This window comes from Poecilia reticulata, chromosome 2 (assembly GCF_904066995.2).
Source record: "Poecilia reticulata chromosome 2, P_reticulata-male-v2, whole genome shotgun sequence".
Lineage (NCBI taxonomy): Eukaryota > Metazoa > Chordata > Actinopteri > Cyprinodontiformes > Poeciliidae > Poecilia > Poecilia reticulata.
The window spans coordinates 12,530,305-12,674,483 of NC_088831.1; the positions used below are offsets into that span (position 1 = coordinate 12,530,305).

General features: G+C 39.3%; 4 protein-coding genes and 2 long non-coding RNA genes across 15 annotated transcripts; 3 read left to right on the plus strand and 3 right to left on the minus strand.

Moving 5' to 3' along the window:
• Positions 1–730: 730 nt before the first annotated feature.
• LOC103457469 (kinesin heavy chain) lies at positions 731–16,621 on the minus strand. 2 transcript variants are annotated; one of them, XM_017309607.2, is made up of 26 exons: positions 16,098–16,621; positions 14,554–14,641; positions 13,606–13,679; positions 12,802–12,906; positions 12,558–12,606; positions 12,412–12,467; positions 12,190–12,277; positions 11,479–11,603; positions 11,309–11,413; positions 11,090–11,238; positions 9,701–9,849; positions 8,305–8,480; positions 8,169–8,237; positions 7,145–7,351; positions 6,921–7,073; positions 6,047–6,244; positions 5,847–5,964; positions 5,161–5,222; positions 4,961–5,076; positions 3,693–3,794; positions 3,545–3,605; positions 2,810–2,881; positions 2,633–2,737; positions 2,298–2,514; positions 1,939–2,038; positions 731–1,757 (listed from the first exon to the last, which is right to left on the minus strand). In XM_017309607.2, the coding sequence occupies exons 1-25, from the start codon at positions 16,221–16,223 to the stop codon at positions 1,953–1,955; spliced, it is 2,856 nt and encodes a 951-aa protein (XP_017165096.2). In that variant the 5' UTR covers positions 16,224–16,621; the 3' UTR covers positions 731–1,757; positions 1,939–1,952. The 2 variants fall into 2 exon arrangements, with proteins under 2 accessions (XP_017165096.2, XP_008395841.2); XM_008397619.2 differs by having other exon boundaries at positions 1,931–2,038; positions 16,098–16,620.
• Positions 16,622–17,339: 718 nt separating this feature from the next.
• On the minus strand, positions 17,340–43,833 carry mbd5 (methyl-CpG binding domain protein 5). Of its 3 annotated transcripts, none has more exons than XM_008397578.3 (10): positions 43,694–43,833; positions 36,107–36,676; positions 34,060–34,162; positions 32,139–32,310; positions 29,044–31,383; positions 24,528–24,727; positions 22,518–23,603; positions 21,659–21,732; positions 21,504–21,576; positions 17,340–20,493 (listed from the first exon to the last, which is right to left on the minus strand). In XM_008397578.3, the coding sequence occupies exons 2-10, from the start codon at positions 36,217–36,219 to the stop codon at positions 20,431–20,433; spliced, it is 4,224 nt and encodes a 1,407-aa protein (XP_008395800.1). In that variant the 5' UTR covers positions 36,220–36,676; positions 43,694–43,833; the 3' UTR covers positions 17,340–20,430. The 3 variants fall into 3 exon arrangements, with proteins under 3 accessions (XP_008395800.1, XP_008395782.1, XP_008395791.1); XM_008397560.3 differs by having other exon boundaries at positions 22,518–23,606; XM_008397569.3 differs by having other exon boundaries at positions 22,518–23,606; positions 43,596–43,700.
• On the plus strand, positions 42,870–51,037 carry orc4 (origin recognition complex, subunit 4). 3 transcript variants are annotated; one of them, XM_008397597.3, is made up of 14 exons: positions 42,870–43,073; positions 46,251–46,351; positions 46,831–46,902; positions 46,985–47,061; positions 47,179–47,269; positions 47,342–47,417; positions 47,490–47,575; positions 47,650–47,850; positions 48,358–48,531; positions 48,593–48,679; positions 49,603–49,711; positions 49,787–49,882; positions 50,631–50,698; positions 50,777–51,037. In XM_008397597.3, exons 3-14 carry the CDS (start codon positions 46,846–46,848, stop codon positions 50,957–50,959), a joined length of 1,305 nt encoding a protein of 434 aa, XP_008395819.1. In that variant the 5' UTR covers positions 42,870–43,073; positions 46,251–46,351; positions 46,831–46,845; the 3' UTR covers positions 50,960–51,037. The 3 variants fall into 3 exon arrangements, with proteins under 3 accessions (XP_008395819.1, XP_008395811.1, XP_008395828.1); XM_008397589.3 differs by lacking the exon at positions 42,870–43,073 and adding an exon at positions 43,709–43,799; XM_008397606.3 differs by lacking the exons at positions 42,870–43,073; positions 46,251–46,351; positions 46,831–46,902 and having other exon boundaries at positions 46,985–47,065.
• Positions 51,038–51,743: 706 nt separating this feature from the next.
• Positions 51,744–93,688, minus strand: acvr2ab (activin A receptor type 2Ab). 2 transcript variants are annotated; one of them, XM_008397537.3, is made up of 12 exons: positions 92,782–93,688; positions 76,215–76,422; positions 73,718–73,851; positions 72,151–72,305; positions 67,025–67,048; positions 60,652–60,795; positions 60,426–60,569; positions 58,356–58,501; positions 57,935–58,049; positions 57,719–57,857; positions 57,519–57,649; positions 51,744–56,830 (listed from the first exon to the last, which is right to left on the minus strand). In XM_008397537.3, the coding sequence occupies exons 1-12, from the start codon at positions 92,834–92,836 to the stop codon at positions 56,636–56,638; spliced, it is 1,590 nt and encodes a 529-aa protein (XP_008395759.1). In that variant the 5' UTR covers positions 92,837–93,688; the 3' UTR covers positions 51,744–56,635. The 2 variants fall into 2 exon arrangements, with proteins under 2 accessions (XP_008395759.1, XP_008395768.1); XM_008397546.3 differs by lacking the exon at positions 67,025–67,048.
• A 2,730-nt stretch (positions 93,689–96,418) lies between these two features.
• On the plus strand, positions 96,419–117,487 carry LOC145547871 (uncharacterized). 4 transcript variants are annotated; one of them, XR_014084114.1, is made up of 4 exons: positions 96,419–98,027; positions 104,036–104,308; positions 110,107–110,206; positions 113,824–117,487. It is a non-coding gene; the product is annotated as an uncharacterized LOC145547871 (long non-coding RNA). The 4 variants fall into 4 exon arrangements; XR_014084116.1 differs by lacking the exon at positions 96,419–98,027 and having other exon boundaries at positions 103,794–104,308; positions 113,824–115,981; positions 116,084–117,487; XR_014084113.1 differs by lacking the exon at positions 96,419–98,027 and having other exon boundaries at positions 103,794–104,308.
• A 13,903-nt stretch (positions 117,488–131,390) lies between these two features.
• On the plus strand, positions 131,391–137,826 carry LOC103457419 (uncharacterized). The gene is made up of 3 exons (XR_014090163.1): positions 131,391–131,503; positions 133,816–133,961; positions 137,684–137,826. It is a non-coding gene; the product is annotated as an uncharacterized LOC103457419 (long non-coding RNA).
• Positions 137,827–144,179: the final 6,353 nt, after the last annotated feature.

Consider the following 144,179-nt stretch of genomic DNA (forward strand, 5'->3'; position numbering starts at 1 on the left):
GTATATTATTCTTATACACACACACATATATATCTATATAGATATAAAAAATTCCCTTCTCACCCTCCGCGGGTGGTCTCTTTCATCCTCTGAGCTCGGGTCCTCTACCAGAGGCCTGGGAGCTTGAGGGTTCTGCGCAGTATCTTGGCTGTACCTAGAACTGCACATTTCTAGACTGAGATGTCTGATGTTGTTCCTGGGATCTGTTTGAGCCACTGCTCCAGTTTGGGGGTGACTGCCCGAGGGCCCCGATGACCACAGGCACCACTGTAGTCTTCACCTTCCAGGTCTTTTCCAGTTCCTCCCTGAGGCCCTGGTATTTCTCCAGTTTCTGATTTCCTGATTCTTTTTCCCCCTTCTTTTTGTTTTACATCAGGGGAAAAAATATATATGTATCTATATATATATATATATATATAGATATATATAATTTTATTTTTATTTTTGTTTGTTCCATGTTAAATGTAGCATTTTTTGTTGTTATGATCTGTTAAGGCCATAACCATAGTACGTTTTTGTCCAAGTGGGAATCCCTGAAGGTGCTTTAGGTTCCTTATCTTGTTTTTGCAGCCAAAACATGAGATGATTAACATAATATCTTTCTCTCTGATTGTTGCTGCAAACTTTAGTGGAGAATTGATCACAGCTGCTGTTCGCTCATGTCCCACCCACAAAGAGAAACATGGTAAAGTCAGGAAATGGAAAGAGCTCTTATTTTGACAAAAATAAATGACGTTAAATATGTTTATTTGCAGGTTTACTCAGATAAATTATACATCTGTCAAGAAAACAAAGGAGTCAGTTAATTGAAATGATAACATACGTTAGAACAATGAGGCAAATCCTTTGTGCCTTTGTTACAAGCTCTCATCCATGCTATTACATTCATTAATTGGCGTTTTTGTACATTCATGGACAGAAACATGTTTTGTTTTTTTGTAGTTCAGAGGGACTTTGATCAGGGGATTGTTGGACAAGGTGTTGAAACTTGGAAATAAAATAATCTAAGGTAGGTTTGATTCATTTTTATCAGGATGTTTTTAGAGGTTATGAAGAGCTTTAAAAACCCAACCTACTGCAGAGATGAGATGTTATCCCACTTTCTCAGTCAGGAGAACATCTGATTGGCTGGTCAGTGTCCTGCTGCTTCTCTCATCTCTGCAAGCTGCAGAACTGAACTGATTCACCTAATTCATCTGGGAGGGGAGGAAGTGAGTCGATAAAGAAAGAAATAGGAAAAAACTGCATCATCTATGGTCTATTTCTGATGTAACAGTTAACAATACAAGGTTTATAATTACCCGACTGATATGAAAATGCATATTTCACGAAATGCTAAATAATAAATAATAGCACTTCAAATTGGACCCATATGGTTAGGATAAGAATCGGGTCCCAGATGGTTTTTACCACAGATTAGGAAACTGACTGTGGGTTTAACATAGAACAACTCAAATTATATTTGTTTGACCTGAAATATCAGTTCTGCATTCTTGTTTAAACAGCAAAAATATTCTTAGAAAAACATGGAGCAGGTTTGTTTAGACTTTAAAAAGAAATCTGTTGCATAATTTGGAATATTTCTTCCTACAGTAATCACTGCGTGTGAAGTATCTGGTGTTGCATCATGAAAAACGTCAGTCAGTCCAGCATCAGAAGACTCTGTGTGTCTTGAAAGCCTCCCATTGGTGCTCCAAGGAAAGGGGCGTGGCTTGTGAATCCAGGTGAGATGTCAGCATGCGGCAAAGTGATACAATCTGAAACACAGGATGTGATTTAATAAATAAAGCTGGATACTTTGTCGTGATGTCTTTAAATATCCCTAAAATTCACTATCATGAACACAACTGGAGAGCAAAAGTTGTAAAAATGATAATAAAAGTCTTTAAGAGTTTCTGTGCATCATGAAAACAATGTGCTGATCCCTCACAGGTTTACTTGCTGTTAAAGTTTCAGTTGTGAGCGTAGATTCCTCCAGTTCTGATGGTGCTGATGATGGGAGACGATACTGGATGGTGGCCCGGCCTGATGGGCTTCGCTGAAACCCAGAGGAAATAAACATTGTTCATTAACTGAGGTTGCATTTTTTCCAAAGATAAGTTAAAAATAAAATTGTATTCTGGTTTATTTATTCCTAAATCTGCAGAAGGAGTCTTTAAATTACACATTTCCTGTAATTTAAAGCTCTGGTTCAGAGCTGAGAAGACGACCCATGTTCCAAGCTAACTTGTGCTAGCAGAAATTCAAAAGTTACATGAAATTCAATGTCAGCTGGTCAGTAAATAAAGAGTAATCACCGATCTGAGCAGAATATCCCCTCCTGGCCATGTTCTTGGCTCGGACGGCCTCTTTGATGCGGTCCACCTCTTTCTGGTAGCGCTTGCGGTCCCTCATGGCGTTCTCCTTGGCCTCCTTCAGGGCGTTCTCCAGAGCTTTGACTCGCTCGGCCGTGGCCCGCAGACGCTTCTCCAGCTTGGGCAGCTCACAGCGAAGGTCTGCGTTGTCTCGCACCAGCTGAAGACGCAAACCAGAAACCACTAAATGAGCCTCTGAGCCCCAAAAACCACTGGAGGCTCAACCAGGATGGGATAATTCAGCCATTAGCATGAATTATGAACGTGTTCCACTTCACCTGCTTGTGGACCTTGGTGAGTTGGTCCAAATTGTTTTCCAGGAAAGAGATTTTCTGTTTCTGAGCGACGTTGCCAAGCCCCTCCTCACAGTCCAGTTCTGCGCTCTGGAAACCAAAAGCAGCAGGTCAGAGAATCAGAGCAACGCATCACAGTAAAGCAGCGATTTTAAGATTTACCTTCTTAACTCGAGCTGTGAGATCCTGAACAAACAGTTTGCGTAGGTTGTGCAAAGTCTGCAGTTCTTTGGCCTGAAAAAGGAGAAAATATTAATTTTCTGACTCATTCAATTAGTCGACCGAAGAGCATAACAAAAAATAAACATGACAATCAAAAAGATGAAAGAAAACAAAAATGCAATAAAAATCCAAACTTTTGTGAAGTTAATTTTGAAATATTATCAAGAAATTTTGCAATATTAGCGCTTATGTATGATAATTCAGGCATCAGTGTTGTAGAAGTAAGAAACGCTGCCACCTGCAGGTGGGAGTTAGCAAAACTTAAACCCAAAGTTTTTGGCTATTTTTGTAAAAAATTTGCAACAAACTCACAATTCTGTACCAGCGCAAAAAAAACTGCTGATTTGCATGAATGTCTGGAGGAAGTTATTGATGTAATTTGGCAGCAAACAAAAGAAAACAGCTCTGATTTGACTGATAAAATAACATTTAAGTGTAAAACTGTCCTATTTATAGTCGTCTGTAGTCTGAAAAACACTGAGTTTTATATATGCAGTTTAGGGGATTTACTGGAGACACAAACTAGGTAAAATACTCAAAAACTTTGTTTCACATAGTCATAATTATGTATTTCTGAGGAATTAAATTAATTTAGTAGATTTTGGATGAAGTTTGTAGCCTGAAAACATTTTTCCATGCCATCTGAACAGAGTTTCATTAGAACCAGTCACCCACCACCGTCTCCTCCAGCCCCTTCAGGTCGTCTCTGGCCTGCTCTCTGTGTTCGTTCAACAGACTAGGGGAAGAAAAATGAGACAAACCTTAAAGAATGAATCTTAATGTTGTTAAATATTCACACAGGGTGATATTAAATGGTTCCTACATCAGCGTCTGCAGCTTTGAATCCTTCTCCTGGTCCTCAGCCTTCAGCTTCTCATAGTCAGACATGAGTCTCTTCTGCTCCAGTAACAGACCCTGGTTTAGACTGGAAGACAAACATGTCAGAATTTAAATAAGGCAATAAAAACTGAAAATCAGGGAGTTTGGAACAGTTAGTAGGACTTTTTTTAAGCAAAGCATGCAGTGCATTTTGCAGCTGGATGACCCAAATCATGAGGGAGTGATTGAGATCTTCTGCAGACGGTGAGAAAAATCAGATTTGAAGCAGTTTGTTTACAAAAACCTGGAGATTTATGCTCCCAAAACTAAAACAAGGATCATTATTGTTTGATTGGTTTGAATTTATCCAAGTTGAAATTATCTGTTGAGAGACCTACATTATGTTACTTGAATAGTCTGTTGAAACCCCAGAACATAACAGGACCAGATGTCCATTTTCTGCTTTCAGCCCAAATCTCAATCTCCAAGGTGTTTTATCTTACAGCAATTAGCTAAAAAAGTGTTTTTATTAAAGAGATGCAGCTTAGTTTAGGTTTTAAAAACACATTTTACAAAATGCAACCCTACTTTAATTGCAAACATCCCATTTTTGTTTTGTTTGTCTGAACAGAAGATGTTCACCTCCTCATTAGGGTTCTTTAGTTAAAGTTCAGTTTTTTTTTGTATTCACTGTAAAACAACAAAATCTTGCCAAGTTTTCTTGGTCGAGTTTCTAGTGCAAATATCTTTATACATGTGAAATAAGACTAAAATAACTTACAAGAAATAGGAACTTGTTTTAAGTCAATGATTCATTAAAACTGATGGAAAAGAACTAGTTCCACTGGCAGATTATTTCTCTTATAACGATGTTTTTTCAAAGTTATAAGAAAAATAATCTGAAAATATAACTAGTACTTTTCTCCTGTATTTTGCTGAAAGGTTACCTATTAATTAATTTAGTCTAATTAGTGCATTAAGACATTTAGTCTGGACACTAGACTAAAAATACTTGGTAAGATTTTGTGTTTTTGCAGTTGATAGTTTTTCCTCCTGCTCTGGTTCAGGTATTAATAATAGATGCGTCTCATTAAATCTTCAGACATTAAAAAGTCTGAAAAGTGTTTTTTTAATTTTTTTTCTCTTCCGCGTCTGGTTTGAAAAGCTGAAACATTTCCTGCTGCGTCTCCTCATCAGTCCGTCTCTGAAGGCAGTTTGGAGCGTTGGAATAAATGTGCGTAAATGTTTTGGTTTTCCTGGACGTTTCCTCACTCTGTCAGCTCGTCCAGCATCCTCTGCTTGTCTTCAATCTCGTCCCGCAGGCGGCTGAGCTGCTTCTGATGAGCCTCCCTGTGGCTCTCCAGCTGCTCCTCCACGCTGTTCTGGAGCTGGACGCAGAAATACACATCAGAGACGCCAAAAAAATTAAATAAATAAAACATGTAAACATCTGGTGGTGATGCTGTCGTCACCTTCACGTCCTCGTCTCCATCCAACCTGTTGAGGTCCTCCTTTGATACATTATGTCGTTTTTCTGAAGATAAATAATCTTTAGATTTAGTCAACCAAACATAAGTCTAAGACAATGATAAAATTAAATAAACATGGATGAAAGTAAACAAAATCCATTATCATGGTGAATAAACAAGCGATGCTTGACATGGAGGAAACAAGAATCAATAAAATACTTTTGATTTTTAAGGATTCTCTCTTAAAAATCAAACTAAAATTGATATTTAAGAGAACAAAATGTAAGAAAATGTATGCATTTTAGTTGGAACCAGTTAACATATTAACATAAAGGCTTGTTTTAGGTCACTAATTCTTAAAGATAAATTAAAAAGTCAAAGTTCCACTGGTAGATTTTCTTCAATTAAAACAGGAAAAATGTCTTTTTGTACTTTTTAAATGTATATTCAAGAATTAGTGACTCAAAACAAGCTCATATATTTTGCTGAAAGTTTACCTCTAAACTAGTTTTTTGTGTTTTTGCAGTAAAGCAATGTGACGATTTTGCCTAGAAAAAAGTATCAGTTTGTAGATTTCTGCAGCTGGTGTATTAAACCCTGAAGATAAATAGTAAAGTTTATGGAGACAATGTGATGAAATATGTAAAAGTTATATATGTTCCTCTGCAGAGGAAGAGTTGGGTGCGGACCGTGCGCCTGCAGCTTGGCGATCTCCTCGGTCAGCGCGTCCTGACTCTCCTCCAGCTGCCTCTTCTTCTGCTCCATGTTCTGCATGTAGTCGGTCAGAGACTTGATCTTGGCCTGGTGCTGGACAAACCAAGGCAGCAGGTGAAAAAACTCCAAACTGTGTGAGTGAAGCGAGGTGGCTGAAGACTTTTGCACAGCTTACCTGTGAGATGAGCAGCTGACAGGATGCCAGCTCCTTCTCGTTGGCCTGGATCTTGCGGTGGGCGTCGGCCTGCGCGCTCTCCAGCTGCTTGCTGCGGTTCACCAGAGACTTGACCTCTGACTTCATCTTGCTGATGTAGAGGCGAGCGACGGTGAACTCCTCCTCCACCGCCGAGCCGTTCCCCTTTGCCTCCGCATTCTGAGCCAATAGGAAAGCTGGTCAGATGTTACCATGGCGACACGTAGACACTTAGAACAAATCAACTTTCTCCACCTGAACAGAAACAAAACTGGCAACAAAGAAATTAAAAATCAGGCCTGAAATCTGGGTGGACCTTCAGAGTCACATAAAGACGGTTACAAAGTTGGTCTTTAATGCAAAAATACAACATTTTATCAAGTATTTCTGTCTAGTTTTTAGTGCAGATATGTTAGCAACACTTGAAATAAGACAAAACTAACTTTTTTATCAAAATAAAAATCACTTTTCAGCTTGACATTGATGAAAAAGTTCTGGCTTCACTGGCAGATTATTTCACTTCTAACGTGAAACTAGAAATTTTTCATCAAAATTAAAGAATAAATACTTAAAACAAGCATCTATATTTTGCTGAAAAGTCACTTATAAGCTAGTTTTGTCTTATTTCAAGAGTACAAAAAAATATTTGCACTTGAAAAAGTAAAAATACTTTTTAAAATTTAATGTTTATTCAACACAAATCTGCCAGAAAACTGTACTGATTTCATTTAAATAAAAGTGGATAAGAGTTGCTTTTGATTAGCAGTAACTGGAACATTGATCAAATGTAATGTTTATCGCCTGTTTCATAATGGATGACTGTTGGATTTCTAAAACCGGGGCGCCTGGTCCTCACCGAGGCAACCTTGGCGTCGCCAGTGCCGATGATGGCTCCGATGTCGCTGAGGTCTCGCAGCAGCAGGTTGAGGACCTCGGTGGCTCTCTTCCTCTGCAGGCCGTTCAGCTCCTCCAGCTGACTCAGCTCCCGCTGAACCACCGACAGCAGAGCCTGCCAACACCGACAGCGTCTCTTCCTCTGACCCGTCAAACCGGACGCTGGATTTGGGAAGGTGGACTCACGGCTTTCTGCTGCAGCTCCTCGATCAGCTGCTGGTTGGCCGCCTCGCGCTCCTCCACCTCCTGGCTCTTCTGGTCGTAGTTGACGGCCAGCTCCTCTAGCGCCTGCAGCACCTCCTTCACCTCCTCTTTTGCCAGATCGTTCTCCGTCTGCAGCCGGCACAGCTCCTCCTGGATCTTCTCATAATCCCGCCGCGTAGACGCCAGCAGCTGTCACGGAAAAACAGGAAAAGAAAAATAAGTAGATATTAACTTTTAACCTTATAAAATCTGTTGTGAACTCAAAAAGTATGTCATTATTGTGTGAATGAAATCAATAACTACAGTGCAAAAATACAAAATATCAAGTATTTTTGTCCAGTTTCTAGAGCAAATATCTTAGTCCACTCGAAATAAAACAAAACTAACTTACAAGTAATTTTTCAGCAAAATATAGAAGCTTGTTTTAAGTCAATATTTCTTCTTTAATATTGATGAAAAAGTTCTATTTGCAGATAATTTCACTTATTACAAAACATTTTCTCATGTTATAAGTACAATAATTTGCTAGTGGAATTAGTAATTTTTAAAATTAATAATAATCAATTATTAACTTTAAACAAGCTTATGTAACTTGCTGAGAAGTAACTTGTAAGTTAGTTTTCTCTTATTTTAAGTAAACTAAGATATTTTCACTAGAAACCAGACAAAAGTAATTGTGTTCTTGCAGTGTAGAGGTCAACATTCCCTGTTATTCTGTATCCTAAATCAAACAAACTGCAACGATCTAACAACATTGGATTTACAAGATTTACGAGTTAAAGAACAAAACATGAGCAAATAGAGAATTTTGTCTTAGTAATAAAATAAAATTTTGCTTTCAAAAATGCCTTACAGTTCAACTAAACACCAAAATATTTATCACATTAAAACACTGTATAAAGTAAAAGCTGACGATGACGATGTTTCAGTGAGATTTTTTTTAATCATGACTGACCAGTTTATTTTATTATTTATTATATAAATCATACAAGAAAGTGAAACCAACCTCTTCTTGATCCAACATTTGCTCTTTAAGCTTCTCAGCAAGTTGGCTGTGTTGGTTGATTTCATCATCCTGCAGAAAGAAACAGTAAATAAATCCAGATGAATTTCTTCTTCTTCTTCTTCTCCGTCAGCCTCACCTTGTCATCAAGCTGCTTGTACAGGTTCCTGATGTCGTCCTCAAAGGTTTTCCTCTCTTCGTTGGAGACGTCGCCCCCTCCTGGCGGCAGATTGTCGATGATGGGAGTGTTGTCGTATTGCTCGATGCTCCTCTGCTCTTTAGAGCTCAGGCGCTCCTCCTCAGGAACGTTCTCCCCTGTAAATATAATAATATTCTGTTAAATAAACATCTTTAACGTGTAGATCTTTATGCTTTCTGGCCATTTTTATTTTATTTTCTGTTTTATAAGCAGAAAACTTGCCACCATGAGAAATTTGAGATAAAAACTCCCACTTAAAAAACAGGAATTAAAAACAGCTTGTCACTAAAAACCAACTGCAACTACAAAGAGAAGCAAACAGATGGCAAATAAATCATTCATTCACACATGAATGAATGAATGAATGAATGAATGAATGAATGAATGAATGAATGAATGGAAAGACAAAATCAATTAAAAAAAGACAGAAAACCAGTAAAAATTAGACAGATAATTAAAAATTTTATTATAAAAATAAAGTAAATAAATATCCATCTATACCTATATTTCCTCAGAGTTGCAGATAAATTAAACATTGCAATAACAGATAAAAAAAATAATAAATGAAACAAACACAAAGAATTAAAAAAAGCTAAATATAAAAAACATAATTTATATTTGTTATGAATTAATTATTAGATAAAAAGTACACACAACAAATACATAGAAAAATAAGTAGCTATATAGATAAACGTCAACAGATTAATAATAAAATAATAATATCAATAATAAACACTGATAAAATAGATATGGATAATAAGAAAAGTTTGATATATTTTATTTGATAATTAAAAAGAAAAATAAAATAAATTTTATAATACTAAAAGAATTATGTATGTTAAAGAGTAACATACATAAGATAATACATTAATTAAAAAAATTACAATAAGAATCAGATTGAAATACAAAATTTACAGAAAATGAGAAAACACTTTGATATGGTTTGCTGTCGAGACCTTCAAAATAAAACAGGAAGTGAAGGTGGAAAATAGGCAGAACAAGCAGATTTAACAGAACTAAAGGCCGAATGCTGCTTCAGATCAGCAGTGATGGGAGCCAGGAGGTGATGAAGAGCAAAGAGCCTCACTGCAGAAACACTGAATCAGCATATTGTGTGTGCGTGTGCTGCTTTTGCATATCTGAAGGCTTAGAGGGCGAGTTGATTTAAAGCTTAGAAACATTTTCCATCACCAACAATGGAACTCAGCAAAATTTAAAGCCCAATGGCTGCAGAAGAGGAGGAGGAGTCTCAGTGGTTACTAGGCAACAGTGGATGAGGAAGAGTAAGGATGGGGACACAGTGCAGACTCAGCAGATTGCAGCGTTTTCCTCTTACCGTTCCTCCAGCGGTTCAGTTCAGCCTCCAGCCTCTGGATGGCGATCTTCAGGTTCTTGTTCTTCTCCTTCTCCTTCTCATATTTCTTCTTCCACTCCTCCGCGGTCAGCTCCAGGTTCACACACACCGTGTTCTTGATGGTCTTCGCCCTGAACCCAGACATTAAAGCCACCATCAGTCCATCACATCATCTGCACACCAGGAGGGTCTAAATGTTTTGTCTACTCTAGCCAATAAAAATAAAATGTCCTTGGAGCTTTAATCCAGCAATTAAGAACAGATTTTAGTTCACAAATGTGTACTTTAGAATAAAAGTCAAAGAGTATGTGTCCTAGTTACCATGGCAACAGAAGGAAACCAGGAAGCTTGGAAGAGATGATCACTTTGTTTTACATCTAACATTTCAGTAAGTAGAATTTTATTTAAAAACTGTAATTTGTCCTGATTTATTTATTTTTTGTGCTTTGAGGGCGGCACAAAATCAGTCCACGGGCTGTAAATGGCCCCCGGCCCCCACTTTGAACAACCTTACTGAATGAAGCAGTTTCATGTTGGTTTTAACACCCGAGCTGCAAAAATCTCCACAAAAAAATCCCTCAAAATAGCTACGAAATATACTTTCTTCCTGCAAGAAGTTGCTTCCGTCTGCATCAACATCAAACATTTTCATAAAAATGGAGAATAAACCAATATAAACAGAAATAAACCCAGATGGAAGTCTTCGGACCATCTACTCGTTGGTTTGCAGAACTGATGCCAACTGTCACCTGCAGACAGATCTTCATTAACCGACCCAAAGAGCTAAAACACAGCAGGCAAATAAACATGGCAACTGTCAAGCCTGGTAGTGGCAGTATCATGATGTATACTGTCAATTCATTGCAGAAAGTGGACACAATAAAAAAGGTAGGATCCCTTTTAAATTCCCCAACTTTACTTCAAATCAACATCTACACCTGGGGTGTCCAAACTGTGGTCCGAGGGCCATTCGAGGCCCCTGAAATGATATTTATCGGCCTCCAAACAACAAGTCAAGAAGAGCCTCCAGCACCATCAACAAGAATGCAGCCAGCGGCTTCTGGATGGTAAGTCCACAACAAAACACTTGTCTTTTCCAGCAGCCATTGTACAGAGGTAAAACCAAATGTGCTGAAGCTCAGCTTGGGTTTCTAGGTAACGGACAGAATTCCGTTTCCTAGCAACCCAAGGTAGTTAGGTAATGGGCAGAGCCTACTGATTTTGTCACGTTACATACTGGAGGTTTTTGATATCACCAAAAAAAACCCCAAAAAAACATTTTGCTTTCCTCAGCGTTTTGACTGTTCTTAGAAGCAGCTGAGGCTCAAAATGTAATTTTTTTTCCTTTCACTGTCGCTCCAGAGAAGGTACCTCTGTCCAAACATGAGCGTGGACTTGGTCTCAGCCTCGTTGTAGACGGACGGCGAGCAGCAGATGATGATGGTGGTGCGGCAGTTTCCTCCCAGGGAGTCCTGCAGGATCCGGGTCATCTTGCTGTCTCTGTACGGCACGTGGGTTTTCTGGGGGAACCAGGATCAGATCAACCATCTTCAATGCGCACCATCAGATCCTCAGGGAGAACCAACTCACCGTTCCCTCAGCCAGAGCCGAGATGACGTTCCCCAAGGCCGACAGAGATTTGTTGATGTTTTTCGCCTCGTCCAGCACGGCCCCCTCTGCTCCGGTCTTACTGACCTGTCAAACAGTAGGATTTTATGAATCGCAGCTCAGCGAAGGAATGCGGTTAATCTCAGACTGACCTTCTCGCTGCCGGCCAGATCCACCAGGTACAGCTTCCCCGACAGTTTCTTTTCTGTTTCGACGTTTTCCTGCTTGATGTTGATCAGGAAGATGCTGTGGCTGCGGGAGCTGTGCTCATTCATGTCTGGAGCAGAAAACAGAAAAATCTGACTGTTCATTCATTCATAAATCATCTTTTGCTTATTTTATGTAATATAAGTCCCTTTTAAATAAGTCAACACCACATTGGTGGTGATGACAAATGATAAAAACCAATTTAAAGATAGTTTTAATCCATTTTCTGTAGCAGTTACACACACAATCATTTTACCAAATTGTGTTTTTTGGTGAGAAAAACTTAATTTCCCAAGAGATTGTTTGATTTTACTCCATCCAACAATGTAATGAAGATATTTAGTAGGGGAAAAAAAACCTCACAGACAATTATTTTTACCAGCAAAAATCTATTTTTGAACAAGGTTTAGCTGTTATTATGAAAATCTAATCTCAAAATTTCTGATTTTTTTTTGCAAAAGATCTCGTTTTTTCATTTTAAATACCATTTCAGGGTTATTGCCCCCTACTGCCCAAAAGTAGGTAGTTCAGGGTTATTTTTGTACTTTTTTGAAGAGAAATGTCATTTTGCAACAGAATATCAGCTCAAACTGAGAGTAAAAAGTTATAGTTGAATAAATGTGATCAACATGTTGTAAATAAATATTGTTATGTACTTGTCACTGCCACGTGCCGATTGGCCTTCCCCTCGTCGATGACGTCCATCACTTCCTCAGGACTGGACACAAAGCGCTCAGTGCAGCCCTGAAGCAGAGAGGAGGCCGTTACAGCTGAAAGATCATCATTTAAAAATAAAAACAGCTGCTGTTCATCTAAGATATGTTTGTATCACACCAGATCTAAACCTCACTGAAGAAGTTGAAAATCGTCTTACTGACCTTCACATAGGGGACCCTGTTCTTGTCTTCATGCACAGCGAGGTTCGTCTTCGACACTGAAAACAAAACAAAGATATCCAAACTCAGCTGGTGCTTGAATTAATAAAGATCCTTAATAAAATGTGGAAGTGGGAGAACAGACTCACCGTCCAACAGGTCTCTGATTTTATCCAGGTAGATTTCAAAATAAGAAACCTGAAGAGAGAAAACGAACATTTAGAGTCTGGTCGCTATTTACTGAGAATTTAATCATTTTTTATTTATTATTATTGTTGTAATAATAGTTATTATTATTATATACATTTATTTTAAGTCCTTCTACATTGTTTTTTTTACTTTATTTTATTTATTTTTCTATTGTGCAGGTGAACAACATGTGGCTCTCTTTACCTTGATGTGAAACTCCAGGTTCTCGTCCATGGAGTAGATGTGGTCGAAGATGTCCTGGGCGATCCGAGGGATGATTCCCATCAGCTGCGGGTCGTGCAGTTTGCCCTGAACAAAACAAACTTTGAGTCAGATGTGTAAAATATATTATCAAATATTATCAAAAAAGTTGATAATGACAAAACAAAAAGCCACAGATCTACGACGGTGTATTAGGAATATAGAAATAAAAAGGAAAATAACATTTAAGACAAAACTTTTTGGATTAAAGTTTAAAATTTGCTAGAAAATATTAACATTTTGAGACTTTGGAACTCTTGAAAATGTCTGTATTTTCCAACAAATTTTCAACTTCTCACACTCGGACATTTCCAAATGTTTTCAAGTAAATTTCTGAGATTAATCTCAAAATTTTATTGTTTTTTTCTAGCAAATTTTCTACTTTTCAAACTCAAATTTTTTGAGGTGTTTGGCGGAAATGTACTCATTGTTTTAAAATCTGCAACGGCCCTAGAGCCCCGTCATACGGATCAGATCAGAGAATTAAGAAGAGGCTTCCGGCTTCCTTTTCTGGGGATTAACCAACTCCATTTGGAATAATTCATACTCATAAAAATCAGTTTCTGTAGAACAAAACAATGTTTAACCTTTATGTTTTATCCAGAGGCTTGGCTATCTTTAGATTACTTTGGATCTAACTCTCCTTAATTCTGTTACACAATCCTCTAATCCTCACATTGTGGATTAAAGTTCACAACAAAACTCTCGATTCATTGCTTGAGCCACCGGCTGAGCGTGACCTCTGACCTCCATGGTGTGGGTCTTTCCAGAAGACGTCTGTCCGTAAGCGAAGATCGTCCCGTTGTATCCACCCAGCACATCTAGAATGAAACAAAGAAGTTGGAAACTTCATAATACAACCCAGAAATTATGTACAAAAATGATGCTTGGAGGAGAAATGGGATAAAACTAGAATATTTATTCAGAAATTATGAATAATTTCTCAAAACCGCAATTTATTTACCTTTTTCTGTGTGGATTTCTATGAATTTGTAATTTAGATGATAATTGATATAAAGACAAAGCTGCTTATTGCACTCAAAAAACACCAAATATTACCAAGTATTTTCAGTCTAGTTTATATTAGTTCACTAGAAGTAAGACAAAAACTAACAAGTAACTTTTCAACAAAATATAGGAGCTTGTTTCAAGTGACATTAGTTCCACAGGCAGGACATTGGAGAAATATTGGTTTATTAGTGAAATAATCTGCCAGTGGAACTAGTTCTTTCATTTTTAGCAATATTAAGAAATTACTGGCTTAAAACAAGCTAATATATGTTGTTGAAAAGACAACATATATGAGTAAGTTGGCTTTGTTCATCTCAAGTATACCAGGATGTTTCTACGAGAAAGTAGACAAAAATACTTGGTAAAATTTGGTGTTTTTACAGCGCGGAGAGATTAAAAATAGGCCCAGTAAATGGTTGCTATGGTAATATGAGAATAAAATCGAAATAATATGAGAATAAAATCATAATATTCCCATATTATTACAACTTTCTTCTTGCAATGTTATTTTTTTATTTTCTAATTGTGGCCCTAATTCTCTGTTGTACTTTATCGGTTTTGTGAGAAAGGATGGAAACACTACCATAAAAGAATGTATAATATCATATTTAAATGAAACACACATGAAGATATATTAATATCTTCATGTGTGTACTGTTTGTAATAAATTTCCAGCCCCGTTACCTTTGACGATCTGTTTGGCACACTGCTCGTAAACCTGCTCCTGTGTCGTGTTTGGCGGCAGAACACGGTCAAACACGTACGGTTTGCCCTGTTTCAAAACAAAACGGATCCAGAACAACACGTCAGCATCTGTTTCCGATCTGTGGGTGAGCTGACAACACTTTAACTTTTATTGATTTAATGAATTTCTGGGACGAGTTCAGTTATTTTACACATAAAAAGCTGAAGAAAAAAGCTCATATGCTGCCTGATTGTTGGGAAAAACATGTATTTTTAAATGCAACTGTCTCCAAAAAAATGATTTTAAATGAACTTTTAGGGATTTCTGACGCAGCCATCCATCATTCCTCCGGCTTGATCTCAGGGGTAACGTTTCATCGGTGCATAAAGCTGCTCTCAGCATTTAAAGGCAGCTGCAGCAGCAATCGAGCCTTAAAATAAAGCAGAGAAACTCCTGACACAAACTGGATCTGCATGCTGCTGCTCGTCTGACTGACGGCAGGAAGCTGTTTGATCAAATATGCAACAGCACAAACCATGTAGAGCTGCTCTGGTTCCTGATTGGCTGCAATAAAGCTAATTTAAAACTAAGGCCCAGAAATTGAATCACATTAAGAGACTATTTGTAAACATATGGAGAGAATTTTTATTTCTAATTTAAATAAATAAAAAAAGTATTTTAAAAATGAAACACTGAAAAACTTTGCAATCAAAAAATTTATTTTGAGAAAAATTTATATGTACAGTAATTGAACCTACATTTATACAGTTTGCTATTTTTTCAGATTTTATTTGATCTAAATTATCTTTTTCAAATCATTTCAATGTTTTTTTAATTGATTCGTTTTTTTCTGATTTTATTTTTTGAAACATGTTCTCTGCTTGCAGTAGTATTGGAACACATTTCTCTCCATATAAACAAACTTCCTTCAGTTCATATAAAAGAAAAAAAAACGTCATAATTTGATAATTGAATCTCAAATGAAAATAAATCAACATAAAAGTGAAATTTACTTGTAGGCACATAAAATCTCCTGACTTAAAATGAAACATGAAAGCTGCACAATTGATTTACTTAATGACCAAGATACAGGCCAATACTGATCAATATTGATACTAGGAGATTAAATATAAAGAAACCATTTTTGATGGAAGAAGTTTCCTAAATCCAATGTTGAACAGGGCCCCAGATAATCTAGGACCGCCTCTGGAGACATTTCATTATGTTTTTAAGCACATTTTAATAAAAATATTTGCTCATTATAGTTGTTCCAGACTTATCCTAAAATCAGACATGAAATTTGAGGACCTCAGGTTTAAAACTGAACATTTAATGCCAATTATTATATTGTGCATTGAATCCCCGCAAAAGCCAGTCAAGCCTTTGTATTCTATTAATTTCTCTTCAGAAACCTAAACATTTACGTGTTTATTATCCTATTATTTCTACATTTCTGCAAGAGGCGCGCATTTCTCCCCTTTATGCATCATTCCTACGCTATTGCGCCCTTTCCGTCCTGCGTCAGCTCAGCAGCCAGACTCACGGTTATCACCACGGTGTCGTCCTCCTTAAACTTGGGGATGTACTTGTCTCCTCTGGTGATTTCGGCCTCGTTCAGGGGCCTGAAGCGGCACATCACCTTCACCCCGCACTCCGCTGCATCCACCATGTCTGCTGCTGCAGCGGCCGATCAGAAACGAAAACAAAAGCCTGACAGGAGAGGAGCCACTAATTATTAAAGATTGGAACCATTAGATTAAAACCTATCGCTGCTTTTCCTGGATTCCATGGAGTTGAGAGTTGAGCTCAGCAGCGCCGAGTTTCCTTATCTGCGCCATGGCCAGGCGGGTCGAGCCGCAGCGCTGCGTCCCGATGCGGAGCTCGCAGCTCGGTGTGCGGGCGCCTCCTGCTGCTCTGCAGCCGGCCGGACTCTCCCAGCAGGAGGAGGAAGAGGCAGAGAGGAGGAGGAGGAAGAGAGGGGGGAGTCAGAGGAGCATCAGGCAGCAGAGCCGCATCGTCCTGGACCGCTGAGGAGACCGGTGCGCGCTCCCGGAAGATGCCGCGGCGCGCATGTCTGGCGGAGACGCGCGAACACACACACACACACACAGCATACTGCCTCCGTTATCTTTAACACTTACGTTAGACATTTTATTTATACAGAGACAAATTTTCTGCTGCATTAATTTAAAGTGATAAAACCTGCTTTATTCTATATTTAGCATAAAAAAGCGGATTTTATTTAGCGTTTTGTATTAAATCGACTGGCAATACTGAATATATTCAAACAAACCTAGGTTCGTTTTTGTTTTTCTTAAACTAAAAGTGAGGCATTGCTACAGATAATCAGAAGGTTTAAACTCCAAAACATTACAAAAAGCTTTTAAAACTAACATGCACATCATGATGCTGCCACTAACAGTTGCTATTAGGTATAAAAAGCTTACCTTGTCTTGTAAAACTTTACTGATTTGTATTTATCAAGTCTTAGATATTAGATTCTCTTAGAATAAATCAATGAGTTATAGCATATTACAGCATTTTAAACAAGCTTTTGGAAAAAGTAAGAGTGAAAGATTTTTATAATTCATATAAATAATAATCCCTAATTTTATCAAGACTTTAAATCCATCCAACTAGTTTTGCTGAGGTAAATATCTGCAGATCAGTTAGATGCGCTTTCATTATTACCCACTAGAGGGCAGTGTACGACAAGAAACGCGTTTTATTCGGCTGCAGAAGAATTCACTTTGGAAAAAATACAATAAAATCCACAACATTCAAGTAAGAGTGAACATGTTTTTAATATCTTAAACATCTGTGCAACATTATTCAAAATGTTACATCACTGCATGACCTGTAATGTTTCACAATATTTACAAAAAAATGCTGCTTACATCAAACCATTCAAATAAAAAAAAGTCCAAACAATCTGAAAATAATGGACTCTGACACACTATTCCTAACCCACATTAATGCAGAAAGGAAAGAAAAAAACAAGAGCAACCAAGTGCACACGGTACTTCACGCAGGTCTATTCTTTTTGTAAAGTATATATTAGTGAGAAAATATATACTTAATTACAAGCCGAAGAGAAAGAAAATACTGACAGAAGAAGGGAAATAAAAGATGACACCCACACCTCAACACAGAATCACAGGCGAAAAATGTTTCCTATGTTTGACCACGGAGAACGTGGGCGTGGCAGAACATGGGTTCCTGACATTGCACACAAAAAAAATAAAACATAAAATCAGGGCAGAAGAGCAGAATGAACTTTACCAAAAGAGTTCATGTGTTTAGAAGAGGACGAGGGGGGGTGGTGGGGGGGGGGGGATCTGAATCGGGCAGTAGTGAGTGACCACACGAATAATAAAGTAAAATAAGGAAAAAATAAATAAAATGACTGGAAAAATTAGTGAAATTTGCTTTTCTTGTAGTGTTTAATATTTTATTATCTGGATACAGATAACGTTATTTTGTAGTGTATCAATAAACAGGTTCTTTAAAAAATAAAAATAAAAAATGATTAGTATTTTTTTTAATCGGGATTTTTTTTTTCCAGCACTAAAAAACATGTTTCCACTGACGAAACAGAAAAAACAAAACAACTTTTGGGTTGAATAAAAAAAAAAGAAAAATCAAAGAGCAAAACTTAAAACTCACAATTTAGTTGATATTTTAATCATCTTAAGAGTCATAATCACTACTTTAAGCTGAATTTATAACAGGGTTTAACTCTTTATAAGTGATGCCAGAATTTATAAATATCAAATCTCTGACTCGCATCACCTAGTCTTTATAAATCCTGTTTGCTGTGATGTTTATCAAAACGTAGCTCCTGTTTCCAGAGTTAAATCTTTAAATTTCACCAGTAGACGTTAAAATGTGACACTGTTTATGAGCAGACTGAAATCTAAAACTGGCGTTTAAAAATCCTGCCTGAAACTGAGAAAGCAACTCATTTTTGTAGCAACATTTGCCTATTTTGTCCAGATTGAACTTTCATACTTCCTGTTTGCTGAGCTCTTCAGAAACATGAGTTTTTAGTGTTTATAACTCCTGTTTATAGAAATGTCTATAAAATCTTTAAAGATCACCAGCAGGTATTAATAAATCCTGCTCGAAACTGTTTTTAAACTGCTGTTCAACAGCCTTTATAAGTTAAATTGGTTGAAATTGGAACATCAGATTGGAGGGAAGAGTCAGAAACAGCAGCTGTGATGGTTTTAACGGATGAGAATTCAACATTTGCTTTAAAAAGACGATTTTCATGATTTGCGCTGGAACTGCTTTGGTCAGAAGAAACATCTTCAGTTGTGTGGAGTGTCTATAAAACTACAGAGCAGAGAGAAGTTTGAATAGAAAAGGAAAGTAAGCAGAGGACAGGAAAGCAAGCAGAGCACTAACGGTTGCAGAAGATGCTGTTGATCCATCGCTTGGTTTATTGCACTTGATCATTCGGAAGCGATTTCAGGTTATTGATCAGGAGGAGCAGCAGTTTGATGCAGCGTTTCCGATACTGTCAGTACTGTAGTGTTAAAACTGCATTTAATACCTCCATGTCTGCATTTCTAAGAGGTTAATATTCATAAATAACATGGTTTTTATACCAAAACACCCCATGACACAACGTGTAACAAAATGAGGAATCTGAGCGCCAAACTTTCTTAAATAAAAACGGGACACATGATCTGTTGTTCACCTGTTAAAAAACAAACAGAACAGAAAAAACAAAACATACATATACACATATAAGGCTTTAGTTCTCAACTCTTGGTAGTATTATTGCCATCTAGCATATTTGTAAAGCTTAAAATAAATATGGAGTACTGTACATAAATAATTTACATCGACAAGCAACAAAAAACAGAAACAAAAAGGCCTCTAAATAAGAAAAATGCTTCCGTCAAGTTAGTGTTTCCTTTCATGATCTAAACTCTGAGGTTGGTTAGTCCACCTAAAGCTATAGTTGTGGCAAAAGAAACTAAAATACTGTACAGACAAGCATGAGAACAATCGAATCGGAGACGACGGCTGAAATCTCAAAGGAAAAATCCACCAAAACTCGTGAAACTGGAACCGTTTGAGAGAAATGAAGCTTTACTTTCGCCTTCGGGTGGATTATTCCTTCTGAAAAGCGTCTCGCCGGATTCGGAAACATGACGGTTTTCCTGTCCTGGATGAAGCTGGTGGAGGAAAATAAACACGGAACACTTTCTGCTGGTAAAGTTCATTCTGTTTTGTTTCTAAACGAACACTCGGCCGATCCTGGACTGAAGAAACGAAGGAAAACAGCGCGGCGTACGCTCGGCCGATCATAGAAAAGCTTTAGGCTGTCATCTTATTCGTCCTACGCATGCGGCCTGAAGCAGCCGCACGTCTGAATAGAAACCAAGACATTGGTACACTTCTACTGCTTTGTTTTTGTACAATAAAAGATAAAATGTGCATTAGGTACGCTTGTACATGACATTGTACAATATTTACATACAATTCTTAATAGCAGGAAATTTCAGGATTATCTATATACATCTTGAAAATGTATCAGAAATATTTGGACTGTCTATTTTTCTTAAATATGTAAGGTAATGCTTGTAGCTTTTTTTGTTTATTTTACTATCTTATACTAGAAAAAAATAGTTAATTCAGTGAACTGTAGACAAATTGCAACTGTTTTTAATGTTTTTTTGTATTTTTCTTATTTTTCTCTCTACAGTTAAAACTGTATTGGTGATTGGAGTTTCCAGCACCTTCTGTGGTCAGTCAAAGTCACGTTGGAACAGTGTTTGTACCACTGAAAGTCCATGTGTAGCACCTGTTGAAGAGCTCAGACCGCCCCGTCCAGGACGTTCTTGGGCCGGACACATTCAATGTTATCTGGATATTTTCCTCCTCTTGGGTTTGGGGAGCATCAGCTGACGGTCCCTGGATGGGAGCTGGAGACAGAGGGGATGTTATCAGAGACGCATTTTATACAAGACACAGCATCTCTGTCATAAAACGCCTGGATTGTGGCGAACGGACTGCAGGTTTCTGGAAGATTAACAATCTTTAAAAAGCCCGATACTGATTTTATTTTGTGTGGAAAGTCATTAAGTTGTCAAATAATGCGGTGACTGTTGTTGACCTGTTGGGTCGCGCTCTTTCACAGCAGCACAAAAAGGGAAGAACATAAAATGAATTTGCTTCATAAAATGTGCCAATTTCGAAAAAACTTTTGTTTTTCGATAAGATTTTTCTGCAAAACACGAGTCATGATCAACAACCAGATGTTACTACAGCCGGAGAAAATAAAGCAGACAATAAGAAGTGATTGGAGGATGCAGGTCTGTCACAATAACAAATTGTGTTTAATGATAAATTGTCCCAGAAGTGATGAGGATTTAACACAAACTGGAAGGCATTTTAAATATCCAAACTAAATAAACAGAAACAAATGAAATTAATTATAAAGTCTCTGTCAACAAAATTGTCCTTAAGAAAGGCTAGTTAAGACCAAAGCACCAGACTGAGGAGTTTTATCATACAGTTTTTGGTTATTTGCATAAAATAATTGCTTTTAATTTTGCAGTTGATTTATTGTGACAGGCCTGTGAGGATGACGATGCGGCGTTTTTAACGACTTATCGAGTGAAAGAACCTGTTCATTTGTGATTTTAATTATGTTTTTTGTTTAATAGAAACACTGCAATTGTAAAAATGTTTTTTTTTCTTTTGTTACATTAGTGGAATATTGGCAAAGTTTTGTAACGGAAAGGCAGCCAGTGAATGTCTTTAGATGAGAGCATGATGGAGATCTTTGTTGCTTCACGCAGTCAGGTTTTTTAACAAGGTTCAGGTTGGTGGGCAAAGACTTTTCTTCAATAAACAAAATTATCATTTCAAAACTGTTAAATTGTTATTTTTTAACACTTAATTGATGATCTGAAACACGTAGGATACTCACTGTGCCTGACATTTTGTCGAGCTCGCTCATGGCCTCATGGAGAGCAACTTGCAGGGGGTTGTTCAGTTTGGGTCTGCAGGAAAACCGTTTTTTCATCATTACCATAGAAACCAACAACACTCAACATTCGCTGTAATGTCTGAGGAGCTTCTTACTTCAGGCCTCTCTTGGCGGCTCGGTCTAGTGCCTCCAAGTCGTGGGTTAGTGTTTTTAGTTTCTCCGGCTCCACCTGCAGGGTCAAAGGTCAAACTTTAAGTCAGAGAAGGGCTACATTAATAACTGCATTAATCAATTATTCTGACTAAATTTGATTGTTCATTTAAGGATTTTCATACAATATTAGAAAAATAATAAAAGATGCAAACAAACAATTCAATTCCTTTTTTGAACAAAAAAAATTATTTGCCTAAATCTAGTGATTATTTTTTGGATTAACAGATTAATAATTGAACAAAAGGTGCTTAATATATTTTTTGTATCTTATAAAAAAAAACAGTATTTTATCTTTTCAGAACTTGAGCCAGGTGAAACTAAAACCTCAACTTGAGGAATTAATTATTCTGACGATTAATTAGATAAAAAAAATCGGCATATTATGAAGATTTTTCATTTAAGCCTCTATTAGGAATACATTGAAATATACTTTAAGTGAGAAAATATACAACATGTGAAAAGCTCAACCCTTTCTGCTTGATTTATCAATTCAATACTGATTTTCTATTAATTGATTAATGATTGAGCAAAAGATGCTTAATATCAGGTTTTATCGAACCGACTGAAGCTAACATTTCTGGGTAAAACATTTACAATTCTTTTTTTGTTTTTTTATCTTAAATGCAAAGTGTATAAAGTTTTTAAATATGTTCTTTCAGAAAATTAACTTTTTTTTTTGAGTCCAATCTTCTCCAAAGATCAATCGTTGGCTAAATTACTTGATGTTTATTTCAATAATCAATTTATTGTGGTTAATTGTTTCAGTAAACGTGCAGGAAGTTGTGTGACGCGGCGTCTCACCTTGGCCTGCTCTCGCAGCTGCATTGCGGCGCAGTGCACCTGTTCGTCACCAGCCAGCTTGGCAGGCCAGGGGGGGAAGCCCTTCAGCTGGCCCCAGACCAGCTCCCCCATGTTGAAGGTCCTGGAGCGGTAGTGGAGCAGCTCGGACGAGGGTGAGTCGGGCTGCCGCAGGTCCTCCTCGCTGCTCAGGCTCTTAGTGTCCGAGGGGCTGGGCGCCATGCCGTTGAAGTGGCCGTTGTAGTGGCTGTAGTCTTTGGGTGTGGCCAGGGGCCCCTCCAGGCTGGTGGAGGAGCCCGGTGACTGGTCGTCCCCCGTCAGCTCCTGCCGCGTGGGGCCCAGGACATCCCCGTAAGCCCTGGCGTTGAAGTGAGGCGTGGCGCCGTTGATGTGGGCACACCGCTCCACCGTTTGTTCCAGACGCTCCTTGTAGTTGGCAGGCGTCCTGTTGCAGTTGTTGAACCGGTCGAAGAAGGTTTTGTCGTGGGGAACGGACAGGCCGTGGTCGTTGGAGCCCTCGGCGGGGCAGGGCGGTGCCGGGGCCAGGCTGGCAGGCCTCTCCATCAGAGGACTACTTCTCACTTGGGTAGAGCACTCCAGGAACTCCTCCCCTCCCCAGGTGTTGTTGCTCTGCGCCTCAAAGCCTCCGCCGTGTGGCGCCTCTCCGTCCCACTGCCCCCTTGGCGTTCCCCGGCCGGGGGAGCGGAAGTAGTCGTTGGGTTCTGGACCGTCCGGCGTGCTCTTCCCAGCATCCATGTTCTTCTGTCCGCGCCCTGGCCTGGCCTGCCGCGGTCGGTCTCCGTCCTGGTGCCCATGCAGGACGGCGCTGACCGCCTGGGGGAGGTTGACGGGTTCCCCCATGTTGGCAGTGAAGGCACTCATGGCACTGAGGGCGGGCACCGGGCTGGCCTGCGTGGTCCCGCTCACCGTGGTGGTGATGGTGACGTGCATGCCCTTACTAGCAGCGTCCACCACCGCTCTGTAGATGGCGTCCACCACCTCCGGCCCGCCGCCGGCGCCCCGCTCAGAGCCTGCCGGGAGCCCATTGCTTTGCTGCTCCTCCGCAAACTGAGGGTGGGGCAACATTCCCTGCTGATCAGACACAAAAATAACATGATCAGAGACGAGAGATGCACCGATACAATATCAATATCTGTATTGGATATGGCCCAGATGAGAATTTGCCTGATCCATAAAGTCAGACCTTTGAGTCTAATTCTATGCTCTGTGCCTTTCAAATTTCACTTTCTGAACCATTTGAAAAAAGGCTTGTTGCAGTTTATTTTCACATATAGTTTTTATCCGTTTCTTTATTATTTATGTTCAATTGGCTGTTCTGCTCCTAATTGCATAAATTAAAGTTGTTTTTACATGTTTGGCCAAGCTTGTGAAGCGATTGGTGTATTTAAGTTTGCTGTACTGGTGCAGAATTATCGAATTAATTTGTAATTCAGTACATTTCTGTCTGTGTTTTTTTAAAAAAGAAAAGTTTTTAGTCAAATCAGATTTGGTTTTCTGTATCGCCTCAGTATCAGTCGATATTAAACCTCAGATATCTTTAGCGGAAATGAAAAATTATCGACTGAGTTAATCTAACATTGATTGACTTAATTGATTTCCTTTAAAACTCGAGTTTTCTCTTCTATCAAGTGGGCTAAATTGTTCACAATATTTTGAATTTAAAAACTAATTCAAATACTAATCTTCCAGGATCAGAGAAATATTCACCCAGATGAACTTGAAACTTAAAGAGCTTATCAAGTGTTTATATTTCTAAACAGAACCACATTTGGACTCTGTTTTGACTGTTTCCCGTTCTGGGATCCCTCCGCCATCTTTAATTCTCCATCAAATGGTTCTGCTTAAAAATGACCAGCAGTGCCCTCTGATGGATGGAGGCCAAACTACAATACTAAAACAAGTTCGAAGTGGACGTTATTACTTTATCATATGGAAGAAGTTTTAATCTAATAAACCAGTAGCTGTAAAAACAATAACAAAACCAAAGTCTACCTGGTAGTTCGGATAGAGGCAGGCCATGGAGCCGCCGTTGCTGCCGCCATCTTTGTAGTGTTGGTTGTCAGAGAAGTGCTGCTGCCCCTGGTAGGCTGGGTGAGAGGAAACCGCCTGTGGCATTCGCTGGTGGACCTGCTGTTGGTACATCTGAGCTCCACCAGCGTTCACATGAGGCTGCATGGTGCCCATGCCAATGCCTGAAAAACCAGAGGGGTACGATTCATCAACAGACCCCAATGCTGAAACTTCAACTCTTCCAAACAAGCCAAATTTGATCAGTTATTAACTTCACCATTTGAACTGTTCTAATGGTGAACATTTTTGATCAAGTCGATTGAAGAGTCTTCTCTAATTTTGATCAAAAGCCACATAATTGGCAAAATAAGCAACATTTTCAATTCAAAAACCCTTTTTGATGCTAAATTATTGGATAAATAGACAAATGAGTTCAACAACAAATATTTATTGTTTTTAATCTGTTATTTAGGCTAATCAACCATCAGATTGGTGCAAAGTGCTATTAAACATATTCAGCGTTCCAGAGTTTCAGGAATCCCTGATAATTTATAGTTTTGTTTTTCTTTAAATATGGATTATGGACACTGATACCTCTGCTGTTGCATCGTGTTTAGCATTGAGATGCTACTTTAGGCTTAAGTAGCTTCGCTGATAGGCTAACTCCTTTTACCACAGCTCAAACACAACACAAGTCTTTATCGAATTCATTGAAATTAATGCATTAAGTCCTGGCCCTACATTTAATCTAGCCGAGCCTGAAATGGCACTCTTATTTTTGCTTGATTCGACGTTGGGGTAAACGAGCTGGGACGTAAACTGTTGGAAAGCTTTACATTAGCTTTGATCTTTTAGTGAATAATCTCTCTGTGAAGTAACAGAAATGTTGCTTCTCTAAGCTCATTGTTGTTGTGTTTCAGCTCTTGTTAGTCACTCCAGTTTTTCGCAATTAATTAGTGTTAATTAGTGTTTGTTACTTCTACAAAACTGCTGTTACTCGATTTGGCGAGCAACAAAAACCAAACTATTTAAGTTCTGTTTGTATGTTTAATCTGTCTGCTTGTTATTTTTCTCCTCTTATGCTTAGATTTTGGAAGAGGTCTAATGAGGGAAAAAGTAGCACCACAAAATCTGTTATTTTAATCGGAAAACAATAAATAAATCACAAAAATGCTCAAGGTATTCAAAAATATCCATCTGAGCTTTAATTTAAAGGTTTAATAATCTAAGTACCACAACATGAAACCTAACAGAGTGTGCTTTAAATATATTCTGTTTGGCTAAATGATAAAGATAATTAAAGTGGTTTCCCTTCCACTGCACTTTAGTTTTAGTCACTTTATCGCTCTACTCTAATCTGGTGCTTCCACCAGGAAGAAAATCAATGCTTCTGAGTCGAGGCTCACAAAAGGGAAAAGTTGCACATCAACAATCTGTTGCAGCCCAGACCAACAGATGGACAAGCTGCCAGATGAACAGTACAGCCAGACTTGTTAGCAAAAGCATCCAAGGACGGCGCATGGACAAAGTACACGGAGGCCACAGATGTATCAATGAATAAAGGGAGAAGTGCACAGACAAAGCCGAGGCAGATACAGAATCTCGAAGGCCCGACGTGTTTTTGTGGGTGTGAACATGGACGAGCGGCGACTGGAGCAGCTGGTGCGATGCTGCGCCGCTGAAGGGCAGCTGTGTGTGCTCTCTTTTCTTCCTCGCCGCCCCCCCTTCCTCTTCTCTCCAACTCGGCTGACCCCCTCCCCCGTCCTCCCCACATCATCCACTACTGCTATGATATAGTGACGGCTGTTGCTGGGGGACGCTGCCATGGAAACCGAGTGATGATTGGTGGTGCTGTCCGCAGCCAGGAAGCTCGTTGGGGGGAGTGGTGGGTTAAGGGGGTCGGGTGGAGCGGTTTTAGACTGCAGGGGGATGGGGGCGGCGGTCAACTGGATACAGGGGGTCTGGGGGAGTTTACAATGAACTTTTGAGTATTTGTTAATGGCGGCAGAGTGAGTGGCAGTGGGTGGGGGGGTTCAATCACAGCAGCTGTATGGAAACAGATGGTTCAAGGCTACATCTCAGACGCCACCGTCTAGCTCAGTTTCTACGACTCTTAAAGGCTTTTAAATGCTGAAGAATGGGAAACTCTGCCAAACATGACATCTGCCACAAAGTGGAAATATTAATCCAGGGTTTAAGCCTAGAATAAACACAAAACCTGCAGTCCATGCTCAGACTAGCTAATGGGGCCCATTGTAAAGCTGTATCAGCGGCTAATGTTGGTCTGAAACAGTAACATTTTCTGCTAGGAATGGAGAGCGACACTGATATCTGACATTAATATTGCTGTTACAACTGATATTTCTGATTTTAACATTTTTGGAAATCAACTAACCCTAACTTCTAACCCTACTTATCTGAGTATTTCTGTAGATGAAAGAAGTCGGACAAGTGCTGAAAATCTCCAACGTACAGAATGAAAAGGAATGGTGAGAGTACAGGCCCCTGTGGTGCTCCTGCGCTAATTAAGTCACAATTAATCGACAAAATATGCAGCGTTTTCAATTCATAAACCCTTTTTTCTGCTAAATTCTTAGACAAAACTCAACAACAAAGATATGTATTGTTTTTAATCTGTTATTTTTTTTTAGATTATTTTACCATGAGATTGGTGCAAATTGCTATTATACCCACTCAGCTTTCAAATGTTGATCTTTCACGTAACTTTAAAAAAAATCCCCTAGAAATGTGGAGTGTGCAAGCTAAAACTTGAAAACGGTCGGTCACACCTTGGCATGTCAAGATAAATTTTGTTGGGCAGTAAATAGTTCCAGAAATTATTGCAATAAATGCTAATAAATGCTGAAGACCATTTTTGAACGAATGTAATAGTAATAATAATGCAACTATACCCACTCAATTGAAAAGCATAAAATTTACAGAACAAACAAACAAAACATCCAAAACAACATTATTTAAAATAGATTATGAAGTCTATGTAATCAACTTAGACAATGAAAACAGGCAAAAGGGGCAGGTAAACTGAAATTGGGGCAGAGGTTTTAGGGTTTTTAAAAACTGCTGATTTTGCTTCTGTAATGACCAATTAACTTCAACCTCAAACATCTGTTTCCGCAGCTACACTGAGAGGATGCTGAACATTTTAAAAATCCCCAGTGATGAAAAAATCACACTCCACCAACAAGCTTGAATTTCAATGAATTCATGTGTCAGAAAAACAGAGTAGCTGGTGATAAGAGCAGGTGGCCTGGAGCAGACCTCGGTCATATTTCTATGATAAAACACAAAAACGCAAATCGAATACATAAAACGATTTCAGTTCGACTGCAGGGAGAGAAACAGAAACGAGATCTGAAAAATACAGTCACACTGCAAGTCATCCATGTGCATACAAATAAACAGAAGCACACACTCTGTAATGCACAAGCAGACCTACACAATCAGACACACCGGCCTAAACTGTCATCAAAGGCTTCACTCTGGCCTCTATTCAGGGTCTATCGTTACTATAGTGACCAGCTTTCTGGGAGAAGCTCTTTACAGCTCCCTATCTGGGTTGTTTCCTTTAAAGCGTGATGCAGATCCCATTTCTATCTTTGCATGCCATTCACTGACGTTAGAATACAAATAAAACAGAGAGAAACACTGGCTGACTGACAATTAGTGGGCAGCTAAAGATGAGGGGCCCACTAGTTGGCTTTGACACGCTGAAGGAGTCGGATCATCTTGACTCTGGGCCTATCACCCAAATCCTTTGGTCTTACTTCACTCATAACCATAGAAACCCCTGCTTCATCAAGCCAGAGACTTATCAGAAGAAAAGAGGAAAGGGAATGGCATCAAAGAGGGTGTTCGACGTTTGCAAGACATTTGAGGAATTGTCGGGGTTAAAAATCGACTGCATCACACGTCCTGCTCGATTTACACATAAGTTAGTTAGTGCACAAGATAAGTCATTAAAAATCACGGTGGTGATGGAAGTAAACAGTTACAAAAGAAATTCATATTCATAAAGCAGGAAGTGGACTATGGCGCAGGGCCTTCTGGGTAAAAATAACCAAAACAAACGTGCATGTCTAGGATTAGCAGGAGAAATGGCTCATGATCTTTTACTGAAGACAAATATCTGCTAAAATCCAACACCACTCCATTCTTTACATTTTGTGAAAAAGGAAGTTGTGCTCAGTGTTTCAAGTTCTTGGTGCAGCGCCCCCACAGACGAGGAGGTAGACCGGTTTTTCAATAAGTTGGTTTGCTTCAGAGAATCACACCAGCTGAGAATGTATAACAAATACGGCAGGTTGGTCTCCAATTGAACAGAGTCTATCGGACTACGAGGTGTGAAGACACCCATAGAGTCTTTCTGAAAAGTTCATTTGTCAGCAATTCAACCCAATAAATATCATCCACTGTTTCAACATCACATCCAACCCGATTGTAATTTAGACAGCTGCTTCATAGTCGTGCAAAGTCTCACCTGCATCAGAGACCGTCTGGTTGCAGCCTCCATCCCCTCCTCCGTGCGGCACGATGTTCGTCCTCCTCATACTGTGGAGATGTGCGGGGTGCGGACCCGGATGGGACAGCGGTGGTGGGTTAGTGTTGGGGCGTACCAGCGGCATCCCGTCCGGTCCGATCGGTCCACCGCCTGGCCCCATAGGACCGCAAGTGTTCATGGACTGAGCCTGTATCTGGGCCATCAGGTCGGGGTACTGGCCTGGACGGGAGACCAGGTGGCCCCCTGAGGGGTCCAGGCTCTGGCAGTGCTGGATGGGATCTCCTGGAGGTCGCAACCTCTGCTGGATCAGTATGTTCTGCTGCATGCCCGCACTGTCGTTGTAGTGAAGCGGCGCCGCTCCGTGTGAGCCGGAGCTGAGCCCAGGGCGGTGGCTGTTCCCCGCCATGTTGTGGGAACTGTGGCAGCTCATGGACTGCAGCAGCTGAGCCATGGAGGCGTTGGGGTGCAGGTTCCCCATTCGGCCCACTTTACGCAGCTGCTCTGTAGCACTGGGCCCCTGCATGTGGGGTCCCCCCATGCCCTGCTTGTTGAGCATGTTGAAGACCATGTTGTTGCCACCATCGTGGTTCCCAGCGCTGCCGGACGACTGCTTACGTTTCCGTGCAGGATCCCTCTGCTGGGCCATGAGTTTGTCTCGCAGTGCCGCCCGGCCACTCTGACCTTCTGGAGTGTTTAGCAGCATGGTGGAGTTTGGCGGGAGCATGGGATTTAAAGTGCTGTGTCCCTCCATGCTTCGAGGGCCGACACTCCCACCGTTACCTCCGCCGGCCGCCCCCATTGCCGGCATGCCGACCGCACCGCCAGCAGCCATGCCGGGAGTGCTGTTGCCAGCAGGGCCGAGTTTGTTTTGATTTGCTAGCTGTGCTTTGGCTGCGGCTGAGAGGAGGCTGCTGGCTGGGAAGGAAGCGGCGTTCTGTTGGTTCAGGATCTGGTTGAGGGGCATCCCAAGGAGACCAGGGTGGCCCTTCTGGGAAGCGCTGGAAGTTGCCAGAGAGGACGAAGAGGATGAAGAGGTGGGGGAGTACATGGAGTTGCTGTGCTGATGGGTGCCGACTGGGTTTCCCATTCCAGGCAGCAGCTGGGAGTCTTTATACTGGTGGAGTGGGTCGGTTTTGTTGGTGGATGGGCTTGAGGGCATGGCTGGCCGGGGAGACCCCATAGCCGACCTGGGAGAACGAGGGGGAACCTTCATGGTGGCACACGGGGCCTGGTGACCCGAGGGCATTGCAAAGCTCCCGTGTTCGGAGGAGGTGGAGGAGGAACGCGAGCGATGAGGCGAGGCCTCGATTCTCCCCAAAACCGGTCCAGCCATGTGAACAGGGGAAGTGACAGGGGAGGGGGACATGGAGGAGGAAGGACCGCTCTGCTGAGTCCTTTGCACATTGCCACCATGGCCCACAGGTCCAGGCTTCCCTGTGGGTAAAGGTAAGTTGCTTGGTAGGGGAACAATGACAGGAGGGGGGATGTTTACATTCATCATTTGTACCTGAGAGTGGATGTTGGGCTGGAAGTTGGGCGGGTTGGGGGCATGGGTTGGGGGCTGGCTAACTGGCTTGCTAGGGATGGGATCCAGAATGCCTAAGGGATCTTTTTCAGAGGTCAACTGCCTTTTCTGAAGAGCGCAGGGTGGTGGTATGGATGGCGGGGGAGGTACAGGATGCAGAGGGGGCTGAGATTTATGATGAAATGCTGCTCGAGGCAGATCCATGCCGGGTGGGAAGTTCCCCCGGGGCATGTTCATGTTCATGACAGGGCTTTTGGCAGTGGCCGTAGGGGAGAGGGGCGTGCTAGTCCTTCCTGTCAAGGCGCAGGATGGCTGGCCTGCAGGAGAACCATGAAGCATTACTCTGGGTGGGGAAAGAGGAGTCCTAGGGTTCCCATGGATGGATGCTGAACCAGGACTACAGGCTCCTGGAAAGCCACAAGGATTGGTCCTCTGAAACCCCTCAGGGCTGCCCAGAGTGTCTGTGTTGGGAGACTGAGAGCCATCTCCATACAGTTTAGCACTGGAGGAAGATGGGCTCAACATGCCTCCATACCCCACCCGAAATGGAGATTTAGTTCCAGGGTCCCCGCTCGGTAGCCTCTGTGCCCGGGAGTATCCAGAGTAAAGCTCAGGCTGCGGGGCTCCAACCGCCTCCTGAGGTGGAAACAACCTCTGCTGCTGCTGTCCGGCAACCATTATCATTTTGAACGGGTTCTTGCACTCAGGGCCAACAGCATTGGGCAACCCATCGTGGGCTTTAGTCCTTATTGCTCGTTGAGTTGTAGAATGCACAGCAACTGCAGATGATGTACCTTTAAAGGGAAACAAATCATTTCCAAGTTATTCAAAACTAAATCATCAGGAAAAAAGTTCTACTTCTTTTACATGCCAGTAAAACTAGCAGACAGGTATAGCAATTACTCTGTAAATGGTTTCCTAGTGATGTACAAGCACAATGAACAGCAGAAGCTGAGCAGTCTGATATAGTCTCATATTTTAGAACGTTATTTAATTTAAAAAAATCAGCAAATAGGGGAATCAATACTGACCACATATAGAGTTTGGTTCATATTAGCCATTATGCCAGGAACATCAATATTTAGCACATTTAAATGCTAATATTAACATGATAGCTAATAATAGCAAACATGAAATTGTGGAGATGCTAATTTAAACATTAGCATCTATGCTAATATGCTAAGAGTAGCATTTTAGAAAACACTGACCTTTTTGAAAGTGGGTCAGGACTTGTTTCAACTCTGAGTGAAGTTTTGAAGTGAAATATTTATCCTTCAAAGATCCCAAGGTGTCTTTAGGATGCGAAAGTTTGATAATTTAAAATATTTCCTACCAAATACAAAATTTATAAACAGCAGAAGTCAAAGTTATTTGAATGGTTCAAATAACAATGGACTGCAGTAGTTCCAGGCCAATAAACAAGCTGAAAAGCTTCAGTAGCTGGGCGATGTCAACTAGAAGCATGCCATAAAGCAATTACAATTCAAGCCAGATTGCTACCCTTGCTTGTATAATACACCAAGGTTGTAAGAACTGTATTTCCATGTACCTCCTCCTGGGCTAGTCAGTGCCAGAGGCGGGTGTGTCTCCATGCTCTTGTGCAGCGTGGCCACAGCCAGGAGCTTCCTCTTGTGAATGCAGAGTTTGGTCACGTCTTCGTCTGCTTTCACATCCTCCGCCGTCCTCTGTTTGACAGCCGCCCCTGGGTCAAAGTTGAACACCTGACAACAAACAGACGTGTGATCTTATTATGCATCTTGAAAGCCTTGTGTTTATTCAGAACATCTATCTAATATCGGAGCAAAATCCATAAATAAATCACTGATAGCCAACCTTCTTCAAGTATACTGGACTAATATCCTGCATCATGCGATATAAAAATCAATCTGAAGGACCTTTACAGGAACAGATGGTCGTTTGCTGGACAACCAGTGGTTCTGTGTTCAGCTCATAAAGAGGGCAAAAGAGTGTTGCAGCTGTGCAAAGTTCTCCAACAGCTGGAGTGGACCAACATGGCAGAGCTGGCGTCAATGCTAGCTATTGAAAAACACAAGAGGGCAACTAATGAGGCAAGAATTAAAGAAGAACCAACACTGTCCTCCAACTGAGAGAGAATGACAGACTGGAGGGTGCAGGAATTACTTCGCTGTAGGGAAATAGAGAGGCCTTGAAGTCATAATCTGTTTAAAAACTAGACTGAAGACAAACTCACAAATGGGAAAGTGGATCGTTTGTCTGCTACAAACAAACCGACTGACCAGCAATATATCCATCCATCAAGATGTCCACTCCTTTGCCAATCACACAGTGATGAAAAGGATATAACACTTTTCAAAGGATGGATTTAGATAGGATTTTTATTACCTTGAGCTCTTTAAAAAAAGTTTTGTAATTTTATTTTCTAATATTCATGGCATAAACAAAAAATAATAATTTGGAAAAATATAATTTTTTCATCTTTCGTAAACATGGAAAATACTTAAACGAAAACTTCAGAGTTTGTACGACTGCACAGACACTCAATCAGGTCAAAGTGAGGTGACTGATTTGAATTTATATAATGAATCCCAACTATGTCTGCAACATAAAATGGGAGTTCAAAGCAAAAGAAACCAATAAGAGTGTCCAATCTTCCCAGATTCAGCAGCTTTTCACAAATTTGTCCTTTCCACTCTGTTTCATAAGTCATAAATATTAAAAATATTCCATCCAAAGATTAATTTAAGACTGAAAAACAACCACTGCAGCAAGTTTAGGTCTGATTTACTGGGTTCATTCAGATTTCATGACTTTATGACAGAACAAACAGGACAGAAAGATTCAAAAAGGAGGTAGGACGCAAGGTTGTAAAGGAAGGGCACAGAGGACAAAACAAAGGACAAGGAAAGAAAGAAAACAGATCATGGAATGAATGAAGGACAGATGGAACACTGTAGGAAAGAAGGAAAAAAGAGGGAAGGAAAAAGAAATAAGAGAAGGAAAGACAACAAAAAATGGGAGTAAGAACACAAAGGAGTAGACGAACAAGAAAGGAAAAGATGGAAAAGAGAAGAAAACTGTAGGAAATAAGGAAAGAAGGAGTGATGGCATAAGGAAAGAACGAAGGAAAAACAAGACAATGCGAAGCAAAGTTGAACACAAAGGACGAAAGACAAGGAGAAGGGGAAGAAGACATAAAGGCACAAGAATATAGAAGGAAGAAAGGAAGGAAGGAGATGAGAAAATAAAGTTTGCAGAACAAGGAAGGATGGGAAGATGGATAACAGACAGAAAAGGACAGGAAAAAAGAGTGATAGGATTGGAGGAAAAAAGGAAAGGAGAAAAGGAAGATAGAGTGAGGAAGCAATGAGAGAAGGAAGAAAGAAGGAAGGACAAAGACTCAATCGCTAGGCCTGGAAAAAAATAAACTAAAATTTCATGTTTCTCTCTGAGGGACGTCACATGAACCGGAGCAGCAGCAGCAGCATTACCTTGTGGAGGATGAGTGGGCACTCCAGGCCACATTTACAGGTTCCATCTGTGAGCAGGTAGGTCTTCACCTGCTCCAGGCTGGACAGCAGCGAGCCGCTGGGACTGGAAGACAGCAACAGGAGGGGTGGGGTTAAACTCAACGCTCCTGGTAATGGTAAAATAATAATTCACTTTTACAAAGGGATAAACTGAACAGCTTCATCAGAACATTATAGAAGACATGACTGGTCAGAAAGATGAGCTTCATTGTGTCAACCTTTTTTACACAAAATGCAGGTAACATTGTATGGATTTGCAACAAAAGAGAGCCAGTAACAAAGAAGGAATGTCGTCCAGCTAACTGGAAAGCTAGCTAGTTAGCAAGGGTTTATTAGCAGTTAGTTAGCATTAGCCTCAACTGCTTCAAGTCACAGAATGTAAACTTTTGCCTGACAGAAAAAAAGCAAGAGAAAATTTAACTACATAGAATATAAGGGATTAAATAGTAGTGTTACAACAAAATTTAAGGCATGTGATTAACATATTTAAAGCTAACTCTCATGTTTTCTAATGAATTGAAAACATTTTAAGGAGCTGAAGACAACCTGGTATAAATATTATGCTCTTATTTCTCCCATTCTGCTTTTCTTTTACTTTCAATCTCACAACTCTGCCACTACCATGTGGATGGTGCATATGGCGTTTTCCTCCATAAGCACCGTTATTAAGGCCACAAAGTTCAACTTTAGGCTCATCTGATCAGAGTACCAACAGGAAATTGGACTTTTTGTGGCCACATTTTCATGTCTCGTGATCACAGAGCGAGTTCTGAACTCTGTCTGAACCCATGGAGGTAGAGCCAGTCTGAAGTGGGATGTCCCATTACATCATGATGAAAAGAGCAGACTTTGCACACTTGATGGTCAGGGCTGATGGAGACGATTATCTGAGCCACTGACAGGAACAGAAATGTAACATCATTGGTGCATTGATCTGAGGCAGCTTTGAACTATGGGATAAAAAGAGTTTTCTTCATGAATGGTTGGTTTCTCCTAGACATTTAGCATTTATGCAAACATGTAGGTTGCAGTTCTTCTGCATCAATAAGTCGTTCAGCGTCCGATAAGGGCAATATATTGGGGAGATTTCAGACACACTGCAGCGTCAGAGGGACATGCGTGTCTCAACGCAGGGAGCAGCAGCATCTAAACGTCGCTGTGTTTGTGTCTGTTTCCTGCAGAGCCGATCAATCATCGCAGCTCTGACCGTGTGTAGACAGTAAACACACCTGCTAGGGGCTTTCTGATTCACACCACCGACCCTCAAACCTCCTGTTTACATCTTTTCTATTAAAAGTAATCTCCTATAAGCAACAGCGCTAATCAAGACTGTAAGATACTTCACTCAGGACGCTGTAGTTTCTGATGCTCAAGAATTTGAAAGATGCAAATGGTAGAAATTATAGTTTCACTTCAAACACAGGATTTTTTGCAGATCAAGAGACAATAATAACTTATAAATGAGTTGGGACTAATCGTTATATTAACACTTCTCAAAAATCGTCTGGATTCCGTAATTGACACGATCTTCAGCATAAATACCAAAGTTCATGAAGACTCTTCAGTCAATGTCTGTCTGTCTGTCTGTCTGTCTGTCTGTCTGTCTGTCTGTATGGATGGATGACATCAATGGTTGGATGAGCGAAAGACCAATGGTTGGATGGTTGGTTGGATGAGTGAAAGACCATTAGTTGGATGGATATACTGTAAACCAATGCTTGAATCCATTCATCCAACCATTGATACACCAATGAGTGGATGGATGGATGGTTGAATGCCAGACCAATAGATAGACGAATGGTTGGGTAGATGATAGACCAATGATTGGATGGTTGGCTGGATGGATGCTGTGTTTTTAAAGAACTACATCTGGTTTAGCTCTGGGACTTCTTTGGTGGAGTTCAACTTTGAACCCTGAAGCTGACCTGAGTGACCAGATTGTTCTTCAAACAGGAAACAGGACACCAACAGCATGTAAGACACGCCACCTTTCTGGACATGTTCTTACCTCACATACAAGACGCCTCCGCAGTGCTCCGCCTTGCGCTGCCAGCCAATGGGGACCTGGACAGGGACGGCCTGCCTCTCCTCTCCCGCCTCACAGTCCTTTCCGCCATTCATTGCTCCACTGGTTTTACGCTCGACGCCTCAGAGGTGTACGTATCAGACATGAACCAGCGTCATGTTCCGTCTTCCAAAGCCGTGGTGGAGGGGTCAGTGTTGGGAGGGTGGAAGAGAAGGGTTGCTGCCTGGACGCGGGGGTCGGCTCTCTGGCGGAGCTAATGGGGTGGTGGGAGGGTAGGGTGAGGCGGGCTCACAGCTGACCCTACCCTCTGAGCTGCATTCTGGCTACAGCGCTGAACGGTGTGACCACATCCATTACTGTATCCTGTCATTCGGAGCCATCCGATTGGCTAGAAGGGAGGGGGCGAGGATCGGGACTGCAGAGTTCTTCCAAAGAAAAGTCTTCTATTTTTTACTTCTCAACACTTGTCAATTTCCCAGGAAAAACACCATCAGAGATCTTTTCAGGATTTTGGTTCCCAATCACAATTGGGTAGTGGTTTCCCCATGACTCCTGAGAGGAGGAGAAGACGGACAGTTAAGAGTCAAAACCTAAAAACAGTCCAGTTCCTCATCAATCTGAGGTACTGTGAAAACCAAACAGTAAAACTAAATTAGCTTTGAACAGTTCACAACGTTCTACAAACAGCTGACATGATGTTAAATCACACTGTTACCATTTAAAAAGTGGGGTTAATCAGATTAATCGTGACTAATTGTTCACTGAAGTAATTGCCAACTATTTTAGCTTTAGCTATTGATCAGTTAATAAAAAAAATTGGTAAGTGGCCTTTATCAAGTCTTTTTACTCCAGTTAAAGATCCATTACTAAATTAGTTGATAATTTCAATACACATATAATCTGATTGTTTCAGCAATAAATTGAAATTGCCAATTTACCATATTCAATGTCACAATAATCGATTACTAAAATAATGGTTAGTTGCCGCCTTAGATAAAACATGGGCATAAGAAACGGAATCAACTTGCGCCAATTCAGTATTATTTTTCTTTTGGTTCATAACTGAGTAATTAGACAAAGAACGGTGAATTTGCTGAGATATATGAAATTGCTTTCACATGCAAGTATCACCAATCTCCTAAAATTAAGGAAATCGTTGCTGATAAATCGGCTGATAAAATCATATTTTGCCCATACGCCATCTTGGATATTTTCTAAAGGAAAACACAGAGCGTGAACCGATAAGCGGTTAAGCAAGTAATTGAACTATTGAGAACCGATTCTGTACAAGAACCGGTTCTCGATTCCCCTCCCTAGTCACTGATCAGAGCGACTGATCGGTGCATCTAAGACCTTCAATTAATCACACGTTTTCGCCGCTCGCCAAGCGGAGCTGCAAGCAGAGTCTCCTCTCAGCTGGTGGTGCTGCTGACTCACAACAGGCCTTTAGCTGCTGAAACAAACCCGGAGATGTTCCCACAGAGGCAGGGAGGTGAGCACGGGGAAAGGGGCAGCTGTTTATCAGGCAGAGCGCTGCAGCAATCATCTCAGGAGACGGCTGTGGAATCGTATAAGTGAAACGGCCACATCATTAAAATCTAATTTCCCAGAGCTCCATGTTTGGCAAAGACAGACATAACAAAAAGCACATCATTTCTATTGAGAAGAAATTACCTCTCCAACGAGAGCCTAGTGCAGCGCGAAGATGTCTGACAAATGTTTCGGTTATCGGCTTTTTTATTGGGTTGCATCAGAAAAGAAAAGGAAGAAAACGGATGTAAACCGAAGACATTTTGATTAGAAATTACACAAAGCGTCTCAGCAGGTGTTATCTTTACCTCAGGCAAAGCAGCTCTCTGCTAACTCTGCTTCCATGCAAACGGGAGAAACTCCAGTTATGCCTAAACCTGCAACATGTCAGATTAAAACACTGAGGCTTTTAGCAGGACCTGAACATCCACACAACTTCCCAGAGCAGATTTTAAAACACAAAGATGGAAGTTCACTGGGAGTTTACAGCAGAGAGCGAGGAGGATTTAGCCTGAAGGAAGGAAAGGAGGAGGAGGTAGGACACAAGGAAGGGAGGGGAGAACGAAAGAATGGACAGGAGACAACAGAAAAAAGAAGGAAGGAATGAACGATGGAAGGAAAGGAACAATGATGGAATAACAGAAGAAAGGAAATAAGGAATAAAATAAGAGTGAAAAAGGAAGGAATGAAGGAAAGAAATTAGAAATAAAAGTGAAGATGAATGAGACAATACAGAATAAAAGAAAAGTGAAAAGGAAAGAAAACTTGATAAGAGTGAGAAGTAAGGAAGGAAATAAAGAATAAAATAAGGGTGAAAAGGGAAGGAAGGAAAGAACAAAGAAATGAGGAAAGAAAATTAGGTATAAAGGAGTGAAAATGAACAACATAAGGTTGAAAAGAGAAGGAACGAATGAAATAAGTAATGAAGGAAGGAAGGAAATTAGGAAGGAATAGAAGAAGAGTGAAGACAAAGGGCAGATTTAAGGAAATTGGGAATAAAATAATAGGAAAAGGAATAAAGTCTGGAACAACAGATCATTTTCCAAAGACTCCATGTCCAACACTGATAATCTGGGAAGTGAAACAGGAAGTGACTCCCTCGCTGTGGCCAGTTTTACCTGCACTGTCCCCAGCAGAGAGTGACTCAGGACTAAACCAGCCAGAGAGCAGCAGAGGTTCACACATAATTGAGCTTTTTTTCCCCAGATAGTGACATCTGAAGCTTTTCTAACCGCTGTGATCCTGTGATGCAGGTGGGGAAGCTGCTCCCGTTTTCACCGAGCATCAACGCTCTGAAACCGCAGCCCGGCTGAAGCTACCTGATGCACACAACATGGACGCAGAGGCAATGAAGGTAGCACTTGAGAGACAAGAAGTGTGATTCATCTGCTGCTGGGGGCTCTAAAGGCTGCATCAGTGATTTATAATGGAGAGACGTCAGATTTTAAGCTCTGTGATATTACCCACAGGAGGAAGAGAGAGCAAACAACCAAAATGCATCACGGTGAAAAACAGGAAAAACAACTGTTTGCATCAAAATGGCCTCACAGGCAGCAAAACGCTAAGAATATCAAAATGAGACGTCAGAGCAAAGTGACCTCTACCAGACCGATGAGCAGCAACCGCTGCCTCATCGATGCTGTTGACTTTCCGTCCTGGCACTGTGTTCCTAATCAACTGATTATCAGCCAATTATAAGGTTTCTACTAGGTTTGAAAATGATTCTCATGATCTACGGACAAATGGAGACATTAATGTGTCAAATTTCTTAAATTTTAGATATCAAATCCATGTGTAAATGGAGTTAGTTCTATTCCAACCAGGAGTTTTTAACCATTTGTAATTATTTAATGAAAAAGCGTACAAATGCACGTCATTCATGACAGTGGAACTGGACCAGTTCAGGGGTTGCCCCAAGATATAAGCCTGGCGGGCCACCAGGCTTTACTTGTGCCGCCACAAGTAAAGTCTTTTTAAAATGTTTGCATTTTTTCAGATTTTATAGTTGACGTTCAGGTATTAATCTTCCAATCTTTTTATAAGACATAATTATCAAGTGATATTTTCCAAATTTCCTGTCAACTTTAAACATTTTTTAACTCAAAAACACGGCGGGCAGCTGGATGAATGACACCCAAGCACCAGGCTTAGCAAGTTTTGTTGTAGTTGAATCATTTCTGCATAAAATGGCCACAAACTTCTGACCAATCGATTCTAAATCTTTACAAATAAAAACCACGATTCTTACTGATTTTTTTCTCTCCTCAAACTCTACTTTCCAGATTTCTCAGCTCCCAACATTCATTTTAAGATGCAAAATACTGAAGAAGAAAGTTCTGTTGCGGCTTTTCTTCGCTCCATCTTTTTGGTTTTAAGAGACAGAGATGGAACGAAGGAGAAAGGTGGTGCTAATTTAAGTAATTAGTGGAGGCTGAGACCAAAGTGAAACCATGCATATATTTCAGAAGCTGAAGAATTCAGCTAAGGTTAGATTTAACGTACATACTACTTAGTAAACACATCTTTTAAAATCATTTGATCCCATCAGTTAATAACAAGGAAAACAAACAAGGTGATGTTACTAAATATGAAAGCGATCCAAAAAAGAAATAAAAATGTCCTTCTTACTCTATGAGCTGCTCCTCTATTCAGAACGCTAACTTTCATTTGTCTATAGCTAGGCTACTGAGGAAAAAAAACAACAAGACTCTGAAAAATAAACGTTTCAGGTCAGAAATCAGATCAAATAAGAGAGAAGCTCGGCTAAATATGGCAGAGTAACTGGATCTGTGGTCCATTAAGGGCAGCAGTTTATGGAAATGTAGAAATAAAATCAGACAGAGACTGATCTGATAGGATTTGGGATGTCTGACCAATCAGTGATGCTTTAAAGCATCACTGTGTTTATGTCTAATTAATTAATTAGAATAAAGAAGTTTTAAATCACAGGACGTCTAAACTTTATGGCAAATTGTCCCACCTTTCAGCTGCTAATAGTGCTAAACAGATCAGAGTAAAACAAACAGATGGATAAAAATGCACCAGACTGAGGCAAACTGATCAATGTACGGTTATTTTAATCCATTAATAAAATAAAAAAGAAATGGTGATGTTGAATGTTTTGTTTATTGATATAAATCTTGATTTTGATGGTTTATGTGAGACTCTTATAAGTGAACATCTAAAACAGTTTTGTGGACAGCAGATGTGTGGATGGACGTTTTTTTATCTTTTAGAGCGACATTTTAGTAGAAATTTTTTTTTAATCTATAACAGTATTGCTCATTTATTATGCCAGTTTCATCTTAATTTCAGAGTAACTTTTATTTGCTTACCATAATTTCTGTTTCCCTTAGCAAGGGAAACAGAAATTATGTTTCCCAGAAAAGAGGCAACAGAAATTATGTTGCCTCTTTTCTGAGGCATTTAAAAACATTTTTGTTTTTAAGCAGAATATTTGGCTGATATTTTAAAATGCATAAAAACAACATTTTTTTCCCTTATTTAAAGGAATATTACAAGTTAATTAACCAACATTAGAACTGCTATAAAGACAGAAGGCACAAAGATTTCCTGTTCAATGATTTTAACATAAATTACCGGACATATTGGCACAAAATTGCATTTTCTAAGATGCCGTGGCTTTTTGCTTTTCAACCAACACAGATGATTTTGTATTATTGAAAAGTTATTTTATTTCTGTTCCATATTAAAGTATGTAAAGTTGCGTAGTGACCTTTATTCAGACAAGAAGTCAAATTTGCTACACAAAATCACAGATTTTCACTGTTAAAACAGAACATAATGTTTACAAATATTTCTTTTCAATATTTATCCCTAAAATTGTCAACTGCATTTTAAAATTATGTTTTTGCAGAGCAACCGTCTATTTTTAGCACTTTCGACAAAGACAGCCACTTTTGTTTAGCATCTTCATTTTTACGTACTTTAAATAAATTACTCCAGAATTTAGAAGAAACTTTAAGATTCTGCAACTATGCACATGATATCAGTATCACCTGGAAGGAATTTGAATTTCTCTATCAGATGATACCATTTGTTTTATGCTGAATACACAGTAAATTAATCCAAAGCTTCACAGAGAGAAAAATACCTTTAACTTAAGCAGGTCTTCTCCTGTCAGCGAGTCTGCGGCTGCAGATTTGTACTCCCATTAAGCTGCAACATCCTTTAAATGCAGATTTAACTTGCGACACCAAAGTGAGGTTCTGGGAATTTCTGATGATTTATGCATATCCAGAATATACTTTTAAAAACATGCTGGACTTAACGTCAGGCTAACGGTGCTTTATTTACATCAAAATGTACAGAATTTCAAAAATCAACACAGTTTTTGGTTCAAATGCAGAAGAGATTCTTAAATGAGACTAACATTGTCTGGAATGCAAAGAAATTGGAAATCGGTAGAAATAAATCAAATCCTTGTTGTTGTCTTAAGAGAATAATCTTATTTATTTTATATTAAGAATTAAATGGGGTTTAAAAAACAACTGAATGGAAAATAAAACGTCAATGCGCTTAAATTCAGAAGAAGCCAATATCTACAGTCTTCCTCATCTCCGCTGCACGGTTCAGCCAATCAGGGCCAAGGAAAATAAATGGTGCTCCTGGATTGGTTGCTTTTCAATGACCAGCACGTCAAGTAGCATTACAACTATATTTGCTAATCTGCATTTTCTTTTGAATATTTTAGAAGCGCTTTACGTAAAAATCCACAAATAGACTAATATTACGCTCATAAATATACAAATCCGCGATTACCAACACATTAACAGATGACTAACCACTCCATTTCTTTTATTGTTCTTTATTTTAATCCTCCGATCCCTGAAATATCAGACAAATAGAAATCATTTCAAATTCTACTTCCCTTATAGTGTGAAATGCATCTAAAATGATGTATGTTTTAAGGGTTAAAACAAGTGCAATTTCACTAAAATCCATAAATCAAAAATGTTTTGGTTACAACATTTTACAAGTTTTAATGCTAATTAAACAACATGTGAATTTTGCTTTCACCACATCATGGAAATCAAAGATTTGGGATCATTTAAAGATTTCTTAAAATTCTCCAACATTAAATTATTTGTTTTCACAAATATTTTATTTTAAAAAAAGAAAAACAAACCTAGTAGGAATACAAATTGCCCATTTCATGTTAATTAGAGGGTAATTATATGATTTTCCAGGTTTCATAGGGAGATCCTCAAGACCTTACAATAACAGAAATGTGTAGATTATATCCAGTATTTATGATCATTTATTCAACCCACGCTGGCTCAGTGACACGTTAAATTAAAGGCAACCCTGACAGCTTTAACAGTTGGCTAAAAGACAGCAGTTCCCCCTAAAATCTGGACCTGACAGACGGTTGGACATCATCAAAACAAGCCTAAAGGTGAGATAATTAGCCTGTTGACTTGGGCTGAACAGCGGAAACCTGCTTTATGGCGCTGCTTTAGCGGCTGTTCGGCCTCGCCGAACCCGGTTCGGTGTCAGAGAGGAGGACTGGGACCAGTCAGAGGGCTCTCTGATGCTCTGGAGCCAACACTGAGCTAGCCGTTAGCCTGCTAGCTTGTTGTAAGGAAAATGCACTAGACGGAGAGCCCAGCTCAAGCTAACAACCGTTGGCTTTTTATTCTGCGAACCGGAACCGGGTTCGGGCAAGTCCAGCACCCGCAGCCCGGGTTCCGATTTACAAAATATCGAGGTGGAAATATTTTAGAAAGGCCCCAGTTAGGTTTCGAGCCGAATGGGGGCAAGGAGAGGCCAGGGCCAGGCCGAGTTAGCACGGCTAGCTTAGCCTGCTGGCTAACAGCCGTGCTAACCCGTTGCGTTTGCAGATGAAGAGAGAGACGCTTTTCAGGCTCTGTAACGCTCCTGTCTGCGGCAAAGCAGGCCGAAAACCGACCCTTCTTACCCGGACACCCCGGCTAGTGCATCCCTCCGCTGAAAGAGTGACAGAAAGGAGCGAGGAGGCGCTTCAGATGAGGAGAAAAATAAGAATAAGAAGCCTACCCATTAGTTCTCTGCTGCTGCTGCTGCTCCTACACTGGAATACTGGAGATGATGGAGAGCCGCGCTGCGCATGCGCCGGCACGGGCTGCCAGCAGATGGGAGAGAGGTGATGCACGTTTTACTCCGGAGCGCTGAATGGCATGCATGAGATGTGCGGGGTGAAAGCTGCAAAGTTAGGGATAAAACAGCTGGAGGAGTGGCTGGGATGAGTCACAGACATGAAACCCGTAAAAATACACAATCCACAGCGTGTCATTGCACTCAGAAATACCAAAATATCGGCATAGCTCAAAATTAACAGAGAAAACAATAGCAACTTTTGCAAGACAAAAGCAAAAAAGTACAGATATCATGTATGAATATGAGAAGTTACACAAATCACCACTTTCAAAATGGAGAAATGAAAATTTTAGAACATGAACATGCAAATTAAAGATCAATTTAGAGCATTTAAAATACAAAGGCAAAATTACTATTTTATTTTTTAAGACAGATTATTTCAAATAATAACTGAGCCTTTCATAATCATTGATATTTGACAACAAAATTCAAAAATACAAAAACATTTCATTAAATGAGACATTTTGGAAACATTATTAAATATAAAAGCAAAGAAGATGCAAAGATGTTACACAAAACAATACTATTTGGCAAACACTTGCCTTTAAGCGGCCATCACAGAATTAAAGTATAAAAAATGATGGGAAAACAACTAAATCTTTTGAAAAATGAGAAAAAACACTAAAGCAAAACTTGTAAATCATTATTTTAAGATAATAATGATGCAAAAAATAATTTAAACATTAATAAAGCGTGAAGGTTTGACAACTCAATCCAAATTTAATAATTAAAAACAAATACAAAATGTAAAACCTGAGAAAAAATAGCAAAGGAATCAAAATTTAGACATACTAACAAAAAATATTTTCAGAAAGACACGCACAATCAGAAAACACAAGTCAGAAAATGTTTGATTTTAGAAAAAGAAAAAAATTTGGACAAACAGTTGCATTCTATAGGACCTCTAATCTGACAAAATAATAATAATAATAATAATAATAATAATAATAATAATAATAATAATAATAAACAAATCAACATGCATTTATTTAAACAGAATAAAAAGAGAAAATAACAAAATTACCCTAAAAAATCCCACAGAATGAGTCATTAATTATTTGATTTATTTCACAAAATGCTTTTATTATCCTGAGTTTCAGTGTTGCTCATTATCTGCAGCTAAATTGTAAATAAGAGTCCAGTATAAATGCGCAAATCTAAAAAACTGACACTGCACCCAAAACAGACACTCAAACAGGATCAATAAAACCCATGAAAGCTTGAAAATGAGGCCTTCGGCTGTGAAGAGGCTGCAGCTCTGAAGGTCAAACCTGAGGAAACCATAAACGAGTTCGGCCACGGTTTTAAAAAAGCTCTTCATGTGTTTATATAAGGGCAAACAGGAAGCTAAGTATGTCAGCAGAACGTCGTATTTTACCATAATGTGACAGAATAAACAGGCGCTCAGTGAAGCAGGCGATTTCTGAGATACCTGCTAGTTTATTCTGCTTATTTCATCCATCAACTTAAAGCCACAGCATAACCAGAGCTTTATCTTTACTGAGGACGAGTGAAAATCTGAACCAGTTTGATCAAAGTGAGAGGAATCTCAGATTCTTACATTTTAATAAAAACAATAACTTATAAATATAATGTGAATATTTTTATAAGATTGTCAACAATAAAGAAAACATATTTTCCATGTTCTGCATAGATTCAATAGACACACTTAATAGTTAAGAGTGATAAGGTCATTTTAATAACAATGATGTTATAATATTCTTTTTTTTTACATCCCCAAAATTTCATACTATTAGAAAAATAAAATAAAAATAACTGTCACCTTTTATTACACTGTTTAATATAACTTTTATTTTTTAATTTAGCTGTAAATTATAATGGTTAGCAATACATATTTTTTCATGTTTCATCCTTTATTTCTTAGTGCTTTACAAAATACATAAAAATATTAAAATGAGAAATTTTATTACAAAGACACAAAACATTGACTATTAAATAAAAAATACAAACCCTGAAAAAAACTGTTTAAGGAAATAAATATAGGAATCAATTCAGTAATGTAATTTGGACACAACGAACATGACCCCAGAAAATAACAATAAATGTTTTGAATGAGCAATGACACATAAATAATGACAGCGACTTTTTAATAAATTTTAAAGCTGTGAAATATAAATATAATATATTCAAATGTTGATTTTTAAAGGAAAAAACCGGACTATAAAAGTAAACAAAAACGCCTGCGTTATAATTTTCTTTGCCCCTAGAGGGCGACATTTAGACATCTCTGTGTTTAAACTTTAACTCTAGCGCTGATGTTATTGTTGTATTATTACTATTTTTATTTTTGAAAAATAATTGTATTTAGTTGTGAGTTTATGTTAAATGTGTTTGTTGTATCTTTTTTGTTGTTGTTGTTGTTATTTTATTTCGTTTAACTACTTTGTGCCACTTTCCGGCCGGCTGCCTGTCTCAGCCAATCAGAAGTGAGCTACAATCATAAGCAGGAAGTGGTAATCAGTGACAGCGCTCCATTCCCGCGAATACAGAGAAGCATTTTCACCATAACACGTCCAGGTAGGAAACTTCTCTTGTCCAGCTACTGTCTGTGCAGATTCTTATACTAATTAATTCTCTATTAAATATATAATTAAAGGTTCTTTATCTCAGAATTTCTCAGCTCCGGGCTGATTAATTAGTGGGGGGGAGGAAGTGGAATGAACGTTACACCAAACTCTTGTTTTCAATTGAGCTGTTTTAGAAATCTTATCGTTTCTGTCAGTTTTTTAAGTGGCTTCAGGTAATGGTTGGAAAATATTCTTTAAAAGTGATGCTCTCTTTACAATTCGGCTAACAAACCACCCTGCTAGGCCTTCTGTAGAGTATACTAAAGACGTAATCGATAATAAAACAAGTAATAACTACTGGCGGATCTTTTTTAAGGGATTTATTCAATGCCGACTTTTTGCTTTCAATTTATCAACATAAATACATGTTTTTTTTATTTAAAGTGTAGAATGCGCATTAGTTAAAATATTAAACCTTATTCTTTACAGGTTTTTCCCATCATCATGAGTAAAAGAAAAGCTAAAGATGCTCATCTACCTATTGGAGAATGCATCAGTCAGGTTTGAAATGAAGAACTTTTCCCCTTATTTTGTTTATGTTGATTACGTTATAAATTTGTATTTATGTGCGTTTTATTTTCAGGTTCATCAGATTTTAAGGAAGAGATTTTGCCATCAGCAGCTTCCTGTTAAACCAGAGGGAGTGGAGGCTCAACACAAGTAGGTGAATTTATCCCTGGTTTTGGAATAAGGTCACCCAGGTTAGCTCACAAAAGTGTCCTAGTAAAACAAAATGTACAGTATAGAAATGGAATAATGTTGAATGTTTACCTGCAGACACCTGGCGGAGCTGCTGAAGCGAACGGCGGTCCACGGGGAGAGCAACTCTGTGCTAATCGTCGGCCCTAGAGGAGCGGGGAAAACCATGGTGAGCCTCCATCGGGTTAGCGTTGGAAAATTGTCGTATCCCGAGGCGTGACGTCTGTTTCTGTGTCTGCAGCTGCTGAAGAGCGTCCTGAGGGAACTGTCACAGGAAACAGAGGTGCAGAAAAACCTCCTGCAGGTTCACCTCAACGGTAAGCTCCACCTGCTTCACGATACGATCTCGAACAGGAGCGGTTCTCATGCATCCTTTCATCCGTTTTCAGGCCTCCTGCAGACGGACGACAGAATAGCTCTGAAAGAAATAACAAGGCAGCTCCAGCTGGAAAACGTTGTTGGCGATAAAGTGTTTGTGAGTAACGGCAGGCTTTAGTAGGAGGTTCTGCAAGAAAACTGCTTCAAAACCAGATTTCTGTCCGACTTCAGGGAAGTTTTGCGGAGAACTTGACTTTCCTGCTGGATGCGTTGAAGAAAGGCGATCGCAGCAGCAGCCGTCCGGTGCTGTTCGTCCTGGACGAGTTCGACCTGTTCGCCCAGCACAAGAACCAGACTTTGCTCTACAACCTGTTTGATGTTTCCCAGTCTGCCCAGGCGCCTGTCGCGGTAGTCGGCCTCACCTGCAGGCTGGTGGGTCATGCATTCATGCATTACTGAGGTTAAAGGTCAAACTTTACCTAGCACTTTTGACTAGATATAATTTCTAAGGCACATTTTTGTAAATGATTAAAACAGGATGCATTGCCACAGAAAATGGTGCTGGGCCAATTGGTGGCGCTGTAACGGCACAAAAAAACCACCAGATTTCCACACAATTCAATTTCTTCTCATTTTATTCACTTATTTTGAAATGCCTAGAATATGACAAATGTGACGAAGCCTGTCACAATAACAAATGTTTTTATACAATAAATTGTCCCAGAAATGATTGTGATGCACAATAATATTGTCATTTTCAGATCATTTTCATAATGGCAAACTTTAATTTTGTACAGAATATGCCACGCTGCAGCTGGAAGACATTTTAAATATTCTAAATAAAAATAAAACAATAAATCAAACGGAAATATAAAATCTCACGCAACCAAAACCATAAATAAAATGGATTATGACGTCTCTCTGGGTTCTTTCTCCCAGGATGTGTTGGAGTTGTTGGAGAAGCGGGTGAAGTCTCGGTTTTCCCACCGTCAGATGCACCTGCTGAGCAAGCTGACGTTCCCTCAGTACCTGGAGCGGATCCGAGATCAGCTCAGCCTGCCGGACGACTTCCCGGATGGAAAGTTCGCTCAGGAGTGGAACGCCGGCGTGACGGTGAGTCAGTAAGTCCTGAAACGGAAACAGGATTTCTTGATCTTAGCTTCTTCTCCTGCAGACTCTCTGTGAAGACAAATCAGCTGAAGAGGTTCTGCAGAGATATTTCAACTCCAGTACGGACTTCCGCTCCCTGCACACGCTGCTGGTGAGATAAATAAAGCAGCACATTACTGTAAAAAATACTGTAAAAATCTTCCAAGTGTGGATACAACCATGAAATGTTTGTATTTGTCGTCTTGTTGGTTAGTGTTAGCTTCTGCTAAAATTCCGGTGTTAACTTCCACTATTTTTTCAAAATCTTTTTAGTGGTTTATCGATAGTTTTTACTAATCTTTTAACCTGTCTAGTGGTTTAGAGTTAGCTTCCACTGATTTTTGTTACTGGCAATAAGTACTGCAGATATTGGTGCAAACATATATTCTACATTTTGAAAAATATGAGCCACAAAAAAGAAACACAAGATCAAGAAAATACAAATGATGTCTATGGTTGAAAGTATATAGGCTATGATTTCACACCAAAAATATTCATCTACAACGACATAGTAGGTAGAAAAATTTACATTTCTGCTAGAAAATCAGGAATTTTTAGGTTAAAAGATTTTCTAGAGAAAACTTCTGGAAAATTTCCAAAAGGTAAATATTTTGGATTTTATGAGCTCAGAAAATGTGCACGTATTTTTTCTAGATTTTTTTTTCTCACAAATTTTAAACTTTTGGAGCTCAGAAATGTCTGAGTTTTTTTTTTTTTTTTGAGGCGGATTTTTTTTTTTTTCTATCTACGATGATTCTAATGCACAATTGTATTGTAAATTCAAAAAACTATTAGTAAATATTATTTCTGTAAATCCAGTTAATGATTTTGCACTAAAAGTCTCCATCATGGATAAATATTGGATAATTTAGAGCAAAAATCAAATTTCCTCGATGACCATGGCCACCATTTAAATTTTTTCAATGGATAGCATTTTCTCAAAAACCCAGCTCTAGGTTTTATCCACATGTGAAAGATTTTTCAGAATTATTCAATGTCCTGCTGCTCCAAAAGAAGGAAACTTATTCCTTTCAGATGTTGTGTTTGAGTCGAGTCTCGGTGGCCAGGCCGTCCATCACGCCGGCGGATCTCCTGGACGCCAGTCGCTTCTGTCTCGCTGACGCCAACGCAAACATGCTCCACGGTAAAACAGTTCACCTGAGTCCCGTCCCGAGTCTCACACCTGAATTAAACCCGAGACTTTCTTCTTCTCTGGTAGGTTTATCGATCTTGGAGCTGTGCCTGATTATTGCCATGAAGCACCTCAACGACGTCTATGAAGGAGAGCCGTTCAATCTGCAGATGGTTCACAACGGTAGGCCTGGAGACGTGAATGCAAAGATGAAGAAAGTCACTATAAGTTCAGTTTTCTGCAGAATAATTCAGCTTCAAGTTTCACACCAACATGAGCATAAACGGGGAAAAAACACTGTAACTGTTTAAATATTCAGTGCTGTGAAAATGTAGGAACTCTTATGGTGACACAAAGTAGGAAAAATATGAGATAAAAGATCTGAAAAAGCAACACATCATTCCCTGAATCGCTAACAGATGAGAAACAAACTCATTGACAAATCAATCTGGGTTGCTAAGTCGTCTCTAATGCTTTAGGACTTAAGAAAATCACAGTGAAAACCATTATGGAAACATGGGAAGCCTTTATAATATTTTACACTTAATGAAAACATGACATTTTAAAATTAGAATATATATATATATATATAACTATTTTTAAAAACAGAAATGTGAGCTTAATGAAAAATGTGTTTCTAGAGGGAGGAGACGTCACTTGGGGCTGATCAACCAATCAGATTTAGAGTTTGAGTAACGTCACTTATGTCACTTTAGACTCCAAATAACAAATCTAATTATATTTTTTGTTTATACATTTAGACAAGATAGACTAAACATGTCAACAGTTGATCATTGTAGATAAAATATTCATTCTGCGAAATAAAAACACGAATTCCTGATTTCTGGAGACCAGAACCTAAAGCTCAGGCAAACACATTTTGAAGTGACCTTGAGAAAAGCAGTTAATAACTTGCACTCTATGCATTTAGAGTTTAAGAAGTTCCTGCAGAGGAAGTCCAACTCCATGTATAACTTTGAGCAGCCAGTCATAATGAAGGTATGTTTCCATCTGATTTACCAACCAAGCTTCCCAGGTAGACCTCGTTGTCATAGTTACGTCTCCCCCCCACCGCAGGCCTTCGAGCATCTGCAGCAGCTGGAGCTGATCCAACCTGCCGACGGCGCCTCGGATAAAACCCAGAGGGAGTTTCAGCTGATGAGGCTGATGCTGGACCACAGTCAGATCATGGAGGCGATGCAGAAGTACCCTCAGTGTCCCACGGATGTCAAGCAGTGGGCCACGTCGGCGTTCGCCTAGACTCTAGACGTTTGTTAAAATAAACCCAACATTTAGTTTCAAATATTCACAATAAATTATTAAAGAAAATAAATGCTACTTTCATCGTATCTGTTTTTTTTTTTTTACTGAATTTAGGATCTGAATTTGGCTTTGAAGGTCCTCTCTGCTGCCACTTGAAGCGTTTATGTGCAAATACATTTACTGCAACAGTTTAGAACAAATCTGCAATGGCCTCCAAATAATAACCTGTGTGATCAACTTAATTACAAATAGATCTGAAGCAATGCCAATATTTTTCCATGTGATTATGTTGTCAAATATTTATTACATGAAAAAACTGCTTAAATATTTAAAACTTTAGCTGTTTATTGTAATACAAAAGGTCCAAAAATCGCAGGCTATTTATACCAAGGAAAACGTCAGCAAGAAAGTTCTGTGGAGGGAAGATCTCTGGTCCGATGAGTTTTCTACATTTCTAACTTGGTGGATAAGCTTGACAAATATGGTGGTGGCAAACTCATGCAGTGATTAATGGAAGTATTTTGAAATGTTTCAGTGTGAGATTATGCAGCAGCAATAAAAAAAAAAAAAAATTAAGGATTTTCATACAAAAAAGCACCCAAAATAACTCCTTTGAAAAGATGACAGGGTTTTGTCTGAATTATAGGTTTAAAATCTGTCAAAACATGCAGGAAAAATCAACTATTCCTGAAAAAGTAAATTTCAGTGATAATTCCTCCTGAAACGATACTGCAGTTTTCAAACAAATCAATCTGAGACACAATAAAGACGAGAGTGAGCGTTCACAATCTAAAAACACATTTATTTACATCACGTGGATCACTTCAGCTGATAAAAACCATGTTAACGTCGGCGGAGAGCCACAGCGCTGATCGGGGATCAGTCGTCTTCTCTCTGATGTTTCCAGGGTTTCTACGCTGCTCTAATACTTTTCTCTGCTTCTTCTTAACAATCCAGATAGCTTTCTATCTTCACATTATTTTTGCAACATGAAATTTACAGTCACAGTAAAAAAAAAAAAAAAAAAAAAACTAAACAAAAATCAATTTGCTCATTGGTTTGAGCTTCAGAAACCCTCCGTCGCCATCATTAGAGACAGTTCCAGCAGATCTCAGATCAGCGCTGCCACTTCAGAGTCTGGAGAAATGTGGGGTGAAAAACAGCCGTAGTGTTTGTGTTTCTCTAGTCACCGAGGTTCAATGTTTCCTCTAAAGTCCTTACCAACAGTTGGGGGAGAAACAGGAGATCAATGCGGGATGAAGCAGGGCTCCTACACAGCACAAGTTTACCAATTAAGCATAAAAAGTTAAGGTGGTATGATTGAGATAAATAAGAATTTATTTTATTATGTTGATATGGAGTCCTTTATTACCATTCCTTTTATCATCTTAAAGTAAATATTTGAAAAAATGAGCTTGTTTTTATTCCATCATCTCAACACATTAATCAAATTTTCTTAATGGTTTCTCTTTTTTGAGATAACAGGAGCTTACATGAATTACTATAGCTCTTACTAAAACCGGTATTGTTGAATTATTTTGAGATATTCAGACTGACAGCTTCATTATTTCAGATTTTTTTCCTCATCTTAAAAGATGAAACGATCAGAAATCAAACCCTTTTTTGTCTTGTAACTGTTCAGTTCCGTTTTATTATCCCATTTTTAAAACTTAAGCTAAAATGTTTAATTTTCTTATGTCCCGACAAAAAGACGTGAAGATTGGTGCTTAATTATCTCATTGTGTCGAGAAGACAATGAATTAATCTACTAATTTCAACCCTACCATCATGACAGAAATACCATAAAATAGGATAAAAATGCTTTTTCCACACCAAGTTGTGTTTTACTGTGTAGGATCCCTGGAAATACTCGTGGTAGATGATTGTAATTTCACATTAGGAAGTATTGCAATGGCTCTTTGAGAACAAAAGTTATGGTAACTAAACAGCCGCCCTGAGGAACGCCTCAGGCTTAATGTTGATTATTTCCTTTTAATTCAAGTGCTTCACAAACATGAGCTATTTTTAAAGAATTTTTTCTCTGTTTTTTTTTTTTTACCATAGTAACGGGCAACTTTCACACATAAAGTGAATGTAGAGGAAACACTGAAGTTCAACACGCACTTAGAAAGATTCAGCTCAGAGTATATAGTCAAGAACGGGTAATTATGTCTGTACAGATCCTAGACTGCCTAAAATAGTGGGGCAACAAGACACAAATGTTTCACGGGAAGTTTATACGCACAGCAATGTGAGGTGCTGGGCTGGAGAAGGTCACTGTGGAAAACTGTAAAAGCCTGCATGCTCAGAAACCCATTCATACACCTTCATGTGGCAGATTTAACCAAACCTGAGGGGAGACGACGGTTGTTTGGCAAAATGGCAAACAAGTTTTGCTTTTGTTGAGTGTTGGTGAACATAAACTGGATATAATTTAATAAACTGAGTTGTTTGGTGCATAAATGAATACCCAAACGTGTTGCTTTTACCATTTTCTACAGGACAGGGCACAATCACACGACACCAGCCGAATGCTAGGCCCTCTACAGTTACACAGGGCCGGGCTCAATCCATCAAAGTACACACTTTATATATATATTTATATTTATATATATATATTTATATAGAATCCAGGAGTCTGTAGAACATTCATTTTCGGTCGTTTGTCCATAGACTGAATAGAAAGAAGCATGTTACAGTTTATATCTACTGTCTTTTTGAATTAATGAAAATATTTCCTGAATTAGAACCCACCCACAACCTCGTAATAACGACAACGACGACGACAAACAACCGCAAAACGTGCCAACTCCGCGTGACTTTATCGAGAGTCGCACCTGAGCTCTGATCCCCAAAACCTCAGGCCAGAAAAAAAAAAAAATCAAAAAATAAATACGACATATCAATATGCAAGGTCACGGATTTAAAAAAAAAAACAAAACTAAAATGCTACAAGGTATTTGTGTGTGTGTATTGAAAGCCACTCCTGCAGCAGATCCTACAGAGGTGTAGGGTAAAGTTTGCGGCACTGGTTGCATATAAACTCGCTAGAACTTAGAAAAGCATAGTACTGAATCCCTGAATGGTGTTTATCGGCTGGGGTCGGTTTCCTGATCGCAGTTGAAGCTGATACGTTTTTACAGCGGCTAAATATCCTAATGGGCTCAAACATTGCTTGAGTTTTTGCATTTGAAGACACAATTTTCTGGGATTTTCTGAGTTAAGTGAGTGAAAGTGAGGAAACTTCTTTCCAACTTCAACTTGCTCCAATGGAAGCTTTTAATTGTCGTTTTGATTTCTTCCTGATTTTGGTTCGTTTGCCACTCTTCTACCCCAAAATTAATCCCTGCGAGTGAGGTAGTGCTTATTGAAGGGCTGCTGGAGGTTTCTTTTTCTCGTCCCTGACCTTTGAGGAGAGCTGCGTTTGAAACGGCAGCGGCAGCAGAAAGGAAGCAACAGACGCTGTTCTCGTGCTACAGAGTGGAAATAAAATGATGGCTTCGACTTCCTTCAGGTTTGCTGTGTTGTTGTTGTTGTTGCAAGAAAACCGTGCGCAGATTTATCTCAAGCTCCAAGTTTCTGTATTTTAACTGAATTTAAAGTGGAAGTTTGCATAAACTCATAAGGATAATTGTCGTTAATTTTGGGCTTTTGAGCTTAAGGATCTTAGTAAGGATGTAAATTCATCTGTATTCAAGGAAAAATTGCTCAGATGTGGCGTCAAAAACCCAAACTTTGGATTTCAGATAAAAAGAAACAGATTTAAATGTTCACTAAGTGTAAAGCACAGTGGAGTGCTGTCATGCTGAGGGTCAAACACAAAGATATAGGAATCGAGAGAGATAAGAGAATATAATCTCTAAGAATTAATACGTTTTTCCCCAACCAATACCTAGTTTTGGATCTAGAATAATTTAAACAATAAATATAACTACTTTATTTGTTAAAGTTTTGATGCTTAATTAATTGTTGCATAAATTTTTTTTGACCCTCAGGTTCTTTCAGATTTTGACACTGATGTCCAATTTGTGGCCCACAGGCCATTTGTTGCCCTTGAAATGATTTTGTTCGGCCCCCAGCTGGCAGCAATTTGGCCAAGAATATAAAAATATATATTTTTCTTTCATTAAGGCAACAATCCAAAGCCCATGTTTTGGATCTTTAGTTATATTAAGAGTTCACAAAATACCTACATTTTACCAACTGTTATCTATTTAATTAATGTTATAGTTTAAATTTTAGTGTGTTTAGATATTTTTGAATAAATAATTAACCCTTTTAGTCTGTATGTGTAATTTCATGACACTTTGCAGTTTCTGAAAAGATGTTGCGCTTTACAGCCGATATCGAGTTATTACGGTAATTTCACCCCTCATTTAATAGACGGTAAATTGGTAAAATAACTATTGAAAGTTCCAGTTGTTATGGATAAATGGGCAAATATATTTACACACACAACATTTAAAGAATTAGTTCAATTAAAATAAGCAAAAATATCCAGGTGGAGATTTGAAACTTAAGACTCAGAGGGTTAAAAGCCCAAAGTTAGTGACATTTATACCTGTGTTATGTGGAAACCTGATGGCTATAACTGCATTTAGTGATGTGTTTGGGTTTTTCCTTCTCCTCTGGAAGAAGTTTCCTCATGTTTCACTCTGTTTTCGTCAAACTGCGTCCCGTGAAACCGCCCCGAAGCTTGAGGAGACTGCAGGTATGCCGGCACCAGTGTTCAACGTCCCTCAAAAACGTCTTGTACATCCGTTTGGCCTGACATCGACGAGAGTAACTAATACAGACAGGTAAGAAATGGCACCAGGATGGAGGAGGAGGAAGTGGGGGGAGGGGCTCCACCGGCTGCGTCTACAAGGTTCGCAGAAGTCGACGGGTCTGAAGCGAAAAGCGGAGTTTTGAATGGGAGAAACTAAATCGAGTAGCAAAGATTCCTGAGGTGTATCAAAGAGAGAAACCGAACAACCGGATCAGAAGCAAGCTGGCGAATACTGAGCGGCTTGTTTGAAAGAAGAATAAAAACAACAAAAATATCCAGTTCTCAACTCTACTTATTGATCTAGCAACAAGTTGAAACCAAAGGGAGCAGGAAGGGTGAAACTGTGAGCATCTGAACTGAGGTATAGCTGGCTGAAGGAGGCGCATGGTTTGGAAATGGACCCCCCTCCCCGTGAAGATGATTACCAGGTGGTCTGGCTCCGTGATTCACTATGTACAGCAGCATTACACTATAAACATTCAGAAGCCGTTGCTTTGTTGGCAGAACGATCGTCGTTTCAGAAGAAGAACAGCTTCTTGTTTTTTTTTTTCTTCTTCTTCTAGTTTTTAACACTAAAATGCGCTGAGAGTCAGTGAGGTTTCTCCGAGTTCGTCTCGCGTGTGGATAGAAAAACAATACATGATCAAACCAGGGGGGTTTATAGTCGCTTTTGTTTTGTTTTGTTTTTTTCCCTTCAAGCGTCATCGTCCCGCTCGGTGGAAGGAGAAAAAAGAAGCAGAAAATCCTCAGGCACACGTATCAAAATGAGGTGGATCTCGACTCGATGCAGTGAGGAACCGAAGAAGAAGACAAACGTAAAAAAAAAAAAAAGAGAGAGAGGGGGAGGACAGGAAGTCGACCAACCAGGGTCGGACGTTCACTCCCCCTCTGGGTCGACTAGCCGATCATAAGCTGGACTCCTTGGGCGGGAGGTCAACGTTCGTCACCATGGTGACCACAGTGACGATCTCCTCGGGGCCGATGACGGGGGCCTGGCGCTGCATCTGGCTGATGCGCTCCTCCACGCAGCCGGCGGACAGGCGCGCCTCGGCCTCGTGGTCCCAGCAGTCCTCGATGGTTTCACACAGCATGGACAGGCCCTGGGGGGCGGCAGGGGTTAAAGGTCACAGCTACACCTCCAGGGTTCATAATATAACAGATATTCACCTTCCTAAAATAAAGTCATTTTCCCCCTAAATCCTGTTTTGGCAAAAAATGACTTTGGCCATTATTTTAGGAAGTTGACAATATAATATAACATAATATAAGTTATCCTTGTTGTACCTTTTGATACTACACATTTCCTTCCACTAAACTTTCTAGGTACTTACATTTTTCACAGAATTTAATTCTAATATAACACAATATAACATATATGACATAATGTAACTATAATGGAACATTGTAACATATAACAAAATATAACAAACCATAAAACATAATATATAATCATCTAATCCCAGACTTCCTTCCACTAAACTTACTGGGAATTAAAATTTTCCACTGAATGAATTTTCTTTTATTTAATATAATGTAACATATTTTATATAATGTAACATAATAAAATAAAACAATTTAATGTAACATTTTAACATATGATATAATGTAAGATGACTTAATAACATAGCATAAAATTCCTCAAAGCTGATTTTATCCCACATTTCTTCCTTCCACTAAACTTTTTATACGCTTACTTTTTTAATTGAATTTATGTTGTTTTTTAACATGGATAATTACTAAAATGAGAATAAAATGACCAATGAATGACTGAAGGCGTCGGGAGCTCACCGTGTGTTTCTGCCAGCAGTCCCGCAGGCAGGGTCGCAGCTTCTTGTGGACGACCACTTCCTGCATGTCCTCCAGAGACGGGTGCTGGCCCACCTCCTCCTCGAACGGCAGCATGTACTCATCCACAGGGCCTGCAGACACAAACAAGTCAAGCCCAGCTCCTCTGCTGGAAGCGGAAAAGGCGGCTGCGTCGCCCTCACCGTCTGCGGCGGTACACCGAGACGCCAGCTCCCACAGGACCAGGCCGAAGGCGTACATGTCGATGCGCAGGAAGGAGTCGCGCTGGAAGTTGATGGCGCCCTCCAGGACTTCAGGAGCCATGTAGCGGCGGGTTCCAACCTGCAGGAGAGAAGAGAATGATCAGAGGAGTAAAGATTTAGCAGGAGAGGTGAAACCTCAGGAGGAGTTCACGTCACCTGTCCGTGTGTGTCTCCTGCTGATTTTCCAGCCTCAAACTTCAGAGCCAGGCCAAAGTCAGCGATGCAGGCAGTCAGGTTGTTCTTCAGCAGAACATTCTTACTCTTAATATCCCTTAAAAGGAAAAAACAAAACAAAATGACTTCAGGTTTCAGCAACGTGGCAGTGTGTGGAAGGAGTAATATAATAGCAACAGAAGAATAATGTAAGAAGACATTCTCAAAGATCAATAAACTTTAAACTATAATAAACATTTAACACCGGATCTGAAAAAGATTTTAAATATCCATAATAAATGACTTATGAAGTCTCTGGAAGCACCACATTGAACACTTTTATCATCCAGTTTTTGATAGAGAGATGATAAATCATTCGAATGTAAATTACTGAGCTTATTTTAACTGATTTATTTCTTGCTACCTGTGAGCGATGGACGGCTTGTGTCCGTCTTTGTGTCCCGGGATGTCTTCGTGCAGGTAGGCCAGGCCACGGGCCGCCGACTGGGCAATGTGGCACAGCTCGTTCCAGGACACGACGTTGGCCTTCAGGTAGTCGGTCAGGGAGCCCTGCACACGCACAGAGAGGTTCAGGTCACTAAATCACCTCGGCTCAGGAGACAGAGGTCAGTTTCAGCTAGAAAATAGCCTGGAATCAGCTTCTGCCTTGCAGTGTTTGATAAAAATAAATATATGTATATTTTTTCTGCAATTATAATCTTTTTAGATGCATTTTCTTTAACTGTTGTTATAAATTACAACAAACTCAATATGTTTTTCAATAGGTTTCGGCTTCTTACTACGACTTGAACTGGATGTAAAAGTTCTGTTTTTTTATTAGTTTTCTCATTTATTTAATTTTTTCGTTTGACATTTTACATGTTTGAAATAAAGATTTCACTTCAGCTCAAACATCAAAATCGGAAAGATTAAAATAAAAAAAAAAAACTAATGTAATATAATAAATACATGTAATAAAGTTGGGGGGGGAAAACTCAAAACAAATGTAGATTAAACTGAGTAAAAAGTGTCTCCATGACCTTTAAGGGAAAACAATGCACATTAAATAAAAAATACAATATAAAACAAGCAAATCACAAAAGAAAATTATTTGTAAAAAAATTTAACATGGTACCATTATTTATACTGCCATCTAAATTTAGATTTTATTATCTAGTCAAATACTAGATAAATGCAATCTGCTCTGATGACACTGCATTGATTTATTGAGAAGGAAAATATTCATCAATGCTGTTTACCAATAAATGAATGCAGATCAGAATGGGGAATAAATGTGAGATTTTTTTTTAGGTTTAGATAAAACAAACAAAATCTGTGGCTTTATAGGAGCAAAAATACAAGAAGAAATAATTTATTTTCATTAAAGACTGGTGTAGTTATAAGTAGTGACCACTAGAGGGCAGATGGCTCCTACAAATGAACTGATTAACTCAGCTTTAGTAAAAAAAAAAAATCACCTGGACTTTATGTTCTTCCTTCTGACATGTTTGACTTTTTGCCCCTGAAATTACCAGTCAGTCATTTTCTCTTTGAATCCCGTCTTCAATATCCACGTTGTGATTACATGAGAAGACTGAAACTCGGGGAGTTTTGCAGGAAATTTAAAGCAAGCCTCTGCATGCAGACTTCACCACACAAAGCTACTCGGATGCATCGAATATCAAGGCATAAATCAAGCGTGAAGACGTAGCTAAACTGTGCAACCACTGCTTCAGAGAAAAGCCTCTAAAGAAATTCTTCAACTTTGCTGGAGCTCTGCCACCACATCGAGAATAAATTGGACATTTTTCAGCCATTTTGATGCAAAAAAGCCTCCGTAGAGCCAGCAGATCCCCTTTAGAAGATGCGGGAAGAACAGAGTCGATTACTAACCTTTAACCATAACTTTCTCCAGCTGAACAGAAACAAAACTGAAGAGGAATTATCTAGAGTCAACGCACAGATTGAATTATTTCAGCTGGAAACTCAAGATCAGGCCTGAAATTTGTCCTGAACCTTCATAATCACATAAAGACAGTTACAATCACCTGAAGACAGTTACTATCACCTGAAGAACATTTACAGGAGGATCTAGAGAAACTCATCCATGTGTTTATCTTGAGTCGCATTGATTGCTGCTGCTGGCGTTCTGACTAAAACCAGGAAGACAGAGAACATCACCCAAAGTCTGAGAGAATAGACTTTAAAATACTATTGTTAGTTTATAAACCACTCAACGACTTAAAGATCTGCTGCTTAAAGGTCTGCTCTGCACCCCAAGAACCAAACATTGAGAAGCAGCATTCAGCTTCTATGCTCCGCAAATCTAGAACAAACACCGAGTTCCTTTAAATCTAGACTAAAATCCACCTGTTCAGAGCTGCTTCTGAATCATTATAAATAAAATGTTACTGGTTTACTGCGTGGTGTCTTTTATGACTTTGTATTTGTGAGATGTGCTGTACAAATAAACTTGATGGATTGATTGCGGAACCTTGTCGTGGTAGGTGGTGATGAGCCACAGCTCCAGGTCCAGGTTGTTGTTCCTCTTCTCCACGCCGATGAACTGCAGCACGTTGTCGTGCTTCATGCCGCACACGCTGTAGATCTCGTACTCGTTCTGCCAGGAGAGTTTGTCCTGCACCCGAAGAAGAAGAGTCAGCCGTTAGCTTCACCGCTCTGCTGCTAACCCAGCGCAGGTCCAGGTGAGGAGGACTTACCTGGATGGGGAAGATCTTCACCGCCACGTATTCGTTGAGCAGCTGGGCCTTCCAGACGCAGCCGAAGCGCCCCCTGGCTTTCAGCTCGATGAGCTGCAGCGGCTTCTGGCCCAGGATCGGGGAGGGAGGCGAAGGTCCTGGATCCTGTGGAGAAGCAGAAGGAAGAGAGAAGGTGACGACATGCCTTCTGGTGGTTTTACCCAGAGGTTTTATTGCTTTATTTCATGTTTCTGCTGTTCGGACTTGTGGGAGTTCGGCCCGGATTTCAGGAAAGTTTTTTTTGGCTGAGGGGAGGCTGCAGACCCAGCAGGGTTTGGATCCATTTATTTCAAATTAAGTCAAACCCCAGAGGGCGGCCTGAGCTTGAATCTGAGATAGGAAACCTGCCAGCTGGAAGCCGAGGAGCCGGAGACAAAAACACAGAGAAAAGCTTAGAAATCCACTGATTACTCTTTACTTTGTGTCTTTTTGTTTTTTGGTTTGTCCAAAAACTGTAAATCAAGAGCTTTACAGATGCAGAGGCTCCTGCGGTCCTCTACTTTAGGTTTAGTTATTCAGATAATATTCTGCAATGCATTACCTTAAAAACTATTGGTAAAAAATCTACATTTAATCTCACTAATCTATACTAAAAAAATCTGTAGTCGTTTCGTTTTGGAAAATCTCCATATTTAATCTTGACAAAACGAGATCTTGGATTGCTTTGTTGCAACAACGACCTGAATCTAAGCAAATCATGATGAGAAAACAAGACCTCCAGTTTGTTTTGTTGTGATATTTTTTTTTTTCACACATGTTTTCACACAAAATAACAAGGTGGTTCAAAAATGACTCCACTTTTTCTTTAAGGAAAAGAGTATTAGTGTTGTGTTTACGCTTTTCCACACTTGCATTTTAAAATAATCCTTGTGATCTGGAAGCATCTCGCATGTTTTTCAGGATTTAGATGTTTTAACGAAGCTGTGATGTTTTTCCAGCCCTACATACAATCAGTCCTCGATGTAGTTTTCCAGACCTCCGCCTGACCTCCACTGTTCCAGCTGACTGCCATTTAATTACATTACAAACAGAGGAAACGGCTGCACGAAAACACTTCATTATCTACAGCAGCCAACTTCTGCTACATGTGCGTCACAAACTTTAATTTCTCAGCACTACGGTGCCAAAGAAGGTCCCAGTTATGCTTCAAACGTCATTCTTTCAAGCACAAATGATTTCAAACACATTCTCATCACCGAGGGACAACTGTTGGGTTTCTTCCTGGTAAAACGAGAAATAATTTAGCTGTGTGAAAATCATAAAAGTCTCATTTTAGCTTCTTGAGGTTAGACAACACATTATTGGTTGTTAAAACTTAGGTTATTGCTTTTTCTATCACTAAATGTTACAATATTTATGTTAAAGAAACCAATACTGATGTTTGAGAAAGTAATTTCAAGTTAAGTTTGACTTTATATAATAAAGTCCAGTGTCTAATAATCACAGAATGACATTCAGCTCAGCTGTGATAGCTCTGTCATAATTGGTTAAAATTACGTTAGAGTGCTCATGACTGCTATTGTGGATATTTGGAATAAAGCAGGAAGCAGTGGGCTTTAATTATACGCTACAAGAGCGTGGGAAAAGAATGAAATGTGAAAGTCAACCCTTCCTAAGCTATCCTGGATATCTAGTTTCAAAAACAACATATAAAAACAATTCTGACTCATCAAGTTATATCAATAACACCTAGAAGAGCTGTTGCTGATTTCTAAACTCCAGGAAAGTGTGTTTGATTTTATGTCAGCAGGTTTGCAATAAGGACTTTCAGATTTTAAACACCTGAAAATCACACGTTTAAAAGTCTTGAACTCTAAAAGGTTTCCTGGAAGGATACTAAAATGCCAGTTTTTGATGTTTAACAAAAGATAGGAGGAAGCCAGATGTGCAGAGATGGTCACAAGTCATTTTCTACAAGACAAAAATCAAACCTGTGAGGACAAAATCAGTTGAGTTGAGTCAATCTCTGACTACTAGTTAGGTTAAAGCTGTACATTTCACTATCTGCAATAACTCTTTATCTAAATGAGCTACAGCGACATTTCATAATTTCCCTTTGGGATGGAAAAAGTATTTTTGATTATTAGAAATCATGTTGCTACAAGTTTCATTTTAGAAACTAAAAACCTACTCCAGATATCTAAAAACTCCCACCATATATAAACATGTAACTAATAAAAATTATAGCAGCACTCAAGAGGATCACCATTAAAACAATAGGTGTGGTTTGATTATGTAGAGCAAGTTCAAAGTTTGAGGCTGTAATAAATGTACAAAGTGTTGACGTTTTTTTTCCCCACTGCACTGTAAAGCGTTCGCAGTAATAAGATTAAGATCAGAGATATTATGTAAAGTTATGAGGCAGTATAACGCATACCACAGTCTGTTAGAGTTTGCATGTCGCTACAAATATAAGAAAAAACACACAAGAGCCTCTGTGTCTGAGTGCGGCGGGTCACGCTTCCTGCATGCGTCCCGTGTTCATGCTAATGCCGTTCAAACAAAAAACCAAAGCAGGGGCAGCCGAGCGCTCCCGATCCAAAGTAGGTTAAACACAGCTGGTGATCGGGATTAGGCTGATCACTTTCACATGTGACTTCACAGAGGACGGCGGCGGCAGACGCCGGAGCACAGGCGAGAAAAGCGTGAGGAGCAGAGAAGTGGGGGGTGCGGGGGGGCTAGAAAGAAGCATGCAGCGCCGGAGTCACATTTCCGAAGGCATAAAAGGTGGAGGAGAAAGACGAGCACATGACTGACGGCCTTTGATGCAACCAGATATGCTGCTGTGAAATCTCAGCCTCTGAAAGAAAGAAAAAGGCTGCCGGCCTGCGAGGATGTTCATGTTTTCACTTGAACCGCAGCAACTTTCAAGTCCCTGAGGCCTCGGCAGGATCTGCTCAGAGTGATGCATCGGGGGAGTGTGTTTTCTTAACCTCATAAAACAGGATTCAGACTCCAGCCAAGTCCTGGGCTGTCAGAGGAATAAAAGGAGGATTTCAGGCAACACGTACGACCTCGGATTAATTCACCAAACCTCGGCAGCCAAACTGCACATGCAGTAAAAGAAGGAGCTCAGAGTTTATACGGCATGTCCCGACAGGATCCCTGAAGCAAGCTGAGTGGCATCCATGCGGGAGTTTTTATTGGTTTGATTTTTATCAGGCGGAAATTTTACAGTTGGTCATGAACTTTGGCCTTTGAATAAAGTACGGCAGAGTGGCTTTTGACTCCGTCTCTGTGACAGCAGGGAGAAAAGAACAAACATACGAAGAGACAACACCTCCCCTGTTTCTTTTCTGTGTATTTTTAAAGGAAAATCACAGCAGAGGGGGAGGGAGCGCTCTGCCTTGCAGAGCGTGAGGGTGAAGGGAGGATCTGAATGTTTATTTAAGCTAGCAGAGAGCTGTAAGGCAGACCTGCTGTCTGCATGGCACTTTCACACCAAACACAGGCCAAATCAGGGCCAAAACGACCCTCCATGCGGCGCAGGCTGGCTCTCACAGCAGCCTCCATCTCCACAGACAGGCTTTATCTATCAAAATAAGGACTCAAGTGTTGCTCCGACAGGGAGGTGTGTGGAGTTTTCCTGTCTGAGCCGGCCTGACGTCATGGTTTCATCCAGATGGGATTTGCCGTGACGACAGGTCGTCACCAGAAAGACTCATCAAAACTGAAAGCCGCGTCACGGTTTAGTGGGTGATCCACCAGATGTGGTTCATGGCTTTATTTTTCTTAAAAAGCGAACAAAATATGTGCAGCAAAGCATTTTCACATGTAATTGCTTTTTTTTTTTTTAAACGAAGAAATCTCGCTTCCTCTTTTAAGTGGAATAAATATGATGCGTAACATAAAACACCGCCTAACTTCTGTTGAAATCCGAACTTCCATTCACAAAATAAAACATTTTGATCATCTTTTGTCAAATAAATTAACTCCTGATGAAGCTACAGACGTATCCAAACCAGCCTGGGTTTACATAAATAAGTAAAACAGTGATTAACTAGATTTTTGGAAAACTGACTTCAGTTTTATGAGTGACACGCTGCAGCATGAAGAACCACTTTTATAGGATCTGTCTTACAACATGAAGTAGGCTTACTGATCTCAAACGCCAGCGCATCACCTCCAATTTACAGATGATAACATCATCAAAGTGTTACAGAGGACTTTCAGACTCCAGAAAACATCAGTTAAATGTTATCCACCAATAGAGAAAACATGGAACAGTGGAGAATCCTCCAATGAGTGATTTCTGACTCTAAAGAGTAAAGCATGATGGCGGCGGTGTGGTGATGGCTCAAGAAACAGAACAGCGGCTTAAGACTTTAAATATATATATATATGCTGAGGCGTGATTTTAAAGATGGTGAACTAATCAGATTTTGAAAGCAATTATGCAGAAGAAAATTCAAACTTATGTGAATAAATTAAATCCTGAGTGAAAGGTCGGAGTTTGTGTGTCTACGCTGAGCCAAACCTTTGAGTCACAAACGCCGTCTGGTTTGGATCACATTTCTTCAAGCCGTCCCTTTTAGGCCTCTCCAGACTTTGGGTTCATTTGGACTTCTTTCAGGAGAATGAGTTTGAAATATTTTGATTTCATATTTTGTAGGTTTAGAAATCCAGGAGGACGTTAATAAGAGGCGAAAGGAACAAGAACGATCTGCCTGTTAATGAAAATGGGTTGAGGTTTTGGACTCTCCTGGTGCCACTTTTAAAAATACCTTTTGTTTTAGCCTAATAATCCAAGAACTGAGGAATGCAAGTGAAGCTCAAGAGTTTCTGGAGCTGCTTGAGTTTCCAGAAGCACAGTGAGGATTATAATAATTCATCAACCAGTAAAAACGCCACCAAGAGAGATTCCTTCTAATCGAGAGGAACCAATGAGATGTGAGAAACAGTAATGACCCATGAAGGTGCTACAACTGCATCATTAATCCTGGTAGTGAATTCCTGTGGAGTCGATCTGCTTCTGGAAACCGCCTAGCGGACCTCAGGCCCGGCCCGGCCCGATCAGTTGTCCGATCGCAGGGCGCCAAGGCCGCGGAAAGGCGCGGATTACACGCAGTCAGCAGCCCACAGGAAGCAGGAGAACAGAAACTGCTGCTTCACACCGTTCTTCCCAACCGTTAACCGGCTCCTATGGCCGAGTCGGGTTACAGGCCCCCGTCTGTCACATGAAAACGACTCCTTTTGGCCCTGCGTGAATAGTCCACTTTGGGTTTTGATGCAAAAATAAACTGGAACGTGAAGCCTGAGTTTTCACACACGTTTGGTCCAGGCTGATAATCAGCCAGAGCTGATTCCTCTGACGTCTGCAGACAAATTCACACACAAATATCTGCACAGGGTTCACTTTTCAAACAGTAAAACTCAAGTATTTTCTTGGACGTGGAGCTAAAAACAACACAAGTTAACTAGAAAAAATTGTTTCAATTCACTGTTAAATTATTACTGTTATTAGTAATGTCTTGTGGTTGTATTTTACATTCTGCAGCAGGGATATGCTAAACTAAAACTGTTTTGAAATGTTTCTCTAACATAGACCTGATTGGTCCAGAACAAAACATTTCAATAACTTTGTTTGACATATAAAATATAAGACGATCAATAAGTCATTAAGCAACTTGGAATAATAAATATTAATATTTAACAAATCATGTAAAAGTAAATGACCTTCATGCCCAAAGTAAACGATTAAACACAATAAAGTTACTTTTTTTTTTATAATGTTTTTGCTAAGTTTTCTAGCATTTAGCAAATTTTATGACTAAAAACAATAAAAGCTTAATTTGATTTAACTTCAGACGAGTTAAAATTATGTGTTATTAAATCTAATGTTTTACTCAAACATTAGATTGCACCTTATTACACAATTTTGCATTTTGAATTAAAAAAGCACTTTCAAGGACTTTCCTAACTATGAAAGCAAGGTTTTCAAGGATTTCAAGAACCTGTACCTGCAAAAACCTTTCCTATTCTTATGCTGAGGTCTGAGATGTCCATTCTACTGAAGAAGAAGCTGCACATCCTTAAAAGTGGGTCACATGACAAACATCAACACCACAAGTGAACATTTGTAGAATAAAAAGAAAGAAAAAAAACCCAGAGGGGCTGCATTCAAAGCCGTTTTGGCGACTTTCCTGCATGCACAGAAGCAAACAAAAGACATTCATTCATGCAATTAATCCAGGCGAGGGGGAGAAAAACAAAAAGTGTTGTGAGCCAGAGTAAGCAAGGCGGTGCTGGACAAGGCAAACACAACGGTGGTGCAGGACTGAGGTGGAGAGGTCTCGACCTCTACCCAAACGAACGTCAGTGAAACTGCTCTTACCTCCACCATAATATGAAAGGCGTGCTTGTTGGAGAAGAAGCATAAGAAAGCAAAGAGGAGAGATTACTGCTGCGTTCTGTCTGTTAGTGGATGGAGCAGAGGCAGGTTGAAACGCAGGCCAGTCGTCGCATCAGAGATCCAAACGTCTGATTTGTGGATGGAGGCGACACATGGATAAGGTCAGGTGTCGCACGTTAGCAGCAGATTTAGCAACGGAAAATTAGCGTCGATGACGGGTGGAAACCCAGCGAGGATGAATGTGTCACAGATGACATAAACTCTTAAACATGCACACACCAGATACTGAGAGGCAAGAAACTGGAAAAACTACCAGTGACTTTTGGACCTAAACACATTTTGTCACGTTATGGATAAAAGGTTTATCAGCTGTACAACTTGATCAGTGTATAAAACACATTTTCTGTAAAGGCCTCAAGATTCAAACTATTACTGGACATTTGATCACACCATGCCTGTTGTGAGATACGGTGATGGCAGCATCATGCTATGGGGAAACACATCAAACTGATGGGAAGATGGACGGCGCTAAATAAAGAATAACCTTGCTGCAAAAGGACAAAATACGACCAAGTATGTTTGGTCTAGTTTTTATTGCAAATATTAACTTAAAACATGGGGAAAATGTCGTTTTATTAGTGAAATAATCTGCCAATGGAACAAGTAGATGACATTTTATCATCCGTAAACCTAAATTGCTACCTTCAACAATGACAAAAACATGCAGTGATTTGTATTTGGATGCATGTTTGAGCTTATAAATTTAATTTTAGTTGTAACTCCTGAGAACTTTTAGTGTTTTTCACACATTAAGAACAAACCAGTAGAAACTTAAAGCTGAGGTTTTGGTGAAACCTTTTCATTCTAAATAATTTACAATGGCCCTCCAGCATTAACAGGCTGCCAACAGATAGCTTAATCCACCAATAACGTCTTATTTTATAGGTCAAACATCAAATATACCTTAAGACGCATTAATCCACACAGTAGAAAACACATATAACAATATATATATGGTTCAAATGTAGATTCATGGAGGCTAAATGCCAAATAATGTCACATTTTTTAAATTACAGACTACTTTGTGTTGGTCTATCACACAAAATATCAACAAAATGAACTAAAGTCACTTGATACAAAGTGACAGAATGTGAGAAAGTTCAAAGGGCACTTAAAGAAATGGAATATGAACAGATTTACATCTTAAAACCAAAATAAAAGTCAAGACAATACAACTCATTTGCTGCCAGACTGTCAACATTATCCCTCAGCTAAACGACTCAGGCTGGATTCCTGGAGATTTATAGGTCTGGGTGGGAATAAAGAACCTCCCCAACGTAAATAAATACATTAAGTAATAGACTTCTGTCCGAAGACTGGCTCAGAAATAAATTAGAGGAACAATGGAGTCAAACCACAGCTCTGACACCTAAAATCTCTTAAATAAGGATTGGTTGAGGACGGCTTCACACAGCCAAGTAGTTTTAGAATCGAGATTTTAGTCTGGAATGATTCCTAAGACCAGGAGAAACTAAAGTGAGAGTTGTGTTTGAGTGCTAAAGGTCTGAGCATTCAGACACAATCGACTCCAGTTTGTCTCCACTTGGCACCGAGGCGTGAGTAATGAAGGTTTGGTGGCAAAAATGCGCTTTCAAGCTGGAGCAAAATCATGACGACACCACAGGTTCAAGCAGTTCTCATCTTTCTTCCTCTGTGTTTCATCCTGGATGTGATCTTGTTGCGGCCTGCAGAGTCTATAAATTAAATGTGTGCTGAAGAAAAGCCAACATGCCTCGTCTTCCTGTTTTTTTTTTGTTTTTTTTTCGCAATGTGATAAAGATAAATCAGCCTTCATCTTATTAAGTCCACCTCCAGCCTGGCCCCATGTAAGTTTCACAGATATATGAGGAGATGCAGAAGCAGCTCAGTTTTCTTTCTCCACAGCCAAACAGAAAGAAAGTGAACAATCGCATTAAAATGTATTATATATACAGAACAGGAGGTGATAGTGCATGTATTTGTGAAGGTATAAATGTGAAAGAAAATCACAAACCTGGGATTACCTAACAGCACTCCACGCCAAAGCAATAAAGCAATGTAAAAATGACTGGGAGTGACATCAGGCAGCAGGTTTAAAGATTGTCCCTGAAATGTGTTTTCTTCTGTGCAACAACAGAAACCAAACCAACATGACGATGTCACTGGAAGCTCTTCACACCAAAGGAATGTCAGAATGACTGACAGAGACATCAGACAGCAGGATTTTCAAGTTGGAAAAACTTTCAGTTTCACTTTGGTGTTGGGAATTACAAGTGTTGAAGCAAACTGGCTCACAGTTCAGTAAAATAGTATGTTGTAACATTTATGCAGCTAATTAGCTTATTGTTGCATGTGTTTATGTCACACAGGTACCTTTTGAAACTGGTGTAGATGTGGGCCAACCTTTGACTATTATACAAAATATTTCTCGCCTTGAAGACTTTTAAAATATGGTTTTCACCAAAAAGCGTTCAGTGGGGGCAAACCGAGAGAAAGAGGCCAAGGTGTGACGATAGAAAACTAAAAATCAAATGTGAAAACGCCCTTAAAAATTCAATACGACAAACATGGGACCTAAACTCCTCAGAATTACAAAGCTGGCATAAAAATGCTAAAATTGAGAAACAAAAATAAAAAATAACACTTTAAAAAATAACAAAAAACAAAGATTAAACTCCAGGTGAAGATAAAATAAAACATAATAAAAAGCAACTAATCAGATTCTAAATTATTCTAAATGTAGGTATAATCCAACCAAAACTTGATCTAAAACTAACCAGACAAGTTAAGGCAACACAAAGAGAAAACATAGCCAAGACCGTAAGACGCCAACAAAAACAAAGCGAGAAAAGAAAATGCATCATAAGCTGGATGTTAGTCTCTGACGTTAGTTTCTCATCATCTGTGCATGAAAAAAGCATGATTAGTCCTTCAACATGGCTAAATTAATACCAAGAGGGCCTTCCATCTGCACCGGATGCTTTAAATCCAACACATGTGGTCAATTTGCTGCCGTCACATTAAAAATACATGACTAAGTGCAGCGTATTATTCCCCAGAGACTCTATGGAGCAGGCCGAGCCATGACCGAGCAGAAAACCTAAACAAAGTTCCAATAAACACATCTGGGTTTTTGACATTTCACTGACTCGCTGCAAGACGATCCGCAACGTGACGCCAGAATTCGGAAATGAACGGCTTGGATTTCATCTGCCAAACAGAAGCAGAAAGCCAGACAGGAAGGAAGATCAATGCTCTCAAACTGTTCAGAAAAATACTATGAAGCGAGAAAAAGTTTTTAATGAAGCAGCTTGAATTCCCATCGAGCGGATTTTAAATACATTCCTGCGCTTGTGACCTCCTTTCCCTTCCCTCCTGCTCTCCTACACCTACTCCTTTATGCAATAATCCACTTCAACTCCATTACAGACGCCCAGCATGACTTCATTTGCTCCACGCTGGCTAATATATTTCATTTTATTCACGCATTGCTGAGAGAATCTCTTACATATCGCCGCTCGATATGTTACCCCTGATCTGGTGGTGCCGTTTATTTTTTTCCCCCACTCATTTATCCGTTTCCAGGTAAAAACGCTCCATAAGCCTCTTAGACTTGTTGTTTTTCCGATGCACATCAGCTTTGTTTCCAGATTGCATTGTGTAACTGTCTTTTTATCTCTCTCCCGCTGAGCTTCGGCGCTCTGCAAATACAATAAGTGAGCGGAGAGAACTGCACGTCTCTCTTCGCTCGCTCGCTTCCCCCGCACTGCACCCACCCACCCACCCACCCACCACCTCCATCTTCGGAGGCAGAGCTGCGAGCTTCTCTGTGTTTAGTTTTGTTTGCCTATATAAAGCCTCATCAATAATGCAGAGGCCCCTGACTCCTCTTCCATACACTGGAAAGCTCTGCTTTTCTTCCCCCTGCTGCCGAGCAGCTCAGAATATACCTCTGCTGCAATGGAGAGAAACAAGAAGCTTAGATTCATCAGGAGTTTAGGAGGATGCATTAATTTCTCAGGAATGTTTTTAACATTTAAGCACGCAGAGAAAAAGGTGGGGAGACCAGATGAGACTTTGAAAGGTTCGAACTCAACCAGCACAATGAATTTCAGATGAAATTCAATGAAAGAGATTTCTAAAAAAGCATGAAGCTGAAGGTTCACACGAGGTTCATGAGCGGAACATTTCAAGGCTTTTTTTCATAGATTTCTAGTTTAACATAAAAGAACAGAGACTTGTCTGTCTGTTTGTGATTCAACGAGCCTCTGAGATGATCTGAAGTAACAATTATCTGATTCAGTCGATGTGGAGGAATGTTGGTCCAGGTTGAACCAAACTTCAGCTGCCCTTATCATCACCCCTCCACCTCCGTGCACGACCTTTTTCTTGTGTGTTTCAGCCAAACATTTCTCCTTTGGTTTATTCTAAAGCAACTTTGCAAACTCAGGAGTCAGAAGTCATGATAGATTCGGAGTTTGAGCAGATCTGAACAGAAACGACACAGAAACCGACTATGACTAAAGACTGAGATATTTTTACCTGGGAAGCAACGAGCTCAGATGTTTACAGAGCTGAGGTCAGTACATGATGGACGGCTGGACAGAGGGATTTTAGTTTGTAATATTTCTCCTTTCAAACTGTTTCCTTCCTCCAGACTGAAGGAATTTGTGAAACAGAGAAACGTGGATGAACTTTCAAGTCGGACCAGCTAACATATTTAAACCTTGGTAAATTTACGACAGGAACTATAAACATAATTGATTCATCTCTGCTTTGCTCTCATGTTTCCAGTGAAACCCTGAGCATCCACCGTTTCTCTGCTCTAAACAGTAAAACATGTTTGAGTCCAGATTAAGGACATTACAGTCAAACACAGCAGATTCAAGTTGTGATAAAGCTGCTTTCTGCTTCTGCTGCTTCTATTTCCTGGGAATGACGAATGTGACGCTCAGGAACTGAGACGGTTTCCATTTCCTCTGTTAGCATTTAACAGGTAAAGGTGAGGTCACCGCGGGTGAACACACAGAAAGAGAAACTCGGACGCCCGAGTGCCGGGTGAGACTTACATGTGTGGGGACGAGGGCAGCAGGGTAGGCCAGCTTGTGGTGCCTCCACATCCAGAAGGAGAAGAGGACGACGCCGGCCAGGCCGATGATGGGGACCAGGGAGTACAGCAGCGTGCTGAACAGCGCCGGCTTCGGGGAGAACGGGTTGGATGTGGCTACGGGGACAGACAGACAGGAAGTGGTTGGAGAGGAGAAATGAACGCTAGGAAACGCATCCGATTGGACGGCACTAACCCCAGCTTACTGCCGCTGTGCTTAGGGATCATATCAGAGCGCGCACGCACACACACAAACACGCACGCACACACACACCCCCCCCACACACACACACACACACACACACAGAAGAGTGGGGCAGGATTAGCAAATCCATCTCGTGACATAACGTAATCCTGCAGCCAAAAATACCAGCGCTCTCTGCCGGCTCGGCCCGTAACAAGGTGCCGCTGTTTGATTCAGCAGCCGGCAACGGGTGGGGGAGGGTCTTCGCCAGCTGCTCTGTGGGCCTCTCAGGCTGTTAGCGACGACTTCTTTACACAACAGGCTGTCTGCAGGTTTCTCTCAGTCACATCCAAACCAACACAAGCAGACAGACGAGCCTCGTAGCTGTAAAGTGAGAAGTGCAAGGACGTCGGACGAGCCGCTGCTGGAGGAAACACTGGGAGGACTGGAGGCTGCTGCAAAAACAGCTTCCTGTTCAAACTCTGGACTCCTGATATCTGAACACTTCAGTAGAGCCTCCATCCAGGCGGATTCTGCTCTTGCTTTGAACTTTTTCACTAAAGCTTCTGTTTGGGGTTGAAACAAGTAATCGATTAATCACTAACTGGAGAATAGAAACTCTATAAAAGGCCTTTCGCTAAAAGAGCAACACACTCGGAGCAATATTTAATAAAAAACTGTACAAAGATACACACATTTTGGATTTAATATTTATACCCAGAACTCCTCAAGTTGCAGTTTTAGCTTCAAACAGTTCAAATTCTGCAAAACATTTCTATTAAGCAACTTTTTCTGGTTCAGAACAGATCAGCTCTACACTGAGCTTTTCACATGTTGATGTTAAAAGGATTTTTTTATCTGCATCCTTTCCATAATAATCAAGGATGCTTTTACTGCATTTCAGGCTATTAAAGGCTTAAGCTTCTGTTTAAATATTGAATTGAATTGCATCTTTTAACATATTTCTAATGAAAAAATCTGCAGAATGTGTAATTTTTTTAAGTGATTAATCATCAGAACAATAGAAAAGTATAGTAGGTTGTTGTTCTGTTTCCAGGTTTCAACAAATTCACATCAGCTCCATCATCTTCATTCAAATGAAGACGCCCCACAGCATGATGCTGCCACAACCATAAAAGTCTGCCAGTGGCACCATCATGCTGTGGGACTGTTTCAGGATTACTCAAACTGTGCCAAAGCAGGTTTCTAATTATCCAATCAGAAATGCAAGCAGCCTCATTTTTTTAATTAAAGAAATGCTCAAAATGATTAAAATTGCTGATTTATTTTTCTCTGATGTCGTATTCCAACATGATGCAGGGGAGAGAAGCTGCGCTGTACGTACTGTAGGCGGTGGAGTGGCTGGTGTCATTCTGCGGCTGCGTGTCCGGGACGTACATGAACCTCTCGTTGCACATGTTGCCTTCACAGCAGCAGAAGAAAACCTCGGGGCTCACCTTCCTCTCCACACACTCGTAGCTGCAGAGGACATCGAGGTGGGAATTAGAAACACACACACACAGAGCCATCCATCTCTGCACGCAGAGACACTTTTATTATTCAGAGTGCATCGAACATAAAAGATGTGACGTTGTGCAAAAAGCATGAACACACACTCCTCTCTCTTCTTTTCATTCCCTCACAGCCACAGAGGACAATAAAACACAACATTTATTAAATAACTCCTACGTGAGCCAATATACACACACACGCACGCACACACACACACACACACACACACACACTATTTCACTCTCTCAGAGTCATCAGATAAAAGCCAAAGGAAGTGGCAGCCGCCCTCGACTTGCTCTGCGCTCTCCAGGGAGGCCAGCCGGCGCCGTCTGAACCGAGGCACCTGAACGCAGCGGACTGCAACTTTATCGTTTGGGAATCAAAGGAAAACACAAATTGCCTCAAACCAACTCCTGATACCAGCTTCAAGTTCTAGTGAGCAGAAAACTATGAAGACACACTTCATTAGTAGATGCTTTTTTTAGACATTTTAGAAATCTAATCAGTTTCAAGCGCAAAGCTTTTTCATTTCTGTCAGTTGCAGTAATTAAAATGTGGCCTTGTGCGAGTTATTCGAATGGGAAGCACGCCGAGGGACAAAAAATGTGCTCAAGGTGAATTTAAATGTGTTTAGAGATGCCAGTGAGTCATGATGAGCTGGCTTTGTCTTGATGAGAAAGGAAGAGCTGTCTGCAGGCGATAAATGTAAAGCTACCTCACAAAGACTTCTATCTCTGAGCTGGATGAAAACTGAGGCGATGCTTCACAGAATCTGAACTCAGGTTTGAGTTCATAACTGAGACCTAAGATCTGGGCAAACGCTTCTTTTAATCACTCAGTTATTAATGGAACATCTGATCGATGGGTTTGACAGAAACTCAAAGCCACCGCCAGCAGATTGAACATTATCTGATAATAATCCTGCAAAGATCTGACCAAAAACCTGAAGGACAAATTATGATTCAGTTTAATGAGTCATAAATTCAAATAAATAAATAAATAAATAAATACAAATATTTTAAGGCAACTGAATAAATAAATACTAATATTTTAAGGCAACTGAAATTAAGCCAAGCTAAGGCAGGCTAGGTAGAATAAATTAATCTAAAGCATTGTAAACAAAACTAATTTTAACAGAAGGTCCAAATAAAATGACCTAACCAAGCTAAGACAGACTAAGGTGAAATAAGAAACTTAATTAACCTACAAAATAAACTAAGCTAACATAAGCTAAACTAATGTAGGCTAAACAAAACTAAGATATAGTAGTGTAAACTAAACTAAATTAAGCCAAGACAAGAGAAACTAAGCTAACAAATTTAACTAAAGATAAGCAAGTTAAAGTAAGCAGGGTAATCACCAAACTAAACTCATACAATATATGCTAACATAGATTAAAATAAGATAATGTAGGCTAAACTGACATCTTAAACTATGCTAGTGTAGCCAAAACTGCTAAAATAGGATAAATTAACACAGGGTAAACCAAGATAGGCTAAGCTAAACTAAAGTAATGTAAAGAACTTTTTTTTTTGACAAAAGACAAAATAAGCTAAAGTAGGTAGGCTAAATTAAACCAACGTCAACAAACTAAACTCATACTGTGCTAAACCATGCAACAGTATGCTAACATAAGATAAACTAAGTTAACATAGGCTAAACTAAGCTAACTTAGGTTAAAATAAACTAAAATACAAATTTATCAAAGGTTAAAATGATGGAACTAAGCTGAGATAGACTAAGATTAATTTACCAATAGATAAATTAAGCTAAATTCCTTGAAACAAGTCAAGACAGACTAACATTCTTTAGCCAAGACACATGCAAATGAACAAGCTAGCATATCATGCTAACAATTTAGCAATTCAATTTCAATATTTCTTAATTAGCCTCACAGAACAGCGCAGTAGTTATAATTTAGTGCTAAAATGTTTTCAGATTATTTTGGGAGTTAAAATATGTTCTTCTTGTCAAACTGTTATTGTGACGTTATATTTAAACGCAGAAATGGGAAGTTATGGTATTTTTAGAAAGAACTGCTTAAATTAAAATCAATTCATTGCTATTTTTGTTTTGCTATGTGCAGAAAAACATTGACAGCATTTTGGGTCAAAACTAATGTTTTTACATTATTAAATAATGAGAAAAAGAAGCCTCTAGTTGAATGGATATGAATTTTCTCATGGTTCAGTTGAAGAAAATAAAACATTCATAATTTCAGGGCATATTTCTGCAGCTTTAGTCCAAAATGAATCATTTGTTTTATTTAATCATCAGCAAGGACACAATACTTCTGCTCCCACAAACTTACTGAAAGTCTCCCTGCGTACCTGTCGTAGCAGTTCATGTCGTCCAGCCAGCAGCCCTGCTTGATGATCTCAATGGTGCCAGAGACGTTCTTCCATGTGGCGAAGCAGTGCCGCCGCTTGTCCTTTTCGCCAATGCAGTCCTCGGTCCCGGTGTGGTTGCTTCGGTCCTTCTCCCAGCTGGAGCTGAAGAGGACACATTCCTGCGTCTCCGAGCGTCCCAGAATGGCACCTGCAGAGGACAAACGGGAACTCACTTCAGTGTGGCTGTTTGTGCTCTCCAAACTGAAATAGAAGGTAATTTAGTTTTGTTTGAATAACAGCATCAAATTACACAATGAGCGAAAGTAATAATAAAATTATGCATCTGCTGAGATTTTCTAACTTTATTTGGAAATCAAAGGCGGCTGGATGCAAAGTGAGCAACGATACAGAAGAATCCTGTATGCAAAACATAGGTGCATTTTGCATTTATACACCAGTGGTTTTTCATATGTATTTTTTAGCTGGAGATGCATCCTTTCCAACTAATGACTAAGCATAAACATAAATAATGCAGTCATTGCATTTTAGGCAATCAAATGTTTATTTCCTTATTTAAAAAATTAATTGCTTATTTGCATATTTTCATGTATTTCTAGTATTGTGTAAAAAAGGATTCAAATGAAAACCCCATTAACCGTCTGAATATTCAATTACTAATCTTTACTTGCAAAGCTGCTGGGAATTGTAGAGCATTTTAATAAAAGTAATGTGAAGAATGCAGAAATATTAAAAGGGTATAATTATTCTTTCAAAAGGATATTCTGATGTGAAACAGTTTCTAAACATGTAAATCAAACATCATAAAGCTTCTGAAAACGGTGCATTATTCTCCAAGCCCTGCAGCTCAAATGAGAAACAATCAGTGATTTCTAACAAGCTCTGCTGAGGTACATCGAGTGGTTAACATAAAAAAAATAAAAGAAATCACATTTTTCGGAGGTGAAATGCTCTGATTGGGGTTCTTGTGTGTGATTACAGACTCCAGGTGCAGCTAAATGAAAACAGAGAGAAATCCCACACCAATAAATGTTTGCTTGTTGTTCATTCCTGCAGAATTCTTCAGACAAATATGAGAATAATTGAGCAATTTACGCCGGGGACACGAGAAATTGGTTCTCATCTCCTGCAGTGGATGTTCATTTAACACACGTGATGCATTTTTCAGCAAGGCAGCTTCAAGTAAAGCCGGTTAACGCCTTCCTGAGAGCCCTGCAGCCTCCCTCTGCAGCCAGCAGGAACAGCTGCAGAGAGGTCACGCTGCCTCCCATCCGGACCCGCCGGCGCTTTTCTCTCGTCACATCGTTTTCTCTGAAGTGGAGGAGTATTTCGCAGCAACAGGTGCAGCCGGGAACTGTTGCATATGTGACTGAGGCGAGTGGAATGTGCAAGGCGGAAAAATGCAGAAATAATTGGTTTGCTTCGCATATGTGCAACGACGAGACGCGGGGAATAATCGGACGGAGAACGCCTGCAACTTTTCCTGCACTTAAAAGTAGAAAGAAAAAAGAATAAAAATTAGCACTGAGGAAACTATCTATCATCACCACAACGCCCTGGAGCGAGTCGCTCACATCCGCAACAGGAATTATGTGTGAAGAAAAGCTGCTGAAAAGGAAAGAACAAGACAATAATGGGGACGTAAGTGCATTAGATATGGCCCTGCAGGAATAGCACCGCATCCGGAGGTTAGAGACGACTCCTTTGATCTGACAGCGTTGATGGATTGTTATTTTGCCCAACATCCAGCACCCGGGGCAACAGAACATGGGAGAGAAGCCCCAGTGTTCAAAAGAGAGAAATCTGACTGCATGTTCCTCCCGATGCAACTCTGAGTTCCCGTGTTACGTGATTTGCAGTGAATGCAGCAGCAAAGCATGAGCTCCGTTTGTTAGAGGGTTCAGATCAGAAATAAAGCAGCAACTCTGAGCTGCTCCGTCTTTACAGGCTGGTAAATTTAAAGAAAATATAAATCTGACCTCAATTTGATTCTTATTGCTTTAGGTGACAAACTTTAAAAAAAAATCATCTTGTCAGCTGCAAAAATCTATTTATTTTATAACAGGGACAACTTTCTCTACACTCTATGAGTAGAAATAAAGAAATGGACATGAAAATGTAAATATATATATATACACATTTTAAATAAACTTAACATCTTTAAAAAATATAAATATGAAATTATAAATTAATAATCTTTAAGAAAATTTCTGAAAAAAAATTTAAAGAGCAATACAAACATTCATATTAAAGAACATAAATTCATATTAATGATCAAAACACTAAACTAAATAATGTGAAAAGTTTGAATAAATTAATCTCAAAGCTTCTAAATAAACATCTAAGCCAACATTTAAATACTACATAAATGTGCATATTTTATTTCTAAGCAAACATTTATAAATGAATATCATCAGCAATTGATTAATTTATTTTTTAATTAAAAAATATAATTTCTTTTCAATTAAAAGAAATTTGAAAAATAAAATTAACTTTTTATACTAAATAAATTTAGTCAAAAGAATAATTCTATCTAAAAGCTTCATATTTAAATATATTCTAAAATGAAAATATATACCATAAATAAATAATGTTTTAAATCATGTGGAGAACAAAAATATTCTACATCAACTAATTAAACTGCAGCATTGGATTTAACTCTGACTTGCAGCGATAAGGTCTGCATGTTTAAACGAAGCTTTTCTTTTTTTAAAATGCATTTCCAAGTATTGCGAGCAGAGCGTCGTCTCAAAGAGCGCGGAGCCATGTGAACTGCAAACACGGCTGCTAAGAGCTCCAATCAATCACAGGTGACAATACATGGAGCCGCTTGCCAAAGGTGAGCTACAGCTGCCCGGATATGAAGGACATAAAGCACAAGAATCAATCTTCTGGGTTGCACTGAAGTTTACGAAGGCGGATATGATGGGAAGCTGCTGGATTGTGCAACGGCCCGGTTTCCACCCAGCAGCGAACGAGAAAAAGCTGCTTTGTCTGAAGGGAGAAATTCACACAGTAGAATGAGACGACATGAAAGGACCGGCTCGCTTTGTTTACCCGAACGCTGCAGATAATTCAGACTTATTGTAGCCGCTCCATCATAATCAGAGTCAGACAACAGAGATGGAGGGAACCTTGAGATACATGAATGTAAGATAAGCCAGAAACACATTCTCAGAACGAAGATGAAGACTTGAAAAAGTGTTTCAGGATCTATAATTGGGGTCACACAGTTCAACAGGGCATCTTTTAAGCAACTCGCTGTCGGGTGCTATGGTAACCGCCTGGCTCCATTCATGATGCTGCCACTTTTTATTAGAGAAATCAATCAACATGACCCAATACAATGCAACTTTTCCATAGGTCCAGACATCAATTTGCATTTAGTGCCAAGTGGATGAAAAGTGATCACCTGCATGCTAATAATGGCAGAAAAAACTCACATGGAGTCCAAGAGACTCCAGCAGCCAGCTCAGTTTCCCTCCGTCAGCTTCTGTGTTCCCAACTTTAAGTTCAAGCGGGTCCGTTTTCTTTCCTCAGGTGGAGAGGAATGACCTGGTAGCATTTCACTGAGACACAGCTCTCTGTTCAACTCAAAGCGGAGATTTATCGAGCAGAACTGTGACCTACTTTAGCTGCGGACATTTCAGCAACACCTCCCCTGCAAAATGTCTAAACACCTGACCCACTTTTCAGCTCATCGGGGTTTTGGGCTTTTAATATGAAAAGGAAATGCCGGTTAGCCTTCCTCAAATCATTACAACACTTCACATTCCTGCAGGAAAGAAATAACTCCATTACAATGGAGATCTTCACAAAGAATAAAGCTGCAAAGAGTTGATGCAAGTCACCCGACGAATTGCTTTCGACGGACGGATGAATGGATACAGATAGATACAATCAATAGGATCAATTTGAATTCAAATTCAATTCAAAAATTCTTTAATCTCAAAGGGAAATAAAACAACATTTACACACTTGGATATAATTTACTGAACTGAATCACATCAGTGGAAACCAAAGCAATCATTCAGTCATGTTAAACTTTGCGCTGCTGAACATGTTAATGGAAGAGTAGATATTTACAAGATTTGTGTTAATTGCTAAAATGTTTAAAATGTAGGCTTTGAACAAGCATCCTAGTAAAGACAAACAGTAAAATGTGATTTTTTGAAAAGATAGAAGTATATATAATCTATTTCAGGATGCTGAAGTGTTTGATGTAGTCCTGACCCATTGTGTTTGCCCAGTTGTGAAACATAATCATGAGTAATTTCTCCCAGAAGGATTTCCAAACACACTCCCCTTTCTCTCGGTGAGGACGGGTCAAGCTGCACTTCTCTGCAAAACAAGAGGCCAGCGCTCCACAGAGACAAACCAAACATCACAGGGGACGAGCTCCACCTCTCCGCTAGCAAAGTGAGCTCTTTCCAAGCTGGAGGGAGACGCTAGTGGCCGGTGAGGTGCATGCTGGGTGGGAAATGATCAGCCAAGCCTCCCTGGCAGGTGGCCAGCTCCACTTGGAGGTGTTGTTCTGTTGCTGTGTAGCTGCCGCCTCGTTCTGAGCTGATAACTGCATTAAAACAGGATGTCATATCACTTATTTAGCCCGTTAAAACACATGAACCGGCTCCAGCTTCCTGTTTTGGAGCCTCATAATGAAGTGGCGCTTTGGCGTTTGGCGGCGCGGCGCTGAACTCAAGTGGGTAAACAGCTCATTCATCAAGGGCCCGTTTTTGTGCGGCTGCCAGCAGCGGGGATTGTTCGTTATGATGGAAATTGTTCCAAGGATCAACTTATCATCTGCGTTCCTGGTGATGTATGGTTCTGTGGGCTTTTCTAAACATTCCTGCACAGCGTTGAAAAATGAACTTGGTCAGAGGTCAGAAGGTCAAAGTGCTATCTGCAGAGCTGGCCGCTCTTTTCTTCCCGGCAACGCTTGTTGTTGGTGCTGATGCAACCCGACACTCATGCCTCCCCCGCCCCGCCTTGCGTGACTCAAGAGGCGGCTAAATGCGGCTCCTGCATGTGGGACTTGATTCAGGAGAAATCTGTAATCACAGCAGCAGCAGCAGCACCTGGCTGCACTCATCCCACATACAAGTCATTCATTTCACCTCACTGAGAGCGCTAACTTGGGTTTGGTTATGCACCTCTAGCTACTCTTCCTCATGGGAAAAACAAGAGAACATTCAGTTGTAAAAGTTAAGAAATACCGAAGGGAAGGTGACGTTTAAATCCAACTGGTTCTATTTCGCAATTATCTGATACCCGACTGTTGGTCTATCAATTAAAATCTGACCAAAGGTTTGTTCAGGATTTCCCCAAGAAATCTAGAAAAGCTCCAATGTGTTTTTGTTTTAAAAAATGTTGACAGGCAATTATGCAAATTAAACATAAACAACAAAGAAAATACATAAGTGGATGAGATAAAACTAGTCTTTCTATAGGTTGTGTGTAAAAACAACATCTAAAACATAATTTAAGATAAACAACGGGGCAAGTAAAGCCTGGTGGCCCGTCAGGCTTATAATACTCTGGGAGAAACCCTGTAGTCGTGTAAAAGGGTCATAGTGAGCAAAATACTCAAAATACTTATTCTCAGTATTTTTCTAAAGTACAGTGAATATTTATTTTCATCCGTCTCTTTCTGGTCATTGTAGTAGAGAAATGTATATAATATTGGGAAATATCAGTTATCAGTCATAACAGTAATATTAATATTGGATATCTATTGAACAAAATTTTCAATAGATATAGAATTTTCATATTCCTAGTTTCAGTAGCTTTACGGTAGTAATAATGCATATTAATTTAAATTTGCAGTTTAAAATATTAAAGTAGGTGGTTATAAATCTCTTTAGAGGCGATGTCTTGTATAAATGTATTTGACATATTTGGGGGTGGCTGTTGTGCGCAACCGCATGTCCAATTTTTAACCTCACAGCTTGCAAAACTACAGTGCAGACAGTGTCATGCTAATAATAACCCTCTTCAGTGAAGATGCCATTACCAACAGAAGAACGTTCACATTTAGTAATTAAGACGTTTGGTATATTAGGTGTTTGACCTGATTGTTGCTCCGCCTGAATATAAAGTAAAGATTCAGCTGGACCTAATGCAGCTCTACTGTCCCGTCTTTTGAGGACATGTTAGATTTGGAAATCTATTTAACCCTCCAGAAATTCCCACTTAGTAAAGCTAACCACAATAAGCGTGCTAATCGCTAATGTACGATGCCATTTGGAGCCTTTGTTCCTAGCATAAATATAGATGCAATGAATATTTAAGTCCAGAATCAAAATAAGACTATGACTGGAAGCCTAAGCCGTTTTTTCCGCTAATTGTAAAAACATTCCTGATGTATGTTTAGAAGACCCTTAAGACCCGTTTATTTTTGTACTGGTTTTAAAAAGCCACCATTCCAAAAACCCAGACATGCTAGAATAACTCAAGAGTTTTCTTCAGATTTATCAAGCTTAAAGTGATGCAACACTGCCCCTCCCCACCTGTTGCTGCACAGAGGTGGCTTAAACATTTCAGCTTTTCACCAGAATGAAATGAGCTGAGCAGCAAGGCAGTACAATATTAATTTAATGCACTTTAAATTGATCATTTACTTATTTTTGATTAAACAGGTCAAAATATTGAAAAATTGTCCCTTGTAATATGATTAGATCTATTATAATGTAATGATGTATTTATTTTAGCACCAGGAAATGCAAGTCTATCAGTTTTTTTTACTTGAAATGTGACAAACTCATGGTGGATGCAGTGGAAATCTACTGATCAAGGTCATTTTACTCCCTTTTATTAATTATTAATGAATTTTTGACCAAAGCAAGGTGAGTTGTGTTCATTCATAACACAGAAACCCATATTTTATTAGATATAAAGTGCTTAAAGTAGAGAGAACCGGGCTGCACCAGATGCAGATCGGTGATACAGGCAAAGGGAAATAAAAAGAATTGACAAGCCTTTGGGTTCATCAGGGGTTCAAGCTGAGCTGTTTTGGAAGCTGTCAGGCTCGGTTAGAGCAACAGCCATAAACAAATCCGTCTAAATTTCATCCCCGTGCAGCGGTGTCTCCATGTGAAGGTGCTCTGCCAAACCTACGCCTGTTCAGAGTACATCCTGCTACTGTAAACCGTTGGAGATGCAGGACGGAGCAGAGTTCTGCTGCTTTCCCTTCGACACTGATCCCAGGGTCACATTCCGGCCGTCCAGCTTCTTTTTCCAGACAGAAATGTTTTTTAGTCTGGATTATTTCCTAATATGTGCAACAGGTCACAGCCTCCAGCTGCTGGTTTCCACACCCTCATCCTCCCCATACTGGGAGTCGATGTTACAAACACTGAGCAACAAATCCAGTAGATTTTTCACCTTAAAACGCGGAAAATGATTCAGACTTTTGCAGAGTTCTCGGTTAATCAGTGGAAACGCAGCTACACTCCTCTGTTTCCTGTCTTCCTGGTTAGATATGCATCCCACCTACCTGCCTTCAGGGCAGCTCCTAGATAAAGATGTTAGTGCTCTGGATATCACAGGGATCAGCCACCCGGGGCAGCATGGAGGCCCACCTCTGAGTGGACTGGAATATCCTGCTGAACATCATTAATCGATATTCCAGACAAAGTCCAGCAAAGAAAAGATGTTTCTGCCTGAATCCACCTGGTTTAGCAGGTTTTCTGGGGAAATCTCGTTATTCTTGACATCTGATGCATTTCAACCTCTCTTCTAGGTATATTTTGCTTTTTAAATCCAGTTTTCCATAACGTTGAGGTTAGGAATTTGGGAATGTTGCTGGATGCACCCTTTAAAAATGAAGCTGGATTCATGTTTAAGATTATTATTCTGCCGCAGCATTCAGCTGTTTCCAAGCTTCAATTATTCAGGCGTCACAGCATGATGCTGCCACCTCCATGCTTGAGAGTTGGTACAATGTTCCCAGATTTAAAAGTGATGTCTGGATTCCTCCAAATGTACTTTTAGTCCCCTGATCAACTTGATCTCTGGAGTTTCTTTTGTTTTTACATTAAGATCTTTAACCAGTTCAGGAGAATGTTTAAGTTAGATATTTATTGGAGTAACTCTCAGTTCTGATTTGTTCTTCTTCTAGGCTTTTGGTGAGAAGGTTTTTGGATGAGGTGTTGCATGTTTGGACGATTGTCCCCTCTGGTTTTGGACGCTGTGCAGCTGGAAATATTTTTTTGCTCTTGCATTTTTGTTTTTGCACAGTTGTTATGATACGTAACCAGGGCAACAAGGTATTGTGTGTTTACAACCCGGAGCAACTGATTAGCATCTTAAAAGCTGAAGTATCACCTGACCGACAAAAACAATTCCAGAGAAGTTCACTAAAACATATCAAATGTTTTATTCTAATTTTAAACTGCTGATGTCATCCAGGACGTTATTGTCTTCGGTCAGAGGCGTCTTTAGATTTGTTGAAAGTCTGACTGCTACTGGAGAACCTTAATGACATAACTCCTTGAAGAAACTTCAATGATGAGTTGCAACATTTATTAGAGGGGTGTATGGATACATATGAGCCTGTTTATATACAAATAAGAAAATCGATAAACGTCTGCAGTTACTTCATGCATTCAACGGTCACTTAAGTTGTTTGTTGTATGATGGTTTAAATAAAAGATGAAGAAATGTTTAGATAAATCATTAAACGTCTGAGCAGGACTGGATCTCCTCAGGTTGTTTGCAGGGGTCCGGTTATATAATCCCACTGCTTCCATGTTTCTCCACCAGCAGCTGAGGCTGAGCTGTTGGGTAGGAGAGGACTCTCGCTGGTTTACAGTGTTTTCACAGAGCAGCCAGGAACTCTCTGGAGTGCTACATTAACGCTCAATCAGACGTTGTTGTGACACGGCAGGGGTGACTGGCTCGCCGGAGCCGCTCACAAAGACACCAGTCTTCCCATGGCAGCGAGAGGGGAGGGGCGAGAGGGGGCATTAAAAACCAACACACTCAGCAACTGAATCCAATCCCTCTAATCCTCGCTGGAATGCCCGAGCCCATCCGTCTCCTCCTCAATTAGCGCTGATGGAGCTGCTGGTAGGACAGGTCTGGAGAGCACCTGGGTGTCTCTGCAGAAGCAGCAGCAGCAGCAGGAGCGCACGCATGATGTGCTGCATACCACGCATTCTTCACAGGAGGAGCCTTTTAAAGTGCCTCCTTATCTCTGGTAGGGTACAAACTCCTTACACTCACGTGTCTGGGTTTGCAGCTGCGGCATCTTCAAACCAGAAATCGCTTTTTTAAGAGAAGAGGGTGGAATCCATGCTGCAGAATTACAATCAAAAGACCCGCCCCGCCGTGAGTCATCACACGAGGTACGCCGTCTCTTTCACGACCTCGCTGACTTCTGCCGCTATACATTTAGTGGAAACTAAATATATAGCGAACGAACGAAGCTCCGCTGCCAAAATAAAATCCAGACACTGCCGGGTATTTTTAATTGGGATTAGATTACAGGTGGAGCAACAGGCTGATGACGAGCCCACAGCATCACCGGGAAACGGCCGAAGACAAAGAGGTAGAGGAGGGGGTGGGGGGGGGGGGGGGGGGGGGGGGGGGGGTTGACGCCCTCCAGAGACCCTGAAACGAGAGCATGATGAATGTACAGCTCGTGATTTTTAATCAAGGATCAAAGCGGGCCCCTTCGTTGGAGCAGCCAGCCTGTCTAGACTCAAACTCTCCCATGCACATAAAGCAACATCTGCAGTACGCATTAATTACAGTAAAAGGCCGCTCTGGACCGACGCATCAAGATAAAACGCTCCTCCAAATCTAAAAACTCTCCAGAGTCAGGCTGCTTTAGAAACCCTTATTCACACACACACAGGAGGTAAGCAGCATGTGCAAACGTTACTTTTTTGAATTGGATATCGGCACGCTGAGAAATCTCCATCGATTTGGTTTTCCTCCAGCAGCAGGTTAGAACAAATCTCTGCTGCTCAGGAAAATCCCCTCAGTGGCAGATAAACTCCTCCGACTGCAGCAAAGGTTTGTTCACTTGCATTAATGCAAAAACAAATCCATTTCAGTTCTCACAATAAGAAAAAGTCTAAATACCCAGTAAAATATAAACAGTGCTCCAACTGGTGCAGGACCAGTCAGAACAAGCAGCAGCAGCCACTTGAGCTGAGCTGTTTTCATTATGAGGAAATAGTCAGGGCTAGTTGGGCCCGATGGGGGGAACCGGGGTAACACCGGGCCTTAACAAGTACACCAGTGCCACTGGACCCCATGCATAATGCAGGAGGACGTATCATAGATAGAGGGAGGACGTATCTGTGGGAAGTGAGAAAAACATGGCAGCAGAAAGATGGAGTTAAGCAAGTGCAAAGATTTAGATGCATCGCTAGTCAAAAAGGAAGCTCTGCACTGGCGGCAACACACTTAAATTTATTTAAACACAAAATTTTTCATTAAAAAAAAACCCCTTAAATTTGTCCAAATCCAGAATTTCCAAACAAATTCAGATTCTTTTGTGAAGATGAGCAGTCAAAACGACCCCTGATGGCCATAAAAGGTAACAAACATGCAGGTGTTGGCAGCTTTAAGTCTCTTTTAAAAAGCTGCTGGTTTTGGTTTGATTGTCTTGTTTTATCAAGATAAGAAAACAAGAAACCTGTTTTGTCACAGAAAATCTCACTTTGACATAATGACTTCTTTGTGTTGAGATAAAAACACAAGCACATTTTATTATCTCATTAGGTTGATAACAATCAACTGATTTACGTTTTCAAAAACTAAAGTACGGTGGTGACGGTTTGGTTTACCTAGTTTTTCAATTGTTTCCATGATAACAACCCATTGTTTGCTACCACAAAATATCACCACAAAAATTTAACTACATATTGTTTATTCTTGATGTAATTATATTGAGCCTATGAGGATAAGAGAAAATTCACAACAAAGTCAAATATATGAATTTACAGTTTCAAAACCCACTGTTATTTACTATTTACTTTTCCATACCTGGAAAATGTTAAAAATCTATTTGGTAACTCTGAAAATACTTATTATTATTGCAATTTCAACAGACTTTTAAAATCAAAAGGTGAACAATAACCACCTTTGGTCAACACGTAGTGAAATGGAAAGAGAAGTGTCTTTAATAAGTAAATATTCACCTCAGAAAAGCATTTCAATCTCATCATGTCTTCTAATCATTAACCATACGGGGGGAGGATGTCACAAAGTTTGTCACCTATTGCAGCAACAATGGAGATTAAAATCTCCATTTTAATAAAAAAAAAAAAATAATGAAGCCATCACTCTGGCCGTTTGCTCTAATGTCTGTCCATATGCATGGATGTGAGCTGTATAAACTGGTTTATGTGCTGACACAGTTTCCTGACACGAAATGGGGAAGCATGAGGATTAAGACAAATCTTCAGAGAGGAGTTGCACGGTGAAATCTCTGTACGCGTTGTCTGGGATGAAGTCGCAGTGTAAATATTTACCGATCTGCAGTTCAGGCTCGCAGCAGAGGTCGCCTGTAAAACTGATGATCTTGGGCGGATTACCAGCTGCTCGGGAGAGGAATGTCGTTTGAAAACCGTTTTATCTTTCGTTTTTCGGACTGAACCGATTATTTCTTGTCAAACTAGAATTCTGACAAACAAGAGGTCTGTTTTTCCCCTCGGTTCCTGAATGCATCATGCAATTAAACTCAGTTTTTTAACAGCTGGTCCAGGAAAGCTGCAGCACATGAATGTGTGGGTTATTCCCACAGTCCAAAAATATAATCTTTAGGTTCATTTACCTTTCTAAAACTGACCTTAGGTATAACTGTGTGGGTGGAAAAGCAATCTCCACTTTAAGAACTATAAATTGCAACATGAGAACAGCAGACAAATATTTGATCTGTTTATGATTAATGAGCTGTGCATAGTTATAATTACATGGTTAAAAGCTACAACAATCTCACAATAAATTTGTGGTTTTTTTCCACTAATGTAATACTATTTTGTATTTTCAATAAAATGCATTTTACAGCTGAAAATAGGCCTCCAGTAATGAGCAGAAAAATCACTACAACTACTAGGTTGTAGTGATTTTTCTGCTCGTATTTTATTGAAAATACAAAATAGTATTACATTAGTGGAAAAAAAAGATGTGCCGATCAGGTTTTTTCCTGCCGATACCGATCACCCATGAGGGCCGATCACAAATACCAATCACCGATACCGATCACATAATTATTTTTTTATTTTATTTTTTTATCATAAACACTACCGGTTACATTATGTGGAAAAAGTAACCATGAATTCACCTTAATTTAGACAAAAACTTGTTTTTAATAACTTTTTCCAAGAAGAAAACAAAACAAAACAGGCATTGTGCAAATTGTACTGCTATCAATAATAGTATCTTTAACAGACTGATAACATATGAAGGCTCTGAAGAGGCTAAATAATGCAAAGAGCCAAAATAAAACCTCTCAACATTGCCAAAAGATTCAAGTATAAAACTTAACATTCAAAGGCAAATACAGGATCCATTACAATGAACAATCCTGAGTTACTGAATGAAAACGTCCTGATAGCATGGCGGCTAGCTGATTACTGCTAGTTCTGATTGGCTGTTTCTGACTGAGCGGAGTAATTATGCAGAACAGGGAGAAGGTAGATTAGTTTTTCAGAGATTATCTGTCTCATGTTAGGACAGCCAAGGTTTTAATACGTATGTAACATGTATTTTTTAAGTTAGATGCTGCAGCTTTAAACAGAGGTTCGGTGTGAGAGTCACTACCAGGTGGAGCAGAAGCGGCGCTCCGTCTGTGAAATATTACTACCTGTAGCGTAGCAGCGGTTCAACAGCGAAAGCAGAACCAGCGTCTTACATCGCAGCTCGAAGACTTAAATAATTTTGTGGGTTATTTGTTTAACTTTCTGACCGTCATGCTAATCCGGGTGAGTGTTGGTAGCTGTGCGCTGCTTTACCTGCTATCTGATCCTCTATATGTCTCTTTTACTGCAGTGAGCCTCGATGTAGCCAAACTCCGTCAAGGATGCCATTGTTTTTATGCCATATTAGATTTGTCGCGTTGATGCATTTTGACGTGCTTCAATTTTCCGCCGCAACACGCAAACTTCCCCAGTCACTCAGTGCGTTATAGTTCCACATCGCTTAGGATTTGTTGCTGCGCGTTTGCGCAGCGTGAAGGAAAGAGGAGACCAGCTGCACAGGCAGGCTGAGAAATGAGAGGCAGGTGATCGGTATCGGCAACAAGAGACAATGATCGCCTATCACCGATCATGCACTTTTTCACGAAAATCGGCCGTTTATGATCGGTGACCAATCGATCGGCACACCTCTACAACCTAGTATTAATTGTAATACAATTTTAAAACTTTAAAACGGAGAATTTTATAAAATCCTTTAAAAAAAAACTGTTTTTGTATGTTGTGTTTTTATTATTATTATTATTATTATTATTATTACTGTTTTGTGTTTTATGATGAAGCCCAAATACATTCAGAAAACAATAGGTGATGCATCTTTGTATGTAGCAAAATGTAAATACTGTTGGTACAAAACAACAGATAAATGTCAGACTACTATCTCAAAGGCCATCAGCATTTTGTGGTTGAACTCCAACTTCATGGCGCATTCAAGAACATGCCATGAACTACACTGTCTAAATTCAGACAGCTACAAGTTGATGTATGTCTTTTAAAAATCATCAAAAGTCACTAATGTCTCATTCTAAATATAATAATCAACTTCTTCACAAACTTTTATCATCAAATTATTTTCAGTCACTGTGGATGGTGATGTTGTGGGTATGAAGGATCTCTGGTAGCAGTCAGTCTTGCAACAAATCTGAAGATGCCTCTGACTGAAGAATACTGATGTACGACATCTCATGAGAATTACAACTCAATCCACAGGTGTACTGGATGGCACCATCAAGCTCTGCTAATCCGCCTCATTTGCTTGTATTGCTCATCTTTAAATCTCTGGTCATGCGGTTAGCTATGGTTAGTTAAAATGCTAAAGTCGAGGATCAAAATGTGGATATAAACTGACAAAGAAGGGAACAGACCGACAGTCTTACAGTAATGTTTTTTTTTTTAAACCTCTAGGCACAAAATTAAACGTTACCGTTTGGTGTGTCTCTTCTGTAAAGGGTTATTTTGATATTTAAGGAACTGAAATTGCACTAGACCATTTCTAATTTAATTTCCTGCCTATTTTATCATGAAGAGCAGCTTACATGGGGTTTTTCTGAAAACCAACAGATATACAGACTAACTCTCAAGCCATGACAAACAAACTTAACCTTCACGTGTTTCTTTTGGCCTCATCAGATAAAACTCCCTGTTGGCTAAGTGCTCTGCCCTTATCACCGGGTTCTTGGTGCCATTGTGAGTGGTGCCAGTTCCACTCGGCTTTCCCAGAGAGTTATTATCCCACTCTGAGTGGAAACCATTCATTTCCCCACTTCAGACGGTAATGAGCGAGTAGAATAATCATCTGCTGCACTCTGCAAAACACAGACAGCACCTGGCTCACACTCGGAGCAACCCCGACTATTACCCAATTTGAGAAAGCTTTTCATTTTCACCCAAACGCTCGCAGACACTCGAGGCACCTCACTGTGAAACTATCCTACTGCGACGTGAGAGAATGTTTTCGCCTCCCATCCTTCCTCTACTTCTTGAGGTTAAGCTTTAGCACTGATATGCCTCGATTCTTTTCCAAAGCAGTTGAGAAAATTCTGCCTCCAGGCTTAATTTCTGTTGTGCAACCTCCGATTAGGCAATTCCCACTTCCAAGCCGAAGCATCAGGTAACACAAAACCGTCACTTTGAAAACTGCAATCTCAAACCCCTGATCTGCAAATCTGGCAAACCCAGTAACACCAGTCTCGGCCTGCAATGGTGACTTTTCCGTAGCGTCTCCAAAATATTTGGAGTTAAAGCAGAAGAGTCAAGACTTTTAGCGTCATCCAAGAGTTGACTTTCAATGCCACGTAAACAATGCTGTGCAAAAAAAAAAAAAAAACACAACGGAAAATGAAGAAAAACCAAACAGCACTTTGTGGTTGACCTTGTGTTCGTCACCATGTCGCTGTACTGGTGAGACGTTTAGGAAAATGAGGACGTAAAAAGAGGAATGTGGGTGTATAATTAACTGTAAACCTATTAAGGTCTAACATACTATGACTAACAGACATGGGATATTACTCATTAATTTCATAAAGACGAGCTTTAAAACTGCTAAAATATTCCATCACATTGTTCCTGCAGTTTAAAATTGTTTCAAAGTCACCCAAACATACCTAAAGCATCATCTTCATCCTTTTCATTCTCATTTTGAGTGTCATTTTATTCCAAGGGGGAATAAAATACCACTCAATTTTATGAGTGTCATTTTATGACACTCATAAAATGATTTTGGAAATTAGCATTTCCAAAATCACATGCCAGGCCTTCTTCTCCTCCTGTTTCCATCACACATTGGAAATAATTTTCATCTTAATTTCCAAATGTAGCTGAGCTATTTAAAATTAAAAAGCATCAAGGTAAAATACTCTTTGATGCTAATTTAAATGGTGAATATATCTTCTACAGCAATAAATGATCTTCTGACTGAATAAAAGAAACTCGCCAATCACTAAAAAGACAAACTAAATCAAATAAAACTTACAGAATATCTCATTATAATATCACAAACTTTAAAATCAAGCATTTAACTTGAGGGACATAACTTAGCATTTAGTGACTCTGCAACTTGATTTTTAACCAAAAATGTCTAATTTCAACAATAAAAATCCACGCCTTCAAACTTGTGGTGTACCACAAGGTTCTGTGCTCAGTCCAATACTTTTCATATTATATACAATATAATGCATCAACCGTATATAATCACTTACTTTTTGGTCAATTTCAGTGTATTCAGTATAACAGTTTCTTTCACAATGTACATTAAGAAAAAAATTAATCAACATACAACGAAAGTTTTTTGATTTTGTTACTGTCATTTCAGGTAAAATAACTAAAAGTGTAGCTGCAACACGGTTTTAATTCTGCCTCCCCAGACTTCATTTCTGCTTGTTTGCACTTGCTTGTGAATATACTGAGAGTGAAAAATATATAATACACTAGCAAAACCCACTGCACAGCCTCATTCAAATCACAACCATTTCACGTTAAATTTGGGCTTATAATCTATTTATTCCCACTGCACAGTCCTTCCTTATACAGTCTCTTATTGTTTCCTAATTAACTTAAACTAAACAGACCCAATTTCTAGCAGCATGTCTCACTCAGAGCTCCACAAAGGCCCCTTGAGGGCCTTAAGGCCCCATCTTAAGCTGACTAAATATGAAACATGCACAGCCACACAAGTGGGCTGCAGAAAAGGTTGAGGGGATTTGTTTTTTTCCACCCTTCTTTCCTTCCCACAGGTCTGGGTTGTGTTGCATTCAATGCATCCTGCAACAAGCTGTGCATTGCATTCTGCAGAGGTAATAAACATTGCATTATAAGACCATGCATAACCTCGATATACCCACCTGAAGAGCAGGAGATGAGGAAAACGGCTATGGCCAGTTTTGTAGCGTCTCCCATTTTCCATCCGAATGTGTCCACAAAAGAATAGTTTTATAAAAGCTCAAACTCCACAAAAATGAAGAAAAAAAAATCTAAAAAACAATCTAAAATTGAATGTCTTGCTCCCCAAAGGAGAACAGTCTCTGGAAAATGTGCATATTTAAAGAAAATGGAGGCCAAATCCAAAATATTCCAGGTTACAAGTCCTAAAAACAGGAGAGGGGGAGAAGGGAATGCTGGGAGGTATTTCCAGGTTTTACAGCGAAGCAATGGAGGGCGACTCGGTGGCACCAGTGCCAGTGTTTTCATACACTTGCGAGGTCAGCGGCAGCATTATAGGCAGACAAACTGAGCCTTCAGAAGAGCGGCGCAGAGAGCCGAGCCACAGCCGGGCTGGGCTAACATCCATCGGACTCCACACCAAGCGCACTCGGGTGCTTAATCAAACTTCTCCTCGGCGAGCTCCGGAACATAGCCGTAAAATATGATTTATTTCTTTCTTAAAAACACCACTTCGTAGTCTTCGAGATGAAAACGGTGGGTTTAAAAGCAGTTTTTGTCGTTTAAATCCGTGTGGAAGCTCGCGCTTCGCCCGACAGTCCGACGGGGCTGCCCGGCCACAACCACAGCCACAGCCAGCTCCGGCCGCTCCAGCAGGGACACAACCGATTAAAGGGCTCCAAGCGGAGTGAAATGCTCCTCCAAAGTGGGCCAAACAACCGCTTCCGTCGAAATAACTCGATACAAGGAGCGAAAACCGTGTATTATGGCAGAATAATCGGGCAAAACTACAGTTAATCCGTGTAGGACGAGCTGGATTTTCCAAGTCCGTCTCCTCCTCGGGTCGGGACAATTTCAAGATGGAGTCACTGGTCTGTGTCAGCTATGCCAAGTTGAGCTGTCCCGCATCCGGTAATGATTTTCAAAGTAAAACACAAGGTAAATACTATTTATTTTCTAAATAAATACAAATAAAAAACAAATGTTCAAAAATATTTAACATCTACAGCAGAATGTAAGTATTTTATAGTGTTTTCCATTTGTTCAAAGAAGTTTGAAAGCAAACCTACCAACAAGCTGGGAATATTGATTTTGAATTTTTTTTGGGATAAAATGTTGTCATTGAAAGTAAGAATTTCAAATTCCAGGTTAGAAAAATCACCTGCAATTGCTGCTGAAGTGGAAATACTGATTGGGAAGCTCAGAAGATTTGGGGAAAAGTTCAGCCAACGTTTGTAGCAAAATGGAGCTGTAGCATGTAGGAATAACCAGCAGAAATTTGATTATATATTTGAAACATTAGATTTTTTTGGGTCCATTTTTAGGAAAAGAAAAGGTTATAGCTCATTGGAGCCCTGATATTAGTGGAAGTCAGTCTACGAATACCTAAAATCGACCCACCTCTAAATACTTTTAAAATATCTTAGATATGTGCTCAAAAAATCCCAGAATATGGGAATTTTCCACAAATATTTTGGAGTTATGTTCCATGTAGAAATCCACAAATATTTAACCAGTGGCGTTTGTTTATTAATTAATTGTGGTGTCTGAAAACCCCTTTTTATATATTTATTTGTACACTAAAATATTAATGTAGTTGGTTTTGCTCAAGTTTTGACATTGCGTTCGTTCAACTTTTACTTTGGAGGTAAAATCCGCACACTTCCGGTAGGAAGCTGAATAACTATGGAGCTTGTTTGAGCGGCTTTACGAGCTTAGGGATTGTTTTTGTTCGGGAAGGCTACTTGTTTTATACTCTGGTTTGTCCCGATGCGACAAAAGATGGGCGGTCCGAGCTGGAAGGTCCACCTTTTCATAAAAAAAAAAAAAAAAAAGACTTGTAATAACATGCAACATATTTGTAAATAAATTGCAACAATAAACTTGTATTTCTTGCGTTACATGGAGGGTCTAATTAAATAAAGAGGGCTTGTGGGGGATTTCTGCCATATAGGAAAACCCATAATGTAAACTATCCTTCTTTTAACAAACTACCAAGGGTATGTCCATCTCCCTGTTGCTTAACACAATCTGCACACATGCTGCAGCCTGCAGCTATGTGCTACTATAGGTCACATATTGGATTTCAACATGGGTTGGGTGCTAAGTAATAAATGCTGAGAATGCCATGAAGAACAGATATAGGCTTGGCCTGCTCCCAAAATCTGTGTGACACTAATCTCCCTAATAGCCTGGAGCAGATCTCCAGCTATAAGCGCTGCTCAGCGATTAGGAGGTCAAAGGTCTCTGGGGATTTCTCCGCTGTGCTGGAAGCTGAGTCACCTGTTCTACATCGGAGCGTTGGCTTTCATCTCCAGCAAGAAAAAGAAAACACGCTCCCGTTTCTTGAAGCTGGGGAAACCAGTACAGGCCAGTTTGTGGTGAAGGAGAGGATTTAGATCCAGTAGATGCAGAGATTTTCAGTCTATTCCTGGAAACCCAAGCTCAGGAAAAGTAAAAGTTATTTCTCCTTTTATTTATCTTGGAATTACTCTGTGTTTATTATGTGTTAGATGAGGCTAATATTACAACAATAGCCACATTGTCACCTTATACGCCAGCTACTGCAGATGTGGTTGCAGGTAAGGTTTCTTCCATCCTGCATGAATGCATACACCAACCCACCTGCAGCTGCATTTTCCTTCACTTCCTCAAACTTTTGTTCATATAAAAAAAAAAAAAAAAAAGGAGTATGACTTTCTTGTGGAAGTGGCGTGTTGTATCCGTCTCCCTTTGAGTGGGGAAGACCTGCCATCCTGGTCTTGGAGATTTATTGCCCATGAAGCTAATCCCATTACTCAACTATCAGATGCCAAATCTCCTCTAATGGCATTACATGGGCCTGAATTACGTATGATGATGCTTGCTGTGGAGGGCTCAGCACATATTCCTTACTGGAACCACTGGTCCTTGTGCAGAGTAACCCCATGGCTCTGCAGCTTAATGGACTCCGTATTGAGTGTCAAGGGAAGTCAAATTTATTGACAGAGGGCTTTTAACAAAAAGCAGGTTGCTCACAGACAGCATGGCAGAGCAACAAAGGATGTAAATACATGTGAAGCCGAGAGAACGCAGTGAAATGTTAGCAATCGAGGGTCTGTAACGTGTGACAGCAGGAGCTGCAGGGCAGCGCTGAGGCCAAGTGGACACAGCATGAATGATGAATGGAAAGATCAGGTTTCAGAGCTCAAATCAGGCTGCAATGTTTCTCCTAAGGGTCATGTTTAATGGTGCTGTGACACGTTTCAAGGTTAGAGCATGATGGACGCAGTAAGACCTCAGGTATGAGTAGAAACAGCAAAATCAGCATTCGAGAATACTCTCTGTGCAAAACAAAGCTGATTATTGAAAATTATGGAAAATTGGTCATGTTAAAGTCAAATGACTTAAAAACTGAAAACAAATAAATAACAAAACTAAAAATCCATAAAAAGTGAAGAAAAGTGTTGATTATCATGCATTTATTGATAATGTAAAGCATATGGACTTAAAATACAAATGAAAATATGAATTTGGAGATTTCAAAAACAACACGAAGAAAGAAATATGCGTTTACAAATTTTAAAAAATTCAAGAGTGAAAGAAAATAAATGTAAATATGTATAAAAAATGTATTATTTTCCTTTTTTAGTTACATTTCTATAATGTGCACCTAAGTTTACAAGACAAATGACAGGAAATGTGTGTTTATGTATGGAAAGCTATGCAATACTCAATAAGTTTAAAAAAAGAAAGAGAGAGTTTTAAAGGTAGACAGACAAGAAACATATACATAGAGAAAAATAAACAAATACATAAAAACCACATTATTTATGCCAGTATATTTAATGTGCAACTTTACAACAAATAGCAGCAAAAAAAAAAGAGAGCAATAAATTGCTAAGAAAAGACACCAAATCTGTTGCATCTTGTCTAAAGTAGGAATTAATATTTTATTTAAATCTCAGCATCAAAGTGACAGCTGGTTGGAAGAAAAGGAGCTACACGTCCTCACTGGCCTTTTAAGTCAACAACAAACCAGGTGAAGCATTTAAAGTATGTAGGTGGCTTTGTTGATAGGTGTGCTTGTCGTCTCGCACCAGGAAATGTAAGCCTGATATAAACTGTTGACACAAAGCTGGAAGGAGCAGAAATATCCTCGCAATCAGGCATCAAGAGACGACAGCAGATAAGGAAAAACGAGGGACTGGAACAGAGTCGGTGTTCCAATAAACATCCTGGTGTTTTGCTTTTAGCTTCTGGTTTGATGGCGAGCAAAAGGGAGAGAGATAAAAGAGCAGATTCCTTCACGCCTTTGAGTTTCTTCAGAATCTCATGGAGACCTCTTAAATAAATAAATACATGAATAAACGCTAAAAAGTGTCTAATCTGTGTCCATGTTAATACTAATAAAACTCAGAGGGGAAAAAAACAAGAAAAAAATAAAGTTATTAAGAAAGAAAAGAAGCAATACATTTAAATAATTAAGTACATTTATTGTTATTGTTGTAAAAAAAATAAAAGACTCCTTCCTTCTAATTTCTTCTTGTGATTGATAAATAAAATGAATAAAGAGTGATTCAACTAAAACATATTGTATCTTTGTGCATGTTGACTCTAATAAAGCTGAGTTTTGTAAAAACTGGAGTATAAGTGCAAAATAAAGTGATAAAAAGAAGCTCCTTTGTCTGAATAATCCTGTGTTCATGTTGCTGGGCAGCATTGAGGGTCTTTCCTCTCTCCAGAAACAAGCGGCTAAAATAAAAGCCTCTCCTTCTGCTCTGAAAGCTCGCAGTGCAAAATGATTTATACTCCTGCTTTGGGCTTGTCGTGATGCCACTCAGAGCGATTTATCTTGTCTTGGCACTGCTGCTCGGTAGCGGGATCCGTCCAAGCCCCTCTTTCCCTCCTTTCTGTTGTTTCAGCATGAATGATCTTTTCCATTGACAGCTTTGTTCATCCCCGCAGGCAAATCTGCACCTGTAACCAAAGCCCGGTGGATACCAGCCTAATTACCGCTCTCATCTGGCACCCAGCTGCCTCCCTTGTCCTTGTGTGAACCTGCGCTGCAGAACCTCAGAAGGGGGAGTTTCAAAACGAGCCCTCAGCTGCCGGGAGCCGCTGCCTGCACAGATGGAGCCGAGGAGAGAGGGAGGCTTTCAAGGACTCCGGGTCAAATCGATGCACATGCATCGTCAATCAGCAACGACAGCTTCTGTCACAGTGGCAGGTATCACCCGCCTCCTTAATCCTCGGCGTGCCTGCCCTGATCTGTGGCAGCTACTGTTTTTAAAACCAAACATGCTGGAGCTGTCAGCAGCGGAGGCTGGGAATGCTGCTGCTGCTGCTTCTCTGAAGGTTGGTGGGTTCAGCCTGGAAACTGCAAACCGGAGCCGAGGAAGGATGAGTGGAACTAATGTGGGCATTGGGGATAAGGAGCACGCAACCTTCTCTTATTGAATAAACACATTGGATGATGACGCGAGTTGCACTTATAAGCCACACCCAACGAAGGGCGAACTTATTGTGAGGCTTAAGTGCTTTTTAATAATCTGAGCTCATATAAAGAGCCACTGCAGCTGAATTTAAATGCAAATCTTGACCTTTGTCAAGCTGTTTAATGCACCCTAGGTTCCAGCCAGACTCACCTGCGTTTGCATCCTCCATCCCTTAATCAAGGTTGGAGGTTTGAGTCAAACGCACATGAACCCGTCCACCTCTGATGAAGTCGGCTTGGCGCTGACAGCTCTAAATTTAATGCGCGCTGCTCCCAAACATACATGTCAGCATGACCAGGCCGGTTTGAAAATAACACCACGTTAAAGCCGAGGTGGCAGGATGCTTCCAGCGTGACGCCACGCTTATGCAACGCCGCGGTGAGGCCGTGATATTCGTGGAATGTAACCCGACACTCCAAAACCGTTTTAGACGAGTTGTTGCCAGCGTTCAGGAAGGCAGCTGCAAATTACAGGGCAACTTCTGGAAGAAAACAGGCCTAGGTGTGTTCAGGAATCACTCCAATCCAATCCAGATTGGATTGGATTAGAGTCCCTTTCTTGAGAATCATAACACTCATTCTCAAGAAAGGGACTGGAAGAAATTAAAGTAATCTCAGTACAACTATAATAATAAATGTAATACATTCAGGACAGGGTCTTGGCGCAGATGGAGACTTTTTATTTCTAACCAACATATTTTTTTTTACATCAACCCAAAAGTCCATCCATCCATCCATTTTCTCTCACCCTTGTCCCTCAGTGGGGTCGGGAGGGTTGTTGGTGCCCATCTCCAGCTAACGTTCCGGGCGATCAACCCAAAAGTATCAGATTTTTTTATAACCAAGCTTTAATAGTAAATAAAACCGCGTTGTATCCTGAGACTTTCATTGCATTCAAATCAACTTTAATCCAGTGTATTAAACTTGGGTAAATTTAGCAAACGTTTTTGATGTAAAGTGACCGAAGTCCTGTATAAATTTGTTCAGTCGAGCCAAAATAACTTTGAAAACCACGATTCTACTCTGCAACATGTTAGCCAATTAGCCCAGTCTATTGTCGCAGCACTCCCAGTATTCAGTTACATCTCTCTCATTCCTTGCTGGTTCCTCCTGTTATGTCCATGTTGTCTTTAGTTACTGGATTTTTCTGGTTTTTGTTTTCCTCTGGCTCCCTGCATTCCCACTGATTTTTTTGGTAAGTTTTTTCATTAAGCATTATTTTTCTACAAGCTGCCTCTTCCTCTTCGTGACAGGCTCCTGTAGTTCTAGTAGAACTCTAATAAAGTAACTTTTTAGTCCCAGAAAGTAGTCTCTAACTTTTTAAAACAATGTGCAACTGCAAGCAGGACAAAAAGCGACAGCATTGTCATTGCTGAGAGTGCCTGTTACAGTTTGTCAATATTCAGCCACCCTGTTTCCTTTGATGGCTAATTTCTCTTTTTCAAACCCACTTAATTCTCCAGCTCTTTGGTTTTTCCCTCCAAATGTTCTTCGCTCAGAAAACCCCTGAAGGATTTCCTCTTGTTCCCGAGGGCAGTTTGGCTTTAAGGATGGAATTATCCTTTCTCCCGGCACTCCAGACCAACATATCGGCCGGGATTATGTAGTCGTTTTCATGTCCACTGAGAGCGCCTCCAAGCAGCAGGCCCTGGTTTTTCACACTAATTTCACGTTCACATTTGGGAAATTTCCAAACCGGGATTGGCTCCAAATTCTTTATTTTATATCAATTGCTCATATTTAACCAGTATTCTGAGGAGGTGAGATTTTGCACTATTTTTCTCCTGCAATCAGAGCTGCATTAACCTCCTGCAGAGTGATAATTTGATTAATTTGTGACGCTTGATTAATTTAATAGAAATAGTAAAGTGCTTTTTAAGTTACATTAATGTGAATGACATTTCTTTATATTATTTATGTTGGATTAAAATACCAACTAAAGTGCTGAAAACCTGTTTGGAAGACCTTTGGAAAGAAAAGGTTGTGGGAATATTTGGTTTCTGAAGAAGACGTTACTCAATCATGTTGTTTATAACTAATCGCTCTGTGAGTTTCTATAACGTAAACCTGAAACTCTCATCACTTCTGCATAGATACCTCAATGTGTAATCCAGCCATGCTCTTCTCAGGTGAATCAGGGTGACAATTATTATCTAACATTACACTTGCTCACAAGATCACACGGGGTCAGGCGGGTTATATGTATGAGGTCATTATTAGCACAAGCGGCGCGCCTCAGGCTGACTGAAGCTCCTTTTTTATTTTTGCAATCCAACACAGCAGCATTTTCTAAAACTGACTGATGAGATGTGACATGATTACAGACCGCATCATTTCAGGTTCCCCTCCAGGCATCAGCATGAGAATAAAATTAGCATTGGGGAAATTATATAATTCTCTTTTTGTTTATCTTTGTGAATCAGCTTTTATGATATCTTGAAACTAGTCCCTAAATCCAGCATACTAACTTACTATCCACCCTGTTAAAGGTTTAATATAACAAAAACAACCTGGTGAGAAACGTAACCCCAGAAAATATTACTGGTTGCTATGGTGATATCAAAATGACTAACTTTTCCTGAAGTTTTTCAACTGTGAATGGTGTTTGGAGTGCAACGTGTGTCTCAGCTACAGAAGTCCAAAGATTTGTTGCTTCTTTCATCAAAATGACACCAAAATAGTGTATGTTTGGAGATGTTATACTTTTTACATTGGCACCTTCAGTTAGAGACATCAAGTGTCATTTCTTGCATTTCAAGCAGCACAAAATTTCACCATAAAACACGAATATAAATCGATGGAGTAGTTTTAAATAAACATGCTCTACAAACCTCTCTTCGTTGAAACATCTGCTGTGAAAGCAGTGCTTACCACACTTGAACTGAATGTTGACAGTGCAGGGAATAAGGGGGGGGGAGAAAGGGAGGAAAAATCTGAACCTTAAGCACATGTTTCAACAGCATTCATGTCATTGTAGTAATAATACCTGTCTTATGCTCCACTAAGCATATTTTACACTAATTTCAAGTTCAATATAGCATAAAATCCAAATTACTGTTAATTCTGAATTACTATACTGTTGATAGTATCACTTTTGAGAGGGCCAACAAAATTCTAGAACACACAAATAAATGATCAATGACATTTATTCACTTTTACACAGGGGTGAAAGTAGCTTTAAATTCTTGGGGGTACTATGACAAAAAAATTATAATAAAAAAGTTATACATATGCATACATTATTGTGCACAGAAAGATAGTGAGCATTTTACTTGCAAACATGCACACACATGCATACACACACACACGCACACACACACATGCACACACACACACACACACACACCCTCACACACACACACACACACACACACACACACACACACACACACACACACACACACACACACACACACACACACACACACACACACACACATACACCTACTAAGGCATGCTACTCTGTGTTACTGACATCGTGGAGATTCCTACACACGTCTACATCTTGAAATAGCACCTGACCCAAACTCTTGCCTGAGTTGTTCTTGAAATCTACCTTTGAAATACAATCATGAAGCCTTTTTATCCCCAAGACTCCTGAATGACGCAAACCAAGAACTTCTGGGTTCTGGACCTCAATAAAATTATGTATAAGTGCAGATCTGGATCGCTCTTCTGCTTTTGTTTCTTATGTTTGGTAAAATAGTCACAGCATTAAATTGTCTGCAAAAATTAATAAAAATAAACATAATAAGTCACAGACTGTTCCTAGCACTGTGCAATGATTAATACATGAATAATCCTAATCAGTTAATAGTAATTAAAAATAATAGTGGATAAAAGGCTTCAGAACATTTATACCACAGCAGGTATGGAAAACCATAAAAGCAAAAATGTAATCATAAACAAATCTATTAATCTCTTCATGTTAAATAAATAAAAAGTATAATGTTTTATTTAAATATTTATGTCAGCTTGAGTCATGCAGAGCTGATCTGATCATTTCCATAGCAACGAACAGAAGCAAAGCGTTGCACCAGAAGTCCACTGAGCTCACTGATGAGGTCATAGATGACATTATGTACATCACAATAGATCAAAGAAGTTCTAATGCTTGAATACTGGAATCTCTAAGCATCAGTCAGGATCCAGATATTTCTTGGAATTTCAGATTTGTGTAAAGCAACAATGTTCAGTTTTGCGACGGCGCTTGTTCCCCTGATATTCCCGGTTGGTTGGGGCATCGGATATGCCGTGACCACCGGGATGAAGAAAGTGTGCGATCGTTTTTTTCCAGGGAAGGATGGCAATGAAGAAAACGATCAGAATGAAGAGGACGATCTATTTTGGAGAGGATTTCCATCCAGTTCCAAAGAACGAACCGACCCGGCTGGGGAGGTTTGTTCTGAAAAGGCGCTGGATGTTGGAACCTCGGACTCCATCTCGTCCTCTAGTACAGAGGACGATGGTACTGTCTCTGGACAAACTGACCCGGCTGGGGAGGTTTGTTCAGAGACGATGGTACAGCGTGAGGGTGAGACTACAGTCGCAGAAAAATCTAACCCGGCTGGGGAAGATTTGTCTGCGGCTGATCTCGCAGCCAAAGCTGTGGCTGAAGTGACAGCCAAAGCTTTGGTTTCGCTGGTCCCATCCTTACAGGAGAGTCCTCTGAAGGCCACGTTCACAGGGTCCTTTGAATTACAACGTTCCCCGGACGGGGAACGTTGTAATTCAAATGATAACAGAGTTGCTCATTTGTCCAACAAACCATCTCTGAATGTAAATATTTCCGTTGCTGTCGAGGTTTCCTGTTCCCCTAACATTAATGCAGTAGATAGCGTTGGCTCAGATCTGCCAGATATAAGGAGGACATCTGCAGGACCAGGACAAGCGGAGGAGAACTTCTTCAAGTTCTCCAATGAGCTCCAGAACAGCTGGGTGAGCGCTGCTTTCCAGAGCATCCTAAACTTGGGCGTCACCAAGCGGTGTCTCGCTCAGGAAAGGGTTTTTCTGGAAGCATCATCCATCCCCTGCTGTGGGGGTCTCCTCCTCTCAGCTGTCCGTCAGCCCGGCAAGCATTTTAGTCAGGAAGACCTTTCCCCAGTTCTGATGGAGCTGAGGGAGAAGAAGCTGCCATCAGGCGTGGGAAAGGATTTCGACACAAAACGTTTGCTGGAGTCTGTGCTGGTCTGGCTGGATTCGTTTGGCGGCGACACAGATAGAGAGTTGTACGACAACGACTCCTGCTCTAACTGTGGAGCCACTTCCCTCAGGCGGCTGAACGACGGCGCCCTCATTGCCCTTCCACCAGTATTATTTTCAACCAGTATATCTGTACTGCTTGAATACTGGTTGGATTTGGCGTGCAAACGCCGTTGTTCAGGCTGCGGGTCACCCTGGCAGAAAAAACACTGCCTGACCGATAACAAGGTCCTGGTATTTTTTCTGCACAGGTTGACCAGGAAATACCAAACAAAAGCCACTCAGACCATCGATGTGCCTGCAGAATGTGGAACGGAGACGTACCACCTGTCCTCTGTCATCTGTGGGGATCCAAAGCTAGCAGAAGTTTACTGTTTCTTAATGAAGGGAGAACGAACCGTGAAGGCAGACAACGAACATGTCTTCACTGCAGACAGTGACTGCAGTGAAGACATGCTCAACAATGGTTTCATTTACATTTACGAGAAGAGATGATCAGACACCAGAGGACAAAAGGTAAAAAGGTTTCCTGTTTGCAGGTTTCTCTCCGGGTACTCCGGCTTCCTGCCACAGTCTGAAATCTCCACTGAAATGATCCAGTAGGCAGAGGTGGACCCTGGAGGCGGGTCCAGCGGGCGGCACCGGTGCAGGGGGAAAAGTCCCCCCGCAGGAAACTGGGCCCAAAAGGCAGAGCCTCGGACAGAGCACAGGGAGGCGGAGGAGCAACGGAAGACTCTGGAGACGGCGGAGGAGCAACGGAAGACTCTGGAGACGGCGGAGGAGCAGCGGGAGACGATGTCTCTCTCTTTATAGTATGTATGTATGTATGTATGTATCTATGTATCTATATATGTAGGTAGGTAGGTAGGTAGGTAGGTAGGTAGGTAGGTAGGTAGGTAGGTAGGTAGGTAGGTAGGTAGGTAGGTAGGTAGGTAGGTAGGTAGGTAGGTAGGTAGGTAGGTAGGTAGGTAGGTAGGTAGGTAGGTAGGTAGGTAGGTAGGTAGGTAGGTAGGTAGGTAGGTAGGTAGGTAGGTAGGTAGGTAGGTAGGTAGGTACATATCTATTCTTTTATTTATATATTTATTCTTTTATTTCTTATTATTCTTTGTTTATATATTTATTTTTTATTTCTTATTATATCGGTTTTGTACCTACCTACCTCTTGACGGAAACTCATGTGTAAGGAAGAGGAAAAACTAAATATATTTATGCTTTTATTTCTTATCAAAATATATTTATGCCATGGCAACCGCCATGAGCCGAATGTTACGTTAAAAACGTAACATTCAGTCGCTATTAGGTTTTCAGGCTTGATATTTATTTTGCGATTATTAATAAGCGTCCCCTGAACACAGCAGTGGTTGATTAGTTAATTTTAAACTCCTACTCTGCTAGTTATTTTGTAATAGAAATGCACAGACTTGCGCAACACCTTGTTGAAACAATAATCACTGAGATTACTATTGTTGTTGGGTCATTAATATGAACACGTTTTGTGGATTTTTTTTCCCTTGTTATTTAATAAAGTTACGAACGTTTTGATAAGCCAGTCAGAGGAGGACGTGCTGAGCGTCCTGGCGGCGTTCAGTTTGTCACCTACCGCTAGGGTTGCCACCTTTCAGAAATAAAAATAAGGGACGCCCACCACGGCATGTGTTGTCCTGCTGCATTGGGGTACTGCATTAAGCGGGATAGCCGCTGCAATGATAGATAATATTTGATGGCAAAGTTTTTGCTTATAAAAAGTAATCCAAAGAACAATCATTCATACATAGAGTACTCTAAAATTTTACTCCAATCAGAGTAGAACACCTTAAACACGTTTAATTAAGCAAGTGTAAAATGTATTTGGTAAACTGCTCAAGTACTGAGTGAATGATCATAACACCTGATTTAATAATCAAATGTGTTCTCAGACAGGGCTCCAAAAGCATAAGTTATGTGAAAATTCTGGTACTGTAAAGAGTACTTCTAAAATATTTATACAAATAAGGAGTTAGGTTTGGAGGCTAGTTCTAGTCCAAATTTACCACTATGGGTAGTCAGTGCTTTTTCATGCGGACACTTAAAAAAAAGAAACAAAAAAAAAAAAACAGAGCAATATTTCAACATTTGATATATTAAGTGAGCCAAAGAGCCACTTGTGTCTCCAGATCCCTGGCAGATGGAAAGTCTGATCCTATCTCAATACAGCAGCTAAAAGTGCAGCACTAGAATATTTAATTCAATGTTACAGTTAAATTGTGAAGGTGAAAACATCTACCTCTGAATATTAACAAAATACATTTATTTAGTATAATTTCTTCTGTACCCCTGCTGGCCCCCATCTAGATCCGCCCCTGGGCAGAAGGTCTGTGTCTGACATTACTAATACATTAAATGACCACTGAATACTGAATTTATAAAAGATGTCAACATTTCTTAATAAAACAAACAGAAAGCCCTAACAAATCTTTTTAAAGTAGGAAATATTTATGTATTTACTGTTAATCTCTCAGCATGGTTTGTTCTCTAAATTACCATTTATATTATTTTGGCTGATATGATTATACATTAAATAAGCAAATAATCAACTCCTAACAGTCGACTAAAAGCGCAATAAGAAACTTAATCAATAATAAAATGTTCTACCATATGAGCCCCAGGAGATGACTGAGGGATGAAGAGATGCTGATTTCTGGTTCTTTAGGTTCTGCAGTTCCTCTCCTGTCTGGGAGCACACTGCGCCAGGACGAACTCGCTTCTTTTGTTTTTGAAAATGACTGCATTCATCCTCACTAACATTATTCAGCCTGTGATTTACGTCTTCTCTCTCACGTCTGTATCTTTACAAGAGGTTTTACTTCTAAGTATGGTGAAAAGTCGGTCTGAGGACTTTTTAAAAAGCACGGGTCGATAGCTGCTCACCGCGGCTGCGTAGTATCCGTCTCTAGGCAACCACGCCTCAGTGTTCTGGGGTCCTTTAGCTTCCGCCACGATAATTTAGCTGACTTTAATATATCCTGTGTTTTATTTTGCTCATTGTTGTTGCACTTAGTGTTGATGTGTATAATAGGTGTGTCTGTCGGACATTTATAGAAATACGGAACAAATCGCGTCCCGTATCGGTTAAATACGGAACGCGACATTTAACAACTAAATATGGGACGATTCCGTATTTTACCGCCGAGATCGACGTACTGCAGCCCTGCTCTAACAACGCATGAACAGTTCAGAAACAATATGAAAATGGAAAAAGCTATTTATTAACTGATTAAGTCGTATTTTAGATTATTCTTGAAAAACTAATCACTCAGGCTGCACAGTGAACCCATTGATGTTTTACAGCCGCTCCCCTCTCTCGCAGGTAGGCCTACTGCGTACCCGACAGTACCTGGTTGGAACCAAATGTTGCAATGTTTTTGGACAAACTCAAAAAGTTTAATTCACTGTCTTAATTGTTGATGAATAAATATTTGGTTCTTTGAAACTGATAAGGTCTATGGTCTTTTACTGTGAGTAACTCTTGTGTTCACTGCTGGGAAAGCAGTGTTTGCCACACTTGAACTGACTGTAAACAGTGCAGAAGTGGCTGTCTCGGCTGTGTTGCTGTTATGTTTCAGAGACTTGGTCCTGAGCCGAGTCTCCGCGTCCATGAGAAACTCGGTGAGCACGTGTTTACACGACTAAGAGGGGTTGAATTAGCGCCTCCTGTTTAGATCCAGTCACATTTGGAGAATAGTGTGTGTGTGTGGGGTGTGTGTGTGTGTGTGCGTGTGTGTGTGTGTGGAGTGGTATATAATAGTTTTGGCCTTGCTGAGCTGTGTGACAGCATTCAGCAGCTGTACAAGACTTTGCCAAGGACCTCCTCTGTGTCTCTGTTTCTTTTCATGTCTGCTGCTCTTTTTCTCTCCCTGTCAGAGACGATCGCTGCTTCTTTCTTTATTTCACTCTCATCCTCTTCAGGCTCACCTCTGCTGCCTCTCAGGCTTTTTACATGTTGGTTCCAGCTAATGAGGCCAAGTCCAGCAGATAGCTGCAAAAAATGTGCCAGAAACAAATTTAATTTGAGGGAAATGTTAACCTTTGGAGCAGATTATGTAACGAATAAGTGCAACGGTAACTTGAGCTAATATTCACTGCAGTTCTGCTTTCGAACAACAGGAGGCACTGTGAAGAAAACAAATCCATTCTCCATCCATCCAACCAACCAACCAATCATCCGTCTGTCCGTCCATCCTCTCACCAATAATTTTACACCATAAACAGCCCCAAAAGAAAATACAACATATCTGGTTAAAGTACAAAATAAATCTACCAACTTCTTCTGTTCCCACCAAAATGATGCTAATTTAATCTGGAATGTCTGGCTAGCTCCGCTCTGGCTCCAATAACAAACATATTGTGGTTGTTGAACACCAGCGTGCTAAGAAGTGCGATAGCATCGACTCTGTACAGTGAAGGTCAACCAACCCAGTGAAGGAATTACAGGAAAATCTGAGTTTTAAGTGGTCAGGACCGACTCCGTCTCGAGGGACTGCTTTATTGGAATTAATGATCTGAAATTAACTTATCTTGTTACAAAGTAAAGTTGAGTCATTTCCCAGAGACAGAAACCTGGTGTATGAGATGTTACGGCTCAGCAGTTCAAGTGCAAAGAGAAACTGACGGCTTTGGTTTCTCGCATGGCTGCGTTTCCCAAAGGACTCCGCTCTGCTGGAAGGAGTCGCTTTACCTTTTGGTTTGGAAACAAACTCCTCACTTGACATTTTTCTGTCCGAGCGGAGAAGAAGGAGAAGGGAGGGTGAGTGACATCAGCCCTGCTTTTAGGCGCCGCTTATCTCTCCAGGATCTCCCAGCTGCCCTGGCATTTCCTTAAACTGGCCTCCGTTAAACTCCAGTGATTTAGGGAACAATTAAGGAATTCTTCTGGGCAATTTGGAGGAATTTCTTAGGAACCAGAATTAAACTGTTACGGAAAAAGACTATTATAAACGATCCATGAGGAGGAAAAACACATTCAGGACGAAACCTATTCAACTTTCTCAAGCAATTTTGTCCTTTGGGATTTGTTTCCTGAATACTCTTTCAGACACTTTTCAACTCTTGTAAGTATTTAAGAAGAAAAATATTATCGAATTAGACGCTAAACGTTTTCACGGTAGTGTCTGAGGTATTCAACCATTGGTTTTCCAGTAATTACCTACAAAACTCACATTTATCTTGAGTCACATTGCATTTTAACAGTTTTTTCTTTAAATAAAATTGGTACTTTTCAGTCAAAGTTGCTGTTCTTCTGACACAGTGTTGATCACTTTACAAAACAACTGAAAAACCACTTCATCTGATTACAAAAACGTTTTAGTGAAAAACGTATTTGTTGTTTTTCTAATTGGCATTTCTATTTCTTTTCATAATTCAAATTGCGATGCAGCCAGTGGCTCCATCACCTCTTCTCTTTCTCAGATCTGTGCATCGTTCCTGACTGTCTATCCCAGTGTTTCTCAACCCTGGTCATCACTGCCCCCCTGTCCTGCATGTTTTAGGTATTTCCCTTCTGTCACACACCTGAATTGTATCTGGGGTGATTAACAGGCTTCTGCAATACTTGATGGTGATGCAATCATTTGAATCAGCTGTTCTGGAATTGAGGCACTTCTAAAACATGCAGAGCAGGGGGGCGCTGAGGACCAGGGTTGAGAAAGGCTGGTCTATCCGATGGAGGAAAAGTTGAGAAAGAGTTCAGAGTTGATGTTTTCTCTGCTTCGATTTTGCGCGTCCTGATCCAAAGGAGTTAAAGTTTTATCTCCAGAAGCAGGCAAGGAGTGACACAAACAGCCTCGCTGCAACTTGTTTACCATCTTCACACTCTGACATTTTCAGTGTTTACTCCAAATTATGATCAATGCAACGTTTCGAATTTCAGGCTAATTTTAAAGCGAGCCTGCAGAAATAATGACAGAAACTCTCTGGCTCGTATCGTTGTTTATCTCTTCATTAGTGCCACTCACACAGTTGCAAACTTTTGAAAATCTTTACACACACACACACACACACACACACACACACACACACACACACACACTGTGAACTCTGCCCATGTGCATACGCAGAATAAAGCGAGCCAGCTCTGCTCAGTAAGGCGATTTAAACCCCTCGCGCTCTCCTCGACGTGGCGCTGCCAGCACAGCTTGCCATCAGGCCGGGGTTGGCCGACTCCAAACGATGTTTCCAATCTCTCGCACCATCTGCTCCTCACCTCGCCGCTACCGAGGGGAGGAAGAGTGCAGCTTCCTCTTCCTCCTCCTCGTCCTCCCCCGTGAGGCCGGCCATCTTGTCTGGAGGTGTGAAAGCTCCAGGACGTCAAACCCCTTGAAAATATTAGCAATTATAGCGAATTTGAATGTGAAAGTTTCTTGTTTTGCTCCCTGCTGAGATTATTTTCAATTAAAAGCATCATTAAATGTTTTGGATTTCGCTCCGAGACGTTCCGGAGGAATCATCAGATGTGAAAGTGGTTTATCAGTGAAAGTCCTCGGCCTCCGTCTTTTCTCTCCTTCAAGGTTGAGATGCATCAGAGCTGACAGGCACACAAAACCAACAATATGTGTTTTCTTCTCTGCTTCTGCAGGTGGTGCACTCTTCAAAAAGACAAAACTCGACAGTAATCTCCTTCAGACACAAGCTTCAGTGAATTTAAGTTGAAATTTTATGGGGCAGATCAGCAAAAGGTAAGTAAGTAAAGATCACAGCTGTGATAAATTACACGTTTTTCAACATTTTTCACCAATAAAAGGCTAAGAACGCACACAGGTCAAAACTGATCTGATCCAGGATCCTGGAAGACAACCTGAAGAAGACTTTACTTTCTTCTTCTTCTTCTTCTACACTCTGCTCACTAAATTAAACACATTGTAGATTAATTACACACAGATGGATCTTTTAAAGCCTGTATTTCTGTTAATTATTATCATTTCATGAAAACATGACATCTAAAAGTTTAGATTAGTTACACTAAATCCAAATAAAACACATTCAATTTGTGGTAATAAAATAAATGTTGGACCTTTTATAAGGTTCTGTCAAAAGAATGAAGAGGTGAAACAATGTAAATAAATTAATTAACGCAACAAAATGTTAGAATTGTCAATAAATGAGTTAAATAGAGCAAAAAGCAACAAAATTACTATAATATTGATGGGAAAATGTGTCAAAATTGTGTCTGTTAACTGAATAAAAACTACAAAATAATTAGAATCGCATCAAAAGTTGAAAGTGACACAAAAGAACCTTTTGTTCTTTAGTTTTCTTCTGAAAATGTTGCTTTGGACGGCTGTCGTTTCTTGTTTCTATTGTCCCAGGAAATTATTCACCCGTCCAAGTCCTTCATCGCCCCAAATGTCCTTCTTCTCCCCCAGCAGCATCCTCCTCCTCCTGGTCTGGGATCAGCGGTCACTCCCAGGCCAGCTGGGAGTTGTTATCCCACCGGCGGGTTCTGGTTCTGGTTCTGGCCCGCTCTCAGCGCCCTGGCAGCCAGGAGGCTCAGGAAGCAGCCAACCGTTTCTAACTCCTTTTGCTTTTCTGTTTTCACTGCCTCTTGCTCTCTGGCTGTCAGATTTAATTTCCTGTACAGGAGGAAGAAGTGCACAGGTTAAAAAAGAAAAAAGAGAGATAAAGATATGAAATCCTGGTGGACTGAGGGAACAGGATGATCAGAGATCTAAGTGAGGGCAAGGTGACATGCAGCTTTTTATGTAATCAGCTTCATCCTTTAGTGCAATCTGTAAGGAAGAGGAGGAACTATGAAAATAAGAAACACAAACCTAAATATGTATTTATTTATATAAAAAGTTGGCAGCTAAATAAACAATTAAGTCATAAAAATGCACAAAAAAATAAGTGAATAAGAAAATTGCACCAATAATTTGGCTGTTAAATAAATAAATGAGAAAAATATACATGAACATTGGCAGATAAATGGACGAATTAACGCATTTTATACTCTACCTGCAACAAGCAAATGATTAAGTCACAAAGTAAATCCATAAATATGAAACATCTGGAATAGAGAATTAAGTAAGAAATAGGCAAATAAATAAGTAAGTTAAGTAAGTAATTTGAAGTTTTCAAACTAGATAAATAAATACATAAAAATATGTTCAAATAGGTAAATAAAGATGTCATAAACTAATAAATATACAAGAAACAAAGAAATATTACACATGGAACATGACAATTAAGTAAATCAATGTTTATTAACATGTTTGGTGAAGCTGCAGAGATCCAGAAAATCCACCAGTTCTGATGTTTTTCTTAGAGGAAAGTTCAGAGTTTGTTTTGCTGCCGTCTGAACATTTGAAGCCGTTTGAGTGCAGTCGCTTTCCGAACAACAGAGCCACTAAATCGTGTTTTACCTGGAATAATAAACGAGTCCAAGGTTGAGTTCTAGTTATGCGGCTTTCAAAGGAAACAATAAACATCGGAGCTGCCATTCAGAGTCTGGGTCTGCATGAAAAGCAGGTCCTTGAAGGCAGCGTTTGTCGCCGCTGTTTACAGATGAAACATTTGCATCCAGTTGTTTGACAAACAACCGAATCTGACAAAGTGAAGTCAGTTTTTCTGATTCCTGACATTTACCTTAAGTGATTGAATTCCTTTCATTAAGGTGATCCATCAGCGTTTAATCCTGACCTTCTGAGCCGATTACGGGATAAATACAAACGTCTGAGAGGGGAACATGCACCCTGTGCTCCCATAAACGTCTCTCTGTTTGGTCCTCTGCAGTCTGCTCACACGTCGCCCCTCAAACCTTTAAATCACTCTTTCACTCTCTTCTTTAATCTGTCTGCTTTCCTCAAATCTATTTGTCTTGCGATTTCATTTTCTTTGGAAACATTTTCCTCTTTTCAAGCATTTACCTTCATCATAAAGCCATCAGTCAGCAGCACAGCATAGTGAATCATTTACATTCAAAATATTTTTTTCTCCCTCATGGCTTTTTTTGTCAGAAAAAGTTTCTTTAAAAAATAAACTTTTCTTCTTTTTTTTGGTTTTCTTTATTCCTCCAGAGTTTCCTCACCTCCTTTGAGCACATTGTCCATCCTCTGTCTGATTTTCATGCCAACAATCACTTCAGTTTTTCCCTTTCGTCCACTCACCCTGATGTTTCATTTCTGTTTTCTCCTCTTACATTTCATGTGAAGTAAAACAAGTTTTAAAAAGTACAAAAAAACAAGACATTTTATCAAAACAAGCTACTATATCTTGCTGAAAAGTTACTTGTAAGTTAGTTTTGTTTTCTAGTGCAAAAATATTTGGACTAGAAATTGGAGAAAAGCACTCCACAAAAATATCATACGAGCTTCTCCATTTCTTTAAAAAAAATTGTAGACAACAGTTTCTGAGAAAAACAACTGCTTGTTGTAGTTTTAGTGAGTTTTGAAAAACAATCTAAACAGCTAAATGTTTATACAATAATAGAAATATAAAAAGACGTAAACGAATCATTCAATTCCTTTTTTAAGTAAGAAAAATAACATTTTTATTACCTAAAATGAAACGGCATGGCATTCCTTTAGTGAACAAATGGGTCTGCAGCTAAAAAATAAAGCTAAACCCTTCCCACTAAACTTAGCATTATTATTATTTTTTATTAATAGATAACAAAAGTTACTTAAGTTTTAGATTTGGATCTTATGGGCAGTTACCCAGGATGGCCTCAGAGAGGGGGCGTAGGTGCACCAGATAAGAAAATATAAGTTTTCGGTTGCTTTTTCACGTTTGTGCTGTGTCAAACCATCCCCCTGCTTCCTGCTGAGAACTTGCGCTTTCTGCCCAATCTCAGGTAATTGCTTGCAATTTAATTGTTGAGTGTTTGGAGTAGCAGAAGGAGGAGCTCACCCAGGGTGCCATTTATTCGGGAAGCACCACCGTGCACGGCGTTTTACTGTTTACGCTGGGGGCAATGTGTGTCTTTTTCAGCTGCTTTTCAACACCAGCGCGGAGGAACACATTGTGACTTGGTTGCTAGTGTTGACGAAACGTTTCTGCAAATTTTGAACTTACAAAACAACTTATATAAGCAGAGAAATAATCACCGAACGTCTCATTCAGCTCACAGCAAGCCCAGAATGTGTGACTCTCTGGTGAACCTCACTGCCAAAAATCTCAGCTTTGACGAGTCAAAACTTCCTCCCTGCCTGCACACGCAGTTCATCCAGGAAACGCTGCCCAGGCTTAGAGGAGAAACCTGCAACCTTCCTGCAGGCCGCTCCTTTTTCCCAGCAGCAACTGACCTGCGAGTGGCACCTGTTTACTTTTGTTTGTTGTTGTTGTTTTGCGCTCCAAGCAGGTTGCTGTGCAGGAACGTAGGAGCAGAACTGAGTGCGACGCGGCGGCCAGCATGCTGGCTCAGATCGGAGCAGATTTCACCAGGACGAGTTCCAGCACGCTCAGCGTTTCTCAACAGCTCTTCCCGAGACACTCTGGTGTCTTCAGCAAGGAAAAGATAAGAACACAGAGTGGAAGTGGAGTCAAGAAACAACAAGTGACATGCAAAGAAACACGAGGATAAGAAACTGTTGTTGCTTTGGAACTGAAGGACTAAACTTGACCCAAAGACTGAGCTGAAGAACCAAAAAATCCAGGAACACAGTGCAGAAGATAATTAGATATTTCAGGAAAATCTTTCACATGCCGATACAAGAACCGGCTCTGGCACAGATGCAAAAACAAACATTAGCCAGGAGAAACAGCTACGGTCATAAATTATACAAAATTTATCCAAACATACATAATTGGCCCCAAAATGTACTGATAATCTTTTGATTTTTCAAGGTGGTCACCATGGTTACTATGGAAAATAATACAATAATTTAAACGAGTGCATTTGGTGTCAAATCATAACTTACATACATCGAACCGTATGATGTTTTGGATCTTTTGTGTACTTTCTCTAGTGGACAGTTTTGTACTAAAATTAGCAATAGATATTATGAGAGGTCAAACAAAAAAGTGAGTCTTACTAATCACTAACTTCACAAAATAAGAATCTTAGGTTTGATTATAAAAATAAAACTGATTTTAATAGTTAGCAGAAACTAGCACTAAACCACTAAACAGCTAAACAAATTAGCAGAAGCTAACGCAAAGCTGCTAAGCACATAAAATGAGCAGAGGCTAACAGTAAATAGTTAAACAGATAAAAATGCAGAAGCTTTCAATAAGTCACTGAACTGCTAAAAAAAATTAGCAGAAGCTAACATGAAAATGCTAAAAACACAAACAACTTCTGAAGCTAATTGTTGCACATTGTTACTTGCACAAATGTGCAGCTAACAAAATGTGCAACAATTAGCTAAAGGGTCAAACTTTAGCTTAACAACACTTATCTAAACCGTAGTTAAGCTTCTAAACCATGAACTTAGTTTAGTTATCCTGCATGTTTTTTGTTACTGAAACTTTTTTGTGTTTTCTAAAATTTTTAAAAAGTTTTTTAAATCACTTTATTTTCTGAAAACCAATGTTTTCTCTAAACTTCACAGGTAAATGAGTTCAGTTACAAGTTTTCTCTTGCTTGTTTCGCATTGTTGGTGCAAAATCTCTATTGATTTTGTGTTTTCTGGAATTATTTTTAGTTCTCTTGTCTTTGCTTGACATTTCTGTAGTTTTGTTGGATATCTAGTTCATTTAAAATAATAATCAGAGAGAAGCTCGCTCTCTGCTGACTGCAGACCAGCAGGAATCACCCGCTGATTTGCTGCTGACTAAAGTGGACCTGCATGCAGGAAGCAGAATAATCAAAAATATGAAATGTTCATATTTATGAAGCACGATGGTGCAACTGTTGCTGCAGCATTTTGGCCTGATGATGTAAAGCAAAGAAATGAGGCTGTGATGAAATATGGGAAAAACATTTAAATAAGGTGAAACTCTGAGAATCTGTTGGTTTTATGGGACAAGAAAAGAGGAGTAAGTGTGACATGTCTAAGAAATTAACTTTATGGTTGAAATGGTAGTGGCAGCATCATGCTGTGTGAGTATTTTTTTCAGATGTGGTTTTTAGTATTCAAGTGGATTAGTCAAAGTTGAGACTTAAAACCAACTGGGAAGACTTGATCATTGATATTCAATGATTCAATGATCTGGAGACTGATCACTTTTGCACATCATTCTCCAGATATGCAAAAGTGGTTCTTTTCACCGCACTGTTCAGATTTTATTTTTGTGAGAACGATGAGAACCTTGGATTGTTTTATACTTTTATGCACATCTCCTGCATAAATATGTTGTTCACATTAAGTCCAAATAAAATACTTTGAGGTTTGCGGCTATAAGTTGACAAAATATGGAAAAGTTTTCAGGATAGGAACAGTTTCCAAGCCTCTGTTCACCTTTCCGACCTGGAAACTCTTTGGGATTCCTTACAGGATGAGCTGGAGGACTGCAGAGGAGAAGGATGTTTAGGTTTCATTTTAATATTTGAAGATTTTGCCTCGGCAGAAAATGTAATTTCAGATTTTATTTAAACCATTCATTTCTGAGTCAAAATCAATCATCAGATGTTTGGATTTTGTTGGTTTCTTGTTCATTTATGTTTTCCTACACAGTTTGGATTTGAACAAGATCATTTGATTTCTCTTCTGGCTCAACCAGAAACCTCCTTCATGTGTTTCTGCAGCAGCTGCAACACCTCCACTGATGTAATCAATCCAAATTACCAGATTCACTCACCAGAAGAGTTTCCTCCTTAGCCGAAACGCCGGCGTTGTGTTCATATTTTTGTTGCTTTATTCATTTCACCATCGCCACATCGCAGCTGTAATTGAAATTAATGTTGGAGCTAAGCAGGCGCTGCCGGTCTGAGATCCCTGAGGTTAAATAAAGCGTGAGTATGAGTGTGTGTGTGTTTGTGTGCAATACACCTGAAAGCCACAGGAAACAGTGCTTACATATGCATTAACTGAAACACACACACATTATAGTCCCTCTGCTCCGACGGTGATGAAGTGGAGAGCGTGTTTGAGTTTGAACATGGCCGCTGAGGAAAACCACCGGGAGAGGAAGATGAACTGGATCGGTAAATGTTTCCTGGGTGTTTGTTAAGAGAGACTTATGTTATCTCTCAATGTGGACTTACTTTGGACTTTTTCTTATTTTAATGAGGTTTGAATTTAGCAAAGCTTGAGATAAGAAGTTTTGAGCTTACAAAGGAGTCAGATTTTGATCTACAAGGAGGTTAAATACATAGCAAGGCCAAAAGAGGGCATAAGATGTTGTTATCAGGCAGTTACCGGTTCATCTGACGGTGAGAGAGACCTGTAAACTGAGGAGTTTTCACAAATTGGATAAAGGTTTTTGAATCCTCAAACTAATTCAAGGAGTTTGGGAGACTTGCAGGAACTTCTTTTGTTACTCCAAAATAAAAGCATCAACCTATAGATATCTCTGAATCAAATAGTTAAGTTATTAACAAGGCTCTGTAGAGTTTTGTCAACATCCCGAGGAATTGATTCAACCATTTGGTTCAGGTTTGGGTCATCAGGAATTCATTTACCAGTCAGTAAACCTTTCTAAATTCATCTCACTTTTAAGAGTTTTCCAATATTTGCAAACATGATGAAACTGAAATAGAAATTACTTCATAAGAGATGGAAAAGTTGGCTGAGCTACATAAGATACTGAGATAAAAAGGACCCAACTTTTAACTGTAAACCAGTGAAGGACGTCATTAATTCCCACCACAAAGAACTGGTCATAAGCAGAGGAGGGCAAGTCCTTCAGTATTTAATGTATTAAAAAGTTTACTGAAGTGCTGAGTAACTGATCAAATTATCAATCATTTCATATTTTAAAACTGCATAATTAGACGGACCAATAAAGTTCAGGGGAATTTTGGTTTTTTAAGAACTAAATGATAAAAAATATCAGAATCAGGCAAAAGAAAATATTTCCAAATATGTTTTTCAATAATAAAAAACCCCCCAACTGATTAAACTTTAACAAAAACTGCAGGTGTGTGTCTGTGTCTGGTGAATTTTTCGTTAAAACATGTTTGTTTTCATTCAGTGGGTAAAAAAAATCCTGAAATTTTACTCAACTAAGAGTAGAGATACTTCATAATGAAATTACTCAAGCAAAAGTAAAAAGTACAGGGTTGTAAAAATACTCCTAAAAGTAAATTTTTTCAAAAAAGTTACTCAAGCAAATGTAACTAGTTTCTACACAACTCTGGTTATAAGACACCTTACATCCTAACAGCATTTCAGAGTTTTATTTCTTCCACTGGTTGGTGTTATACTTTAAAAACCTAATTTCCACTGACGTATTATGCAATTTATTTCAGTACTACATCCTGGCATCCCCCCTACTCTCCAGCGAAATAATTACAAGATGAATAAAAGAAGAAAGTCGACCCGAATCTGCTGAGAGCCTGAAATGTAATCTGTGCTGAAAAACTGGGAAACTTTTTACTTCCAGTTTATTCCCAAACATTTCCAGAGGGCTGTTAAAGGAAGAGGTGATGCAACGAGGTGGCAAACACGCTGCTCTTCTTTCTACTTGTGGGAATTTGCAGAGTGCAGCTGTTCCTGCTGATGAGAACCACATCCAAGTGAGTTAAAACCTGTCTGGTTAGCAGCGCTGCACGGACAGCTGCGAGACATGTAATGAACCGGCTCTCTTTGAATTGGCTTCAAGGCTTGAAATAAACACGTGGGCCTTGAAAATTATTTGAATTATTTTTCTTGTATGGAACAGAAGTACAAGAATGAAAAATGTGGAGATGATAAAAGAAGGATGAGTGTTTTTCTTCTGCTCCAATGCAATGCCTGAACTTATAAATGTGTATATTTGAGCACGCATCGTTCCAGGAGAGGACAGATGGAGTATACCATGTGCTGTACAGTGTGTTTCTGCAGATTTGAGACCGCAGTTATACCATCTGACTGACAGAAAGCAAAACCATGTGAGAAATGAAGTGAAATTTGCTCCTAATGTTCAGATATTCAAACTTTTAAAGTTTTGGAAAACTTAAATTGAGTTGCTTCGAATCAGGATGTGTTCAACCAGCTTTTGTTTTCAATAATTATTGCAGTTGTATAATTAGTTGGTGTTGTTTTTTTTTAAAACCAGAATTAGAGTTAACCCTGCATTAAGCTACTATGAAACGATTAATTGTGATGAATCATTAATCACAATTCATCATGATTAATGATTAATCACGACTAACCATGATTAATTATGATTAATCATGATAAATCTTGAGTCACAATGAATCACGATTAATCATGATCACATGATTACTCATGATTACTCATTATTAATCATGACTAATCATGACTAATCATCTTGATTAATGATGAATCATGATTAATCGCAATTAATGCTCTTATTGAGCATCTTTTACAATCCAATTTATTAATTAGTTAATCCAAAAATCTTAAATAGATCAGCTCTACATGGTATTAATGTTAAATTCATCCGAAAGGCCTGAACTTTTCATATATTGGATCAAATGATCAAGAAAACACTAAATGAATGCGATGTTGTTGCATTTTAGGGAATAACATTTTTATTTTCTTAAATTGTTTATTTCTAGAACTTAAAATCTGCAGAATGTGCCAATTTTCTAACTGATTAACCAATTGTCAGAATGATCGACAGATTAATCGATAACTAAAATAGTAGTTGCAGCCCTAAAGTTTCATGTTTTTGATCTAACCAGAGACATTCCACAGATACGCTCACAGAAGCTGTTTTTTAAGGATACAAACTGTAAACGAACACCAAAAATATATTTTTTAAATGAGTTGTAGAGAATCTTGTTATAAATATCTTGCAGAAAAACAAGTTAGTCGGAGTCTGAGTTCCATGTTATGAATTATAACACGGAGCGCTCCTGGTTGACCCAGGAGGCGCCAGAATTCACTTGGAGCACCTTCAGTTCCTGTCCAGAGATAATTGTGTTTGAAGTCGAGTCGGAGCCCCGTCTCCGAGCCGAGCAGCAGTCTGTCTCGAAGCGCCCAGACTTCTTTGTCTCGCTGTCTTTTTGTGTCTCTTATGTAATTAAGCAAATGAGGTTACCACGAATTGACTCCCTGAGCTCCCAAAATAGGAAGGAGGTGTTAAACGAGGAAACCGTGTGCAGGGATTAGTGCATTGGATCAGAACGCCTCGTATGCAGATGCACATTTTCCACAGGATGAAAGGCAGACGATGTGACTTTGGAAGAGCTATAACTGCTTGGAGTGTTTGGCAGACAGGTTTGAGGGCTAATGAAGACAGTGCGAGCTTTCATTTAGGCTGCATGAGGAGAACTAATCAATACATGGCTCTTACTTGGTTCTAGACATGCTCCTGTCTCAGGCAGCGATCCAGCTGGTCCTTACTGTAAGTGCCATGCTTCAGGGCACTTTGGAAGAGCAGAGGAAGTTAACAGACCTCATGAAAAATGCAGCCTTAGTGGAGACAAGCTCATTCATGCATTTCCTGGTGGATCACCTTGTTTAAAATATAATGATGCTTAGATTGAGGATATTCCCTCGGCCATCGCAGTCCGTCATTGAGGGAGAGTACCATTTGATCTCCTTCCCATACCACTCAGCATTGGTTCTGGTATTTTATTCAGGGTTTCCAAGTTGCTCTTGTGACGTATGTAGAGAGTAATCTGACCAATCAGATGGAGAGTTTACCCAGAGGGAGTTTCACATGACATGCTGGTGCGTAGAAGGAGTTTTCTCCATAATAGTCCAGTAGACTTGGTTCGATTGGGGACCAAAATCACAACATTTGTTACATTTTCAGCTGGTGGGGCTCGCTTTCACACTTCAATGTCAAACTCTTTGAAAAACCTGTTTCTCTCCTCACCTGTGGGGGCGTTGCACCAAGAGCCACTAAAGAAAATGACACAAAACCTCTGAAGAAGACACTGAACACAACTTCCATCTTCACGAAATGTAAACAAAAATGGAGCGCTGTCAAACTTTAACTGTTGTATAAGTTGTTTCTGTTTTTTCTGTGGTAGCCGCTACTAATTTCTTCTACAGGCGCTAGAGTCGTGCATTTGCTTTTACCCAGAATGCCCTGAATTGTAGTCCACTTTGATTTGTAGCATTCGAACCGCACCGGAGTTCTCTTCAACTTCCGGCTTCACGAAATGTAAACAAAAATGGATTGTCGTCGAATTTTAGCGGTTGTAGGATTTCTCTTTTGTCTTTGGTAAAAACCACAAGACATTTCTCCCACTTGCCCTATACTTTTGCGTTTGTTTTGTTTTTATTTACCCAGAATGCCCTGTTGTAGTCCACTTCCGCTTAGCATACGCATGCATTGAACAGCATCAGAGTTCCCTTTAATCTAACAAGATCTAGGTTTGTAGGCGGACCAGAGTTTGCTTTTTTTTTTTTTTACATTTCCCCAAGTAAACCGGACTTTCTACACAGATTAAATCAGACTGAACATGGCTGGTGTGAATGCAACCTAAGTTTAGTTTGATAAAGTCCGGTATCATGGATCTGGAGCTTATTTGTGATGCCAGGATACTAAGACTACTCCTCTATCCCAACAACAACGTTTCTCTATGAAGTTTGTGGGCCTTCTATATCATATGTATGTAAGTAACTTTTATCTTATTTCAGTATTACTGAGATATTTACACGAGAAGCTAAAACTTAATCTTGATTACAGAACTGCTGCTGAATGCCTTGAGATGTGACTACAACATGAAAAAACAAGAAAACTAAGAAGCAGGGAGAATATTTTCCCCTCCAGGATTCAGTTACACTAGTGGACAGATGCTGTGAAAATCCGGTCTCGTCACAGATGCAACAGATTTTACAACCAACACATGGTACAGTAAACAGTAAGTTGAATTTCATCCACCATCTGAGCGCCCCACACCGAGTCTGAAACATGAGATTCCTTCGCCCTTCAGTGTAGGCATCCATGAATCCACCACAAATCTTTCAGTGAGAGAACAGACGTTTGGCTTTTATTTCAACACTGGACAGACACTTATGCTTTCTCACTTTGGCTTTAGTAGCAATGAAGAAAATATTCAAGAATAAAAATCCAAGCTGATCAATCTATCATGGATCAAGCAGAATCTGTCACCTTTACATCCATCCTACTTTCCACGTCTCAAAAACCAATCCATCCCAGCTTCTTAATTTAAATTCCCTTCCTTTCACAAAGTCCAAAAACAGAAAGTATGTCTCAGCAGGAAGAGATCATGATCAACCAAACTGATGCAGGCGTGCCTCAGGGTTGTGTACTCAGTCCTTTGCCCTTTTCTTTACTGATGGTGCTTCCCAGCAACAACACAATCAGTAACAATGATCAGAACAACAATAATATATAAATATACTGTCCAAAAACTAAATCAGTGGATTAGAACGTGTCAAGTTCAAGGGTAGGGGGTGATTATTTATTATCGTTTTGTTTTGTAAGTTCTTCACATGTGTCATGTCTGCAAAAACAAAAATAAACCATCACTCCTACACTGTGCTTGTCATATTTTGGGCTGAAAGGCATCCATTATGGCCAAATATTTTTACTTTGGTCTTATTTCTCAAAAGGACATTGTTACAAATGTCTTTTTGTACATTCAGGTGTTTCAAATATAGATTTCCTCTTGCAAATCTTTTAAACAATACCTTTGCCGAGTCTTTTTCTAAATGTTCTTTCAAGACATTTTGAGTTTTTGTAATTTCTGTGGTCAATAAAAAGTCTGCATATAATTTGGAAACGGTTTTATAACCCTTCTAAAATTGATGAGCAGTGCTTTGCACTTTAAAAGCATTGACTGTGTGTGCAGTTTCCGCATAACTATAGTTGAAACAGGAACAGTTTGATTCAGGTTGTGTTTTTTCAGACATTATTTCTCCCTTCTAACACAGCAGCAGCATATTCAGTCGTATCGGAGGATAATTTTAAGAGGTGTCAAAACAGTCGTGAGATGATGAATAAGACATCTGACTGGAAGCTGAGTGTTCGATCAGATCCATTAGAGGATGTTTGGGGGATTTTAGCCTCAGATGTACCGATCGATGTTTACTGCAGTGCCTGACGTCCCGGGGATCCTTTTGTTTGCTAAAAACAAGCCTTCATCTTTCAATTAGGCTTGCAGAGCTGATCGATTGAGCCGGGAGTCGGTGACATCGAACCTGGCCACTGTCTTCCACTCTTCCCAGCTTCACAGAGACAGAGATTTCACTGCAGTCACAGGGCTGCCAGGAAAATGGGATTATCTGCCATAAATGCCAGCAAATGGGAGATGAGTATTTGTAATCACAGACTTCAATGGGAAAATCTTTAGGAATGAAATCTCTTACAGTTTTTGTTTTGTTTCATTTTTGCTTGAAAGTACCCTCGAGCCTAGCATTTAATTATTGACTACTGAGCTGCATCAGGACGCAGCTGCATTGAGCAACTTCTTAACGCAAAAGGAGGTTTTTCTTTTATTTACAACTGCTGTGGACTGAAAAATGATTCAAAGAGACAACCGAGACCTAAAATGCTAAATGAAAAACAGCTTCGTAGAGAACACTGGACTCTACAAATATGTCAAATAAAGCGTGATGTCAAATAAAAACAGAGTTTTTGGGCGTTACAGGAATCAAACCCTTTCATTTTGGTTGTTTTCAGTAGGATTTTGAAGACTTATCACTGGTGTGGTTGTATGTTTTCTTTGTCAGCACCCCAATTTTTAGTTTCCAAAACGTATTTTACACACAGTCAGGCTTAATGTACATCAAAACCACAGCCTCAGGTCTTTATTTGTCATTTCCAATTTTTCACTTCTGGTCAAAAGATCTGGATAACATCAGAAAGAGCAAAGCTTATTACCAGGCAACGACTCATTCATGTCCAAATTACTTGGACTTGTAAAGGTCTAGGGTCAACTAACGTCTTTGCAGACCCCACACATCCTGGACACAAATTGTTTAGACTTTTACCTTCCTTTAAACACCTCGATCCTGGATAAGGATAAGAAGAGCATGGAAATGGGTGGATCAACTTCAGAAAAGCCAAGAATAAAACCAAAAATCCATTAGAATTAGTCGTACATTTAGCCTTTTCGCTTCCTTCAGAGTGTTGGGTGAAAGTCGTCCATGTTTGCTCAGGCCGAGCAACGATGTTTGCTGTTGAGTGAAGAAACGAATGATGAATCTGCTTCAGGTAGAAAACAGAGAAATCCCTCAAGGTCCTCCTGAACAGGAGCCTTTCTCCAGATGTCTACCTCGACACGCCTGATGGATTAGTGTGTTTGTATCTTCATTAGGCTGCGGGGTTAAAATCTAACCAGTCAAATTGCTCATTTAATTATGAGACTTATTGGAGGATTGATTATAATTAGAGCTGCCTGATGGGAAGTTAATATCCGTCAATTAGGCACGAGATAACGGCGTAACGAAGACGAAACGCCGCTCGAGGTTTTCCCCCCGCTGCAGCGGCGGATGACAGAGATTCCAGGCTGGCCTCAATCTGTCTTCAAGAAGACGTAGATTTGAATATTAAATATCTTTTTTTCCTACAAAAGGAGAACAGTTTCTCTCCTGGGAGACTCGCCTTAACATTGTGTACTCTTTTGAAGCATCTGCTCCTTTTTATACTCAGGCTTACGTTTACATGAAGAGCTGCCAGGAGCAGTGAAAACTCATTGTTTTCTGTCTGCTGTTTAATAGTCGAGGAACATCTTACAACTCAAGGCTTTTAAAATTTAAAGATTTGCCACAAACCTCATATCTATTTTATTCTGCTTTATTTAACCTTTAACTTAACAGGAATGATCCTGCTGAGATTGAAAATCTGTTTTTTGCGAAGGACTCAAACCTAGAAATTGTTTTACATCAAAACTTTCAGCTCCGATAATTCAATAACCATACATTTAATGTGTTTTCACACTGATTTGGAACCAAAATTGCAACATTTTTGCTTCAGTTTCACCTGCTGTGATTTGCTTTCACACTAAAGTGACCCAAATACTTAAAAAAACTTTTCCCCTCCTGGCCTGTGGGGGCGCTGCACCAAGAATAACTGAAGTAAATAACACAAAAACCTCCAAAGAAGACACTGAACACAACTTCACGAAATGTAAACATAAGTGGAGCGGCGTCAGATTTTAGCGGCTGTGCTAGTTGTTTCTGTTTTCTCTTTGGTAACCGCTAGACTCACAAGTTTGTTTTGGTTGAATTTACCCAGAATTCCCGGCGCTGTAGTCCACTTCCTGCTTTTGAAGCATTTGAACCGCAATGGAGTTTACGTCAATCGAACCCAAACCTTGTTTTGTAGAATTAGGTGTTTTGGTTCACATCAGAGTATTATTATTAAAGATAGAGGGGTGTACAAACTTTTTTTACACAAGCTCAAAAAAGGCCAATTGATAGTATTTTTAGGTGATAAAGATTATATATTCTTCCATTGTAAATCTGAGACATAAACAAGGTTTCACATGTATTATTCAAAGAAATATTCCTCAGAGGAAGTTGAAACGGCCCAGTCAAAGTCCAGAAGTATCTAGAGATCACTAGGAGGCTATGAGGACATATTTTTACAAAGGCTACTTTATTTATCATTGTTTCTGTATTGTTTACAGTCTCTTAAGAACGCTTAAAGTTTAGTTTGTCTCCTGAGATGAGTTGCAGTGTTGATAATCTCCTCTTTATTGCAAATCTAATAACAAAAAAAGAACAATTGTTGTTTAAATTCTGGAGATAAAAAGTAAGACTCAGCTTTTGCTTCTAATAAACTTTGGAACGTGCATTTACAGGCTTTTGAGTTCAGCTGTCTGCTCCATCTATATTGTCAACAAAAATGGAGAAAATCAGGATATTCAAAATGCGCCCAGGAGATTTTCTCCAGTTACATAACACCAGTTTTTAAGACCAGATGACATTGTTCTCTGCGTAGCTGGGAAGGAGGAAACCAGCTTCCAGGCCTGATTTTTTTAAGTCCCCACAGACTGTGGTTGTGCAACAGGTGAGGGAAGTCAGCCGCAGTGTGAAAGCGCCTGTGGTCGACTTAATACGCTGCAAAATATGGCGATAAGCGTCGGGCATTCGCAGCGGGCCGGTGGGTTTGGACCGGTTACACCCTCAGACCGCAAGACAACACGGACGGATAACAACTGATCTGAGAGCAGGCGGTGGGGGACAAACACAAAAACAGCTTCCAGACTTTTATTTGGACAGAACGTAAAATCTGGCTTTTGTTTTTATTGTCAAAAACCAGCAAAGCAAATGAAAATCAGTGGAGAAACTTTTCACAGGAGGCAAAAAGAGCTGATGCATGCAGAACAAGGGGACATAAACATTTAGCACATTTGAGTGTTTAATTAGCACTCTTACTTCACTGCATTTTGTTTTTCAGCATTGTACTTTGTTTCACTGCAAAAACACAAAATCTTACCAAGTATGTTTTCTCTAGTTTATTGTGCAAATTTCTTATTGTACTTGAAATTAGTGAAAGCTAACTTACAAGTGGCTTTTCAGCAAGATATAGGAGCTTGTTTTAAGTCAATAATTCATTAATGTTGATTTTTGAAAATTTGTAGATCCACTTATAATAACACATTTTCCCATAAGTGAAATAATCCGCCATTGGAACAGGTAGATTTTCATCTAAAATAAGGATTTATCATCTTAAACAAGCCCCTATAGGTTTCTTAAAAGTTAATTGTAAGTTAGTTTGTCATATTTTAAGTGTAATAAGATATTTGGATTAGGAAATAGAGAAAACATGCCTGGTAAGATTTTGTGTTTTTGCAGTATAAATTTAAATTAATTACAACTGAAAGCCACAACATCTTACATTGCTGTGCCATTTATAAGCACATCAGCCTCTTCACTTTTAGTTTTAATCTCAGAAGTTGATACCAAAATTACATAAAAAAAAGCATTTTCCATTTTTTCCAGTTATACTTTCCCTCTTGGTTCCCTGATATTTGGACGTGTTGGAAACACAGTAATAGTTTCTTCATCCAGACAAACTTGTTTTTGCACTTATCGAGATTTTCATCATGTAAAGGAGACACAAGCCGTTAGCTGCTGGATCATGGGGGAATGAAACAAGACTGTTCAGATCTGATCTGGCAGCAGATGTGGGTTCCTGGAAACTATATGCAGGGCAGATTAAGATTGAAAAAAAAGGAGGAATAAATTTCTGCTAAAAAATCTCAAACATTTTTAGATCAATTTTAGAAAAGATCTAGAACATTTTTGTTTTTTTCTAGAAAATATTTGAAGTTTCAAACTCAGAAATGTAATTTTTTTTTTTTTACGAAGAAAAGTCTGGAATTAAAATTCATAAAATTCCAATCTTATTTTTCTAAGAAATGCCGTCGTAGCAAATGGTTTCCTGAAATGTGTGGAAGATACCAGCTGATGATTTCAGATTTAATCTTAAACTGATTAAACTTCCCTCCAGTGTTGCTGCACCCTCAGATGATTCATCGCTTAAAAACACAACAGCATGAATGAAATTATTCCAATTTTCATGCGCTTTGAAGACCTCAGAACTGCTCAACGCTTGTCTAAACAGCAATAATCCTCGTTTTATAGCAAATATCCACATATCGACGTCCACATGTGGCATCTGCAACCATGATTCGCTGTTTACAACAGGCATCAACCTTGATCTGCAGCCAAAAGCCAGACAGGCGCCACACACCAGCATACACACACATACACACTCTCTCTCTCCAGAGCAGTGGTCTGAGGCCAGCCTCCAGCTCTTCCCTGTCCGTGCCAGCTCTGTAGTTGCTGCAAACACGCTGCTAGAGAGAGAGAGAGAGAGAGAGAGAGACAAAGCGTCGGCCAAGACGGTATCTGATCGGACCATCGCTTCACGCAGTTAAAGCGCAACAATCGTCTTCTGCAGAGATCCTGCGCGGCTGGTGGAGGGAGGCTGCTGGCTTGTTAGAGGGAGCTCCAACCGAGACCAGATGCTTCATTGAGTTAGGCCTGCAGCATCTCCAGAAGGCTCAACAGTAGATATTTGTTTGATTACACTCACTGACGAAAAAGTCAAGCAAACAGACAGAGTGACGCAAATGAAATAAAACTATTCAGAATTTGAGCATTTGCACATTTTTGTGCTGGCTTTGTAGAAGAAATTAGAAAAAAAGCCACAGATTATACTGATTTTGGTTTAATTCTATGCAAATCTCTAAAACAGGGGTGTTCAAATTGTGGCGCGAGGGCCATTTGTGACCCTCGGACTGATTTTGAGCGGCCCCCAACTGAAATTAAAAAATGATACAAGTATGGCCCATTCAGCACAGGAGACTTTTAATTTGTAATCAGAGTAAAATTATTACCAACATAATGGAAAATGTAAAGTATTTTTAGTTTAGTTTATAGAGAAAATATCTTAGTACAATTGAAATGAAACAAAACTAACTTAATGTTGTTGAAAATGGGTTTGATTGTTTAACTTATAAGACATTTTCCCCATATATATGTGAAATATTCTAATGGAACATGTAACTTTTCATCAATATTAATGAAGTATTGACTTCAAACAAGCTCCTGTATCTTGCTGAAAGGTTACTTGTCAGTTTTGTCTTATTTGATGTGGAAACTAGACAAAAATACTTGGTTTGTGTTCTTGCAGTATGACAGGAGGTGTCAAAAGTACAGAACAACATGTGAGAGCGTCAGTATAAAGTAATACTACGAGCGCTTTAACCTGAATAAATAACTCATGAGCTGGATGGCATTGATGAGATTTCTGCCTTTAAAGGATTTATTTTTATTTCACTTGCTTCTTTTTCTTCTTCTTTGACCCGTTTTCTTCGAATGCTTGAAAGCCGAGTTTTTCTTGGTACCGAGTCGCACATTCGCATTTCCCTTTAGTGATTTTACATGAGCGTGGCGCGCCGTACAGCAGCGACACCAATCATATCAGCATTCGAGCAGCTGCCCACTTAACCTTCTTCCGACTGAGCGGAGACGGCGGCCGCTCTTCTGTTGGTCGGTGAAATTTTCATGGGCTGAACGTTGGGTTCATGTCAGGGTTAAACTGTCTGAAAACGCAGAGTTTGAAGCCGAGTGAAGCTGACAGCTGCTCAGCATCCCTCCTGCAGCATCCCGGCACACCGGTGACCTCAAGAACTGCGTCTGTGACCTGAAAGCACGGACCGCAGATTTGCAACTTCTCTGATTTTATCGGTTTTTAAAATTTATTTTAATTTACAGGTGAATTTCCTCATTAGGTTTGCATCTCTTCACTTCTGAATTCATTCCCTTCCCCTATGAGTCTAATTTGAGCTGTTAAACATTTCCAGGGCTGTTTTGTACACGGAGGAGGACGTTTAATCTGATCCGACAGCGCTGCCTTTAAGTGGCTCTAAGCCCAAAAGCTACTGACAGTTACTGACACTAGTGATTCAGCTGGAGGATGCAAAAAAGTTGGATGTAAACACCACCTGTGACTTGAGAGCCACAAAAAGATCCTCCCGACTCCCAGGATCATCAACACTTCTGGACTGCCAGTCAAATAATCGCTGAGAGGCACAAATCTGATCTGATATGAAAACAAAGACGCTTGTTTTTTAATTCGCGCCATCCTTGGCTTCACTCTTTGGGATTCTGCCAGGTCAGCTGAAGTATAAATGCTTGCAGGATGTGTCAGTATATTTTGTTTTAGCAAAAATTTTTTATCACTTTGTTTTTGTTTTTGTAGCCCTTTGAGGTCAGAATACAGCTCTAAAAGAAATTGAGAGACTACTTAAAATGATCAGTTTTTCTGATTTTACATTTTATATTTCAGTAAATTTAACATTGCTCTTTTATTCTATGAAGTTCTGTCTCAGAAACTCTAAACAAAAATTTGAGAAAATGAGAAATGGTGAAAATAACAAAAACAGATGCACTTTCAGGTTAAAGCGCTTTCAGACCTCAAATAAAGCAAAGACAGCAAGTTCATATATGTTTAGAAACAACAATATTACTTCTACTTTCTGAACTACTTTCTGTGAAAGCTCCTCAGAATGTTGATGGAGTCGTAATTTGGAAACTTTAAGAATAATTTCACCACAAATCATCCCGATTCTCCTTGTAAAGGAAAAAATGTATCCTGGATGGACAAACTAGTCACAAATATTGCCAAATGCAGACCAGAGGAATCAGGATGATGGTAAAAATTGATAATTTAACACCAAGATGGAACAGAAAATACTGTAGGATCTGACAATGTGTGACTGAAACTGGGGATGACTGAATATAATTTCAGTAAAAAGAGCTGAAAAGAACTTAAAACGCAACTGTAATGTTCTACTTTTATTGAAAAATATGTGACATATAAAACCAAAAAGTGATATTGGAACGAGATAATGTCTTTAGCACCTTATTTTGAGGAATTTTATTGAATATTTGTGATTTTTTTTACTTTTGTTTTCCATTAAGGAAAAAAACCATCAAAATCTGGTTTGAAAATTTTGAAAAACAAAATCCCGGATTACCTGTTTCCGGCCAGACAGATGCAGTTTGTCGTATCAGAACGATAATCTTTGAGTCATCGAGTCATTGGACGTCCAAACCAAGGCCAATCTGACCTTGAGATGCTCCTTTGTCCTCATTGTTTCATCCCAAACCTGCACATGTTCCACTCTGTGGCATACGTTGCTGTGAAAGCTCGTGCCAGAGAGCAGGGGATTGGCCCGCGATGACGTAATGCACCTGATGAATACATCCTGCTCCTCCTCCTCCTCCTCTTCATCTAGGCAGCCGGCCAGGCACCATGATCTCATACGTCCTTGGATTTAAAAAAAAAGGGGGGTGGAGGGTTTGTGCAATCTTTCATTCTTAAGTAGCCCCTTGACAAATGAAATGGATCTGAGCCATTTTTTCAAAAAACATTATAGAGAATAAAAGCCCTGCTCTGTTGGACTCTACCACCTCTACATGTTGGGTTCAGGAAAGCTAATTGACAGTAGATGCAGATGATCATATATTAGAAAATTACATTCAGTGCCATTTCAAATAATCACTCCTAAATGAGAGTAGGAAAGGTTTAAACAACACACTGCTCATTTAAATAAATTTATATCTACAATAGTGTAGTATTTATAATGGCACAACACTGATAATAAATTCTTAAAGATGACATAACCCAATTAAACTAACAATGTTTTGATAAATACTGCCCTCTGGTGGCTCAATATTTAAATTGCACCACAATTGCATCATTACTGTTATTGTGTATTTTACAACATGCAGGAAATAAAGAGGAAATAATAAATTAATGTTATGCGATGCCTCCACCTAGTGGTCATATTAATTATGACAATAAAATATGTAAGTCAGACATCCTAATTTAAATACTGTTTATTTTTGCTTTTAATATTTATTTGGATATAAAATATATCTTCTCTTATTTGCTGTATTTATTTTGTTTTGCAGACTTGCAATTGAACTAAACACACTTTATTGCAACAGTTAGGTTTTTATGTGTCTTTATTGACTTAAAGATTTTTTTTCGCACTAGTAGCCTTTATTGAACAAGATAGTAAAAATAGCGTGGAGAGAAATGTCAATTTATTATCGCTTCTATTTATTTTCCCAATGTAAAATTTCTTTATTTCGTTTATGTTATGTTTTATCAAGTAAAGTATTTTTGAACTGTTTTATTGCTGAAATGTACGATATAAATAAACTTTACTTGACTTGAAACAAACTAGTTCGAGACTGGGACTCGAACCCACGACAACCGACTTCAGAACTATGATCACCCTTTTCGTCGGTATTTGTTTTTAAAACCCCTTTAAAAATATTACAGACAAAAAAATATACTAATAATGATAGTTGTCACCATCATAAAGTTAACCGCTTTTAAAATTTTATTTTAATTAATATTTTTCTGTGAAATATGTCGTCATCAAGCCGAAGGTTGAAACGTGACTGGACACGTGTTCAGACCTAAGGTACAGTTTTGAATTTACTGTATTTAGAATGTTATTTTTCTTGATTTACTCAGAGTCTGGAGTCTTATAATGACTCCCTTAGCTACATTAGATTCACGATAAAGAGGTGAGTTGCATTTAATTTGTTTGTTTGACCTTATAAATCGTTAAAAAGTTAGGTTAATTTTATTGAACGCAAGCATGGAGCTAACGCAGCCTTCACTAACGTAACTTAAATTTAACCCGCGTTTTTCTTTAAGTGCTCGGAATCAGTGGTGGGAAGTAACAATTTTCGTGTATCTGTACTTTACTTAAGTAGATTTAATAATGGATACTTTCTACTTTTACTCCACTACATTTTACAGTAAGTATCTGTACTTTCTACTTCACTACATTTCTACAAAACTGTCGCGTTACTCGTTACATCCAAGTCGCGTTGCTCTTTTTTTTCCGTTAAAATGTGAAGTTCAAGGACTTAAGGTGGAAGCAATAACGTGACTTATGTGTCTATTGTCACCCATGGTCTCCCCCTTTACTCGCACGCAAAGCTCCAAGACATGCGCAGTGGTTTCCTCTGAGCGGGAGAAGCTGTCTGTCTAATCGTCAGTAATATAATAGCGCTGCATAAATCGATATGGCGACATGTAAAATCAGCAGCACTTTGCTAGCACAGACGGTGGGGACTTCATCCAACTTTTAGCGTCACTTCGAAGGAAAGCTTAAAGAAAGGTAAGATCTGTGGACGTGATGCTAGCAAAGCTAGCTGTACAGATACACATATGTTGCATCTGCGATGAGAAAAAGTTGTCACTCATGCGCTGAATTATTGTGTGGAGGTGTTGACTGAGGTGTCGCATTTATGGGACAACGCTGGTACCAAAGTGCAATATAGTGATATGACATTCAGGAATGATCCGATTCTTCTGGATGGATCTTTATTGATTAAATTTATTTCAGCTCTAAGTATTTAATATCTAGTTTTTTGTGGGAATGTGGATCTTTCAGATCAATTTGAGAAGCAATTTTGATAGGTAAAAGTTAATTTTTTTGTGTCACGTAGCGCAGGGTGCTGGTCTTGACTTGGTCTTGGGTAGGTGGTCTTGACTATAACTCTGCTACGTGGCTCCTTGGTTGCATGTCCTCCTCCACCCACCTTCTTTCCATCCCCTTTCTGTTGGATTTCTTTAAAAAATAAATGCCACTAGTGGCAAAAAAAAGTGAAATTCATGTTATGTTAGGACAGGAGACAAGATGTTTCCATCCCTGAAATTATGATGCATGGAATCACATACCCAAGTCTAAACTATGTTACAGAGAGTAAACATAATAACATGCTTTATCTGTTGCATTGTTCATTAAAATGGCCCATTTCTAATGTATTGAAATTAAATACGATCAGTACGCTTAATGATATTAGCGATTAGGTAATCCATTCAGCAAGTACTATTACTTTTAAAACTTAAGTATTTTTAAAAGCCAGTACTTTTTTACCTTTACTTAAGTACAAATGTTAATGTGGTAGTTTTACTTTTACTTGAGTACATTTTTGTCTGTGTATTTGTACTTTTACTTAAGTAAATTTTTTGAGTACTTTCTCCACCACTGCTCGGAATAATACAACCCATTTTACAGATTAATAATTTTAGTGGGAATTCAGGTTTGAAAAAGAAAAACTAAATTCAGTATTAACAGAAGTCCAAATTGGGCATTCATGCAGAATTTTGATTTGTTTTGTTAAAGCTGAAATTACATATTTCATATTTTAGTGAAAAATGACCACTGTCAAGTATTTAACCCTTGTGTGTGCGAGGACTGAGGCAAACGTAGAGGACTGTGGAAAATGATACAAGTTTTAAGTGTGTGGGGTCGGTTGGACCCCATTTCGACATACAAATATGCCCAAATATTAAAATATTGTGCCACTGCAATATATGTATTACAGATATTTCAACTGTGGCAATAATTTAATTATGGAAACTTGGAAAGACCAAAGAGATTGAACATGTGAATAATTATGTTTCAGGCGATATAAATTATCATTCGTTCTCCTAGTTTTAAGCTAATGTGCATTTAGCTTAAAACTAAATAGATATTAAACAGACACTTCCTTTTTTAGGATGCAAAACTGTCTCTCATGAACATTTTATGTTTGCAGCTTTATTTACTTTTTCAAACTGAAGCTTAAATCAATAAAGCATTTTTTTTAGGATTTAATCTTGTAAAAAGCACAGATGCATTTTTGTTCTTTCTTTGTAATCGTTAAATGTAATGCTGAGGCTCATTGCTCCCCCTGCTTTAAGTAATAATAAAGCTTTTCTAATCAGTATGAAAATGTTAGCTTAATTACTTTAAGGGGAGTTCCCAGAAAATGAAATAAAGCTTCAAAAACACAAGAAAAAGGGTGACCAAGGAGGTAGTTAATTTGTGTTTTTGTTGCAGATTTGCAGTGGACTCCCAGATGAATGCAGGACCTTCAAGCATCTGGATGAACCAAACTAGTGCAGCTGCACGATTCTCTTCCCGATATCTTGGCTGACAACCTCTGACCTTCCAATCATGTCAAACCAGAGAGCAGAGTGTTTCAGGTGTGGCCTTAAAATATATCTAAATGTGCCTCCAATTAACTCAAATGTCTCAGTTAACCAATCAGTAGCTTCCAAACTATGGCATCATCATACTGAGAGATGATGTCATGTTTTGGTAATTCTAATCAACCCAAACAAAAATAGTTTGGTCTGATTAAATTAAGGTTAGTGACGAAAAAAGTTGTATGTGAATTTTGATTTGTTGTGTGTAAATCTCTGGTTTCGATCATATATTCTTTACTCTTTTACTCTTGGTTAAGAGCGTTTTTACTTCTCCCCAATTGACTGTTCAGCAGGAAAAACTCTTGATAAAGTCTGCTGCTGGTGGGAATTATAAAAGCTGATTTTTTTCTTCTGTTGTGTTTTATTGACGTGTTGTGGTGAGGTCAAACACCAACAATCCTTCAGTCACTTTAAACACAACAGGTAAGAAATAGAACTGGGTTTATGTTTTTCTCCTGATGAAATGGGTTTGGTTTAGACTACCCCTAAGGTTTATAACAATACAGTTTCAAAATTAAGTTTATTGAAATTTTGCAGCTCAAATACGGAAATTTTAATGCCGTTGTGTCATTTTTTAAATGTAAATTTTGTGACAAATTAATTCAATTTAAATTTTCTATTTTACATTTCCAACCTTTTTTAATTATTTGTTTTTGTTTACTGATTTTAAAATCCCAAATAAATGAGTTTACTTTAAAAAAAAATTGTAATAAAAAATTTTTTAATTAAAAATGACAAAAGCAAAATTCTGAGCTTTTTTTCCCCTGAACGAGAATGATAGAAAAACTGTCTTCAGTCAGAGGCTTCTTCAGATTGTGCAACAGACTGCTACAGGAGGCCATTCCTGTCCACATTCACCAATATTCTACAGTTCTACAAGAACTCTTTAATTAAATCAATTACAGCATTTAATTTTTCTTTGGGATCAATAAAGTATTTTAAAATTTGTGTACAAATTCATGTACATATAAAACCAAAACTGAACTTTTGTTTGTGACTCAAACAAAAGTACGTAAAACTACTTCAAGGCAAATGTGCACTTAGGTGCATGGAGTAAAATTATGGAATAAGGAGAATGATATTGTTTCCAACTTATATTGTTAATTTTATTTTTGCAACCAGAAAAACCGAGAAAGCAACAGGTTTGTAGAAGATTTTTCTTTTTTCTGCTCCTTTTTCACGCATGTCGAGTAAGTCTATAAGAGAAATATCTTGCAGTAAAAACACTTGAAATGAATAAAATGATCTTATTCCTAATCCTTTTATAAAATATATTCCCGAGTTAAAGTGCGTCCATCTTTCTGAGTGTTGAAACCAGTCAGGCCCACACTGGGTGATCAACAGGACAAAGAATCGACAACAGAGTTTCTTTCCTCCGCAGCTCCACGAATGCAGAATGTCTTCACGTAGAGAAATGCAGACTAAGTGAGATGTCAGATTTGAGCTCCACATTAAACATGTAACAACAGTTTAAGGATACAATCCATCACTGCTGTCCTGAATCACATCAGAACTGGGGGGAGAAAACCTGCCTGCCTGCCCGGCTCATCATTTTTCACTGCATTAGATGACAAATAAGTGGTCATTCATCAATAACAGTGGATGGAAGCTGAAGTGATTTATTGCCTTTATAGCAATAATTGGGACGGCTTTGTGAAGACGACGATGATGATGGAGCCCTGTGGTCAGTCAGGCAGAAAGAAGAGAGAGAGAGGGAGAGAAGGAAGTAGATTGAAAAACGGGGGAGAAGATACGGCAGGATGGAGGGAGTGAGGAAGGTGGAGCGAAGAGGAAGAAAGGTTAATGAAAAGTGACGGCGGCTAAATGAAAGGAGAACTGGTAGTTTTAGGAAAATGTATTCCAGCTTTCTTCTGTTTCTGCTTCAACATCTTGATGTGTAACGACGGCACTTGACAAAATGTAAATAAGACCTTGTATTTCTGTGTTTTAATGATGTGCTGTACGAATAAACTTGATTGATTATGCAGTGTTCAAATGTTATGAGTTTTCATTATTAAAGTTATTTACTCTGTGTGAATATCAACTGTGGTAACTGGTATTCAGTCTTTTACTTCACTGCGGATGAAGTTTGACCCACTCCTCTTTGCAGAATTGTGTTCATTCAAAGTTATCTCAGCTGGACTTTGAATTGACCACTCCAAAGTGCAACTATATTTGAAATCATTTGGATACAGTTTTACTTTCACAAACAACTGCACCTTGTTTTTATCGAGATTATCTTTTTCTGCTATTAAAATTAGCTTAAAACATTTTAGCGTCTATAAGCATCAAGAAGCTGCAGAAAAACCAAACTTGTGTTCATAAATTACGTCTAAAGCGTTTTCAGAAGCAGCACTGCTCCCTTCCTCTTATTACCTTGTGGCTGCTCTGCCATCGACCACCTCTCAGCTCATGATGGATACCTCCAACCTGATAATCCTGCTGAGCTGAAAGACGTGAACACCCTGCAGTCCTTTTATTGATCGATTGAGAGGAAAGTCCTGGTCTGATTACCACCTTGGCGTCATCCTGACAGAGGCCTCTCCATCATCTACTACAAACTGCTCTTCTGGGACTGTTCTGGGTCAGGTTTGAGCTAAAACATGAGCCGTGAAGTACTAATCCAAAGGTCATGCTGGTAGCCATCACTTATTGTTTGAATTAATCTCAAACTAGATGGAACTTGCAGGTTAATTAGCCACCCACTGCGTTGTTTGAAAGGGGATAAAATGTTCTGTTTTTGGTTATTTGGACACATTTCAAGGGTTTTTTATGGTCTACAACAAAAATATCAAGCTATAAGAAAAATAACTACTTTTATTGGAAAGATTTGACTAGAAAAGATACGACTGATTGGTAATTTAAGCAGGTTTGTCATCCTCAGAAGGTCTGTAGTGTAAAGATTCTATGGCTGCAACTTTGGTAAATATTTTCTTAAACCATTCTATACAGACGTTCTGATTATTCAAAGAGTTATTGTAGATGGTAATTGGTGTAGGCAAGAAATATCTTATGTAGCAGTCTGTATTACAGCGAGTATGAAGACTCCTCTGACTAAAGACACTGTTTTTCTACCATAGTTTATGAAAAGGATGCTCATGATTCCCCATAATTTCATTGATATTTATGTAAAATTATTCTTTTTGCTTAAGCTAAGATATGCCATGCTAAACATAACCTAGGTAAGATAAGCTATGCTATGCTATGCTAAACAAGTGAATAAGCTAATAATTTACTTGTAGGCTAAGAGAATAAGCTAATTTAACCTGGAAAATCAATGTAAGTTAACGAGATGTAAACTAATTTTCATTAAAGGTAAACTGAGGAATGCAAAGCTAAACTATGGTTTGGGAAAAAATACGCAAGCGAAGGTATATGGACGACTAATCCTGCCAGAATTTAAAATAAATGAAGAAATTGAAAATTTTTGTTTATTTTTCCTGGAAAAGTTCCAGAAACTGTGTGGATTTGTTGGAATCTGATTATGGCTCAGGCCAACCCCAGTACCTTTTACCCCAGTACCTTCAGGTAAAAAAGTGTGAGAAAAAGTCAAAGTTGATAAATAAATGTGGAAATAACTAAATTATTGTGAAAATAATACTCGCTTATTTTCAAATTTATTTCTCTTATTTGTTTATTTACAGTTTTATTTCTTCATTTATGGATGTATTTGTTACCTCATTTATTTATTTATTTATTGTCAATTTTGACAAGATTAGTCCTCCATAAAGGGATGCCGGACACGCTGACTTTGGAGAGTGAATACTGGAAAATCTCCTGCAGGAAAAGAAAAGCTGCGGTTTCCAAGAACCACTGGACTCTCAAAACAGTGAGGTAAGCAACATTGAACAGGATAAACAAAACCCAGCGAAACAACTTGTTTAATTTGTGAAGTTTTTGAGGTAAGAAGTCAAATTTAATCTAAAATGCTGTCTCTTTTATGTCAAACTGTAATAATTAGTGTTTTTTTATGAAAACACCCAAAGAAACGGAAACATTTTGACAAAGTCAGTTTATTTGTGCAGCAAATTGAAAACTTTGAGATGTACAGAATACTGCAAAATAGAATAAAATATCCATTTTCAATTCAACGCAGGGTTACAATAAACACTCAGATTTGAGTAGAATTAAAAAGCAATGAAAAGTTAGAAGCATTTTTCTTATTTGCATGTCTTTCTACAGTTTTATTTGATATATTGGACATCCAAGAGCCTGTAGGAAGTATGAGATCCTTTAAATAATTATTTTAGCAGCTTATATGAACCCATAAAATCTTAAAATCTGCGATATAAAGAACAGAAAGCTGTATCAAAAATCCTGTTTACTGCTCTTCTTCTGCTGTTCTTCCATGTTTTTAATTCATGTTAAACCCTGATACTTGACATAATTTACAGTGGCGTATTTTTTAATATATTTACTGCCGTTTTTCTCGTATTATTATTTTTTATTGCACCTCTTGTTTTGGGTGTTTAACAAACTTGGTTGCAATATGAGATTTAGAACAAACTAGTACAGATATTTAGCAAAATAAAGAAGTTCTAATGTGTTTGGACATCATACATTTCAGCGCTTCATCTCCATTCATGATGGTCTTAAAAGGTTTTACATTGGAGTTGGTGAAAACTGCAGAAACCTTGAGTGAAGTCAGCTTTGATTCGGGCGTGCTTAGTTTGAATCTTCTTGAATCAGTTTATTTTTAATCCTATTTCTGATCGGCATGTGGACCAAATTACATCCAAACCTTCTTATGCTGCTGCATTTTTACTGAAATCTTCTCTCAAGCTGAAAAACATTTAAGAAGTTTAGAAAATTTTGTAAAATATTCTGACTTCCGATTCATGTTTAATCTCTTTTGATACATTCCCAGCAGGATTCCTCCAACTTACCTCACTGTTTTCCTCCTTTTCTAATTTTTTTTACCTTTTCTGCCCTCGGTGTCATGCGGACTTCCCTGCAGATCACGATCTCCTCTCTTCTGCTTCTCCGACTTCTGTAATTCACTTCGCTTTCCCCTTCCTGAGTAATTGAAGTAATTTCCCACCTTGGCTATGATGAATGTGTCCCGCACCGCCGCCGTGCCCTTCTACTTTAGTCGGCCTAATTAAAGAAAACATTCCATGATTGCCTATTTTTTCTCGAGCGTGACAACCTATTATTCTCCCCAGCACCTGATTAGAGAGTTATTATGCTTAGATTTAGATTGATTTAACCAGGCAGCCTAATAAAAGACTACTTGAGTTGTGATTTAAAGTAGGGGAATTGCAGGTTTTTGAGCCAGTCACGCTGCGTAATTGTTATTACTCGTTCATGATATGGAGGGGGAGACGCGGGTGTTGAAATTGAATTAGAAAATTAGAAGGTCACTCCGCGAACAACAGGTGACATTTTGGGACGTTCCTAGGCCGATAAAGCTGTCAGGAGGAGAGACGTTCCAGCGCAGATTTGTCCGCAGTGATAAATCACAACCTGACATATTTCTATCAAAGCAAGATTAATCTCTCCATCAGCCACAGGAAAGCGCCTCATAACCATCGGCGAGGATTGGATGCAAAATGAGTAAATTGACTGGTGTTTGTTCAGCGGTGAGCTGACCTCAGCTGAGAGCCGAATGAATCCGAAGTAACAGAAATCTGTCAGATTAGATTGTTGTGGTCAGTTTCTACATTTTGGTGGAGAAGTTTATGGAAAGCTTACTTAAAAAGTTATTAACTGGTTAGTAACTGGATTAAGACCTTTTATGGTCCCAACTCTCTGAGCGGCACTGGATCACTGAAATTTCGGAAAGTGTGTTTTCAAGTTAGGATTTTACCTTTCTGGTTTTTCAGATGTCTTCCCGTGTGTATGTGATGTTTCTGTACAATTTCCGCATTACTTGAAACATTTAAATACCGTATTTTCCGGACTATAGAGTGCACCGCACTATAATCCACATCTACAAAGTAAAAAAAAAATAAATCTATAAACATACATATAAAAACTGCACTGGTTCTACAAGCCGCATGGTTCAAAGTGTGGGGGAAAAAAGCGGCTTATAGTTCGAAAAATACTTCAGTATCAACATTTTCATCAGTTTTTTGATAATGAGGATTTTTGTTGGAGTAATTAAAGTGGAGAAATTTTGCTTACAAAATAGAGGAGGGGAAAAAGAGTATTCAGTTCTCTCACTTAAAAAGATGAGAGATCCGAACCACAATATATATTTTTCTAAAGTACTGGTTCCACAGTGACACTAGGCATTTTTTGAGCTCCTTATGCTCTCCATCTGACCAGAGAAAGGCATTACGGCTGGACATTTTAAGTTTAGGGGATGTGAACAAAATAATATTTATAAAGGTTTTAGTTAATTTTATAAATAGTGAGTATATAAAGTGAAATATGTTGTAAGAGAGAGGAGGAGGGAAGAGAAAGAATAGAAATAGATTAGAGTAAAAACAGAAAAACAACAACAGAAACTTGTACAGACGATGTTTATTATGTCTTGGATAAATGAGATGTTTGAACAGCTGGCTGGACGACTTAAAAGGCAAACATTAAAAATAAAGAGATGATTTCTTTAAGGGATTAATAGCACTCTGAAGTCATTGCAGATCACTCACTGAGGACTTCATTATTCCACTTAATGGACCCCGCCGCTACTTGACCCGACCGTCAAAATTAGTGGCGGGGAAACCTTTAAGTCAGATGGATGAACTGCCACAGCCTCGCCTGCTAATTGGCAGCTACAATCAAGAGCGAATATGTATCTGGAGGAGGAGAGGAGGAGGAGAAGGCTCGGTATATTAGCAAAATACGAGACGAAGAAGAAAAATGAGGAAGATGGAAGCAACAGCTGTCTGGATGTCAGTGAGGGAAAAATGGTGATGGTGCAAAGAGACGGAACCAGAGATGATGCACCAATAAATATGTGGATTCAAACTAAGTTTGGAGCTTCATAACATATGAACATTTTAGGTCCTAATAGTGGAAACTAAATGTACTTGCTGCTGGGTCTGAGAAAGAAACGGCTCGACCCAAAACACCAACTAAGGCACTTCTAGTTTTGGTTCAGATGCTTTTACAAGACTCACAAAGAGACCGTCTCTACAGTAGTTCAATGACTCATTTATATCTGCATTTTTGTGCAGAATTGAGGGGCAATACATATGAATCATCATTATCTTTTACTATAACCTGTTACCTAAACATCTTCAGGAAATGCTTTATAAAATTGAGGGTGGACACAACTTAAAGGGACGTTCCAGCTGAATATGGAGATTAATCTCCATATTCATTGTTTAGCTGAATATGGAGCTAAAACAATGTCCAAACATCTAGGAGTTTAAAAATAAATGCAAAGCTACGATGCTCACATTGTTCAGAGAACTAAATAGACACAACTAGGAGTTTTTCTTTCGTTTATTCTGTATTACTATTACCATTATTAGTAGCTAATTATTATCTTACTATCATTATCATTAGTTTGTTTTTTAACATTTTATGTATTGTTATGTAACACAGATTATGAAGAATTTATAGGTGAACATTGGCAAGAAGTTGGTAATTATTGATCCAGTTATTATTATTATATGTAGATAATCTTGTTATGAGTTAGTTTGTTAAAGTTTTGTCTTTTTAATATAATTTATTTGTTGGCTCTTTAACCCAGTTCATTGATCAGACACATAAATATTATAACATGGCTTTAATTATATTCTTTTAATAATTATTGAGTCAGTAAGTAATATATTTTATTAAATTAAGGGGCAGGATTAGATAAATGATCCCTTCTTTTTATTCCTTTTCACACAGAAAGTATTTATTTTGTTCTGTCCTACTCGTTGCTTGTTTTCTTGTTTTTAAAAACCAGTTTGAAATAAATAAATCAAATTTTAAAAAGTACATTTCATTAATAAAATATTTAAAAAATAAAGTTTAACTTAGTTTCTGCACAAAGGAGTCATCATAAGATGTGTACAAACCAACTTCACTGCAAAAACACAAAATCTTACCAAGTAATTTTGGTCTGATTTACTGTGCAAATATCTTCATGCACTGGAAATAAAACTAACTTAAAAGTAACTTCTCAGCAAGATATAGAGACTTGTTTTAAGTAAATAATCCCTTTATATTGATGAAAAGTTGCTTCTAAGTTAGTTTTGTCTTATTTCAAGTGCTTGCTCTAGAAACTAGACCTAAAATCCTAGTTTAGGATTTTAGGTCTTGTTTTTGCAGTGTCGTTTCACAGAGCAACCATAGAAATTAGACACCAAGTCTGAGAGAGTTGGATTTTCTCTTTAGGGAGGAGGAGAAGGGATTAAAGAAATGATCCTCCAGTCTTGCTGTCATGCATCAGGCAAGTCGGGCATAAAATAGTTCTTTGGGATGGCTGATCATGAACTGGAAGCAATGAGGTTTTTGCAGAGCTAAATAGATACTCAAACGCACATTTTTATCTGCCTCCCAGCACGAGTTACCGCTATAATTTATGCTAATAATATCCCTGAAACTGATAGCAGGAAAAAGACGCAGATGAGGAATCTGCATCTTCGCAGGGTGTTTATGTTCATTGTATGTTTGTGGAAAATTGGTGTTTGAATAATGATTTTTGTGGAGGAATGTATCTTCTCAGGTTGATTAGAAAAGGTTGATTTCAAGTTTCAGTGAGCTTTTGGCATCAGGGATTTTTTGTTGCCTCTGCTAATTGTTCTGAGTTTCTCGTTTTCTGTCTCGTTTAGATTATGTGCATAAATTGTTTTGAAGGCTATTTCCACAGCTCAGGAACTCTAAAAGGCAGCAGATGGTACTGTTTAGTCAAACCAGAAGGTAAAAGACTATGAACCAGACTTTATATTTAAATTCCCAGTAGTTACATTTATCTGTCTTCATTGATAAATGTGTTTCTTGACTGAAATTCTGGTAAGTTTGACGCTTTTCTTTACCAAATAAAATACCTAGACTAATATTTTTTTCACAAAGGCGGCCTCAACAATAAAGGTAGCAGCTCACGACATCATGAACAACAAAATTAAGAGAAAAGATAAATAAAATGCTAACAAAGGATTTCTGTTGCTGGGGTCTGGATTGTCCTGGTTTTCCCACGAATACCTGAATACATGGCTGTGCCTCAAAAAAACACTTATAACTGCATATTTTAATAGACCAAACACCAAATATACGTCAATATGCATTAATATGGACAGTAGAAACCATGTTAGCGCAGAAGCTAACATCTACACTCTTCATTATTTCTGCTCAGCCATTCAGCACCAAGAAAAATAAATGCAGCTTCTGAATTGGCTGCTTTGCAGACTTCAGCCAATAGTGTGTCAGCTAGGAGTTTCATATTCCTAAACTGCATTTTCTTTGGAGTATTTTGGAAAAATCTGTGATTTTTGGAATTGTGTTCCACAAAAAAATTTGTGACTCAAATTTTGTCTTGTTGCCATAAGAACTTACACTTTGCAGCTCCGACCATAAATACATAAAAATCTTCCACTCAATCCACAACAGTGCTGTAAAACATTGGCTACTGTCTATGAAATTAATCAAAAACTGCAAATAAATAAGAAGAAAGAAAACCCATAGCGTAGCTGTTTTTAGAGTAGAAATACAATTAAAAGTTGTTCTGAATGACCTTCTGTGCAGATTAATGTAATTGTTTTTACACAATTATAGTGCAAGCTTTTATTTTCGATTAGTGTTGATCTTTGTGTGATATTTTAACCCTGTATAATGTTTAAATATATCTTTGTTTTCTTTAAAGTTAATAATTTTATACTTGCATGTCCAACTTACACCAGATGCAGAGACACTCATTCACTCCCATCACATTTCAGCTCTGATATTTGCAATTTGAATCCTTGGAAAGAGGTTCATAGTTGTTTTAAAGCATCATGTGTGTATTTTACAGGCAGAGGCGCAGGATTGCAGCATATTTGACAATTTAAATCTGTTTCTGTGGCTTAAAGGACCTGACTGTAAAAGTTTTGGAGCCTCTAGCTCCTCTCCTTTGCAGTCGGCTTCCTGCAGACTGCAGACAGAGAGCTACTTGGGATCATTTCCATCGCGGCCATCACGAGTTTAAGATGGCTCATTAGCCTTGAGCGTGTAGATAAAGCTCCAAATTGACAAGTGCAAAGTAAGGGCCGCTCCATCAGTTCAGGGCGAGCAGCAGCAGCGGTGGCTCCGGAGTTCAGGTGATTGATGCGCCGTCGTTTCTCTTGGCGCTGCAGCCGG

Excerpts from the sequence above, each read along its gene's own strand:
- LOC103457469 (XM_017309607.2), bottom strand. The coding sequence starts at position 16,223 with ATGGTGGATGCAGCGGAGTGCGGGGTGAAGGTGATGTGCCGCTTCAGG. Across the intron at positions 13,680-14,553 it reads TGCCAAACAGATCGTCAAAG|ATGTGCTGGGTGGATACAAC; the intron begins GTAACGGGGCTG and ends GTTTCATTCTAG. Across the intron at positions 3,606-3,692 it reads TCAAAGCTGCAGACGCTGAT|TCTGTTGAACGAACACAGAG; the intron begins GTAGGAACCATT and ends TTCTTCCCCTAG.
- mbd5 (XM_008397560.3), bottom strand. The coding sequence starts at position 36,219 with ATGAATGGCGGAAAGGACTGTGAGGCGGGAGAGGAGAGGCAGGCCGTC. Across the intron at positions 32,311-34,059 it reads GCCCACTCATCCTCCACAAG|GTGTTCAACTTTGACCCAGG; the intron begins GTAATGCTGCTG and ends GTTTGTTGTCAG. Across the intron at positions 21,577-21,658 it reads GCCGCCAAGAGAGGCCTGAA|ACCCAAACTGAACAACCCCC; the intron begins GTAAGAAGCTCC and ends GTTTTCCTGCAG.
- orc4 (XM_008397597.3), top strand. The coding sequence starts at position 46,846 with ATGAGTAAAAGAAAAGCTAAAGATGCTCATCTACCTATTGGAGAATGC. Across the intron at positions 47,270-47,341 it reads GAGGAGCGGGGAAAACCATG|CTGCTGAAGAGCGTCCTGAG; the intron begins GTGAGCCTCCAT and ends CTGTGTCTGCAG. Across the intron at positions 47,851-48,357 it reads TCGGCCTCACCTGCAGGCTG|GATGTGTTGGAGTTGTTGGA; the intron begins GTGGGTCATGCA and ends TCTTTCTCCCAG.
- acvr2ab (XM_008397537.3), bottom strand. The coding sequence starts at position 92,836 with ATGGGAGACGCTACAAAACTGGCCATAGCCGTTTTCCTCATCTCCTGC. Across the intron at positions 60,570-60,651 it reads TGAAGATCTTCCCCATCCAG|GACAAACTCTCCTGGCAGAA; the intron begins GTAAGTCCTCCT and ends CTTCGGGTGCAG. Across the intron at positions 57,858-57,934 it reads CAGGAGACACACACGGACAG|GTTGGAACCCGCCGCTACAT; the intron begins GTGACGTGAACT and ends TCTCTCCTGCAG.